Source organism: Anser cygnoides, chromosome Z (assembly GCF_040182565.1).
Source record: "Anser cygnoides isolate HZ-2024a breed goose chromosome Z, Taihu_goose_T2T_genome, whole genome shotgun sequence".
NCBI lineage: Eukaryota > Metazoa > Chordata > Aves > Anseriformes > Anatidae > Anser > Anser cygnoides.
In genome coordinates, this window is record NC_089912.1 from 22,631,305 (window position 1) to 22,775,483 (window position 144,179).

At 40.2% G+C, this 144,179-nt stretch overlaps 3 protein-coding genes and 2 long non-coding RNA genes across 7 annotated transcripts; 2 read left to right on the forward strand and 3 right to left on the reverse strand.

The window, feature by feature from the left end:
• The first annotated feature begins 21,349 nt into the window (after nucleotides 1–21,349).
• GRAMD2B (GRAM domain containing 2B) lies at nucleotides 21,350–63,621 on the forward strand. Of its 3 annotated transcripts, none has more exons than XM_048049927.2 (14): nucleotides 21,350–21,514; nucleotides 44,718–44,840; nucleotides 46,631–46,718; nucleotides 47,014–47,080; nucleotides 48,052–48,155; nucleotides 51,986–52,081; nucleotides 53,072–53,143; nucleotides 53,265–53,345; nucleotides 53,995–54,106; nucleotides 55,767–55,889; nucleotides 56,028–56,115; nucleotides 56,583–56,684; nucleotides 58,627–58,720; nucleotides 62,392–63,621. In XM_048049927.2, the coding sequence occupies exons 1-14, from the start codon at nucleotides 21,387–21,389 to the stop codon at nucleotides 62,431–62,433; spliced, it is 1,320 nt and encodes a 439-aa protein (XP_047905884.1). In that variant the 5' UTR covers nucleotides 21,350–21,386; the 3' UTR covers nucleotides 62,434–63,621. The 3 variants fall into 3 exon arrangements, with proteins under 3 accessions (XP_047905884.1, XP_047905882.1, XP_047905885.1); XM_048049925.2 differs by having other exon boundaries at nucleotides 21,354–21,514; nucleotides 56,025–56,115; XM_048049928.2 differs by lacking the exon at nucleotides 21,350–21,514 and adding an exon at nucleotides 30,975–31,341 and having other exon boundaries at nucleotides 56,025–56,115.
• LOC136788914 (uncharacterized) lies at nucleotides 27,225–29,645 on the reverse strand. The gene is made up of 2 exons (XR_010827475.1): nucleotides 29,288–29,645; nucleotides 27,225–28,300 (listed from the first exon to the last, which is right to left on the reverse strand). It is a non-coding gene; the product is annotated as an uncharacterized lncRNA (long non-coding RNA).
• Nucleotides 63,622–63,770: 149 nt separating the features above from the next.
• Nucleotides 63,771–75,256, reverse strand: LOC106046547 (uncharacterized). Its single transcript, XR_007158808.2, has 5 exons — nucleotides 74,880–75,256; nucleotides 72,684–72,783; nucleotides 72,053–72,215; nucleotides 68,701–68,789; nucleotides 63,771–64,634 (listed from the first exon to the last, which is right to left on the reverse strand). It is a non-coding gene; the product is annotated as an uncharacterized lncRNA (long non-coding RNA).
• An 8,218-nt stretch (nucleotides 75,257–83,474) lies between these two features.
• ALDH7A1 (aldehyde dehydrogenase 7 family member A1) lies at nucleotides 83,475–99,929 on the reverse strand. Its single transcript, XM_048049924.1, has 18 exons — nucleotides 99,729–99,929; nucleotides 99,561–99,614; nucleotides 98,672–98,737; nucleotides 96,924–97,004; nucleotides 94,575–94,698; nucleotides 93,841–93,973; nucleotides 93,224–93,268; nucleotides 92,129–92,206; nucleotides 91,406–91,503; nucleotides 90,367–90,408; nucleotides 88,863–88,957; nucleotides 87,916–88,000; nucleotides 87,512–87,618; nucleotides 86,646–86,762; nucleotides 86,103–86,200; nucleotides 85,865–85,938; nucleotides 84,839–84,914; nucleotides 83,475–83,984 (listed from the first exon to the last, which is right to left on the reverse strand). The coding sequence occupies exons 1-18, from the start codon at nucleotides 99,897–99,899 to the stop codon at nucleotides 83,930–83,932; spliced, it is 1,599 nt and encodes a 532-aa protein (XP_047905881.1). The 5' UTR covers nucleotides 99,900–99,929; the 3' UTR covers nucleotides 83,475–83,929.
• Nucleotides 99,930–120,913: 20,984 nt separating this feature from the next.
• FEM1C (fem-1 homolog C) lies at nucleotides 120,914–138,319 on the forward strand. The gene is made up of 3 exons (XM_066987958.1): nucleotides 120,914–121,033; nucleotides 121,268–121,950; nucleotides 132,668–138,319. Exons 2-3 carry the CDS (start codon nucleotides 121,407–121,409, stop codon nucleotides 133,975–133,977), a joined length of 1,854 nt encoding a protein of 617 aa, XP_066844059.1. The 5' UTR covers nucleotides 120,914–121,033; nucleotides 121,268–121,406; the 3' UTR covers nucleotides 133,978–138,319.
• The last annotated feature ends 5,860 nt before the right edge of the window (nucleotides 138,320–144,179 follow it).

A 144,179-nucleotide genomic window follows, 5' to 3' on the forward strand; every position in this document is an offset into this window, starting at 1 on the left:
CCATTTCTACATGTTTAATCAGTACAGGACAGACAGCACTTATAACCCTTTTGGAAACACAAAGAAATAATTCAGTAATATATTTCCATTTTTTTAGTGCAATATTTGTTCGCATTCATGTATCACTATTACAAAAGAAAAAAAAAAAATCTGTTGGGCCCTGAAAGAATGAAAGGGCAACTCTACTCACAATGTTATGTTGCAAGAACAACGGGGAATAAGCACAACGACATAGAGTATATTATTCTTAATTTATGATTTCTTACTTGCTGGAGAATAGTTCATATAAATTTAACATGAAATCTAGAACAATACATCCTGTTGCAGAAAGTCAACCAAGAAAAAATGTTGTCTCAAGCATACTTGCTGTTACATCCGAATTGTAGGAGGCATCAGGCAAATGGAAACTGCAAAATAACAGAAGAGGAAAGCAAGAAAGGTGGTAGAGCACAAATCTAATATAAATTCAGATGGCAAGATCAGTCTGCAAGTTCCTTTCTGTGGGGCACTGGGCACCAGGGTCATCTAGGCACCAGAATTTTAAGGTAATGGGCATGTTTAACACTGAAACAGCACAGGATATGAACTAGTTCTTCTACACATAGTGGCATCTTTTAATCACATATACAAGACAGCAGCACAATTTGGAAGTGATAGAAAGTAAAGGCAGAAAGTAACTGAGGTGAGAACAGCAATAAAAAATTACGCTTCTGGTTCTTAGGAAGGAAACTGAGGGAGTTGGGGGGACAGAGGAAAAAATCAATAGCTTTCAGGAAATAGACTTTTATAACCTTACAGACATGGTCACAGAGGTCTCACGAGATGAATGTCTAGAAGAAGAGAAGGGAATAAGATCTTGTAACCTTTAAAGGGAACAATGGTAAGGGCAGAAGTGCAAGTTATCACAGTGCAATGAAAAGATAAGGAAGACTTGGAAGAAACCAACTTGCTTAATTCATTTTTTCCATGAATTCAAAAAGAAAGTTATATGTAGAAATTAAGTTAGACTATTTTTTAATGCCATCAGTAATTTAAACATACAAGAGAACTAAGTCTAGAAAGACCAATTTTTGAAGAGTTAAGGAGAAATTAAAGTTATTTTGTAAATAACTTAATGAGAAGACAACCACCAAACAAGTTGGTTTGGTACACAATGGAGAGGAAGTGCTGCTTTGCAGTTCTCAGTGACTGGCACATTCAGTAGCAATTTGCCTCTTTCTTTACCCAGTGTATCATCAGACAGTTAATGTGACAGCCCTAGTGACAGAGAGGTAAGATCTCCAGCTATCACAGGTTAAAGAGCATGTTGGATGTTTTCAAGCTGGCAGTGTTTTGAAACTCATCTTTGAATATACTGAGACCAGAGTCTCCATGAACAATGGAGACAGTCTAACAGGGCTCTAGGGCTAAGCAGGGGTAGAGGACAGTGCCTTCAAAGGGCCAAAGGAAGCAACTCCAGAACTGTTAGCAGCTATCTCTCACAATTCACAAATGACCTGGAGGAGTCCAGACAACTGAGAAGAGTACAATAACAATAATGGTGTCTGCCCTTGAAAAAGGAAAAAAAACTTGGGAATCAGAGGCCTGTCAGCTTACCTCCACTTCATAAAAAAAAAAAAAAAAACAGTAGAACAAGGAAGTTTCTGCACCACAAAGGTAGAAAGGAAGTGAGAAAGTGAGGAAGTTAACCACACTTCCTCCGTTCCTCTAACAGGGTATAGGCCCTTCCAGACAGGAGAGAAATAGGAAGCATTAGTAGCTCAACTTTAAGCCTTGATTATAAAGCTGTTTCAGATTACATTCTTGTAAGAAATATGAGATCAAGAGAAAGAAACATGTAAGACAAGCTAAATAGCAAATTTATCAGCAGTTTAGTGACAAATTATAACAGGATACAGACTGACATTTTACAGAAGTCTTTCCCATGTCCAGAACTATTCGGTACTCCATTGCTAGCTTGGATGAAAGAAATAAGAGGTATGTTCAGTAAATTTATAGACAATACCAACCTGGAAGGGACCAAGCTGAAAGAATGTTTTAGTATGAAAATCCCGATTAACTGAATTCTAACTCACTACAGCAGAGGTTAGGCAGTACTCAATAAGAGCAAATGCAAATTTCCATGGTTAGAGACAATCAGTTGCACAGTCAGAGGGTAACAGATGACTGCACATGCAGCTGTGCTGTAGAAAGAGATCCAGGAGTTAACTGGTGAGTTTGTGATCCAATGGAAAAAGCATAATAGAACAGGTTTTATCGCCCATGAGAATTTCTTCACACATTGCCCTCAGCTTGATTGTTATGCCTGGTTTTGGGCACTAATTCAAAAAAAGATGTGAGCAATCTGGAAAGAGCAATAAGAATAATCAGGGGTTTGGAAAACTGGAAAGGCTGAAAGAAGAAGGGTTATTCAGTCGTGAGGGATGTGGTAAAAATCTTCCATTATGGAAGAGTTAGCTGAAAAACATATATTGGAATAAATTCTTAACGTCCCCTGTAAATCTCAGTGATCTTAAAGGTTGAAAGTTTTACACTATATCCCAATGAAAAAATAAATAAATAAATAAATAAATAAATAATCTTAACATCCAAGTCTTTTAGAAATGGAAGAGAGTGCTTACCATTACTCTTTTTTGAGATCAGACTAGACAAGTCACTATGACAGACAGTAGAAACATACTAAATCTCTAATGAACTTCAAAATGAATTCAAATATTCGAGTAAAAAAGGCTGGAGTTGGAGAAAGAGGTGAGTGACTGTCCTATAGAAAGTATACATCTGAATTATTTGAATTACATTAAGGATGTTGTACTTCAAGTAGGTATCCCTTTCCTTTTCTTCCAATTATCAGTGACTTCTGCATCCAAACTTCACATTGTATTGCCTTTAAATACCTCTAGATTGTCAATTTATGATACATATTATTTGCAAATCTGATATTACTTCAGGAGCTGAATCATGAAAAGGTAGAAAATAATGATCTCATTCTACATTAGTATCTGTAAACTTTGCAAATGGAAAGGTCATGGGATTAAATCATGGGATTTAATCACGGGATTAAAGAAACAAAAAACAACTGATTGATGTGTCTCATTTAAAGGTATTCATCACTTAAACCATAGAACACTTTCTCACACCAAGCCATTATGTCTGGTGAGATTATATATTGCCCACTGTGGTATTTGTTACTTGGGCAGACAACTCAAATGTGATACCAGAAATGCAGCAGTAGATGGCATAATTACACTGTGATCTACTGGAAATTTCAAGTCCGCTTTTCTCAAAAATCTCTTTTGCTTAAATCATTAATTTAAAAAATAAATAAATAAGTAAGTGCCTCTATCTAACATTTTCTTCAAAACTAAGGAAGGATGAAGCTCGCTGTTGAACTGTAAAAGCAGAAACAATGCAAGGGAAAATATGTATCTGTTTTCTTGTTAAAGAAAGTTGTGTTCTAGCCCCAGTTTTTTGTAACAGTAGTCAGAATCAAGCTGGAATTTAGTGTTTAAATTTACTACTTGCAATTTTAAGTAACAAAACTTTCAGAAAAGATACTCATCATGTTCTTATGCAGATATATAGATAATATCATTAATGTTACTAACCATTGCTTTAGAAATTTTTTTTCCATGCAGATTTTAAGGTAAATTCGGTGTGGTGCAGTCTAGTTGGAGGCTGGTAGCTAGCGGTGTCCCCCTGGCATCAGTACTGGGTCCAGTGTTCAACTTACTTATCAACAACCTGGATAATGGAACAGAGTGCACCCTTAGCAAGTTTGCTGATGACACAAAACTGGGAGGAGTGGCTGATACCCCAGAGGGCCGTGCTGCCATTCAGAGGGACCTCAACAGGCTGGAGGGTTGGGCCGTGATGAACCTCATGAAGTTCAACAAGGGCAAGTGCAGGGTCCTGCACCTAGGGAGGAATAACCCCAAGCCACCAGTACAGGCTGGGAGTTGACCTGCTAGAGAGCAGCTCTGCAGAGAGGGACCTGGGAGTGCTGGTGGACAGCAGGCTGACCATGAGCCAGCAATGTGCCCTTGTGGCCAAGAAGGCCAACGGTATCCTGGGCTGCATTCGGAAGAGTGCTGGCAGCAGATCAAGGGAGGTGATCCTCCCCCTCTGCTCAGCCCTGGTGAGGCCACACCTGGAGTATTGTGTCCAGTTCCGGGCTCCCCAGTACAAGAGGGACACAGAGCTTCTGAAGCGAGTCCAGAGGAGGGCTACTAATACAATTAGAGGACTGCAGCACCTGTCGTATGAGGACAGGCTGAGAGAGCTGGGTCTGTTTAGCCTAGAAAAGAGAAGGCTGAGGGGAGACTTCATCAATGTGTATAAATATCTGAGGGGAGGGTGTCGATAGGAGCCGGATGGAGCCGGTCTCTTTTCGGTTCCACCCAGCAACAGGATGAAAGGCAACGCACACAAACTGAAACAAACAGGCACAAACTGAGGTTCCGGCTCAATATGAGGGGGCACTTCTCTACTGTGAGGGTGGCAGAGCACTGAGACAGGTTGCCCAGAGAGGTTGTGGAGTCTCCTTCTCTGGAGATATTCAAACCCTGCCTGGATGCCATCCTGCGCAATGTGCTCTAGGTGATCCTGCTCAGCAGGGGGGTTGGACTGGCTGATCTTCAGAGGTCCCTTCCAACCCGCCCATTCTGTGATTCTGTAAGGTTGATTTACTTAAACACTGTAGTTTTGCCTTTGATTTGTTTTTCTGTTGTTGTTTTAAGGAATTAATGTCATAATTATAAGTAAGTGTATATCAGAATTTTTCACTTTACTATCTCAGCTATCATAGATCTTCAGAAATTTCAACTGAAGTTGTTTTAAATTACCAGTAAAAGACCTCAGTGCCTTTCAGACAATGATGTCAAAGTGATGAGTGGATATTACAGCATTTAATTGTAAAATAAATAAATAAATAAATCACCATAAACATTTTAATATAGCAACTTCAGAAGTACAGGCAGCAGTAAAACTAAGCTTCCACTACCAGCAGGTGTCAGCAATACCTTACAGAAAACTGAATTGCCTGGTGCTTTTTTCCTTTGTACATAAGAATGTTTCGAGAAGCATGCTGTCTTGCAATATACTTTGATCTTGATAGACTGCAGAATAAACTCTCCAACATACATCAGCATTACTTGTTCAAATGATTCTTGTTCACTGAATTGTACTGCAGGCTTTGACAAGTAAAAGTAAAGGAACAAGGAAGATATCCTCAAAATCCTATAACGTGACATAGCATCTAGGGATATCGGTGTCTCTATCAAATAACACCAATCCCTTTAGAATCCCAGATCATCATGTCTCCATCTCCCTCCAGCCATCTTTACTGCTGCATTTCCTCATTTAGAGAAAGGATGTGGAGATTTTGTCTAGAAACTTTTCTATAATTCAAGCTTAAGTTCTGAAGACCTTGGGACACTATGATGTTCTCATAGTAAGGTCAGGCAGAGAGAAACATAACTACCTCCTCCCCATTCTCATAATCTCTAGATCTTTCTTCTACAGGAGGAAAGGGATGGATTTACTTATGTAAGACTTTGCCAGGAAGGACTCCAGGCTTGAAAATCTCTTCCTGGTTCTATGTAACCATTCTATTTTTGCAATGATTTTTTTTGTTTGTTTCTATCTGTATATATATGTTTTGTATATATATATATATGTTTTGTTTCTATCTGTATATATATGTTTATATCTACAGCACAGCTAACAGAAGCAGCCAACAGATGTAGCAGTTTTCACAATAGCTTTGCTTTGGGAAACTTCAGGACCTTCTGGCATCAATGTCCGGGAGCACTGGGGAATGCCTAGCAGCCCTCTGAGGAATATAAGTTTGCCTGCTGCTGTTAGGCAAAGACAAACATAGGGAAGATGGGTAGGGTGTGGGCCCAAGGAAGCTCTAAAGATATCTAATGAGCTCTACGAGCTTCTAAAGGGCATGATTAGCCAGCCCAGTTTCTAACACATCTCAGCTTATGGTGTTTGCTAGGTTACACATTGAAAATGATAAGGAACTACCTTTTTTTCTGAGTCACTACAGGAAATGGGTACTGGAATAGATATACTCTTAACAGTACATGATTTTGTTAATAAATATATATACATACATATATATATATTATGGCAAAACTCTGTCAGCATAACCACCGCTCAAGCAGCTACATCGACTGGTATCAAAAGAGATCTACAGGGTTGCCAGGTTTAACACTGGTCATTACTGCATTCACATTCACTGCATTGTCCATAGGCAACCTACGGCAGCAAGGAAGCTGGAGCCAGGAGTGCTACAAGATGTCATTGACTTGGTTAATTTTTTAAAAACAAGACCTTTAAATAGCAGAACCTTCACAATGCTCTGTAATGAGATGGGGAATGACCATGAAAATCTTTGTTCCTCAGAGATTTGCTGGTTACCTCATGGCAAAAGGCTTTAACAAAACATCAAAATTAAAGAGGAATTATGCATTTTTCTTTTCCAAAAAGAAGAGCCTTCCAATTTTATTGACTTGCACTGTGAGGTCAAGTGAACACCAGTAGTATGGTGCATACCAGACATTCTCAGAAAAATAAACAGATTTAAGGTATCCCTTCGAAGTGAAGGTGACCTTTTAACAATGAATAAGAAAGTAATTGCTTTTCAAAAGAAAAAATTTGTTTACCTCAGCAGGCAACTCATTTTTCATAAATCTGTCTACTTAAATTCACAGTAGTATTGTAAGTGGAGGTCAAACAGTTAAAAGTGACAGACATGAGTGTTTTCAGTGCAATTGGATCATGATCCTGAAGAAAGTTGCAGCAAGGAAAGGGGTTAAAAAAATGTCAGAAGTTCAGAAAAGAGCAACAGTCCAACCCAAAGATTTCAAATACTGGGGGTATGTAACTACTTAATAAACAAACATAATCTTAGCTACAGCTACTAATTACCAGTGCTACAGCTGAAATTCTTTAACAGCATACACTGAAAAAACAGCATGCATAGCCAAGTCCTGGCACTACCATTATCAACATCCAACTCCTCAGCTTAGTGTCAGTGCCTGGGACCCTGCACACGGGGGCAGGATGCAGGAAGGATGGACAGAGCAAAGTAACCCCAGCTGATGAACAGACCACTTTCTGCCCGCTAATTCAAAGTGCATCTGTCTTTCATTATGGACCACATTTACACTATAAAAAAGAGCTCTTACTGCTTTCAGGCTATAACACTAAAAGAGCCGGGTAAGACAGAGCAGAATTCTTGAGCAGAATCAAGAATTTGCTTCACATGGGCCATTACTCCTCTAGCTTTTGTTTCAATGAGCATTAGCTGCAGTCAGGTTCCAGGTACCCAAATCATCCATTCCCTTGCTCTACGCCCTAACACCTGTTCACAAATGATCTGCATTTTGGGAGCTCCTAGTACTTCACCTAGAGGCTGAGCTGATTTCAGAAATCAACAATTACCAATGAAAAGCAGAGATTAATTAAATCCTGATACCATCACTGTCTGCTCACACGTCAGCCCTAAATTTTAATCTACCCAGCAATAGCTTTTGTTTCATTTGACATTTTCCACTCCTGCATCAAAGAAGTGCCAAATAACTCTCAATTTGTTTGATTGGTTTATGTATGTTTAGGGTGTTATTTGAAGCTATTCAAGTGAAGCTGCAAAGACAGTTGTTCTGAGAAACACAGCAAAAGCAAGAGATTTTTTTCTCAAAGGAACTAAAACAACTATGCAGAGTCTGAATGAGATGTTAAGCATAAAAGATGAAGGCCCACAGAGTAGGCATGCATTCTGATGATGCAGCCCCAAAAGGCAACATGGGACCCAATGCAATTTCCACCATGTACTCTCAGTAAAAGCAGGGCTGGTCAGGATGACTTTTCTTGGGTTGCTGTACTCTATGTCATTTCATCAACAGCCTCTTTATCTTTTTAGAAACTGGGTAGTCCTGGAAGGAAAACAAGGTACAGCGAATTTAATATCCAGCTGAAGTTCCTCTGAGAAGAAATACATACAGACATGTTCAGCTAGCAGCTTTATCTGGCTTTATAACAGGCCTTGGAGATTACATATCACCACCTGCACACTTCAGATTTACTTCCCATGGTTTGGGATGAGATGAAAGGCTAATTTTCCAATAGTATACAAATGCCTGCATTTTGATTGACAACCAGCTGAGGGAAGAGCTTTGTATTTATTAGAATGAAGTCGGTTCAATAAGTAACATGGGAAGCATTACCAAATCAATAGTCCCTTCTTGCCAGGGATGTTGATTGTTGTGGAGTGTGCTGACACTCTTCTGCTTTCCTGCACACAGAGTCTTTGTACAATAAAATCAAGCATACTATGAAATTAAAACACCCCTGGATCTTTCTTAGTGTGCATCAGCTCATTCACTTGTTACCATAACAACAACAAAAGATGCAGTGGATGAGAAGTTATTCTCAACATGGAATATCTGAAGAACTGCTTTCTTCAGGAAAATAATCAAAAGGCACTAAATACTCTCTTCTTCAATTGTATAAGGATGACAAGCTCCTGCAAGCTAAAAACAAGCTTTCAGAGTGTTCCTGTGTAGTTTTAGCTAGCTCAGACAAAAAGACAATAAGTAAATAAATCATAATCCTAAAAAATTAAAGCAATTAAAGCTGTCTAAGTTTACTTGATACAACACCTGAATTGTTCTTCGCTTGTTTTTTTTGTCTGTTTGTTTTTTCCTCAGGCACTTGTAAGAAACAGCTGTCAAATTAAGTGCTGTACATGCTTTCAGGGGGCAAACTATTAAATAAACACTTTTTTCAATGTAATCCAACCAGAAAATTAATTTGTTATTAAAGCTTAGCCAAAGTGCAAGCCAGGAATTCCAGATATTCCTTTAAGTGCATTAAAAAACAAAACACATTACTTATATCCGTAATGTAACACTCAAGACCAAGTCGATTTCCAAAGCAAACTAGGATGAGTATCAGGCTGATAGAATATTTCATGAACTAGATAGTTTAAAAGAAAAAATGTCCACAGAAGCAGTTTAGAATGATTTTAGAGCTTCTTCACCTTCCACAGAAGTTATATATAGACATGCTGAGGACTGAAAAATGCTCCTTTTTACTGTTTCAAATTGCTGTTATAATTCACTGACATACATGTATGTTTTTCGTGATCAGCACAGCACTTGCTTGTCTCAATACTTTAAACACATTCGTAAGTACTGGTCTCCCAACACATTATGCTTTCCAACACAACCTATGGGAAAACAAAACAAAACAAAACAAACCTCAGAGAAAGAAACCTACAAGAATGAGGATTCCATTTAACCAAGAGAAAAAATATATTAATGAATTAGGAATATACATTAGGAAAATATTTAGCAAAGGTTCCTGCAGCCTCAAGCCTCTTGCTGTGAATGCAGTCAAATGAATAATGCTAGGACACACTTAATGTGTCTACAGTGATGTTTGGTCCCATATCTGTGCAACTAACTAGGAAATTTAGTGCTTATGATGTAATAGAACTCAAGTATATAGTGTAGCTTGTGCAGTAAGAGCAAAACTATAAAAGGTTTAATGTAAATATAATACAAAATACAAGGGGGTAGCAATTAAAAACAAAAATACAGGGGGTTAATAATATAAAACAATAAAACAGATACAGGGGGTTAGCAATTCTAGCTATCTAGACCACTGCCTACAGACTGTGCAGATACCTGTGTGCAACAGGCAGAGATACTCACTGTTGGGCAGAAAAAATCAGTATGCCAGATCAGGAAAACCAGACACTGCAAAAGTCTTCAAACGCCTCGGATTCATAAATAGATGTAGATGAATTAAAGGTGAGCTAAAATATGTCAGCACGTTTCATGGTAAAGTTGATATTCCTGATCTATCTTCTACCCATCTTCTTTTAGAGAGTGTAATGTACAAGATGTTTTTTCAGGTACCTTTTTGTCCAAAGGTGACAAAAACAAATTTGTGTTGCTTTTTTTTTTTTTTTCTCCAGGGTGGGAGGTTGTGATTTACAAACACAGATACCAAACAAGCAAATCACAAAGACTTCTTTTTTCCCCCATAAATAATTCCAGTTCAACTTTCCACTGTTTTTTTTAGAACTGAAGATGAATACTCAATTCCACAAATAATTTCAATGGTGAGCCCTCATCACAAATGCCAACCAGCACTGCATGCACTTCTACATAAGGTTAAGGACTGTACTACCTCTCATATTTCTCCAGCTTATAATGGGACTATACTCAGCCTAGCAAGCTATTTCCATCAGAATATTGCTGCAAGATTGCCATGCAGACTTAGAGACAAAAATTCAGTCTGTGAGCATGTTCTAACAACATGGCACTCCTGTATCTTTTAGCAGTGTGGGGAACAAGGAAGGAAATAAGCAATAACCACAATGAATGCATCTGTGGATAAGAAGACATATGAGGTGGACATTCCATGTGAAACAGATGAAGAGCTTCATATAGACAGGTATATTGCTATAGGGAAAAAAGCAGCACAAGTCAGAAGATCGCTGAACTGTTCCCAGAGACCTCTCAGCTAAAGAAGTACCATGTCCTGTTCACGTTTCTGTGCCCTGTCCTACCAAATGAAGCACTGTCATCAATACAACCTCTCCAGCACTAGTTTGGCAACAACTTTCACACCAGCTTTGATCCCCTGTCAGATGCCTGCATTATCCGCATCTGCAAGCTTATACTGTACAATAGGCAGCCTGGGTTAGTGTTCATCATTTTAACAAGTGTATTCCTTAAAGCAGACAAGCTATGGATTACACAGTTATCACCAAGGGTTTCTGACTGAGCATAAATTTACTGGCAAACATAAGAACAATTCATCTTTCTAAATCTAGATTACATAGCTAAACCTCCTCGGATTATATTTTTCCCCATCATTTTCAGGATATATTCAAGGTTTGCATTTGACAGTCAGATCGATTAGGATCTGGTATTTGTCACTCTCCATAACTCATTTCAGATATATGATTTAAAATACCTAAGACCTGGTATTTTAAAGCTCTTGCATAAAAATTAGATGCTGAGAAATACCCACCTGGAGGTCAGTGGAGAAAACAAACAAACAAAAAAAAAAAAAAACCAAAAAAATCCAGCAACAAACAATACTAAACAGATGATGAACCTAATGAAGAGAACAGACTCAGCATTTCTGCAGCCAACTAGCCTTCTCAAAACTACACACAGCCTCCCTTTTTCTCTTCTTTTCTTGAAGGCTCGAAATATTAATTCACAAAAGCTAGTTATCATTCATCACAATCACTCTGCAATGCTTGATTTATTCACCATAATTTTTATAGCTTCCCTTATAATTAACAAACTACAAACATCCACATCACAAATGAGATACAGATGAGGCAGCAGGATCTCACTGGTACTCGGTCATATCAGGTGGACACCTTCTACTCCGTTCTTCAGTAATCTCAGGTGCATAAAATGCAATATTGTCATGGAGTTTAGACAATATTGAGAAAGAAAAAAAAATAGCTTAAAAATACACTTTTTTTCTATAGAAAAAATATATGTGACCTTCTATTTGTGAATTTTTTACTTTCTGTCATTAAAAGTAGCAAATAAATCACAACAAAAAAATACTAAGCACTTGTCTTGATATCTGGCTGCTTTCAGATCACAACTTCCTCTTTTGTTCTATGATTCTTGAATCAACCCCTTAAAGTAGTTTTAATTTATCTTCTTGCAAAAATGAACATCCTTTGCACATCATTTTGTGAGAGTCAGAAGGGCTCATGTATCATACTGCAAAAAGTTTACTTTGGAAGAAAGGCTACCAATGAAGAGCTAGATTAACTTTTAATAAGTGCACTGCTGAGATAATCAAGAAGTTCCTAGACCGTTGTGTTGTCAAGCAGGGAATATTTGTAGGGGATGCTCTTTAACTGAAATGATGTGATAATAGTTTTTGCACGATAAATGGAATATGCTAAATGCCCCCCAGTCCGTGAAAAAAAAAAAAAAAAAAAAAAAACAGGTAAAAAAATTTTGCAGTACTGTTCCATGTTAACTTCAGGACCTGCACTTTGTCTCACTGCTGTTAGCACGGTACCGTACACGGTGGCCCCTGACCATGGCTCAGGGAGAGGAGGAGAAGAGCAAACGCCTCCTGACAGCCCTCGCGGTGCCAGGATCCAGTAGATGGGGCTGTTCTCCCACAGATTTAGGAACTTTGCGTTTCAAGGCAAAAGCAAGAATAGGAAAATATTCACTAGGGGGCGTGCTGTGGGATTCTTTGTTTTGTTTTTTGTTTTAATTGGGGGGTGGTATTTGTTTGTTTATTTTTAAGGAAAAAAATGGAGAAAGCTCCAGAAGAATATTTTATCAGCTTTCTCTGTGAATGTAGCTATATCACATCTTTTGCCTGAGGCAAAGTTAGATCAGAAAATTACAATTTGCCCTGCTATTAGGAAGTGTTTTCTTTTGTCCTATTTTTTTTTAACTGTTGTGGTCTACAATAATTTATTACTCAGACTACTCTGGTGATAATTTCTATTATTCAATCAAATCCTAAATTATACCATGAGGGAGTCTTCTTACTTTACTAACTCAAAGAAATAGTCAATGTAGAAAATAATTTATGTGGAAAATAAAATAGAAAAAAAATAGAAAATAATTTATGTGGAAAGTACAAATTTCCTTTGCAAGTAAAACAGTTTAATTTAAATTGCAGGTAATAAACCTGACTTTTTGCAGTTTTATACTGGTATGTATATGTCACACGTTCACTGCAAACAAAGACTATTTTTTCTAGATTACCTATTTCATTTTGTCTTCATTTCAAAGTAATAGTCTATGGCCTTCCATACCTCCTGAGGGCATACCAGGAAAATAAATTCCCTGATCAGAGGGAGTAAATGATGTCCTGGCCAGATGGAGAAAAGAGTAAATGATAAAATATAGAATTTTCAGGGAAAAAAAAAATGGTGTAAAAGTGTGACTTGAGCAACACAAGTTAATAACTTTGTTGAGGAAAAAAGTTACATACACAGAGGATTACAAAGGGTATTGTGTAGAGCTGTAGGGAAACTTTTCTAAAGGGGATGGGAAGAAAGGTGTGAAAAATACTAAGCCATTAAACAAGCAGAAAAGATAAAAGTCATAACAAAACAACAAAGTCATAACAAAAAGTGGAGATTTATCCAGTTTTACTTTCAATAGAATTCAGAAAATAGGCACCTTATTGCTGAAGGCCTGCAGAAGAGAATTCAAGACAGTGATTGCAGGTAGTCACAAGAAGCACATTACCATCTATCTTTCCTAGTTCCAAACAGAAAGTTCAGAAACAAGGCTGAAACCAAAGTTAGGTTGAACATATATTAGGCAGAGAACAAATCCTGTGTTATTCTGAAAGAAATATGTTGATGAAAACTGCTATTGCACATGCAAAATTACCACCACACCAAAAAAAACACGTATAAAATGGTAAGTTTGAACAGTGTTTGTAAGGATATAGTCTTCTTATGGTGCTTCTTCTGCTATTATCTTACTAGATAGTTTCTTCTGTGTTTTGTTCACCATAGAAGGTATTTTTCCACACAGAGTAATGGTCTGTACTGAAATTCTAAGTCATATAATTTTAAGTTATAACCTATGTAACCCCTGGAAAGTACAGAAAGCTTGAAGCATAAAGCCAGATCTTCGTACAGAGATTTTTGAAGCTTTTCCTTGTACTTTCAAACACATTTTTTAAATTTAATAAAGATTTATGTTAAGATTTTTCTTGCAGGTCTTGCCAGCTTTGTTGTGTTCTTTTTTATACATATGCTTTGTTTAGTCTCATCCAATGGGTTAAAAAAAAAATGCTACTAGAACATTAAAACAGATGTAAAAGAGGTTGCTAAAAAACTGACCCGAGTCACCACCACTGGAGGAATTCATGCAGAGACAAACAAACCAGAATTACCATGGGTCAGCTCCTTTAAGTAACGTTATCTACTGCAAACAATAGCTTTAAGTAATTTATCTGAAGTATTGTCCCAAGGGCACGATCCTGTACTACTGGTCAAAGTGAAGAGCAGAAATTTTGAAGATTCCCTCCACCTTATTTATCTGACTGATGTGGGTAGCTTGAACAGGCTTTTCACTCAGCATTAATTGGTAACAGAGACTAGATCAAAATCAGCCTTTAGCCTCAGCTTTAGCCCTTAGCCTTCCCCAAATACCTTCACATCTTCAAGTTTCATTTAATGTAATTGTAAAAACAGGTCTAATGTTATTCAGCTTTTAAGGGTGGTGTTTGTACAATGGTTTAACCTCCTCATTAGAACACCCACAGAGGTATTTTTGACCAATGAGGCCCTGTTGTTATAACCTATCACTGCATAATTCCAGTTTCTTTACTAGCAGCTAAAGTGGGGCAAATTCTCTTAAGTGGTAAATATGGGTACTACAATAAATTTTCATAGATAAGTGTTATAGAAGTACTTACCATTAGGTGCAAAAATAAATAAAAGTAATAAAATAAAATAAAATAAAATAAAATAAAATAAAATAAAATAAAATAAAATAAAATAAAATAAAATAAAATAATAAAATAAAATAAATAAAATAAAATAAAATAAAATAAAATAAAATAAAATAAAATAAAATAAAATAAAATAAAATAAAATAAAATAAAATAAAATAAAATAAAATAAAATAAAATCGACCCACACCTCACCCTCCTGCAGAAGGTTGCTCTAGCGTCTTCCTTCCCTACAGCCCCAGAGCAAAGCCCAATCTGCTGGCAAAGCACAGCAGCAGGGGGGGCTCTGCATCTGCCATGGTGGGCTCCAGCCGAGGCACCCCCCTGCACCTGCCAGCAGCAGCCTTCAGGAACCTCCTCAGCCTTTGCACTCAGTCCCTTCCTTGCACACTACAAGAGAAGCAGCCCCAGAGGTTAAGCAAATGGATGGATGGAACACAAATGAAACAATAGCCTGTTTGCAAACACAACGTTTGCCTCTAAAATATTGTGCTTCTGAGCAATATAATTTCTATCTCCTTTGCCCCTCAAGAAAAAAAGGACTATAGGCTTATATAATTTAAATCCTGTACATAGCTAAACATAATGTAATCTTCAAGGACAAAGAGCCACACCTGAACTTTAGTTTCTCTTTGCCCCAACATGTCTCTTTCTGATTAACCTACTCTGGTAAAGTAAATAAATAAACAGATAAATAAATAAAGCTTTGCTTTTAACACATGTGCGCAGAGAAATACAGCAGATTAAAATAGATTTTTACATATGCAGGGACTGCAATTTATTTCTGGAAAGGCAGTCAAAAGGAAAAGGTATGTTTTGTTTTTCAAATGTACTTTTATTTTGCTTTCAGGAAACTACCTCCTGTACAATCATGTAAGATTAAATCAGTCTGTCTGATTCTTCCTCATAAGGTTTGTTTTAAGCATAGTAAAATATATACGATAGGAGGTAGGATGGGAATGTAACAGTTGGACCCATATTCTGACAGAACTGCTAGGCATCAGAGCAGTAACTTGCCACCTTTCTGATAAAGAACAGAAAATCAGGTTTGAAAATATGGTTACGTTTCCTGGACATGTTTATTTTCCTCATGGGCTAGTCTAATAACTTTCTGAGAAAGTCAGAGCAATCACATCCATGATTTGTTCAGAGTGTGTTTATTGATTACCGTCAGCAAGCTTCTAACAAGTGAGTTTTTTCCATAACTCTTATCTATAAATTAAGGTCAGTGTTGCAGCACAGGGTTGTCTGACAGTGATCTGACTGTAAGTCTGACAAAGTATATGACGCTTTTATTCATTTCAGTGGGGTTTTACATAATACCTCAAACACCCATCCCGTTTAACGATTTACTGTGCTGACACATTACAGCTGGCCTTGCTGGACTTTTATTCCTATTTTGACCTTGTTGCTGATTTTTCTGATAACTGCATTACTAGCTGTTATCTTGCTGTATGTCCCACATGTTATTATTGTCTCACATGTCTTTCTGGCACTGTTACACTAGATAAATACTGCTGGAATTTCATATTTTATTCACTAATGTCTTCGGCCACACTACCCTCGAGAGGGGGTGCCAAAGCATAGCCAGTGTTGGTCCTCCACGCTGTGCAAACCAGTACCTCATTTACAAAGTGAAGTGTTTGATACAGTAGAATCTAAATGGAAGACAGCTAGCACAAGCTTACCTCAGAGATGATGACAATTCTACAAGCAAGCAGAATTTTTCAGCATTTCACAGTGCTGCTTACTGAACTTATACTGCCTTTCACATCACCAGCATGGTAAGGTAATGCCAATTCTCATTCTTAGCAACATTTTACTGCATGCCTTGGCTGTAATCCTCACAGTGACCACAGAAAAACAAGAAAGGTGCACTTTCTGAACAGAAAACAATGGAGAAAAAATAAATAGTTCTTGCACAGGCTTGGACAAGGCAGTGAAAGAAAAATAAATAAATAAATAAAGGCAATCCTAACCATGAAGGACAATGTCAGGTCTGAATCAGAGCAGTTGCTGTTTTAGGTAACACAGAAAATGAAAATGATCTGAGCCAAATCAACAAAGCAAGAACCCAGTGCTTTAGGCTATTTGATAAATGTTGCTCTGTCCTCATTCCCTGTTATTCTAGGGATCACAACATAGTAATTATGCACAGGCTTATTCCATGATCTTACAAGACTGTAACTTCAGACTCAGACTGTAACTTAGAACAACCTGATGAAACACTCACTCATGTACCTCCCTGCTCTTTTTTATAAACTCTATAAGGTTTTGTGGCTACATTCCAGACAAGATGTAAACTGTTTTAAAGCTGTCTGTAAAAAATTCACTGCAATCTCAAATCATAAGTATTACATTCTGCCATGAGTACAACAGCTGGTTTAGTGTTGGTTGGATTCATTCTTGGGTGTGTAACAAGACTGAATGTTTTCTTCAGAATGTATTTCCAGCCATCTCTTTACTTTTTTTGTTTAGTAGTCTCCCTTTATCATCACTTCAACTTACAGTCTTTATGCAGTTTATCAGCCACCTATTGCAAGGCACAAATGATTTCTCGGCATGAACCAAATATCTTACTCTGATACCCAGAATTTGCCACTTTTTTTCTTCTTATCTGATAACATGGGATCACTTCATCAAGATACAGTGAGTTAAAATAAATGCAACACAATTCCATGTGTTGCTAATATATGTCATGGTGTCTCTTTCCCCAGAACAAATTCTTCAGGAGAAAGTAACAACAAACCACCATTTCTTTTCCTGGAGTAACTTGCTTTGAAAAAAATTCCCAGCAGTCATGAGGATTAAAAAAAAAAAAAAAAAAAGAGAGAGAGAGAGAATTGTAATTTTTTTCAAAATAAATTCTAACCCCTCAGTGGTGGCTGTGCCTGAGAATAAAACTGTACGAAGTTCAAGGGCACCAACCACTTCTTTATTTTCCTCTGCCTGCCTATCAGAAACAGTTGCAACAGCGCTAGACTTCAGAAGATATAGCCTAGCAGGTGAGCGATAAAATGTCAGTGTCAAAGGTAAGAATTAAAGGGTGTAGTTTGATAATTGAGGAAAATAAGCAGCCAAATATGAATATGGTGTTGAAGAAAAATAAAAGAGAGGAAGAGAAACAGTAAGTAAAAGGGGGAAACCTGTTTTTGTCATAATGGCCACCAAGAAACAGTCAGAAAAATACATTTAAGCTTACACATCACTGAGCTACCAATTTCTGCAGAACATGATGAACAATTCTCTGGGGAGAAGTCAGTGTACAGCAGATAGCTACACCATCAGGAGTATCAACTTCTCTCCACACCTGATCCATCACATCAGAACGAGAAAAGATATACTGACAAAATTGGTTTCCGTTAACTACTGCTAAGAGATCTGAAACAAGCAGCAAGAAAAGTAAGCACTGTCTCTTCCACATGCCTCTATAGATGAAGTTTCTGTGAGCGTCTAAAATTTCCATAGAAAATTTTATGGATACCAATATCCAAAAGAGAGAGAGAGTGGCTGTCTTAAAAATTGGCACAGTAATCACAAACTAAAATGCTTGCACATACATGCATCAGAATAGGACTATTCCCAGGCAGATCATACAGTTGAGAATCCCTTCCAGTAAAAAATGGCATAAATTCAAGCCATTCAAGCCTCTTATACAGCTTTGTGGACTCCTAACTATAAACTACCATCTCCTTCTTTTCCAGCCCCAAAACAATCTCCAAAATATATCACACTCACAGTTGTGCAGAGGCATGAGAAATCCATCATAAACTCAGTTTGTCTGACACTAATAGTAAGGAGAGGAAAGCTCCATGTCTTGGGCATATAACAGCACCGGTGCCACCATTGCACCTTCACTGTTCCCACCAGAAAAAAAAAAAAAAAAAAAAAAAATTCTTTAGGGCCTGCTTCCCTTCCTTCTAGTGGCAGCTAATGCTACTGCTGCCAACACCCAAGAAAACTGAGCTTTCTTAACAAGCAGCAGCAGCACATCTGAAGGCACCATCCCACTCTCCTGTTTTGCTTCTCATGGCTGTGGATAATGCCAGTGTTGCTGCAACAAAGTTTGCATAGTCAGATAACATCAGCTGTGTGGCCACAGGAGCATTTAACTCACCAGGCAAGTACCTGATCTGGCTAGTTTAGCACCAGCATCGGGAAACATGTAAGCTCTTCAGTACAAGCACAGGAAGAAATTCTTCACTCAGAGGGTGGTGAGGCACTGGCTAGGTTGCCCAGCGAAGCTGTGGGTGCCCCATCCCTGGAGGTGTTCAAGGCCAGGCTGGATGGGGCCTTGGGCAGCCTGGTGTGGTGGGAGGTGTCCCCGCCCATGGCAGGAGAATTGGAACTGGATGGTCTGTAAGGTTCATTCTAACCATGCTATGTGATTCTGTAAGCATACTCAACGTGGTCATGTTATAGCAGGCTGGAAAGCATACACTTAGCCTGTGTTAGCGTATGACAGAAAACAGTAATTTAGAGAGGGTCAGGGTGTTCAGTAAGAGTACTTAACTGTTTTGTGGACAATAACATGGATACATAAACTTTAAGGAAGGAAACTGTGTCATGGTTGCTCTTTGCTGAAAACATTCCTGCTCTTATCCATTCAGGAAAAAATTCAATTGCCCTTTCTCTATACTTGCTCTTTAATGTCCAGAGTGAACACAGTTGTCATTAAAGGTTTTCGTTACTTTTTCATATACAAATAGTGTGTTTTCTAAGATAAACATTTCATATTAGTAATTTATGAGCTCACTATCAAAGAATCATAGAATCATTAAGGACCTCCAAGATCTTCTGGTCCAACCATCCCCCTGCTACCAACATCACCCACTAAACCACGTCCCTAAGCACCAGGTCCAACCTCTCCTTGAACACCCCCAGGGACGGTGACTCCACCACCTCCCTGCGCAACCCGTTCCAATGCCTGACTGCTCTTTCTGAGAAGAAATGTCTCCTAACTTCCAACCTAAACCTCCCTTGGCACAACTTGAAGCCATTCCCTCTAGTTCTATCACTAGTTACCTGTGAGAAGAGGCCGACCCCCATCTCCCCACACCTTCCTTTCAGGTAGTTGCAGAGAGCAATAAGGTTACCCCTGAGCCTCCTCTTCTCCAGACTAAACCCCAGCTCCCTCAGCCGCTCCCATGTCACTTAAGTTTTCTATTCAGTTATAAGGACTTTTGTTTCTTTAAAAAGAATAAGGACTTGCTATCACAAGTGGGTAGATGCCAACAAAATAAGAGAGCCAAGGCAAATTCTCCTTGTGACTAGAGGAGGAAAACAGCTTTTCTTTGCTGTATGTGTTGAAGGTTATATCACTTATTTTATGGAATAGGAATAAAGAAACACTGCATAGCTCACCAGCCCTGTGCCTGTAGTCTATGATCATACAGAACCAAGCAGAACCAAAGTAAAAAAAAAGGCTCTGATGGCAAGAAGCAAAGATGTATAGCATAGCTACTGAAAGATGCATTCCTTCTGAAAAATTAACTCAGGAAAATTTTGAGCAGCTTGAACACCACTCCTAAATACAGGCTGTTTCATTTGTTCCATTTTACAGGGAATATCTAAGAGGATCAAGAGTGTGTACATTATTCCTTTTTTTTTTTCCTTTCAAGAAAAGAAAGAGTCACATTTATTTGGAATTTTCACTTCCAAGAAAACGACTGTTTCATCTTTACCTTTACTTCTTGACTGTTATGCTAATCCTGTATTTTAATAGTTACTGTTCTTCCTGTTGTTTCCGTCCTTTACAGAGTCCATTACAGTTTGGCTAATACTGACTTCAAAGTGAATTTTATCTTCAAAAATGCAACAACCAGGTTTTAAGTCATTAGGAAGGTAGGGCTTGGGGGAAGGGGGGTGAACAGGGAATGACACATTCAGAAAGACAGAATACTTTGACTAGATTTCATTCAGCTTAGTAGCAAAATTTGAGAACAGTCCAAATGCATTTGTATTGTTTCATAATCTATTTATAGATGCTGACAATAGAAAGAGAGAGCTACACTCCACATGTTTATTCAGTCTCACAGACTAGGGCTTATTATCATGCAGAGCCTAAATGAAGATTAGCAGAAGTTCTGGAGATCTTGGGGTGTTACTTCAGTTGTATGGGATGGCTCACAATTTAAAGAAATGTTGTTTACCATTTCTTTGACCAACCTAATCATTATAGTCATCTTCAACAAACAGTAAACCATGCAATTCTGTAGTTAATGTTTGCCAATTCCTATGGAAAATAAATAAATAAAAATGATTAGGCAAACTGGCCTTGTTCAGTTGGTGTTTGGTGCGCTGAGATTTAAAAAGATTTTCTGTGTTTAAGAAGAACTGCAATGACTTTATTTCATGGCAACTACCTGCATGCATGTGCACAAATATGTTACTGCAGAAGTGCAATATAATGACTTTGGCATGTCAAAACAGGTGGATATAGTCACTTCTGAAACATACACTCTTATGTTGTTCAAACTTGGAAAATTAGAGACCTGCAGGTAATTCACAAAGTAGAATTTCTGACAGATCATATTACTACATTTAGTACGAGCCTGGCAATGCAACATCATTTGAATTAAGAGTTCTTGTCTTTTTTTTTTTTTCTTAAATTTATCCAAACAGTTTATTGCTATTAGTATCGACTTTCCAAAGACATACTACACCTAAACTTGATGAGATTTGTTTCAAAGTATATCTATGAAGTGCTGCAGGTATAAAAGAAAAAAACCTCGTGATGTCACATCAATGTGTTACTGATTAACTGATTTTAAAGCCAGTCCAAGCTGGAGTCACACCAAGAATGCATTTCCTACAGCAGTGAAAGGCCGTGTGCTTGAAGGATCCCTCTAGACCCAAACTTACCTAACTCTGCAGTTAGCACCATTAACATGATGAGAAAAGGGAATTCCTTGGAAGACTCGGTTTTTCATTTTGAAAGTCAGAGCAGCTTCCGAAAGTCAAGTAATGACCCTCCTCCAGTCAGCCCTACAGAGAGTTCTGGATCAGTATTTATAAGGTAAATTCAGGGGCGTTTGGGTGCTCTTTACATACTTGATGCCAGGAGGGATAGGGCAGCAACACAGGAGGGCACTGGGACAAACACTAGTGGAAATACCCTGATGGGGAAACTTAATTTTTGAAGGCAATGCACACAGAGCTGATAATTTATCTTGCATTACTGATTGCGCTGGGAAGGGGAGAGTGTAAAGAAGAATTTTGTCGGGGGGGATAGGAGGGTGTTGTTCTCTCTTTGTGTAACTTTTACACTGAAGCAGGGCTTTGAGTGTGTATAGTACTATATAAACTCAAGTTTTTAAATGACCTCTGCAAGGTTATCAAATACTATCTACTGTCTCTGTACAAAACAAATTTAAACTGGGTTAGAACACGGAATTTGACAAAATATTTTGATGTATGTTTTGGCCTATAGGAAACTTTACAATGTTTTTTAAATTATGTTTCAAGAGAAATGATATCATCAGAAAAAGGAGTATTCATGTAAGTTGAGATTGCTAATGGGTTTTCTGATAGAACAATCACAAATGATTTTCAAGGTGAAATCTCTTTTCTTACTTTAGAAGTGTGGACTTGTTGGATTGTGAACTTATAATGAGGTAGAGTTCATTGTAAGGAAGATTTCTGGACAAATCATGCACATTTTAGACAGCACAGATAAATGAGGAAATGCAGAGTCAGAGGGTTGCTCGCACTCTGCATTCATTCCTTCCCATCTACTGCAGGAGAGGGACAGGTAAACATCACCACTATCTATGTCAACCCATTATGAATAAATTATCTTTAAAAAGCTATTCAAAGTAACATTAAATATTTATTGTTCCTTAACCAACATGAAAATTCGTTAGTAAGCTCTGTCTTTCGTATCTGTTCATGTCCACCTTGAAGACTGATTTGCAGGGAACACCTCTATTTATTCTTTGTGTGACTAAATTAAATTTCTTTGTAGCTGGGTGATGGCTTGTATCACTAATTGGGTCACGAGTATAAATAAATCTGCTGGCCTCATTTTTCCCCTTGTGAAATGTTATTTGGGCTTTTTAATACTATACCTGTATAATGTATTTTCTTCCAATTCAAATGTCAGAGAGATAATGCTCAATAGTCTGAACACACAATAAGGAACCATAAATTTGAAGTTTTAATTAGAGCTCTCAGGGGCTCTTACCTAGAAGTATTTAGTTAGCGCTTGCTTTTTAAAACAACATCCACATACGTATTTCTATGCGTCTCTTATTCTTATTTTCCAGTTAGGCAAGTAAGTACAGAATAAATACAGTGGTGGACAGAGGGTTCAACACAAGTAGGTTATGTTTAACCACTTGTAGTTTGGGCAATAAGAAGTTTGCCCTCTTTTCTCTCTCCAGCCTGGAACTCTGAGCAGACAGATTTACCCACTTTTTATTTACCGCTAGATAACTGGTACACAAAAAGCTACCATATACACTCTGATAGCAACATGACCAACCCTTACAAAGAACAGAGTCCTTTGCCTTGTGTTTCTCAATAACTGACCTGTCTGCCAAGTACCAAGTGGCAGGGGGCAGGCCTTCCAGAAATCCAGTTTATTCAGCTGCTTCTCCAGTAAGAAGGAATCTTATGATCATAAAGCTCTGCGTGAAACTATACCTCCATCAGCAGAAAATACAGAATAACAGGCTGTAAATACAAGGCAATCTAATAAGAAGCATGCATGATTGCACACTGTGAGCTTAGCAGCTGGACTGGGCTTGTTCTCACTGAACTTGCTTTTCATGTGTTTGATGCAGTCATTATATGCTTATCTAAAATGAGGCACACGAAAAATCAAGGGAACAACTCTTGGGAAAAAGAAATGCAGACTCTGTGGTTTTACATGCTGTTTTCAATACCATCCTGTTTTCTGAAAGGATATCTCCCATAAATGAAGATGTATCCACAGAGGCAATTTAACTGTATTAATGATTGCTCCTGTTCATCCTAATTATTCATGCCTCAGGCCCAAAACTGCCAATATAGCCAAGTTATTATACACTTCCGTTTGCACCTCACTGTAATTGGCACCATGCAGATGAGCACAAATTTTCCAGCATCCATGGGGTTATTAAAATTTCAGACTAGGGAACTCACAGTTTATCACCATGGCAGCATGTTATTCCTGACACAGAGCAGAACTGATTTCAGAAGCAAATTATGATTCTGAAGCTATAGCTGAGGTGTCACCCATGCATAATAGATCAGAAAGAGATGTGGACACATGTATATGAAGCATTTTATCAGTATGAATGTATTGAATTACTCTGACATTAGAATGAAACATTTTCCAGTAGTCTCAAACAAAATATTGGCCAAAAAATGGGGGTTTCAACCTCCCCATTGGAACCTATCTCTATAACGTGAGTCAATATTCTGCATCCAGATCTCCTAAGCTTTAGATAAACTTCAAGCCTTCTGGTTTTTGGCCGACCTCCAGAACAAATCTGAAAAAATAAAATACTTTGAACACAAGGACATATGATTTTTCAGCAATTTACATCAGAACTAGTGACCAAGAACTCTGTGAATGTCATACTGCTAAATATGTTAAGATCAACCTTAGCAGCAATCAACTGCAGGCATGCAGGCATAAAAGATCTAAGTATATCAGATACTTTAAAAAAAAAAAGGGGGGGGGGGAGTGCGGGGGAGCGGGGGTTCGGCATTGGCCATTGGCATTCATTGATACTAGGTAACATTAAAAAATCAGAAAAAAAAAAAGTATAATATGGAAGAATTATGTTTTCTAAAGGCATAGTCATGGGAATGGAAGTCAAAAGGGTCCTCTTGACCTGTCATCTTCAGAAATTTCTCAATGTGATGCACCAAAAATCAGTTAATTAAATATTAGTGTTTTCCATCTGTGATCTGCCATTAATATTTTTCCTACAGCAGAATAAGAGAAATATATATACATATTTGTAACACAATTTGTAACATAAACTGTAATGACTGTTTTATTGCAGTTGCATTTTTGTTTGGGTACAACAAAGGATCCTTATATTTGGGCTTTCTCTCTGAAGATTTTTATATAGGATTGTGAACTTTTTTTAACAAAATTTCTTCCATGTTGAAATTACAGACCTCAGAAACATATTCAATGTACTGTTGTGAGGCTGAGGCTTAGTTCAGACAAGTTCAAGCAGTAAAGTTAAAGAGATAAGCACATACCTACCACACTCCAAAAGGCATATTACATGGTCTTTATAGCTTAACTACGAGCACTTGAAACACCAGCAAACACTTCAAAGTTCAATGGTTTGTATCTGGGGTTTGGTGCTCACCCTGTATGGCCTTCCTATGCAGGATGTACCTAGGTAATATTTTCCTCAGAATAATATAACTCCTGGTTCTGAGTGAGATGAAACAGTAAATTCATCCAGTTTATAACTCACAAGTCCATCCAGTAACTATTATCATTCAGCTTATTATTCACAACCACCTCCAATGTAGACTGTGAGAACCCATAGCATCGTGAATTTTTTTGTGTCATCTTGTTCTCTTGTTCCCCTCACTTTAAGCTTGCTGTCCTCAGGATAAGAGCAATACCTTTCTAAGCTCCTGGAAAGTCTGGACAATATATATATTACTATATATATATATTTTTTATTATTTTTTTTTTTTGGAAGATTCAGTGTATCCTCAAGGAAGCTGTGCTAGCTTTCACTTTCTTACATACTTAACATACTGCTGTTCTTCAGAGACTGCCAGATGACTGAATGATTCTCTTCACAAAGTGATCACCAAATTTAGATGTACATTGAATGTGTAAATGCATGTATATGTGGTCCAAGAAGGTGTATGTATATATACACTCCTGTATGACACACAGATATAAAAACCGCATACATGCATGCACATTATTCATTAGACACGTAATCTGTTTGATGCCGTAACGTACTGGTGCACCTGGATTGAAAATTTTGTCCACATAATTTACACAAAGAAAAGTGACACGTGGATGACACCCTGGATTTCCTTTGGATATTTACAAACAAATCAAGCTAAGCTGATCCACCACAGTAGAAGAAGCGATATTTTTACTTAGCTCTTCCTGCCTAGCTGGCCAAAGCATTAAATGATGGTCATAAATGCAGAAAATAAATGAATTTTACTGCCATGGGATTTGGTACTTTCGTTACAAGTGTCAAGATCTAGGCATCACCGCATTCTAACAGTGCCATCCATGAAGCATCCAGGGCAATGTATTGCTTGGGAAATATGCTATGACTGCCTTTTTTCTCATGAAATATGAGGAGACAGTGACTTGTGCTTTTCAGCAGTGCCAGCTGGCTGAATGCCATCTCGTAGAGAGCAAGAATGAACTACTACATGTACCAAGGCTGCTGTGTTCAGAATATGAGAAAGTTGCCATGAATGATTTGGGGAGAGAGGAATGTTCCTTTGCTTTACCACTTCCACTGTGCTTTTCTGAGGCTGCATATAGCCATTAACCCCCCTTTTCCATATTTTTCTTTTGATGCATTGTGTAAGTGTGCAGCGCGTCTTCAATGACTTTACGCAGGAAGTTGTGTGAAGGGCATTGGTATTGAAATAACAGCGAATGTGCTGAAGTAGTACATATGCAATATTATTATACATTCACTACGAGGCAGGCTGACATCATATTACTAATACCCCATAAATTTTCTGTGAAAATGTTTCTGCTTTTTCCTGCTGGCCGCTACAATGCATACTTGCAGTGTAGTCTGCTGCATCCACTTCCTTCAGTATTCAGCCACAACGAACAGCCTCAGCATGCCTCACTGTCTGTGGTGAGAAATGCTCCAGCTAGCTGTAAAGCCAGCCTAGTTCACGTGCCCCAGGTGCTTCCCTATCTGAAGGGCAGTACAACCAACACAGGCTCCTTTAAACAAAAACAGAGATGTATAAGTTGATATGACTTGTAGCAAAATGATCAGATGAAACCTATCACTTGCCAGAGGTCTCTATAAAGCAAGCTCACACTTTTAAAAATGAATAAATTATGAAAATCTTAATCCAGGCAGGGAATGGGGATCAGCTGGCCAAAACTGCCTTTTAGCCTTTACAAAACTCTCACTCTGTTCTGGCACTAGTTGTCTTCTACTGACTGTTTACAATGTTGGTTTATTCCATTCATTTTGAGCACACTTCAAGTATGCTGAGTGATTTGCAGATGTTTCTGAGCATTCCTGCTTGAGGCAGGAGTATCACCAACACTAAATCAGGTCAGGTGTGGTTTTGTATAGCTGAGACTCGAAACCTCCAAAGATAGACAGTCTACAGCTTATTTGGGTAACCTCCAGTGCTGCACCACTCTTTTAGCATATTTTTTTTTTTTCTCTTTTGCAGTCTGCACCTCCCAAGCTGTAAGTCATTTCACTGTGGCCTGCGGGTGGTTTACATACATTCTGGAAATGAATTTTTCTTACTGTTTCAACATCTTCTCAAATGTGTCTAACTTGTGTCTCATACTACCACAGCTCCTAGTCATATGCTATTTATCATACATCTACTTTCCTATTGTATTTCCACAGAGCAATATAAGGATTTATTTAATGATTCTTTCATCACTTAATGGCTCCCAAGACATTTGAGTATCTTTTACAGAATCCTAACAATGCAGAGTATTATATAGAAAACTGAAGAAAAGACTTAACTTGAGATGTGGTCTGCCGTTCAAAAGTACCAGTATTGACGTACTATAAAGGCTGTATCTTCTTATATCTTTTTTTTTTTTATTGCACCTGATTTTGCCATTTTTGAGAAACTTTTCCAATTGACATTTCTGATAAAAATCACCATTCATGGAAAGCATTTAGACTGTAACACTACGGTTTGGAAATTCATTGCACTGAATATAATAGCCAAATTTACCTACAAGTTCTCTACTATTTGACTTTGTACTGAAAATTGTAACAGACAAAGGATATGAAAGAATAATATATGCTGTGAGAGATAAATTCCATGTTATTTTAATCATCACTTACTGAAGTACAGGCTTCTCTTTTAGATCAGATTTGCTTTCAGCTTAAAGTAGAAAAGCTTTTGTTCTGCATCTAGTATTGCAAATGAAACATTAAAGTACAGTCTTTCAGATAGCACACTTCATTAATTATGCAGAAGACACCAGACCAAGCTTTAGGTACTCAAATTCATCTTCAACATGGGGACATCCATCTCCTAGAAAGTTGTTTTACGCAGTCTTAAACTCAAAATTTTCTTAACATGGAAATCAACTGTAACACTGAGAGGAACAGATAGAAGAGTACTTCTGGCTTTTACCTTTCAGAGCAAAAGTTGTGGACTTAGGAGGAGGAATGGCACAAACAAGTACAGAATAATTCTCTACTGAGTAGATAGATATGTGCTCAATATATACTGTAGTCATGTATATATATCCCTGTATGTCACTGTAGTCGTTTGCTGCTTTGTTCTGTCCCAAGGAAGTTTGCTCACATTAGGCATGCTGATATCCACCATAAAAACTGAGAAATACTTTATGAATATCCGTAATTACCGTACTGAAATAAAAACACAAGTTAAATAATGCTGATTATCACAATCTCTGACCCAGTTTATTTCCAGCTAGATTGTCTTTTTTTTTTTTTTTAATCTTTCATTGGCAATATCCTATCCAAGAATCCCTAGGCATGGGTGGTAGTCCTACTGCTGTTATATACTGACCTTCCTGGTGTGTCTCATTGGGCCCCTTTACCCTTCCCTTCCTCATGTCATTCAAGACAAGCGGAGATTAAGGAGGACTTCCTCTGGATGATGATAGTACACACTGTAATAGGGATAGGGAATGAACTTGATGACTTGGTGAGTCTCTCCCAGTTCAATTTTACCTTTTTCATATGTATCTTTTTTTTTTTTAACAAAAGCTTTTCCTAGTATTTCAGCTCTAGTTTTTCTTCATTCGCTGTGTTATACATAATTTTAAGGTCCTACTTATTGAAAAAGGTATTCCTGACCTCCTTTGAAACTTTGACCCTTTAGTTTAGACTCTTCAGAGCAAAAGCATGTCAATTTTTGCCTACCTGGCATCACTAGTGCTGCAGGTATTAAACAGTAATCAGAAATTTTAACACACTAATTTCTTTTTCTCTCCCCAATCTGAACTTCACCAGCTAGAAAAATAGTTCAGATTTTCACACAACAGGTCTCTGTTGCTGATGGCTTCATCTTAACATATTCACTTTACCATATCTATTATACACCAGCAATTATACCTGTACAGTAAAGGCTCCTTTGTGATTTTTTGCATATTTAAGACTTGCTGTAGCATAAAAAAGTAAAAGCACAAAGCTTTTGAGAATATTGCACGCACATGACCAGCTGCACATTTGATAGTTTAATATAACACCTCTCGTACTACTACTCTCACTCTCTACTACTGAGAATTCTGGCATTCACGATTTTTATCACTCTGGAATATGTCGCTTTGCTCTGGAGTTACTGCACTGTGCACATTTTGGCAAAGGTTGGCCACAGAGTTTCTTTTTCAAATCCTCCAAAAACAACAAGCTAGAACCATTGCTTATTACTTCCACTGATATTAAAGGAGAATAACAAAATATGGAAGAATCACTAGAGAGGCATGTATGAAAACTTGCCAGAACCAAGTCTCTGACAAGGGTTAAGATACCATGATATGGGATAAAGTATCTAGTAAGGATTCACTTTTAGTGTCTATGCTGCAGGCATCAATTTGAATGCCACTTTCTTTTTACAGTAAATACCTTGACTATTCAGTGCAGAATGTTTTGCATACCTTGAGAACGGAGCTGGCTGAAACTACAACGGCAGAGACTAAGCTGCAGGGGCCAAGCAGCTTCTTCCCAGTTTTTTAACCACCGTGGTCGAGGCAGAAATCTCTGGAGAGGAGTGAGCAAAACAGGCAGCAGTAGCATTTCTCTGCTGTAGCTAAATCTGTCAGAGATTGAAAGCCAAAGTATTCAAAAGGCAAATGATTTTATCTGTTCAAATATCTAAATGCTAGACTCTCACCTACTGTAAATCAGCATTATTCTGCTGGAGGGAGCAGAGCTACACAAGAAAACTAAAATAGTAATTGATACATTTTCAGTGCATCCCAGTAATGAAAGGCCTTCAAAAACAAGACAAAGGGAAAGTAGCCATTTTTTCTGCTGGTTTTAGACATCAAGGATTGCAGTAAGTGTGCTTGGGTTTTTGCTAGTGCATGCTGTGGTAGTGCTCACTGACAGAATAATTCCCAGGGAACCCGAAGCCTCACATGGGTTGCTGCATCCCAGCACAGGGTCCTGGATCCTATCAGACACAGGAAGACAACCCTGCCTTTCAGCTCCAGGTCTACTCACAGCCCATACAGCTGAAGTGGGGCCTATTCTGTTTTCCTTTCCATAAACAGGACACCACTATACAGCCACAGGTAGTGTCTGGCATGCAGTGGTGACAGAGGGAATGCCAAACCAGCTCAGGTGCTGCACAGGGGAGGATAAGGCAGCAAAGTTTCACAGATACAGAACCTAACAGGTTAGGGTAATGTTTCCTATAACTACAGCTCATTTGTTTTTCTACACATGCCTTCATTTTCACATTGTTATACATAAATATTAGTTAACGGTTTCTCCCAGAAATACAACTATTTAAAAATTCTTACTTTCCACACAGCTTGGTGCATAGAGTTTACATTTTATAGGACTGGAGCTAGCAAAACTCATCTAGTCTAGTTAAGACCAGAAATTAATCTCACATTTTCTGCAGGATGTCCAACCAGTTTTGGCAGTCCTGATCCTTTTAACCTTTGACGCTTGTTTTTCTTTAGCCATTTCCTGAATATATTGCAACATTACATAATGCTTAGTTCTTTCACTTTTCAAAATACTGTGCAAGTGTCAACCATCTATGAATCTTATTAATGCCACTGGATGATACATTAGCATCTATATCCTACTCTGATATCCACGAAGAGACCACAGTTCTGTATGTGTTTTGCCCTTACCTCTCGCGAATCTGGTGGCTGAGATGGGTGTAGGTGAAGAAAATGTGATAAACCTATTATTAATTCCATTGATATATTCTAATGCATTAAGCCATGAAAATTGACCTTTTCCTAGAGATGTTATTTTGAACTTTCATTCCAAGGTTGGCCTTTTTTAGATTACGTCCCTAAAACCACAGACTCTGTCCTTCTGCGTTGCAGTGCTTCGTGGAAACACTAGTTCCTCAAACTGAACTATTTGTCAGGTTTTAACCAGATAAGGAAAGCATTTTCCCCCATACGTGTGTGCTCATATTTCGTGCCTGCCACGCAAGATGGCTTGCACCAAACTCTGCCGGGCTGCAAGCAAGTGCCCCCTCGACCTGACGAGCACCGGGTGGGGGGAGGAAGCTGTTACATTTTGTCTGATTTTACACAACACTCGGTGATTTACCGGGGCTGACAAACCAGCCGTAAAAGAAAGGAAAGCGAAAATCCCAGGGGAAGCTGGCAGGTGGAAGGAATATCCAACCGGGGGGAGGCCGGCTAGCCCGGTCCCGGGCCGCCCCTCAGCGCCTCCCCTCAACGCCTCCACACGCGTACAAAGCCCCGCGGAGGCCATTTGCTCGTTCAGCCTCCGTAACACCGTGTCCGCCTCCTCACCGCCCGCCCCGGGGCGGGGGCAGCACGGCCCGGCCCTGCCAGGCCCGGCCCAGCCCGACCAGCAAGCGGCGGCTGATCGCCGAGAGGCAGCGGGGCAGAGCCGTGCCCATGGTGCTCATGACAGAGCAGCGCTGCGAGGCGGAGGAGCCGAAGGCTGGGCGGGCCGGCGGCAGGCGGGAAGGCAGGGGCGCCCTGCGGCTGTGAGTAGCGGGGAGCCCCGGCCTCTGCTCGGGACGGGAGATGTAGGGGAGGCGGGACGGGTCCCTGGCTAGCCCGGGAGGGAGGTGGCGAGTGCCCCCGGCCACTTGCCACCCCGCGGTGATGGCCGTCGATGTGCGAGGAGTTTGGCACCGGGGAAAGAAGGCGCTGGAAAACCCGCAGCTTTTCGCCAAGAAGGGGGCGTAGGGCGGGGAGTCGCTTTCTCCCTTTCTTTGGGGGTTTTCCTCCCGGAAGAAAACTCTGCACAAAGATTTAATCTTAAACAGGCTCCAAGAGAGCAACTTACCAGCAACTGGCGCCTTTTCTGGAAAGAAAGTCTGCAGAGGTCTGTGGGTTTGGTTCTTTTTTGCGTTGTGTCCCTGATCCCCAAGCAGCTGTATCCCCAAAATACATATCACGGTGAAATCTGTTGCCAGAAATAACTTTCTGGTTGGAGAGCAGCAATAACCCAGGTTTCTTCTGAATGTCCTTTGTCCCATGTGGTGTAGCCACATCAGAGACTTCACGTAACAAGGGAGGTGTAGCTCCCCAAACTTCAGAGCCCTCTTACTTCGAGCCTTGGGTCCTGATCCCCACCACAGAACTGTGCCAATGAACCTAACAAAGCTTTTCAGGTATACAAGATCCATATCTGATTCCGTGCTTAAGAATGGGGCCAGGAATCTGATGATTTAGAGAGAATTTATCATCAGATTTTTTACATGATGCTCTTCTTTGTCCCCAAGCATTTAATCTTTCAGTGTTGGATCTAGTGTGCTTTGAGAAGTGAGGTTAGTCTTAACCAGTGTCATAAATGGAGAAGTCTCCCTAACTACAGCCCTTTTCCTAGCCCTCAGCTTCTGCTGTTCAGAAGAATGTAGGTGTCGTGTGGGGGGCAGCATGGTGGTCTTTGGCTACAAAGTTTTCAGCAATTCTTACCTGGGCAGCAGGAGGGTAAAAACACCCGGCGTTGTGGAATACAGTGGAAGATGTTGAAATGTTTTGTCATAAACTAGAGAATCACTTAAACATTTCACAGCTGGAAACAAAGTTAGAATTTATTTGCCAATCCTACTTTAACTGAGAAGTGGATCCCTGAAGAAGCATTGTGTTTATTTGATGGTGACTTAACGTCAGAAACTAAGTAACTTTGGTTTGTTTGAAGTTAATCTGCAGGTGGGATTGTTCAGATGAAGAACAAGGGCTGTGACTTGGTTTTGTTTCACTCGGAGCTGAGCTAGCAAAAGTTAAATCACTGAAGATTTTTTTTTTTTTGAAATATCTTAAATAAGCTTGTGCATGTCAGGGTGGGAGGGTGGGGTGTTCTTTCCCTTCATGTACTTCCAGGAAACAGTGTGCAACCAACAGGGCTCGTGCTGGCTTCTGCTTGAAAAAAAAAAATCCTTGCAGAATTGTGGAGGCTCATGGAATCTTTTAGCATTTTCCAATGCACAGGGGAGAGAGATTTATGTATATGCTAATATGCACTTCCCAAAGGAATGCCTAAAATGTTGTTCAGTTTAGAGATGGACTTTGTGGCTCCATAAGCTTCCTCCAGCATAACAGTTCCCTGGAGGATAGGTTCCTGTGACAGATTGAAGCTGTACAAGTATCCATTTATTTATTTATTTATTTATTTTGTTTCAAGGTTAAATCTGAGAAGATTATCTGCTAGTGACTCAGGAAACTTTACACAGAGTTAAATACATTCGTATAGATGTAGAAAATGGACTTCTCTAGCATATTTGGTGACACGCATGTCTTCTTTGCAAAGCATGCAGCTCATCTCTGGGGCTTGAACAACCCCAGAGGTATCACTGAACGGAAGATGTGTGCTGTCATTATCCACATCCGAAATAGTGGTGCATGGAAAGTTCATCATTAAATGGAGTTCTTCCCAAGTGAGCCAAAAGTTCATGATCAGAAAGCACCTTCCAGGTGGTCTTCAATGACCACTATGTTCTAGGATGGCCTGGCACCAAAAGAGAGTTAACCATTGTGTTGTCTTCAGAAGACATTTATTTCTCTGACTTGTGGTGTGTTATTTGGGACATTTGTGGTGGTGCTCAGCTTGTCTAAGGAGCTGTTAGCCGTACTGCAGGGACTGCTGGTGGAACAGAAGTTGTATCTCTGAAAACAAAAGGCAGTGTATTAAAGAGAAGTGGCAGAGGTGTAATAAGGAGCACTTCATATTCAGTGTCAGCATCCTTCTCATCTCACACATACTTGTTTCTGGTGAGTTAGGGTAGTATTTTCTGGTTTCCACTACAGGCAGTATTTGTCCTGAGACCATTAAGTCTGTCTATGTGAGGGCAGGGTACTGAGTGACTGAATGGTAAGATATTGCTAACATTAAGTGGCATGTTCTGTCCTCTTACAGTTGCCGGCACAAGGTAATGTCCAGTTAATTTAAAGAAATGAAGAGCTGAGGCTTTGAAAGATGTAGAATCTTTTAGATTTTTTTTTTTTTGAGCTAAAATAGGTTGTAGATCCTGGGGAAAATGCGCTACTGAAAGCAGTAGAAATTGCTTACAAGCAAATTATGTACTTCTGGGAAAAGACAGAAAGCGACTTTTATGGTGTTTTTCTCTGTATTATGCTGTAATAACAGATGTTAACTCATAATTATTTGTCAACTGATAAGTTAAAAGATAATTATTTGGCTGACCTGCATGTAATCACAGCACACTAACTTTTGTCCTTAATGATATTACTTGAGAGAAATAGAATATGCACAGAGGTAAGTGGAGGTTATTTATTACTCATTAAAAGCTGTATCATCTGATACAGATCAACCCCTTTCCAGCAGCTAAATTTCTGCTGTTTGTTTTTGCTGCTGTTTGTTTTTGAGGAGGAAGAAGATGTACATGTGTGCTTACATTCACATTCTGTCCTGTTAATGCATTTTAAGTATCGTATTTTTTAATTCTTCCCTCTTAGTTCTTTGTTATTCTTTAAGGGGCAATTGTACTGTGTGATCTGAAAAGAAGGCTAGGATTGCAACGTGGAACATTTAAATTTGAGGTGTGCGAGAAATGAAACTTCTGATCTGGACAACCTCCATTTGTTCATGATAATTGTTTTTAATTGCTCCTACTTTTTTCTTTTTTTTTCATACTTTAGTTAAATTATATACATGCTCTAAGTTAAAAAAAATAAAAATAAAAAATTGTGCCATGTGTAAATGCATACCTCATGAATCTGAACAGACATTTTCTTTGTACTGAAGTCCTTCACATTGGCTAGCCTGAAATACTCCCAGATCTGCTGCCCTTACTGGTTATTCGTGGTCTACCAGAACTGCTTGTTGGCAATATAATACTATTTTCAGATAAGCTTTGGCCAGTGGGATTTGTTGCTGGTGTTTGACAGGTGATGCACAAAGATGGTATCAAAGTATTTTCACCTTAAAACCATCCCCATAAATGTTGCAGTCAAGTGGTTTGAAATCATGTACTCACTTAGTGGTGTTGCTGCTGAGACCAGTGGTCTTCATGCCCCGTATGTTGCTGTTGCCTGGTCCATCTACTACGCTGATCCACTGGAAAGCTTTCACCCATGTGACCTAAGCCAAACTGAGAAAAAAAGAAGAAAACTCACAAAGCAGTTCAACTAGTGGCAGTGTTAGAGCTAGAGCTTTCCCTAACCTCTGTTTCCTTTGTGGCTGAAGGAGGTGTCAAACCCTTTGGCTAGGACAGATATAACTGGCATACCTTTTTAGACTTGTGTTACTGTTACACCTGAGACACGTTGTGTTTGGTCTGTCAGTCTTTGCAGATATTCTTTATTCTAACCAAAATTGATAGGTAGGTCTGGATCCAGCTAGGATGCTTAGCAGCGGTCTCTTCAAATACTGTCCTAATACAGAAAGTTCCTTCTCTGAACATAACAGGAGAGTGGGACAAGCTGTTCGTGCCTGTTCCTCCACTTTTATTTTAAAATAAGTATCTTGCTTTTTCTAGATCATCTCCGAGTTACCCAAAATTAGAGACATTTTCATGTTTTCTTGCCAGAAAGTTGCAAACAAATATTTAAAACATCTGTTTTTCCTTCCTGACAGTGGAAGGAGAGTCAGTGGGAGACTCGAGGAGGACATGGGCTGCTGTTCCTGGACAGGCCACTGCACAGAGCCCTTGCCTCTTTGTAAAACAGTGTAGTGTGCTGCCTCATGCTGGGGTGCCTGTTACAGTAATGGAATTAAGTGCAGGTAGGTGGGACACCTGAATAAAAGGGAGAACCAGGATTGTAGCGTATGTACGAAGAGAACACGTTTTCCTCTTCTTAATTACCCGGTAACTGACCATCAGTTCTATACCAAAATACTTGCTTCCTTTAACTAAATCTTCTACCTGGCACTGACAGGCTTCTGCCTCCATCCTTGAAAAATATCACGCATGCCAAGGTGAGAAAGGTTAATAAACTTCCCTGAAAGAGTGGCAAGAAATAACGTGCAAGTTGCAGATAGGCAGCAGAGAAACTCAGCAGGATAGGGGAGGTAGAGGCAAGCTGACACCTTCCTCCTCTGTGGATGGATGGGCGAAGCCTTCTAGTTACTTCACTATGAAACAGCAGTTCCTGAGGCCCCACAGGAATCAGTCCTGTCTAGGTGTGTCCACTGCAAAGATCTGTTCTTGTGGGCACTTCAGTGATATAGCCCTCTGGGAATCTTGCCATAGAAGAAACTCAAAGTTTGAGAGTGCTGGGCAAATACTGGCAGATAAAATGCTACAGTTAGGTACCCTGGTAAAATGATGCAGTCTTTTCCCAGAAAAATGAGCTGCATTAACTCTGGCATTTTTTTTTCTTCGTTAAAGGATGATTTTAACTCCCTTTAAAAGGTAATCCTGCAGACTATTAATGTGTGCCCCATCAGACTGTCTAGTGGCTGTCTACCTTCTGCTTCCCTCCCCCTTGCTAGGTTTCCTAATACACCCTTTCTCCTTACTGGTAGATAGCGTGTTTTTGTTTTGTTTTCTTTCTAGTTTAGGCTATTTCTAAAGATAGACCACCTACAATCTTGATAGTAGTTTTGCAGTTACCGTTTATGTTACAGTAGTTCAAGAAGAGCCATTTAGGTTTGCTCAACCTTTTTCTGGACAAGAAGGAATTTTATAGTACAAAAGTCCAGTGTATAATGAAATTGTAAGTCCATTCGACTGTGGGGAATTTTAGAATCCATGTAAATTTGCTGTAGGCCAGGTGGTGGAGGACAGCATGTGGACTGTGGAAATGCTCCACAATGTAGAGGAAGAGATTTACAAGGCATTCAGACTCTGTGTCCTGTGACACAGAAAACAGAAAGGCAGGCTGGCCTCACAGGGGTTTGGTCACCATGTGTTACATCTGGTTCTAAGAAGAATATCTTTTTCCAAGACTGTGGAAGAAAAATGGTTGTTTATATGCAGTGTCACAATCCAAGGCACTGTTGTGATTAATGCTGGTTAGGCCCATTGTGTCATCTTTGGCTAGTATTTCCTACTATGAAATAATATATTTTGTATTATGTGTATTTACATTCTTTGGGCCTGTTCCATTAACACATAGGCAAGTCTGTAAAAGAAATAGAAGTAAAAAATTAATTATAATAATGATCATCATCATCATAGATTGCAGAGATAATTATGGGAAATTCAGCATTGCCAGACCCTTGGTGAGCAGGGAGCCTCCAGTAGTTATTTTACTTTCCATCGAGGGTGGAAACTGATCAAAGCGTGGTGAAACAGGGTAGATGGACACAATTAGATAATCATTTTCATCTCAATTAGACATTAAGCCTTGATGTGTACTGTTCTTGCTGGGAATCCTACAGCAACAAAAGTTGTAGTTGGGCATCCCTTGACATAACTTTTTTACATTTTCTGTGCTAATATAGTGTTGCCTTTTCCACAGAGAAATCTCATTGATGATTGTGGATTATCTGTTGTCAATTCCAGGTATGAAAGAAACTGCTACATGATCAAACCAAGTCATTCTTCTTTTTGTTAGTACCCTGATTAAAGAAAGAAAATGATTTTTTTTCACCATACATTGATTCAGACAGTTTGCATGCAGCATATTGAGTCCATAGTTCTAAAAGAGCCATGAAACAGTGTTCTGAGCAAGTGATTCCTGTTTTATGGCTTTATTCCTTCCCCTGCCACTTAAGAAAAAGAAAGGTGTTGGTAGGATTACTCCCAAACCTCTCCTATTATCTCTAACTGTTCTGCATTCTTAATAGCAGTCACTAATATAACTGATGGTGTCTGCTGCTTTTTTTTTCTTTTTTCTTTTTCTTAAATCCTAATGCAGTCTGATATAACTACTTAATTTTTATTATTATTTTTTTTTCAGAAACACAGTTAATGCTGGCAGCCAAGTCTTTTATCATGTGGAGGCATGCCGCTCCAGAGTTCTTCCTCCAAAACAGAGATGTAGCTTCAGGTAGTGAGGCCAGACCTTTGTACGTATGCTCTGGTGATCGTGCCTCAATTGTGCAGATACAGAGAGAGATCTGTATCACCTTTGCCTGAGTGACGTAGCAGATCTAATTGATATAGCCCTGCGAGGTCATACTGAACACATGGATTGTGTACAATTGCAGTATTTATTTTAATTTAATATGGTATAGAACAGTTGGTAGCCCAGGCACGTAAGTGCCTTTGTCCTCTTTTTTCTGCACCCTGAACAAACCACAGATCAGGAATTCTTTCTTCTTTCTCTTCCCTTTTTCCTGTCACCTGTGGCAGCTAAAGATAAAAATGTGGTTTAATGAAAGGCTGCACATTTCTTCTTCAATAGGAATTATAGTTCTGCTTTTTTATCTTGTTCTGGGTTAGAAGATAAGGTAGGCTAGAACTAGGAAATAGGAAAAATTTCCCAACTAAAGGCTGCCAGCCAGCTGGAGAAGGAAAAAAGCACATGCTCCTGTCCTAAGTAGAAATGAAGGAGTATCTTCCCCTGAGACCTTTTATTTATTTATTTTTTTCCCTAGAAATGTGTCTATTAAGATTTGTGTCATGTGTTTGACTTGTCTATGCCTACATTCAGATGAATATTTGTTGAGCGCCCTGCTGAGACTCCCATGAAAACTGCATCATGGGCATCTTGTGGGGTTGAGCAAAGATGTGTATGAGTGGGCTTTTGCTTTTCGAAGTGGATATCTGAAACGGAAACTCCTGACAAGACAAGAGAGCTAAATGGCTTGTGTTCCTGTGCTAGTGTTAACCTAATAAAATATCTTGTTATAGTGTATCACGTTTCAGAGCACAGGGAATTCTTTTTTTTTTTTTTCTTTCTAGGGAACTTGATAGCAGTCTGGTTTTGATTAGACAGGGAATACAGCCAGTTAATAATAGATGGTATTTAGAGCAGAGAATTTACATACTTGCTAATGACGTCTGTGGTGTCACAGTGATCTTGCTGATGTCCAAGTAGTAAGGTGGTGTGAAACCTGATCTGGTCATTATGTGAAATGGCTGGTCAGTGGAGGGAAAAAAAAAATGATTTCCTCTATCCTTAACAGTGTTGGAAGGTTTTTTGCTCAGTATTAACTCAAAAATTTCATTCATCCTTTTAATAAACTTATAGTTGCATAGACACCTGTAACACTCACAGCTTATTCTATTCTTAGAAATAAGTGTGAATAGAACACAGTAAATTGTTCTGATATAATAATTCTGAAATTCAGTACTTATATAAAAAATAAGACAATAATAATAATAAAGGCTTTAGCCATTGACAATCAATGCTAGCTGACATCAGGATTCCACCTGTGTACACAGACCAGCCACCATTATGCCATATTTGACTATGATCTAATGAGAAGAGAATTAGCCTGCACCTCGAACAACCTGAAGCAGCTGAATCTCAGCCTGGTTCGTACTTATTTGTATTAATAAATTGACCCTTTCCCTCATGGAGGATTTCACACCTCTGTTTCTTCATTAATGCTTTCCTGCTCTCTTCCATCTTGGGTGCAAATACCTCTGCTGGCTGTATATCTGTCATACAAAATACTTGAGTAAGAAATGCCATACAGCCGCTTTACCCATTTACTTTTCAGCCTTGAGTACAGGCTATATACTAAGTATGATGTCAAATTACACAAATACCAAAGATACTCTGCTGGGATACGTTATGGCTATCCTTAACATCTATTACAGCACTGTTAAAGCAGATTGCTATTCCTTTGTGAGTAAGGTAACTGTAGCTCATTTTCTTCCTGTTTTGATGATCTGTGACACTTTGTCTTAGAAAGAGGTTAAAACTTATTACTGTGAGCCATATTTCTCTAGGAGATGTACTTTCCTCCATAAACAGTGCCTTGTGCCATGTAGAGCTGGAGCATGGCTGAACAGACGGCTCTAAAATCCTTGACTTGAGCTCTGTTGATGGTTTGTACAGTACAGTTCTAATCTGCTATGAAGAGGACAATAGGAGAGTTTACAAAGGAAAAAAAAAGGTATTTTCTTCTGTCCAGGGGTGAAATAATTCAACTATAAAAGGTATGAATGCAAATTTATCAGATGAAGCACTCCAGAGTCTGATTACATGACCAAAAAAGGTTTGTTCAGGCTTGTTTGGGGTGGAAAAGAGGTTTAGTGGAATGTCAGGACATAGCTTCTGAAGGAAAATTTAAGACTTCAGCATGGGTAGGCCTGGTGAAGGGAAGGCTGAGATGATTGCTCCTTTAGGGATGTCTGTGCTGAGGCAGTGGTAGCAGCCTGAGACATGCTTAGCAATGTCCTTCCAGACATCAGCATGCTTTGCCCTGCCCCCTTGCAGTCACCTCTACTAGAAGCAGGCTGCTGGGACATTTTTAGCCTCTCCCTTTAATTTTTAGCTTCGGAAAGAGTAAGCAGTTCCTTTATCTGAACAGACTCATGTCTGCTAGTAAGAATAGCTTAAGTAACACTATTGTTATTATTTTGGCCTTTTTCACGGCTTCAATTTCTTTGACAAGTCCCTTTGATTTGTTAACATCTACTCAGTAAATCCAGTAGATACCTAAATGAGCTGAAATATACAGAATATCTTTGTATTCATGGTAAATATTTCCATGTATGTTGTACCAAGCCTGGCTGTAGACAATAGAGGTGAAGTTGCTCCATGCTCTTTTGGTCCACCTTTTGCAACAATTCAGCAGTCTAGCTGCTGCTGCAAAATTAATCCTTTTCGTATAAAAGAGATGAAGAAGGGTAACAGGGCTTCTAAGGTGACATGACAATCCAATATGTATGCCTTGTCCACAGAGGGAAGGTTGAGCAATGCTGACTGACTCCTCTTAAACTGTAGGAAAATACTGTTTTGTCTGTGGTTTTGCAAACAATCAAAATTGCAACCTCTGGGTATTCAAGATGCCTTTTTCTTTTTACATAGCTGCTGCATAATCTGTGGACTGTGGGACTGGTTTGTAACAACTTTCTTTGGCTTTCAAACTTCTTTTAGACCTGTTATCACCAGACCAAGTAGCCTGGGTTGTCTGTGTGATGGATCTGAAGAAGCTTTGTGCACAGGTGTGTGTGGATGTGGGCAATTGGAAGACAGTAACCACTAAACAGTCCTCAGGTTTTTGAGGTCTTTTACGTATGCCTGAGAAGTGTTTGGTAAGACTGTATCTGGCTTTTAAAAGCAGCAGTTATTCTTGGTTATTCTTTAAGGCTTCCTTTCCAAACTGTGGCCTATTACCACATCTCTTTTATATTACTTCGTTAGGTGTTTCTTATTCAAACGAGTTTTGAAAAGGACAAGGAAAAAATACACATTTTATAATTCTATCTTTAATTTTTGATTTCTTGAAAAATTCCCACTGAATTAATGGGACATAGCATATTTTCATAGGAGTTCTGAATTTTCCAGGTGCTGTAGAAGATTAGCTCCAAACAAGAAAAACATTTGAAGTTCAGAAAGCTTTCTGTAGTGCCAAGAGCTTGATACACCAGTCTGTCAGAAAGCTTTTATTCCACAGAAACAATTCAAATCAGACAAGATGAAGTTCCTCTGACTTTTGAAATGCGTCAACTGATAATGTACCTCTGAACACTTCAGTAGAATGAAACTTTGTTTGTTTGCCTTGGTTAATTTATTTCTTTGCATTTTCCCTTTTATGTGATTTAATCTTAAATTACCTATGTCAGTTACTGGTGTATGTTTTTAAAAGAGGCGTTTTTACAAGGAGTTTAACTACACTGCTTATAACTAATGTTTATTTTATCCTTGTATCTAAGTGAAGTTGTGATCCCATAGTAAGCACAAGCCCTTGGGTTAGAAAATACTCCCTGTGACAAACTTCCTTTATTCTGGAGACAACTTTTTTCTTTTGGCTATTATTTTAAATAGGCTTAATAGTAGTATCAAGTCTATGATACATATTCAGTTTGAAAAATGTTTATTTTCGTATCAGCAAAGTCCTGATGTTTCCAACTTTACATGCTTTTCTCTGATATTTGCAAATATTCATTTACATGCAACTATTGTTAACAGTTGTATTAAGCACCGTGTGATTTCTTAAGTGCCCTTGATCTTTGTTTTTGCATGGACTTCTGACTTTTGTGTTCTTTTTAGAAAGCATTTATGAATTCATACTTACACGTGAAAAATGTAAGGAGTGATTTAATTACCTTGTGGCTTGACAAAAGATAGTGTGCTGTTTTTTAGGTCATACCTCTGATCTCGACTTCTCCAGAAGGTCAACTAAAATAAGATTCTTCTGATATTTTAAAAATATCTATTAGGAAATCAGCTGCAATGTGGAGCTACAAATATCAGAAATGTAAGGACAAATCCTTATGTAGTTTTCGAAGTGGGCACACAGGAGAGGAGTGAAGGATAGATACAGCAAGACTGTCAGCTGGTAGGAATGTACCCAATTGCTACTATCAGCCGAATGTGTTTAGGAGGGTGAGTCTCCTCATCTTTGAGATGTTTTGGAGGCAGCTCTTGTTTGGGTATGTTCTCTCTGTCCTTGGCTGCAGAAGACGGTCCTGGAGAGGTGACTAGACTGACATGGTAGAGCTCAGCTTTTCCACACAGAACACTCAGTAGGATTAGTGTGGTGAGATGTCCTGGCTTTATTCCCCGTCTCTCTGGCATCTGAAAGCAGCTGGAGGGCATGAGTTTCAGACAGTAGCAATTCAGGAATAGCAGTGGTTAAGAGGGAAGGTAAGGGGCTTACCATCAGAGACAGAATAGAAAGATTCTTAGGTTTAACTGCAAAGTAGGGATTAATTTACAGGTGGTGGAAAAGTCATTTCTTTACTTTTATACAAGTAATTATCATATATGTAAATGTGAATACAAGCAATTATTACTTATCAAGTTGTAGGTAATTATACAGTTAGGGGTAACAAAACATCTAACCATGCTGGTGGGTGTAAGTGAACACCAAACCCCATGGCACAGGTATTTTTTGAAACAAATTTCTGGTACAGAAGTGTGGGTGTGACACAGGCTGCTTTGATCTGCCAGGAGCATTGTCAGGTTAGAATGGCCAGCTGTCCACAGCAGTGATGAAGGATGCTGGTCAGGCTCTAGGCTCAAGCAGCTACCTCTTAAGAATATCGCTGTGTCATAGCCTTATTCACATGGGATTTTCAATGCTGCACTGCTCTTTTCAAACACAGGTGGGATTGAACCTGACAAATTTGCCTCATCTCGTTCCTCATAGCACTAATGCCTGGTATTCTCTGGCCTTCCTTGAATCCTACAAATTTGGGGAACAGAAAAATAGCAGATAGCAACACCTTAGCTAAGACATTTGTAGGATTTGCAAGCTTTTGGAATATAGGCTTGACGGGTCCATCCACTTAAAATCTCAAATGACGTAAAATCTCTTTTATTTGGGTTTTTCAGGCAAAAGACTGCGTTCCACTTAAAATCACCCCATTTAATTCTAGTGATGTTGGCTGAGACTAAAGCTGGTGTCTGGTGGTCAGGCAGGGCCAGTCCAATGAAGCAACAGGGAATCTATTTCTTTTTTTTCCCTCATAGATTTTTATTAATGCTGTAACCTTTTCAAGTATATAAAAAATGTGACTTAGCATGTGTCAATTCAGTGCCCCTGTTGTGGGGAGGGTTAAGTGGTGGGGAAGGATCAGAAAGGGGAATAATTGCTGTATGTAAGCTTAAGACCCCTTGAGAACCAATCCCAGGACCAGTAAGGCAAAACTTGCCTGGCTTTGGTCCTGTTACTTTAACCTCAGTTTAGCTGTGAAGTAGGGTATTACTGAACTCGCTAGATCTCCACTAAGACATTGTGAGGACTATCTTCTGATCTTTTTTTACCAAAGCATAATCAAAGCAGTGGATTTTATTATGCCCTTACTAAAAGCAAATTAAATTACTCTGGAAACCTCTGTCAGCAAAACTTTTGTCTTAGTAGGAAAAATAAATTGTTTATTGCCACGACACTGTCCCTTAATGGCAGTGGCTGTGTTGTTGCTGTAAAATTGCAGAAATTCAATACTGCAATGGAAGACTTCTGTAAATGTGCTCATTCAGACCAGGCATTTAGTTAATGGGCAACATAGTTTGTCTTTCTTTAATGTGAATATCATCCTATAATCTTGCTGAGGCTTTTGTCTGCCAAAAGAGTGTATGTGTATGTATGTCCATACATGTCATTCTTATTTTAAAGTATTGCCATTCTTCATACTCTGCTATTAATGACGTTTTTTTCCTCTAAATTTTCTTGAAATAATGTTGTATCTGAAAATGATTTAGAAGGGGATTCTGAGAAAGTGCTTTGTGTTTTGATGACACATCTCTTGGCGCTCAGACTCTGGTAGCTTAGTCTATATTTCTGAGGCAGTGCCATGTGCTCTGAAAGGACAGCACATTGTGACAGAAGTTTTGCTTTTGTAAAATCAGTGCTTTTGACGCTTTGAGAGCACCCTTCATGTGTGAAAACCATGCCAGTCAATTCTTGTGGAAAAGGTAGAGACAAAATAGTATCCAGCTTCCTCTTGGAACATTGAACCAACAATTCTCTGTTAAGCACTGCGTATTGTTATGCAGGATGTTTTTCTCCCAACGTGCCAATCAAATTAATTTCCATTAGTCATCGAGTCTAAGTACTGAATGGGGAATGCATTTTTCCGAAGCAGCACATTATCTTTGGAAAGGAAGCTAGAGCTGCAAATGTTATAAGTACTGAAATATCCTTGGCAGTATTTCAGTTTTCCTGTACTCATTGCTGAAATTCCAGTACTGGAGCTCATACCTGTTCAGATGTATAATACTGTCAAGTCAGTAGATGAACACTTTTCAGGACCTTAGCGTAAAATATGTCATAATTTTGTTCTTTAGTATATGCAATAATGTCAACATGTTGAAGTGGTATTTGACATTGTTATGAATCCTGCAAAATACATTGCTTTCTTTTTTTTTTTCCCCTCTGCAGTTCAGATGGAGAAAATGGAACAGATGAAAGAAGAAAGCCAGGAAAATCACCTACTCTGTTGCTGCAGACTCCTACTGGTGAAGTGGAACATTTTGATGACCGGAAGAAAGTTGATGTTGCTAGGTAATGGTCAGGAGCATTGTCACGTTTCTGCTAGTGAGATAATCAGAATGTTTACCATCTATTCAAGAAGCTAAACTGAAAGGCGAGATTTAACAGACATCGCAGTTGTGGGTTGCCTTGCACACGATATGAGTAAACAGGGATCAGAGCCTACATCCAGGAGCTGATATGTCATTCCCCAGAAGCAGCCAGCATAGTGGGAATATGAACTTTTGGGCTGTCTTAGTTTTCCTGTTCTAGGGAAAAATACGTTGCACTGTTCAGTGCCTCTGCTGGTTACATCTCTTTCACAGTCAGTTTGACAAGCAGAAGTCCACCACACGGTGGACTTAAATACAGGTTTTGCATCCCTTTCACTTTCAACTGAGCAGCCAATGCAAAAGTCAGCAGTCAACCTGACACTGTGGTTCTGGTCACAAGTCAGACAGTTGCAAAGCATCACTTAATTTCCTCAAGCATCTTTAAGGAGAAGGTATTTGAAGTAATATGAAAAAATTAATGAGTACTTACTTATGTAAACCTTCCTTAGTTTTATCTCTCTCATACAACTTAACTGTGTGCTGCAGAGGGGCTGGCATAGGTTTTGTGTAAGGCTGGCTGTTCAGTTTGACTGGTACACTGCATGGAAATATATGGGGCTATCCATGTGTATGGGAGGTTTCTGCTATAAGGCATTACAGTTTTGCATAAGCATTGCAGTTTTGACTGGAAACCCCAAACCTCACAAGTTTAGGAAATGGAGAAGACTTACCATGCAAGATACGATGCAGTAATGGAAGCTTGTAGCACCTTTTTTTCCCCATGGTATTAGCACTGCTCAGCACAACACGTTCTTCCAGTCATTCAGCAGAGTTGCTGTATTGTGTTTTATCCTTCCTGCTGATCTTCACCAGTCTGCATCTGAAGGCCTCTAAAAAGAACTAACTTCTTTTGTAGCCTGTTTATACATTTTTCTTCTGTGTGCAGTGTAAGCTCAGGGATAATGTTCTCTTTCTCATTTCTGCAGTGTTATCCCACCTCTGTTTTTGTTTTTCTAAACAGTTCATGTCATGAGTTTCTCCTGTATAAAACAAACAGAACTTATTTTCCCATCGTCCTCAGAGGTTTTCCTCTATACTCATTCTAAAAACCCAACAACTCAGAAGTAGTTGTTTCTCTTTTTCCAGTATGAGTGGCTAAAGCTGTACAGGAACAATTTCCTACCCAACTGTCAATCATAACTCCCCTTCATTTATTGGAGACCTCACTTCTAGGATTGCTGGCTATCTTCATGATTTCCATACACTACTCTGCACAGTTCATAGCCAGTCTTTGATTTGTGCATCTGTGTTTCTTTGTTGCACTTTCCAAATGGGACAGCCTTTTGTAGTACAAATTCATAGCTTCAAGTATGCTACCTTGCACTCTCTACTACTATGTTTTGCCTTACTTTTCTTACATTGGTAAGTAACATGCTTAGTGTTTTATGTGTGGACCAGAAACAAACAAATGTGAAGCTAAGCACTCTGATGATACATTGTTTGTAAAAATGCCTTGATTATTATTTTTTTTCTTCCTTACAATTAGTAATTTAGAATACTCCTTCCAAATTAAAAAAGACCTTCAGTGAGGACTAGCATGGTTTAAGACTAAGACAGACTCTTCCTCATTGCTGTACAGTCCTTGAAGAATTGGATAATTGTTACTGGAGGGTTAATGTGTTTTGTAGAAAAGCATATCCTGTTGGTAACTTATAAAGATACATGAAATGAGATCAAGCATCTCACATAGTATATCTTTTTTATTTTCAGGACGAAAAGCAGTGCAGACAGTACACTCCTGACAACAGATATCAAGAATGATTCCAAGATTGAAAGGAAAAAACGTGTCTCAAATCAGGTAGGGCAGAGGATGGACTTGTATTTACTCTTACTAGACATAAACAAACAAAACTGCCACAAGAGCACCCTTGTTTACTAGTATTATAGTTCATGGTTATATAAGAATACAGGTTCCTTTATTCATCTGTGTAGGGTAATGACTTTATAACCACATAGCGAAAGTGAGGATTTACTATAAAGCAAGTGGGCAAAATGAGAAGGTACTGGGAGAATATGCAGTGGAATGGGTCACTTGATCATAAGAATATCTAATAAGGCATGTATCTTTGGTGGTGGGGCTTTTTGTTTTTTAGCTGAAGGCAAATGCACACTTTCATAAGCTGTTTCTGGATGTTCCCATTGATGAGCCACTGAAACAAAGTAAGTATTAAGACCCTTGTCACTGCTGGCTGTGGACCAAAATACTGTTGTTACCTGCCAACTGTGGCAGCATATAAAAGGCACTACGTACATTTTAAAATCCTTAAACTACAGCTGCCTGTAGCTGCAAGGCCTTCACCTGCATGCAGTGGGTGTTTCCATTGTAATCTTGCAAAACACAGATTTCTTTATTCTTCAGGTGTTGGGCATGTTTTGGAGTTGTAGTTTACTTTGCACTTCTTCACAGAGTAACCCAGTGCAACATTTTTTAGTACTGAAGCTCCCTCACTAAAGGCACTGCTTAATTGAGACAGCACCAGTCAGGTGACTAGCTTGGGCTTTTCTTGTTGTTGATGGTGCTCTGAAACTTAAAAGCACTGGTAGAAGGAGGACTTAAAAGATTCTACTGTTTCCTGTGATAGTTTTAACAAGTGAATTCTACATAGAGATGAAGGGCAAATGTTTCTTGAAATGAATACAAGGATAGCAGTTCATGAATGAGAATTGCTTTTGCTCAGTGGTTGTGAAGTAAAAGCAGGATTATTTTACATGTGTTCTACCTCTGTTGGTCATCTGGTCCAGACAACTGCTTAAGACCTAAAAGTTTTAAAGTTAAAACATTTAATGTATGTTTTTTATATTTACATAATACAGTTACCAGAAAGCTAGTCTAAAACTTTGTAGGAGCCTAGGTGGTACTCCTTCAGAAAAAATTCATAGCTTATGGGAGCCAAGTTATGCATTTCAGTCTTTTTCAGATGTTTTGAATTAAACTTAGGCTTGTGAAATCTTCTGAGCTTCTCTATGTATTCTTAAAACTTTTTGAATATTTCAGGGTTTGACAATGTTGATCAAAAGGCATATACCCAAACAAATTATGGCTTTAAAAAAAAAAAGAGCAAAAAAAGATGCCAAATTTTTATTGTGGGTTATGGCTACCTTAAATATTATAGAATATCTTTGTGTTTTAGGTTTTACCTGTGCCCTGCAGAAAGAAATTCTGTACCAAGGAAAGTTATTCCTTTCTGAAAACTGGATTTGCTTCCATTCCAAGGTTTTTGGTAAAGACACTAAGGTTTGTAAAATCATTGTGTATGAAATAGTAATGCTGTTCCTTAGGAATTAGGTCATCACTAGAAGTTCAATCTATTGTGCAAGGCTAGAAAACACGCACTGAATACATGGACTGTTCAGAATCTAAGCCAAAAATCATTCTAGAATTGAGTGTTCATTAAGTATTTCCTGTCTGAAAAAAAAAGTGAAAGGAAAGGATATGAAATGTAATGATGTCAAGCCCACTTAACAGAAACTGTACAAAAATGTGTCTTTTGGGTTTGAAAAAGAGGAGGAGGAGGCAGGGTTGAAAAGTTTAAGGACTATGTTGGGGAAATGAAGGGAAGGATCAAGCATGCTGGGTAACAGACAATTAAAGAAGAAACTAAACCAGTCTTCAGAGTGGAGTGGCAAAGGGGCTCTTCTAGCTGATCCTTCTGGTTTTGCATGAACAGACGAGTGGGAAAGAAAAAACAGCCTGCAAGGTTTTTACTTGTGAGTCTAATGTGAAGAACAGAAATAGGACATGAACAATTGGGAAGATCCTAATTTACTAGTTCATCATTTACTCTTTTCTCAATATAGATATGACCCACATACGGTTTTAGGCCGGCCCCTGTGGCAAATATTATTTATACAGATTAAAAACTGTGTCCAAGAAGAAGTGTGTTCTGTTTTTATTGGTTTGGAGGTTTGGGAGTCTTTTTCTTTGTTTATGTAATCTCTGTTGTCTTTGAGCTTTTATTGGGAAACAGCTTGATTTTTGCTTCCTTCTTTATCAAGTACTTCCTTGAATGATTTCCTGTTCAGATCAAGACCCTTCTCAGTGAATTTAGGTGCTGAAACCAGTTTAGTACTTGCAATATCTTATTTGTCTTCTGTCAAATGTTGTGATGGAACACAGTATGTCTTTGAAATGGCTTTTAGGAAGGTAGAATAGGTTTAAAAAAATGATTAAAATGATTAACAACACACTGCTGAGAGTGACTTAATGGCTTATTGCATATTACTGCTTGGCCAAGAAACTGAGCTATGGTTATTTCCTAGTTGATGGATTGTACTAGTTACAGGTAGTATGTTAATGTGGATGGTGTGCATGTCAGTGAAAGCTATGTAGCACAACAAGGAAATCAAAATTAACAAAGGGTTGGAGAGTAGTTCATCATTTACTCTTTTCATTCATAGTTTGTAACACCTATCCTGTCATTAAAATTAAAGTTGCCGTGTAAGTAATCTCCTGTTCAGCACAAATGAAATGTGCATGGGTCTATTCCAAGCTGAGGGACAGCTTTCTAAAATTCAAGCTAAGCTAAATGTATATTACTAAAATCCAGTAAGAGTCTGCCAAGTAGAATAGAAAGACATTAAAAAAAGATGCAAAATGATAATCATGTAGTTCTAGAAAATAATGTTTGTAGAATATTTTTTAGAAAACATTGAGGGGAAAAAATGAAGAGTGAAAGATTGGCCTGGTCTTTTACTTCCGTCTGTCTTCCTCAGCCCCTACAACACACACTTTAAAGCTAGGTTCAGTCACATAGAGCATGCACTGACTTTTAGTAATACCATCAACAAAACAACAGGGAAATCAGGGATATAATAAAGAATAATGTAAAAGAGGGAGGAGGAAATCAAGCCTAACAGGAAAAACCACCTTCACAGCAGTCACGTATATTGACAAAGTTGCCAAGATGCAAAATCTGTATTACTTGGAACAATCTAAACTTATTCAGAACCCATCTGTTTTGAGAAGCAGCTGGTCTACATGTTCTATTTAATTTTTCAACACAAGTTTTCTACCTACAGAATCTTTGTTAAAACCTTTGGTAGGTGAAATAGCTATGCAAGTCAGGAGACTTGAATCTGCAATGCAAACACTTTGCACGTTCGAAAACAAGATTCCTTCTGCAGGACTTAATTGGCTTTGAAAGACTTCACTCTTTCCATGTCATTCTGTTTTGGCTATGCATGTTGGCCTGCGGTCTTTCCTGGAGCTAAGCATTGTCATAGTGTTTTAGTTGCTTTCCAAGATACCTGCAGGAAAACTTTGTTTTGTGAAAGAATTATTACTCCAGACAGAAATAAAATACTTTGCAGTGATTTTCCCATTTTAATCTAATGTTGAAGAAAGAGTGCAGTAAGCAAGTACTTAATCCCACTTAAGTACTCTTTAGTCTTGATTACAGTAACGTTATCCATCAAAATTGTATGCAGCAGAATGCCATTAACATCTCTTATTTAAAGTTCTTTGAGGTGGACTGAACCGATTCAAAACTTCTAAAACGCGTTTTTTTTATTATTACTGTTAGAATTTCTGCTGAAAAATCTGTGTTGTTTTTGGTTTTTATTTGTTTTGTCTTTGTTTATTTGCTTTTTAAAAGTGATGCAAATTCTTTTCTGACTGCATGACAGTTCTGTTTTTCTCCAGTCAAACACCCATCACAGCTGCTCCCTTCTTTCCACCCAGAAAAAAAAGTTTTTGGAATGAAAGTGTTACAAAAACTTTGTGGAACAAGAAAATAATCCACTTCAAGAAAAAGTATAGCGGAGTGCCTGTTTAATAACTTGTTTTCAAAAGACTTGACATCTGAAGCAGGACAAATAGACTTGACATATCAAGAACTGATAGAAAAATGGTGTCCAGACTTACAGGCCTAGGCCTAAAGATAATATAAAATTACAGGCATTGGGTTTTGTTTTGGTTGTCTTACACCCCTAACCCCACTCCAGATGCACCCCCTTCCCCTCTAGCACAGATTTTTTAAATGAAACTAAGCACTGAGTAATTGAGTGACCTTCTGGCCTTTAGATGACAATCAGTGAAGTGATTAGCCATGCTTAAACAGTGGCTGGAAATCTTGCATCCAGACAAACGTACACAAACAAATTTTTTGTTACCTGAAGCAAATGATAATTTTTCATTTCATAACTTGATGTTGCTTCGCACTTAGCTTTTTTTCAGAATAATAACAAGGTTTTATGAAACAGAACGGAGTTAACTTAAAACACATCAGTTCAGGAGAACTCATTTCAGTGTTCTAATCACTCATTGGTCAATCTTTGGACACTTTTAATTCTGAATTTCTCAGGTAGTTGAAGCAAAGGAATACTTAATAGAAGCTGGCGTCTATCCATGTGTATCCTGGATTGATATATTTGTCTAAGTTCCTAAGCTCTAGGCTTTCCAACAGTAAGTCAAACCAATTATTCAGTCCTTTGTTATGTGAGGTTTACAAGACCCCATAAAGAATATCTGCATATAAATGCAAAGGAGGCAAAATTGAGAACTTCTCAACATAAATGTTGAAGTTCGGATGGCACACACAAGAGTCAATTTAAATGAGACAGTAGATATGTGGGTATTGGATCATTCAGTGATACTGAAGGACAAGCTGTTTACTCAGCTGCTTGTTGCAAATTAAGGGGTCTGTAAAGTGGTAAAGAGTTACAGGTTCATTCTTCAACAAGCCTCTTGTCTGATGTGTTCTGAAATGTTTGTTATTGTTTTTTTTTTCCTAAACAGGAAGCCTAACTTTAAGACTAGTTTGTTCTGCAGATCTACTGTGAACTAAGCCCGTAGTCTTTTAAGAGCTGGAAGGAGTAAGAAAAGGAAAACATAAGCAAAAGCCTGGACTGGCATCTGATCAAAATAGAAATAAAAATAGTTAAGAAATAGCGTTGTTCTGAAACCATACCTACACAAATGAGTTGTTAGTAATCAGGGACATAGCAGATAAATCTTTGTGTGTAGAGCACTGAAGATCTGATTTATAGCAATTGGTAGACTGGCTCCTTGTGTATGCAGATTTGTGTGCATGTATTGGGACTAACACTACAATGGTCTTGTTTCAGATTAGCATACCTGTGCTCTCAGTGACACTTCTGAAGAAAACCAAAACTGCCCTTCTTGTGCCAAATGCTCTGATCATAGCAACAGTCACAGATAGAGTAAGTACTGGTAGAGGACAACACTTCCATACCCCACTGCTTTCTTTTTCATTTTTTTCCTGCTTTCTTGCCGTCACTATTTACAGGCAGTAATCATGAGGGATTCTTGAAGGTGCCAGGTGGTCATTTAAACAGCTAGAAGAATTGGTAACCTGTCATCATTTAGATTTTGACCCTGGAGGATCTGGTTTCTTAGGGGATAATTTGAGCTTCTGCCTCATCTCTGGTGACAGGCAAGGACCATTTTTTCCCTCCTGCTAACTTCCTGTCTTTTTTTCTTTGGACCTGCAGCAAACAAAGTTATATTTAGCTTGATGAGGAGAAGAGAAAAGGAATCTCTGGTTGCAACTTATTGCTTGTAATCTGTCATTCCTCATTCTCCAAGAATGCTATGTAGGGGCACTGGGGGAGCTAAAACAATTGGGTCAGAAAGTGCATGCAGGGAGGGTTATCTACATTGTTGGCAGCCCTTTACAGTATTCTTACATTTATTTGGCTGACTCATCTGATCAGCAACACCCTAGCTGCAACAAAATACAGTTTCTCCCAGTAATTCTCTGTAGTAATTGCATCAATCTGTAGAAAATGTGATTATCCATCTTATAAGCAGCTTTAGGAATGACCCATTTTCACGGCAGAATAGTTTTGTGGACATGGGAGAATGTACAAAGAATTAGTTTTTTCTTTTTTAAGTTAGGGAAAACACAGTATGCAAAGTCTTTAAAACAAACAAGAAAAATTGTTTTGAATAATAGATCTGTGCTATACTCTGGTTCCTGCAGCAGAACATGTTGAATTTTCTGTGCCTGTTCCGTGTTCCATGTGATTAACCTCAGTTCATAGGTTTAGAAAGAGCAGACGTTTTCCCTGCTATATGAAGGTTCTTTAAAATAGTTATGTGATCAGCAAAACCACCTACCACTCTTAGATAAAAGGAAGCTTGTACTGTGTGTCTTTTCTCCAAACAGTTTTGGAAATTTTGTTTTTCAGTACATGTTTGTCTCCCTGCTCTCCAGAGATACCACCTACAAGCTATTAAAATCTATCTGTAGACATCTTGGGGTAAGTACTAATGGGAATGAAAACGGTATGTAGCTTTGTGTTCATTATTACTGCTTTACTGCTTTTAAATGCTAGGCAGTTGCTAAATGTGTTCCTTCTTAAAACTGCTGCTTTTTTTCAGGATACAAATATGGGCAACAGTTCCAATCCATCTTCTGCTGAAAACAGCTTCAGGGCTGATCGTCCTACAACTCTGACCCTGGTAAACAGCTTCAGTGTTTGTTCTTTTGTTGCATGGCGCTGTTCATTGCAAGTCCCACTTACAAATTCTGAGGGAAGGAAACCAAAGGGATTTGTGACATCTGTTTCTGAAGCTTCTATGAGCTATTTAACATTAAGAAGCAGTGGAAATGATTAGCAAAGGTGTAGTTTGATCTGATTAGGTGCATATGCCCTACATATTTCTCTCTAGCTGACAGATTTCACAACTCTTGGCACTAACTTACAGTTGCCACTTCCTCTGCCATTAACTATTTTTGAAGTGTTTCTTGTTGCAATTCTTCCTTGTGAACCAGCTCAGACAACTGAAAGAGCTGTGTTAGCCACATGTAATGACCAGATTCTAACTAGTAATGCCTGTTCTAGACTTCTGTGTTTGTCTAATAGCATTTCTTTTGCTGGCAGGCTTAATCTCTTTGCTTAAATGAGGGCACGAAATGGGGCTTAAATTCTGGTGATAAGGGGCTTATTTTGCTGACATTGATCTTAACATCTTGATATCAAAAATTATTCCTGGTCAGACAGTTTTAAATCTGTAATTGCTTGTTCGGTTTCTAAAGGGAGATCAGAGGAAGTAAGACTGGTTAGACTTAGAACAGGGCTGAATGTTGCTGTGATTATTTTTCCATCAGGATTTCAATGAGGACTATTCTGATCTGGATAGAATAGTGCAGCAACGAAGACAAGAGATGGAGGAGTCCAGTAGCACAGGCTCACAGACCCCAGAGCTTGAATGCTTTCAAGGTGAGTGGGATCATGGGGCCGCAAGAAAATGGGTAGAGCTTAGTTCTCAGTTTTGCTTCTGCAATCCCCTTCTCATGTGGAGGTGTATCTGTTCTCCACAGTCCTGTGGAGTCCTTTCTTTTTATCTAAGATCTTCCTCCAAGTCACAATAACTGGGTTTCCATTATTATATCCCTTTGTCATCCAGAGTTAAGAAATGACTTTGTAAGCATCAGGTTTGATTTATCACTACTGCCTCCAGTTGCATGCACTGTCTGCTCCCTACACTCCCTGTCAGTTATGCTACCAGACATACAACTTAGGAGGTGTTTGTCCTTTATTCTTCTCTGTTGTTGTTGTTTTTTTTTAGTGAACTATTTTGAAGTTGTTCAAGTTACACAGTAACGTCTTCTAATCTATACGAATAAAGATTATGTGCTCTGTCATTCACAGGCTTTTGGTCATCAAAAAAAGATTATTTTTGAAATGGTTTTCCTTTTTTTTTTAAAACCCTGGTTTTATTCTTTGCAGTCATAAAGAAACACACTGCACGTAAGTTCATAAATATTGCAGAATTCATTTAATGTGGCACATGCTGAATGTTATTAACAGCAAAATCTAGGGTATTAGTCTGCTATGCAATTACTATATATTAGCATATTAATGTGGTTTTGTTCCATTTTTATTCCTGGTTCCATCTGGACTTCAGTGAATTTGTATAATTAGACATTTTTACCTTTACTTTCAAATGAAACATTATAAATATTTTAATAGCAGTTTTCAGTTGGGTTAGTTTTATTTAACTCTTCTTTCTTCCGATGTCAATTTTGTTCAGTAGTACAATTGGAGGTTATTTGCTTTCATATTTACTGTGTGTGTGTTTTTAATTGTTTAGTGTTTGTGGAGCAGTACCTAAATTTTAGTGTCATTACTTGCAGTGTGAATGCTTCTGAATAATGATCTAACTTGCTGTCTTTCTTCCTTAAGGCTGATAACTACTTCAAACCTTTCAATTTTCTTTTACACAGCAGAAAAAAAGCAATACCCAGTTAAAGAATTGCTAGGAATTAAAGGAAAATCATTTGAGGGGCAGATGTCCCTTGTGATTCTGTTTCTTGGTATCATTAGATCAGTCCAGAATGTACAAGTAAAACATGAGCAAATCTGTGTGAGACAGGATTTTTCTGTCCTATCTCACTCAAGATATCATCTGCAATTAGGAAAAAAAAAAAAAAGGTTGGGGGGGGGCAGGAGAAGGAGCTATAGTCTTCCCTTTCAAAGTAACAATGTTTTATCTCCATTTGAAATTGCTATTAAAGTACTCTGGAATCATCACTATAGCATATTCAGTCCTTTTGAGAGATTACTTCTGGGTCTGTTTAATCTTCTGACTGGAAATTCATTGATAATCTGTGGAGCTTGCATGGGCTGCCATATCTCAAAGGATCTGGAAATGTAAATTTACCATACACAATCCTCTTCCTGTCCAGGTGCTTCTTTCTGCATTGTCATTATGTTGAATTATCATGCAAACTATTTTAAGGACAGTAAACCAACTGCTGCTTTCTATCCATGTCCAGAAATGCTTGTTAAACTCCTCCTGTTTCTTGACAAACTTAAGCTACTAATAGTTTCCTTTGACTTCATATTTTGGCCTTATTCAAAATCCTGCTTTTGACAGATTATCGTGTCGTCGAGACACAGACTCACTTGAAAGTTTCAAAGACCGAAGCAAAGTCTGCCCGTTCAGATGCACACAGTAAACACGTACCCGAAGGAAAAGCCAGAAACAGTCTTCGAAATGGTAAGGAATTAAGGGCAGATCTTCAGTTGGAGTTAGTTAAGTTCATATAATTTATACTATCTGTTGCATGCTTCAAAACACCATTTGTGTACCCTGCTGTGTTTTGATCAAAATAACACTTTGTTCTTTTCCTAGCAGGTCATTCTGAAGCTTTCAGATTCTTCCACAAAATGAAGTCCCAAAAGCCCTTATCGCTGAACCACATACTTGTATTTTATGCAGTTCTGTAAGTAAACAATTAATATAAAGATTGTCAAAATACTTGGATTTTCTTACATATACATAGATTAGTATCTTCTAAGCTTTGCTTGAAAGAGGAAATTGTTGTGAATTTTGGCCTTTATCCTTTTCAGAAACAGAAATGCCAGGGCAGACCTATTTAATGGCCTTTTACTTATAAAAGTAAAGGATGTTTTGATTCAGGAGATGCTGGAGTTTAACAACTTGCAAGTTCATTTTATGGGGCATTTATCAAAGCCATACTCAAGGAATAGACTTTCAGAACTGTCTGAATGCCATTGGTTGGGTATTCCTGAGTTTTAGAAACTTAAACGATTTTTAAAAGATCCCATTATTATTCAACATGTACAAATAATGATTTAATGGCCTTTTAATGTTAAATTTTTCAGGTACTTCTGAAGTTTCCATGTCCATACAAACTTAACTGATGTACCTTATTTTGCTCTCTTACAGTGTCTGTGTTTTAATATTTTCTACCTTCTACATGAGATACAAAATCAATGTCCTGGAGGAACGTCTTATTTCCATCACATCCTTTGATTCACATGTTAAAGAGTAAGATACTCTGTAGCTACTTTAATTTAAAAAGTATCTATTTTTCCAGTGCTCCAATCTGTTTTCTTCTGAAACTCCTGTAATACTGTAGTGCCCTCGGGATTCTTTGTGTTCTGTAGTTCTTGTATTTGCACAAACCTCATCTCACAGGTTTCTGTTCGAGAGTTTTAATGCAAGTGTAATATGTCATGATGTAATATTACTTCCAGCATGTAAAGATAGCTGTGAGTAACTTCAGTGTAAACTGCTAAAGACAAATTTTTTCCAGATAATGATTCTCTTAAAAAGCTATGACTTTAGTCTTAGGTCTTAATGTCATTTTATTAGCCTAAGATGATAGAAGGTATTTCATAGTCTTTGGACTAATACATCTGATTTGTTTGTGGGATGTTTTCCAAAGCTTTGGGCTGCCCAGATCTTCTTTAGAAACTGATGTCCTGTCCTTCTAAAATAAATAATAGTAGTAATAGTAAAAACTGCAACCAGGAAGCATTCTTTGTTTATTTGAAGGGGAATGGCAAAAAGATAGGCCATAGGAAAAGGGTTCAAGGACTGCTCTCTATATAAAGTAGAAAGATAGTTATCAAATCATGTTTCCTGGTAGCATGTAAGAAATACTCAAGCTATAAAAAAAAATAGAAAACATGCTGTTAGTGCATGATAAGTCTAGGGAAGGACCAGTGCAGGACTGCTGATCTTTTATTAGAATTCTCCTAGCAATTCTTCAGTAATTTTATTCCATAGCTGTGGAAGAACCCAGATCATGGATGTGATCTACCCCTGATGTTATTTTTTTATCCATGTTGAATGGACAGGAAATCTGCAGACAGCAAATGGAGAGGCAGTTCAGGGGCATGCACCATGGCAGTATGCCATTGTAGGTCATATCAGTTTCCTATTCTTCTCTTAGGACAGAAGTCAGTTCAGCTGTATGCTGAGAATGCTATGAACTTATTTAGTATTACATTTTGCATTAACTCTTCTCCCCTGCTTACAATGGATTTTTTTTTTCTGAGCTTCCCTGAAAAACATGACTTAAAATCATTTGTAAATCTCACTGCAATGCCTGCAGTGACACACAGTTAGAAATGCTGACAGCTAGAGAAGCACCACCTGAAAAACAGAAGAAAATAAAATTCAAGACAGCTGTACCAGGCTGGATGGAACTGTCTGCAAAGTGTTTCAGACTTGTAGCAAATCCTTGAGTGCAGTTGCTTGTTAACTCAGCTTACTTTGACAACCCCTCCATGAAAAATACGTCACTCTGACAATGCAATCTTGGTCATACTGAACAATGACTGCTGCTTAGGATCCAGCTGCTTTCATATGTGTTCTGTGGAAAGCAGCATGACGGGCATACTTGTGTTAGAAGATAGATTTAGGTTCTTGAAAAAAAAGAATATGAAGGAAACAGTTCTTTATCTTAAAAAGGCTTACATCTATATTTCACCAACAATACAAGGAGAAGGGTAAATTTACCAAATAGTAGGCAATGTTTAAAAAATATATATATATATATTCCCACTTCTGGCATGTTTTGATTAGCAGGATACTTTTCCCTCTTCAGAAGCACTCTTAAACAGGAAGGTCCTGTTTTCTGTCATTCTGATACTAAACAGTACAACATATGGGATGACCTAATGTGCACTTCAGCCGTGTCAACAGGCTGGGCTTTTTGGTTTCCTGTAAGTCACAAGACACGGAACTTATGCAACTCTTTAACTTCTAGTGGAAATAGCTGTAAAGTTTTCATCCAAGCTTCTGAGGAATGAGACAATACAAAGAATGCAGTCAAGAGTACAAAAGTGACTTAGGCCTTTGCTTCAGTAAACAAGTACTGTTCACAATGTTACCATTCAAAGTATTTCTATCTACGTGTCTTTCAGTTCTGCTTTCTACTTTTTCACTTCCATCATACTGAATTCTTCATTCTGTTTGACAGCCATCCAGTGCGCCAAGGTTTGGGATCTCATCTGCAAATTAATGCTGATGCCCTCTGTGATGAATTAACTGCCAATCTTATAAAATTGGAAAAGGTAAATTCGTATGATATGATGTAAATGCCAATACATTAATCAGGTTCTTGCTGAATTTCTATAGTCTGTTATTTTGAAAGTGTCAAGTCACTCCTGTATTTGGTACACAGAACTGGCATTCTTACTAGACAAAATACTGAGGTTTTGTCTATCATAAGTTAGCCCAAGTACATGCATTAGTATATGTAAGTGTTTTGCCTTCACTTGAGGCTCAAGATAAAGAACACTAGTAAACCAGACACTTCAGGAGGTGATTATTACATATATGGATCTTGATTTATTTTTTTTTCCTTTGTCCATTGGGGCTAGGGATTTTGAACTTAGCAGGCAATTTCCTTAACAGGATTTCCTTGTCTGTAGATTTTGTTTGTGTTTTTGTATTTTTGATTTAAAAAACAAATAAACAAAAAACATGCTGGCATTCATAGTCATCCTCCTTATACTGAATGGTTAGAATCTGCCTGTTTCTCTTCAGTAACACAAATGTTGTTTCACCAGCTGTGTAATTCCCTATACCTGACCTTTACACTTCACCATTCTCTAATTGCAAGACTAAATGCCCGTGCTGAAATTGGAATCCTATGCAAAACAAGAGTGGGTGGGGAGACCTTATTTCTGCTTTAGGTGTTGTGGTGGGTTAACTTTGGGCAGCAGTCAGACCCACCATTTCAGCTGCTCTCTCACTCTCCCTCCCCAGCAGGACAGGGGAAGAAAATAGGATGAGGAAGTCTATGGATCAAAATAAAGACAGGGAAACTGCAAAACAGTTACTACTGCAGGCAAAACAGAAACTTGGGGAAAATCAGTGTAACTTATTGCCATTTAAAATAGATTTGGGTAGCAAGAAACCAAGACAAATGTTAGAACAACACTTTTTCTCCCCTCTATCCCAGGCTTATCTTCACTCCTTCACTGCTGATTCCTCTTCTCCCTCCCTGCCCCTGAGCTGTTTTTGGGGATCAGTGGGGGGGTTACGGTGGTGCATAGACAGTTTTGTCTCTGCCACTCCTTCCTTTCATTTTTCCCCTGCTCCAGAGTAGGCTCGTCCAAGGGCAGCTGTACCTTCAGGAAATATCTACTTGCTCATGGAAAGCCCACAGCAGAGCTGCAGTGTGGATATCTGCTCTGCCACTGGGGCACTTCCACCCTTCCTCTTCTCCTTTCTCCTCCTCCCCCTCCTCCAGCCTTGATGTTCTCTGTGTTGTTTCGGACTCTTTTTCTCTCCTTCTCTCTCTGTCTGGTGTCTTTGCCATGTATTAAATGTGCTTTCCCAGAGATGCAAACAACTTTTCTGCTGGGCTCAGCTGTGTCCTGAGGTGGGTCCATTGGAGCCAGCTGGAATGGCTGCATTTAACATGGGACAGCCCCAGCCTCTCTTCACAGAGGTCACCCTGCAGTACACACCACCACCACCAAAATGTTGACACCTATGCCTAGTATAAGCATATGAAACATGTATATTGGGAAGAAGTCAGCATCACTCACCAAATATGGAAAAAAAGGACTAGTGAAAACAGTTTTTGGAATTCCTACATGCTTAAGTCACATGGAATACTTTTGCCTCTGTTTCTAAAACTGGGTGTTTGCCAAGGTCTTTCAATGCCTTTTTATCCCCAAAATAGGTTTCCCAAATAGCCTAAAGCTACGTTTATATAATATCACTGTTAACTGTGTGGCATAGGATTTATAGAGCCTCTGCCAATATCAGATCTTTCCCCACACACAGCCACCCCCTTGTATGTAGAAATCTAGAATAATGCCAGCATAACCCCTTTGTATGCTCTGGATGATAGCTTTATGAATACAAGAGAAAAATGCTTACCAGATGATTACTAGTTACAATCTTTAGCCATATTAGGCCATTTAAGAGGTTACAGCCTTCCAGCTGTCTGGGGCAGGCTTTCAGCTGGTGAGATGGTCCATGGGAGACCTCATTTCATTTCAGTGGGAAGCCAGCCAGTCTTTTGTAGCAGGCCTAGGCACTTTCACAGTCCCTTATATAGTCTGAGCTAGGAGCCACAGTAAAAGGCAGCCGGATGGTCAGAGCATTCAGCTATTCCCAGAGAAGTGACCCTCTGTCCTGAATTAGAGTCTTAAGTCATGTGCTTTTTTCAGTTACTGCCTGCAGAATTGAAGCCTTACGTTGTATTGGAAAATACTCAAGACACTATTACTTTCTTCTCATACAAGTTGAGTATTGCCTGCAGCTGCGTATTGCCACGTCCCTAATCTAGATCAGGAGTTGTTAGAACAGTGTTTGACCCTACTCATGTACTGCAAAACTGGTAGAAGTCTAATACCTGTATGTTCTCTTAGCAAAGATACTGTAACTGTTCAACTGGGGTTTGTTTGTTTGCTTGTTTGTATTATGTCTTGGTGAAAAGTGCTAATAATTGACTGCAGCTCGCTTCAGAATCAAAACTAGCATAAAAATTTCCATGCAAATTGTCATCTCTTCCCCTCCCTTTCTGTGGGACTGCAGCATTGTAAGATACATTGCAGAAACTAGGTTAAAAAATAAGAATTACTCTTCAGTTAGCAAATGTTCCATACAAAACTATGTTGCAATGACTTTTTCAATGTGACCTTATGATTTTTACCAGTTCCACTTCATACCTGGAGTCACAAAATTTCCATGGCCTAGCAGAATTTTGCTTTGTTTTTCTTCAATGTTTTTAACAAGTTATTAAAAAATGCACCATGTCTATTAGGATAAAAGGGGAGGGAAAATGTGTCTTGATGTTACTCACTCCCTTATTCTAATGTAGCTTGATGAATGGAAATTCATGTGTAAGACTCTTATAAAGCTACCTGCTTCTTACTGTTCTTGGAAAAGGTGTGCTTCTGGGCCAGAAGATCATGAGGTAGGATTAAGAAGTGGTATCTAGAACAGGAAGTACGATGTCTCCTCAGTCTCCTCAAACTGATCCTCAAATTGAAGTCTGAAAGCAGCTGTGACTAAATGTGGCTGGTGACTACTAGCTACTAAGATGTATAGGACGCATGTGGATGGGGTGTGTCTCAGTGTATTCCCCCTTTGCTGCTTTTAAGGACAGTGAGATGGAAGATAGATAAACAGGCTGTGTAAAATTGGTCTGCATAAATAATCTTGAGGATGTGACTGACTTTAATTGCCTTCAGTGTAATTGACAGAATGTGTCCCACAATCAGTACACTTAAGTCTGGAACACAGGACATAACTGTTTTTGTTTGGAAGACTTTCTTTTTCTGTGCACATGTCAGCAGTCTATGTAGCTGAAGCTGTTATAAAACTTTCAATTACCCACTGAAACCTAGAAGCTGTGACTTGTAAGTTTGAGGCTTTTAGTAGATTTTGATCAAGTTCAAAATATTTGCGTTTCTTTTCCATTCTTTCTAGCTCTGGTTTTGTTCTCTTGTTTTCTCAGACCTAATGAAGAAGAGAATCCATGGGAGGAGGAGATGATTTTATCAGCCTGATTTCAGTTGATCAGCTAGGTTTGCTGCTGGCTGATCATATCTAGATGTTCCTTTGACTAGTGCAGAAAACACTTAACATGAATACCTGTGGTATAAATAGCTGTGACAGAATTAACAGGCACACAGAAAGTATATTGAAGAATGTCTTGATTTTTCTTAAAAATGCAGTATAACACTTCTTGTTGCCCAGTTAATTTTTCTCTCTTTCTTAGATACAGAACAACTTACAAAAACTACTTGAAGACGGTGAATGAAATGTCGATGTTCTTGGACTGCTTGAGCCTTCATTCGTTTTGCTTGACAAACAGTTCTAAAGGAGCTCCGCTGGCCAGAGTTCAAACTTCTTTATTTTCAGTCCAAGCCAAGGTTAAGCTACTGTAAAGCTTATGTCACAATACAGAAAGTCATTCTATTCTTGAGCAAATACATGTATCTGTATGTTTTGAAAATAAGAGGTTTTTTTCCTTCTCTATTCTGTGTGAAGCAATTAATGACTTTTACAGCTTGTTTGATTTTAGACTTCCTTATACCAGTGCAAATCTGGTGCAACTCCTCTTACCTCAGCATTTATTTTCTGTCTATTGTCATGTAAGTATGAATGGGAAGAATTTCAGTTATAATTCATGTTCTGAAGTGTTGTATGAATGAGTTGGTATCTGACTTGCAGCTGTGGTTATGAATCAGTGCTGTGCTTTTTTTCCTTCTGGCCTTGCATCCCAAAGATCAAAAAACAGACAACTCTGGATTTGATTTTATGAAGTTCTGAATGTTTGATGTGTGCTCAGGCTCTAAGGTGCTCTAAGTAGGCTCAATTCCACATTGCATCAATGCTGAGGGTAAGGTCTGTTTCTACCAGGCATTAATTTTACATCAAAGTAAAGCTTGAAATATGTATGGACTTGCCAACTTACAATCAAGTTGCTTATGAACAGCAGTATGGGTGTGACAAGTCTGCATAACTTGGAAAAAATGATGATTTTTTTGTCCACACGTAAAGTCTCTGTCCATTAAGTTAATCAACGTGAAGACTTCAGTCACCTTTCCTTGTGGTTGCATGGAATCTTGGTTGTCTGAGCAAGTCCAATTCATGTTCTAGTTGATAGAAGTCTTGTCTTGGTATGTGACTCCAGGGATGTGATGTTTCCACAAAATAGAAACTGACAAATTAGTAAAGCAGCAATAATAATTCCAGTAGACTGAATGAAGAAGTGAACATCTGCTTTGTCATATCATTATTTTTTTCAGTGCCCTAAGATGGGATAACTGTTTTTTTTAGCTTTCTGATTCATCAAGCAGGCTGGTTGGTTTTGGAAAAGCAATACTTAAAATAATAACAACTAGTATATGTAAAGTAACAGTACTGTTTATATATGCTATGCATTTTATGACCATTTCTGTGAAATGTACCTTACTTTGTTTAAATAAATTTTTTTAAAAACAAATGCGTCAGTACTATAATTTGGATCATCCCAATTCCATCCATCAAATATGATGCTTATTAGTCAAACATGATGCTTATGATCTGAGTAGGCTCATACCTCACCACACAAAGTTCATGCAGAATGTAGTACCAAATACAAAGGAATTGTATCCTGCCTGTGTGCTTCCACTTACTCAGTCTTACTCAAGGTCTTCTCAGTGTGGGAAAACAAAACAAGCAGAAGAAAATTTGACCCCCAGCGTTTTTAGGAATTACAGTAGCATAGAGTGGTCGGCATGGACCTCTGGAGGTCATCTCATCCAAGCTCCATGCTCAAGCAGGTTGCCCTGGACCATGTCCAGGTGGCTTTTAAATATCTTCAAGGAAGGAGACCACAACATCTGTAGGCAACCTGTACCAGTGCTGTCACCTGTGCAGTAAAGAAGAGCTTCCTGTTGTTCAGATGAAACCTCTTGCATTTCAGTTACTTCTTGTGAGGAATTGTTAATAATTTTCTCAAATGGTTCCTTGTTGAGTGGTGACGGATGAATAACGTAATGCTGAGGCAGCTGACAGTGTTATGTAACCTGTAATGTGTGCCTGCCTGGCTCAAATTTACATCTGAGTATGTTTGGTCAGAAATCTGTGAGATTTGACTGTTCTGCTTGTTGCAACCTCTGCCTTTCCTTCCTTAGTCAACATGGGCTTATTGTAAAACTTGTTTTCAGAAGAAAACTGTTGTAAAAGGGTTTTGGATCTTTGTTTTATTTTCTTCCCCTCCTCCTTCTTTTTCCCTGCCCCCTCCTCTTCTCCACAGTTCTGCAGCTTATGCAATATCCTGGACTCTTACCTCTTTCCCTTCTCTGCTTACTTACCTTTAATGTCAGTTTGAGTAACAAGGCTGTCATTCCATTTATGGTGCTTTAAAACAAAGCCACATGTCACCTTGTCAAAGGAACTTCATGGAAACTTGATCGTCCATCAGCAGAGCTGAATTAGCCTTTTACTCCATTACATCAGCAAGGATGTGCCTTTCTGTAGGAAAACAGAGGGGAGAGAGGTAATATTTGACATTTACCTTACGTAAAGCAGGTTAGCTAAGCCTTTGGGCAGGCTTTATCACTAGCCATAAGCGAACAGAATAATTATAGGAGTGAAAGAGTAATCAGTCAGAGGTGGACGAGTGCCCTTTAGCCCGTGTGGCAGCGTGCCAGGGGAGGTGAGTCTGGACAAAGGTGTGGCAGTGCCTCAAATGAGGGAGAAGGCAACTGCACTCCAAAGAAAGAAGCAGCACTGAGAGCTTTTGGTTCTGTGGTCACCTCAGCTCACTGAGTCATTGCATGATGCTGTCTTTTCTCAGCTTTTCGGTTTGTACCCTCACTCCTCACTTTCCTAGTGGTAGGATGAGGAAGATGTCTCAAGGATTTCATGCTGTTCATGCTGCCCATTTGGGCAGTATGTATTACTGTTGTACTTCCAAATGGGGGGACAGAGCACAGACAAGGCCTTGGCGGATATGCAAGTCTACAAGTGTGTTTGAAGCGGGCTGGCTTTTGTCCTGTGACTCAGTCTGGTGATTCAGTTCCATGGGTCAGTCTCGTGAAGAAGAGTGGTTTGCCTTAATCCTATTTGGGAGGAAAGTAACAACAGCAGGGATGAGCAAGGAAAAGTGGCTTCCAAAGAGGGTAGAAATAGGGCAAAGAGTAAGGGGGATTCTCCTCCCAGGTTTGAGATAATGGGCCAAGTGGTGGGGTTTTGCTGGTCTGCAAAAATGAAACACTAGTTGTGCAGCAATAGGTGGCTTCAAGAAAGTCAGAAGTATACACCAAATGTTTAGCAGACAGTGTTAATACTGATAACTAATAATTTGTTGCAGAGGTTTCCTGAGAATCTGATTTTAAAAAAAAAAAAAAAGCTTCCTTCCGTCCTTCCTTTCTTCTTTTTTAATTATCATTTATCACAGAATGGCTTGGGTTGGAAGGGACCTTAAAGATCATCTAACTACAACCCCTCTGCCATAGGCAGGGATGCCTCTAGATCAGGTTAGCCAAGGCCCCATCCAGCCTGGCCTTGAACACCTCCAGGGATGGGGCTTCCACAGCTTCTCTGCGCAGCCTGTGCCAGTGCCTCACTATCCTTACAGTGAAGAACTTTTTCTGAATGTCTAGTCTAAATCTATCCTTTTTTAGTTTAAGATCATTCCCCCTTGTCCTATCATTATCTAGTCTTTCTTCATCCTTTTTATAAGACCCCTTTAAGTACTGAAAGGTCACAATGAGGTCTCCCCGGAGCCTTCCCTTCTCCAGGCTGAACATCCCCAGTTCCCTCAGCCTTTCTTCATGTGAGAGGTGCTCCACCTCATAGGAGAGGTGGTCCACATTATATGTGTCTGTTGTCAGACACATAATTCTGTTGTCTGTTATCATAAGCTCCCTCAGAGCTTAGAGGAGGTTAAAAATGAGAACTAGATTCCACCAGTTCTGAAGCATGTTGGAGCAGAAGGGCAAAAGCTCACTTGATCTTGATTTTCAGTATGAATATAGACTGTGAAAGTGGGGCCTCAGGATCCTTCTGACTTTGGGTTTTTATAGTAGTAGTACTAGGTTCTGGCAAGATGCTGTGAAAGTGGAGATGTGTGGAAGGCAACAGGAGTACATTAGTAATGTTTTTCCTAGTTTAAGCTGGTGATCCAGTTATTTTAACAATCTTAACCCAACCTTCATGCAAGTTCTTATTCTAAGAGAGGGAAACAAACAAACCAAAAACTTCAAAACACTTTGTTTGAATTTATTTCTCAGAAAATTACTTTTGAAGAAAGTGCCAAGACATTTTGGTGGTTGCGGGTGGGAATCCTAGACATGGCCTGCCTTTTCCACAGTACATTCTGTCAATATGCAGCAAATAGAGTCCTTGCATAGTGGTAAGAATACTTAAAGATCATTTTCTCTGCTTCACTGGTATGAACTTAGACCAAAGAGCTGAGAGTCCCTGGAGGTGGCAGGGTGTAGGAATGGAATATGTTATGGGCATGGTTCTCTGGTATTTTTGAATTCATTTAACTTCAGGCTACTGTCAAGAGGAAGAGTCCTTCCTTTTCTTTCTTCACTTTTTCATATTCCCGGATCTTTTACTGTACATTTTCACAGAAAGGAAATATAGTAGCATGAGTTTGGAGGGGATGGAGGGTTGAGGGGTTGTAGAATTAGTTTTCTGCCAAATTACTGGCCTGATCTGGCTTAGGTTAAGGGGTATAAAATGCATGCTACTACTGGTGTGAGGGAAGTAGTCCGTAGTCCAAGGAAAGCAAACATTATAAAACCCCTCTCAGCAGAACATGAAAGGTGGTAGTTCACACTAGCATTTGCAGATGGTTGTGTGTGTGTGTGTTTGATTTTAATGCTATCACTTTCACCTGAATATTCATGCAGCTGTATACTAATGCTCCCAGCTTCCTGCTACGCCTGCACCTTCATTTCCAAGCTTCCAGCTCACAGTCAGCTGGTGAACGCTAAATAAACCTTCAGACTGCCCAGACCTCTCAGGGCCATTGCTCAGCTGTTTCAGCTGCAGCTGCCGGTGAGGTGTTAGTCCCAAGAACACAGGAGTTTTTTCATTTACAGAGCAGGTGTGACATGCAGTAAAGATGACGACAAAGCTGGTTATTTATACAGAAAACTAAGCAAACAGTTTCTTTTGTGCTCAGTACCTGTGCGTATGCGTTTGTAAACAGCAGAGAAATATCATTTGAAAGGGTTTTGCCAGCACGTGCTTTCAATTTGCCTGGTGAGACTATCAGTCTGACATACAAATTTGCCCCAGTGGGAAAATCAACTAACCTTTTTTGACACATCTAGGTTTACGGTTTGAACTCAGTGGAGATTTTTGTTAAATATTGCTGCATGTAATGGAGACTTCACAAAAGGAGGGTGTTTTTTGCTGTCTTGAGTTATAAATTCAGTATGATCCAAGCTTATAATTGTAAAGTTTCATGATAGCCTGTTGTTCAGAGAACAGCCACAACAAAATATATGCCAATAAATCTAATTTAATTGTCTCTTAATTTATTCTCTGTTTACCAGTAGCATTCTTGGATTTCAACTAAAAATCAGTCAAATGTATGCAATAAAATAATATACACAGTACTAACTCAGCAGCACTTATGAGCATTTAACCCCTGAGATTCACACAGTATTATGATGCTAACTGTTCCTATTTTGATGATAACTATTCCTACCCAAAAATGTAGGTGTTTTGACAATAAATATTCCATGGCCTTCTTGTAGCAAAGAGCCCAAAAGTGAACACAGTGTTTGAGTTGTGTTCTCACCAGTGCCACCTACAAGGGGACGATCACCTCCCTGCTCCTGCTGGCCACACTATTTCTGATGCAGGCCAGGATGCTGTTGGCCTTCTTGGCCACCTGGGCACACTGCTGGCTCATGTTCAGCCAGCTATCAACCAATAACCCCAGTTCCTTTCCACCAAACAGCTTTCCAGCCACCTTTCCCCCAGCCTGTAGCATTGCATGGGGTTGTTGTGCCCCAAGTGCAGGACCTTGCAGGACCAGCCCACCACTCCAGCCTATCCAGATGCTCCTGCGGAGCCTTCCTACCCTCAAGCAGATCAACACTGCTGCCCAACTTGGTGTCATCTGCACACTTAAGAAGGTGCACTAAGTTCAGTCAAACTGGCCAGTAATACTGTGCCTCCTCAGCTTAGCTTGAATCTGAAATTATTTGGATGACCAGGCTTCCATGCTCATGGCAGGATTGCAGCCATGCCCTCAGGGGTTATCATCAGGATAGTTACAATAACTAGAAGCTTTTCTCTTTCTTCCATACCTAGCATGGTCTCTATTATAATCTACTTACAAGTGGTCAGGTGGCAGTATCTTACCAAGTAGATTTTGAGCAGGAATTCAAGGCAGCTGTATGTTAGTGAAGTCTTCCCTAAGCATGTGTGTCTAATACAAAAAGCAGAAAAATATTTCAGGTATCCACTACTGAAGTGGCATATGCTTAGCATAAAGTGGCATATGGTCAGCATAAATCACTTTACCCTTTTTCCCACAAAGCACAGTATTTTTGCCAAAAAAACTTACCTCCCTTGGAAGATCCAAACACCTTTCCAACAGTGTAACTGTTGGTGGAAGGGGTAACCACCATTTGAGTTGGATGTCTGTTTACATCTCTGTTAAAAGAGTTAGAAAGAATTAGCTTCTTGAAGAGAGTGCCCTAGAAATTATTGCCCGCCAAATACATGTCATGCTGACTAGGCTTGCTAGCTGCCAGCCTCTGAACTCAGTCTAGACAGCTTTTTTCCCCCCAGCTTTTTTCTTTTAGTCCATTGTGTGCAGAGTCTGTGCCAATATATTTTTATTATATGTGCACAACCTGCTTGCCTTGCCAATTTCTGCATTGAGTTCATTTGGCTACCACTTAAAAGCTCATTATGTTCTTATAGTTGAAAAGATATCTTTTTCCAGACTTTATATAACAAACAGCAAGCTTGTGTCAAGACACATGATGATGTAGGAAGTGCATCCTATTCTGGAAGGGTGATATTCTATATTGAACTTCATAACAATTATTTATTAGTCTTCAGCAATGCAAGTAGGTTGGACTTTACAATAAAGGCCTCTTCAACTGCTGCTCTCACTTAATGATATTGATTAGGTAATTTTCCACTGAGTAGGCATGTTAGCAGTACTTAGCAGGAGATTAAAGGAAAATCATTCAAATGTGCTGTCAAGTACAAAATTAAAAACCAGCTCTTCACACTATCTATGGATAAATAGATAAGGGTTCCTTCCAAGAAGAAAAGGTAATGAGTAACTCAATTATAACTTTAGATACTGGACCTGGCGTGCAGGGCAAAACACAGCTCTAAATCTTTCCAGCCCTTTCATCTTGCTAGCTTGACAATATGCACATGGGGCCGCCTACTGGAGCAGGAGCACGGTGAGAAAAAAGTCAGCTTGTACTAAGACCTTTTTCCACTACGTATGTAATAAACCATGAACCTTCGCTCACAGATGAATCATGTGAGAAATAAGTGCTTTGTGACATTGGTTTATGATATGCGTGTGAAAATACACCTGTTTATATTTTCCCGTAAAACAGTTCTAAGTGAGGCAAGTAACATGCATGGAAAAAAAAAAAAGAAAAACAACAACCAAAACAACCACACCTACATCAGTTGATTTGGAAATGCACAGATACACAGACTTCTAAATACTCTTTCTCGTCAACGGTAATTGCAATTTGGAAGATAGCTGTGGATCTGAAAGATTTTTAAATTCTTGACTGTGGGAACACATCTTCCAGGCTTCTCTACCAAGTCCCCTGACTTTCCAAGTCCCTCTGGTTCTATAACCAATCCTTGGCCATCACAGTGACACCTCCCATGAAAGCAATCTGTAGTTTGTGGTCTAATTGAACTAATGAAAACAAGAGTGTTGGGTTGAGATTAAGATTAAAGAAATTAGAATGTTCAGAGCTGGCTATTCAGAAATCACATATGTGGTTATTCCTTCCCTGTGCCTTTTGTCCGTTCTCTACCTCCGTTTTCGTTCTTGAGCTGCTTGATGACATACAAAAATAGTTAACTTTCCAACAGATATGTGAAGAGAAAGATCTTCTAAGACAGCACAGTATCAAAGAAATGCCTGTTGAACAATGCTGAAAATAATATTCCAGATTTGCTGCCATTACTTTTTCCTTTTCCATTCTAGTTCTTTCTGTAATTGCACTCCATGCAAAGTAAAAAAAAACATTGGAAACTACAAGAATAGTCTGAGGCAGTATCTCTGTCCTACACCATTTTGCTTCCCCAAAAGCCATTGCCACAGATGGGTGAGATGGGCCAAAAACATCAGCAGTGATTCCTTAGGCTTCTACACAAGCTGAGAGTGCTGCTCACCTCAGCTGTAAGCATCAGGGAAAACTCCTCAATGTATGGCAATCAAAGATTATTGAAGCATAATGTATGCATCCTGTGATGGGTTTTTTTGTTTTGTTTGTGCTCCCTCAGGCAGCAGAGTGACCTGTAACAATGAGTGCTGTATTACTATTTCCAATCTACTGAAATCTGACACTTTTTAAAAGTTGTGACAGCCCTTAATATTAAAGTTGGAAGCATGTCTGCCATGGCAAACACACTTCAGGAGAAGGTAGACTGTAAGCTAAGTGCAATATTATTTTTTTCTTCTGTAAAAGCAAGATTACATGCTGGCACACTTTATTGTTTTTCCTCCATGTTTTTAATAGTGAAATTAGTGTCTAGGCACCAACACCAAACACAAATTCTCTCTTTCATCTCTCACTTTTTGTATTGACCAGTCTTCTTTTTTCATTCACTCGTTTCATGAATTAGCAAACACTATACTGTAAGTAACAGATCTACCCAATCGTGTCTGTTTGATTGTTTATAATAAGCTCTTTAAGCTAATTTTAGAAATTCCATTTATGCATCTCAATTTGTGAAAAAAAAGTGGTTCTTTTTATGTTGGTGTAATGTATAACAACTATACTGTGAACTACCTAGTGTCCTACAGTGTATTTAATTTTTAATACAGCATTGTAGTGTTAACATTTTCATGACTTTAAATAAGATCAATGCAAAATGTTCACAGAAATGACACGAGTAAATATATTTGATTTTTTTTTTAATTTACCTGACTATGGCATTAGATATTGAAGATTGATGTTATTAGCAAAGCCAAAGGTTAGCTCTTGACCATTTTTATATTCTTAAACAGCATAATTCACAACAATTAATTGTTTAATTAACAATCTTTATTACACTGTTTCCTGGTCTTGTTCTCTAGTCCCTTCACCAGCTTCACTGCTCTTCTCTGACTGTGTTCCAGCAACTTAATATTCTTCCTGTAGAGAGGGACCCAAAACATTTTCAACTCCTTGGACTGCTTTCTAATAAAAACTTTTATGATACAGCTCAAGAACTTCAATGGATGAGCAACTCGTGTAACAGCTACGCTGGTCTAGCCACTACATTGCTATTGCATGGTGTCCTGGACCATCCAAAAACCATGCTTGGAAGCCTGAAATTGGAACATTATGAGCTGTACAGGACTTTCCCTACTGCATAGCCAGCCCTTTCCTGGCTCTGCTTGGGGAGACAGCCCCCAGTTGCATTCCCATCGCCCTCAGGCACAGCCCTTCCCTTGACTGGGAAAATTTTAAATCTCCAGTAATTTCACCACCTCTGGTAGTTATTTCTCCTGGCGTCACCACCACTGAAAGCTACGTGCCACTGTTGATGGATAAGGGGATGCACTTCCACTGGGTGCTCATCCCACACTGGTCCAACAGAGGCTGTGGGAGACCTAGATTCTCCTCAGGTTGAACCAGACACAGAAATTTCCTAAGTGAATAAGCTCATGCACTGGATAGCCACCAGAGCCTAATGACAGGAGACTACAGCATTCTTACCAGTAGTATCAGGATTAGAAGTGTACAGTGCTGCAAAAGTTTTGGCATCATTGCAGGGTAATGAGGATATGCAATTTGACCAAATGAAAGGAAGATCTTTTGTGAGTTGAAGTAAAGTCTTGATGTTTCCTCCAACATATTTGTCCTCATAACTGTCATCAGTCTAGAAGAAATTTTGGCAGCCTTGTTAAGGAAGTAGCCAGAAAACCTACCACAGTAATAAGTAGATAGCATCAGCCTGGATTCTCTAATCTATTTATAATCAAGAATTGTCCAAAGTACAAAAGTCTCTCTATTGTGAGGGTCTTTGTTGGGATTCCCAGGGCACACCCTCTCTGCTTTGCCTTGCATACAATCATATTAACACATACAATAATGCAATTTAAGCATGACTTGCTGCAGTGGGTGGGTGCGCACTGGCTCAGAGGTCCAAGCAAACTGTGGCTTCTGGCTCAGGGCCTCTTGGCAGCAGCACAAATGACAACACTGGAGAAGAAGCTCTGTGCGAGTTGCTGCCAAGCTGCTACTCTCAGTATAAGTTTCTTGATGTAAACAAACAAACAAAAAAAAAAGTCACTAATTTTATTACCAAAATCTAATTGGCCTAGTGAGAACACATTTCAAAGGATACAAATGAATGAAACAAAATAAAATGTCCATTCACGCCTCTGCTGCAGAATCAGTAGTTCTTCTTGCTCTCCTCAGTCACATGCAACCAACCAATTTCTCTGCTGGGGACAGTTAATGAGAAAAGGAAGTTGCTAACCTAGGATTTTATTGGCAATAACATGCATCACACGCTGCGCCACAGGAGTGCTGGACCTTTCAAATAACCCACACCACTTGTCTTTCCTCCACCTCTCTAGCACTTGCAATGAGCAACCCCTCATAAGACATTTGTGGCTGGCTGCTTCAGTTATTATTTACTGTATCCCATGCAGGTTTGAGTGGTTCGGGTCTTACCTGGGGTTAAAAACGAGTATAAAGAAATTATCTTTTCCTGATTGCTATGCGTTTCATCATACGGTTGCTGCCGAAATCACTACAGCCATATGCACATTTCCAGCCCGCCACCCTTAAGCCTTTGAATGAGGCAGGCCTTGACAGTGGTCCAACCTTCCAGTAGTTGTACCGTTGTCTTCAGCAGGACTGAAGACCATGAACACTGCCTCCCTGCTGCTACCTCTCTCCCTGGCCCCCTGCTCCTGCTTAACATCCCCACCCATATGCCTGTGGTGCGGTTCCCATCCACCTCCTGATTTGCTCAGGGTTATTTTGTGCACAGCTCCCAGAGCGCAAAGGTCCCAGAGCAAAAAGCACTCTGTTGCCCAGCTGAAAGGGATTAGATCAGCTGGGTAAGCAGTTTGGTAGAGGAAGGAGTGTCAAGGGTAAAAACGCATGTATCTTCCAGGGGTGGAGGTGGAAGATACTGCTTTGGGCATCAAACTTCTTTTTGGCAGCACTTATCTGTATTTAGGAGTGAACTTGAATCCAACTATCACACTCACATACACATGCTTGGTCATAAAATACAACAGTGACAACTGGATTTTGTGAGATTCCTCAGCCTGGCTCTGAGGAAACCTACTGAACCAAGCACCAAGAGGCTGCAGGACAGAGGCTGGTTAAAGGCCAGAGGGTTGGGCTGGTCCCAGAGAAAATCACCAGGAAAATTACCAGGACTGGGCAGCAGTCTAACCAATATTTTGTTCAGACCCAGATTCAACGCACAAGCCTAAATCCTGTTTCATAATGACCTGTCATAAAAGTTGTCTTAATATCACAACCTCTGTTTTTTCACCTTGTAGTAAAATGCAAAAGGGTAACTGTAGAGAAACAATTTCCCTGTGTCATGGTTTTGGCTGGGGTAATTTTCTTTGTGGAGGGAGGCCTTTATGATGCTGTTTTGGATTCAGGAGAAAAATAATGCTGATAACACACGGATGTGTCAGTTGTTGCAGAGCAGTGCTCACACAGAGCCAGGGACATTTCAGTTTCTGGTGCTGCCCTGCCAGCAAGGAGACTGGGGGTGCACAAGGAGCTGGGAGGGGACACAGCCAGGACAGCTGGCCCAGGCTGGCCAGAGGGATGTCCCGTACTATGTGGTTCCATGGTCAGCAATAAAAGCTGTGGTAAAGAAGGAGGAAGGGGGGCACGTTCGGAGCAATGGTGTTTGTCTACTTGAGAAATCGTTCTGCATGCTGAGCCCTGCTTCCCTGGGAGTGGCTGAACACCTGCCTGCCGATGGGAAGCAGTGAATGGATTCCTTGCTTTGCTTCACTTGTGTGCAGCTTTTACTTTACCCAGTGAGCTGTCTTTGTCCCAACCCACGGGTTCTTGCACTTTTACCTTTCTGATTCTCTCCCCCATCCCACCTGGGGATAGTGAGCGAGCGGCTGGGTGGTGCTGAGCCGCCTGCTGGGGCTGAACCACAACACCCTGGAGGCTTTGTAGAGGAGGGCAGACCTCCCTCAGTCGGTCAGGCCCCACCGTGCCGCAAACACATGCTGCCGTTCCCCGGAGGACACTCTGCACCAGGCCGCCACATGCCTGCTTCATCTGGCTCGAGGCCTTCAGCTACCTCTGACCCCTGGCATCTGGCTCTGCGGATGGAAAGTTCGGAGGAAATGGGTGGCGGCCGTGCTTGCATGCTCGCTGGAGGCAAAACAGACACTTTACTCCCTCCACCCACTACGCTGGCTTCCTGAGGCTCGCAACCTCACCTCCCTGCCCCTCCAAGGCCTGCCGAGTATCTCCTTGAGGGGGGCAGCTCTCCAGCAGCTGTGAACCTCAGCTCTGAACTGTGTGCCCACATACCTGCTCTTACCTAAACAAAGAGCAGCCCATGCTCAACCAGTCCCACAGGTGCATCTACACATTTAGGTGAGGCCATATATTACACATGAAATACAGGTTCGATGCGTGGCTGTGCTCAGTGTACTGGTCCCATCTCTGTGGGAAGAAAGCAAAGATTTACACCTCCAGTCCTAATTAATGAAACAGCCTGTTAGAGACACACACACAGCTCCAGATTCTCCGCTCCCAGCTGGAGTAACTATGCAGAAATGAGACAGAAATGGTGCTAAACCAGTATAATGAGAAGAGAATAATTATTTTCTGCTCTGCTCTGCTGATTTACTGAACCACAAGCAAAGGTCAAATAATCTCACCTCAGCTGGAGAATGAGAAGCTGCAGAATGATGATCAGGTAAATAACTAAAACAAACACAAGGTCAAGAAGACGCTACAGAAAATATACTTGAAGGTATTTAGAGGAAAAATAAATTGTTTTAACTTGGGTCATATTCACTGTAATTCTATGTCAGAACTCATTTTGATTTTGCTCTCTTGTAAGAAAAAATGAAAGAGCATTGTTTCCTGGTGTTTTAACCAACATTGCAAAAGGTTTACTTAGTAGTGTAAATACAGAACTTAAAAAACTTGTTTTCTGGTTAGCTGAGGAACATTGTAAGACAAACAAATCACATAATTTTTGCAGACCCAGCAGACTTTAAAATGCCAATCTTATCCTGGTTTCAAAACCCACAAAGAAACCAGCTAATACCAAAGAATGAAAAACTTCTCATTTACAGTAAGAGGCAAATCTGTGGCTTGAAGAGTTGCGCAAACTATGCTTCATATTTACTATTTCCTGTTGGAACAACGCAACATGGAGTAATAAACCACCAGTAAGGATAGCCTTTTCTTGAACTCTCAGTATTTATTGTTCAGAAATAAGAAGGAAATGAGCAGCCAGAAAAGTAAATGATACAAGCAACATGCAAACTAGAGTACTAAGGCAAATACTGTCTAGCATAAAGCTAACAAATATATAGATGTAGCTAGATATGAAATCTATGGATTAAAACAACAGACAGAGAACAAAGGGATTGGTACAGTTTATTTCAATTTACATAAAATGTTCTGAATGAGATTGGGACCATTTTTATAGTCAAAAAAAATAATTAAAAGAAACACAAATATCAAAACACGAAAGTTTATTCTGTTCTCAGATCCTTTCCTTTCCTTTGTTGTTGTTTGTTGTTTTTAATCATAATAGGCAGTTTTGACAGCCTGGCCTACTGCCAGATTCACACTCCAACCAATGAATTCTAGCAGATTTGAAGGTTTTGATATTGTTCTCTCGTGAATATGTGTCTGTGCTTTATGTGCCCTAATTGCAGCCTTATGTGTTAACTAAAATTCCTTCTGTCTCCTTTCCCTATTCTCCCTACCCAGTAATTCTCTCATCCTTTTTTTTCCTTTATACTGTAAAACCATGCCCTTTCAACCTATTCTATTTTGTGCACTTTTCCCCATCTCCTATCTGCAACTCTGATGTTGTCTTCCTCAGTGCTCCCAAAGTAATAGCCAGCATCTAAAAGCCTGGTACTGGGTCCTCTTTCTCCTCTTCAATACTGCCTGTGTCTTTCACCATGGCTTTACCAGCTTCTTTGCTGCTGGTTTTGAATTTCTCATTCTCACTTTCAAGGCCTCTCCTTTTTCTGCAGCCAACAGCTGGTTGCTGCCTTCCTAAAGGTTTCCCTGCACATCTCTGGTGCTTGTCAGACTTTGTAGGATGCCACTTCGGCACTAAATTGGCAGGAAAACCAAACCAAACCAAACCAAACAAAAACAAAACAAACAAAAAAAACCTAACTAACTTAAAATATCAAAAGGAGTAGGAAATTAGCAGGATCACAGAAGCAGTATGGTTACAAATGCCACAGAACAGCAATGATTGACTACGTTATTGTTTTATTTTCTATTGTGTGCTCCATCCCTGACTTTTTCCTTATCACCATAAGTCTGTCTCCTCTGCTGTCAGTCCTTGTTACTACATACCTTCAGCTAAGATCCCCACATTTTTTGTTTGTTTTTTTTTTTTTTTTCAAGCTACAAATATATAATACCAATAACAAAACCTGGGAGGATAGAGTGACTTGTACTATTTTGAGAAACATCACTTTAACCTTACTCTATTGCTTTTTCTGCCTTAAACCACTACCATAAATTAGGTGCTGTCATGGTTGAATTGATGTATGTATTTACTCCTTACGGGGCAAACAGGAATCCCCTACTTACACTTAACAAGCAGTACCTCAAATCCATAATTGTGAACATGTACAGTCTTAAGTGAATACAGGCACATATGAGGTAGAGAAAGGTTTATACCCTTGAGTTTATACCCTTGAGTTTATGAGTATTCTGCATACTTTTGGTGCTAAACAAATGCATTAAAATTTAAAAAAAAGAAAAAAAAGAAAAAACAACACAGTATTTCACCTGTGGTATATGCATACCTAAGTGTCATTTGTAAACAGGCTCCTTGAATTAGTGTGGACAAAATACAACACAGAGAAGAGTATGTGCTGCACTTCTTAAGACACTGTTCAAATGCAGCTGCCACACTGGACTGAGGGGTTTCTATCATTGTAGCCCACTGTAAATCATAGGTGAATGAGTGAGTAATCTCTTAAAACCCACATAAGGCAAAAGACCATAACCACTCAGTAATACTTTAGGCATTAAACAAAAGCCTTAGAAGTAAAATAGCTTGCATTTATTCTCTGTTATTGCAATTACTACTGAATTACTATCAGTTTTCCAGACTTAATACAATAAAAGGATGTGTCTTCCTCTAAAGTTCAGAAATCCAGCTTGCATTGTCTTTTCCCTTGAACCCAACTTTGGAATCAGATTGCAGGAAAACAGAGCCATAATGCCAGAGAACATACTGGGCAAAGTGTGTATTAAACAGTTTGTTTGTAGTTTCCCAGCAATGAGTACCTGGTTGAAATAGAATTTATCTTTTGGATTTTGGAGTTAATGTTTTATATAAGAATTGCATTAACCAGCTGAGGCTTTTGCAGAATAAAGTGGGTTTAATTACCAGAAAAGAAGTAACGTTCCCAGCTGTGCTGGAATATAAGAAGCATTCAGAAGAATAGGCTGGTGTTTTACACATCTGCCTAATGAATGGAAACTCTTCTGCGGTGACCTCAGGCACGAGAGGGAGAACTGAAGAGCACACGCCCTCGGCTGCACACCAGCAGGCCAACAGCGACACCAAGAGGAACACGACGCTCAAAAAAATGCTCCGCGATGCCTTACCGGGCAAAGTCCCTGCTCCGAAATACTAAAGTGTGTCCCTGTTATCTGGCAGAAAGCAACAAGCCATATGAGATATCGATGCTGATAATTTCAGCAGAAGGAATAGAGACTGCAAACAAGTGTAACACGTACCTGCAGGCAACCCTGTTCAAAATGCAAGGTTAGACTTAATGATCCACACTGTAAAAAACACTTCATTGGCAACAAAAGTTTGCAAACAAACAAATGCAATTAATCCAGCAGTTTACAAACACTAGGTATATAGCATATGACTGCACGTTTTGCTCATCCAGGGATATCTATTTCATAACACTGAAATAATGCATTGCAGAAGTCCCTGCCACGCCATTTTGTTAAATCAAGAATTTTATTCCATATAAGTCCCGTATACAAGTCTTAAAAAATTGTGTCCTCTTCCACATAGAGAAATAAGAATATACACATGTGCAACATGTGCACATCACATTGGTGCAGATAACATATTCAGAAGACAATCCAGGCAAAAAGCTCTCCTGTAATTTACACACCTTTACATAGCTAAGATTAATGCAGAGACTTGAATGGATTAGTTACAGGGTAACTGAGAACCACCCCTATAATGTTTAATATCTCATACAATAACATCGGCAGCAGCTACAAATTAAGAGTTCTGGTAGCCACATGGCTTTGAACACCTCAGTAACAACACAGACTTGAATGATGGAAGTACCATGAGAAAACAGTATGACATAATATAAATACGTTGTTCTGTTAAAATTATAGCATCGCAGAATCCTCTAGGTTGGAAAAGACCTTCCAGGTCATTAAGTCCAACCATCAACCTGACCTATGGAGTCCCATCACTAAATAACGTCCCTTAGTGCTTCATTCACACACGTCTTAAACACCTCCAGGGATGAGGACTCCACCACTTCCCTGGGCAGCCCCTTCCAATGCTTAACCACACTCTCCATGAAGAAATTCTTCCTGATATCCAATATAAACTTCCCCTAGCACAGCTACAGGACATTGTCTCACATCCTATCACTTGTCACCTGAGAAAAGAGAACACCCTCCTCACTACAACTTCCTTTCCTTGTATTTGAGGTCTCACCAGTACTGCATAGAAGGGGACAGTCACCTCCCTGGTCCTGCTGGCCACACTATTTCTGATGCAGGCCAGGATGACCTCGGCCTTCATGGCCACCTGGGCTTACTGTTCAGCCAGCTGTCAACCAGCACCCCCAGGTACTTTTCTGCTGGGCAGCTCTCCAGCCACTTTTCCCCAGGCGTATACAGCTGCATGGGGTTATGACCCAGGTCCAGGACCTGGCACTTAGCCTTGTTGAATGCCATTTGATTGGACTCGGCTCACTGATCTAGCCCATCCAGATACCTCTGCAAAGTCTTCCTATCCTCAAGCAGATTGACATTCCTGCCTCATTTGATATCATCTGCAAACTCACAGAGGGTGCATCCCCTTATTCAGATCACTGACAAAAACTTTAAAAGAAACTGGACCCAAGACTGAGCTTTGGGGAACACCAGTAATGACTGGCTGCCAACTGGATTGAATAGAACACATTAAGAGTCTCTTCCTAACTTCTGAGATCAGGGTAGATCTGTGGAGCCTAGTTTTACAATGAATGACTAACAGACATATCTTTGGTAGACCTGAGACCAGGATGATTGTCATCAATGCTACAGCTTCAGTGAGAAGTAGTCTTGCAACAAATAATCTCTTGCCCGTATCTCTCCCGCAAGGTGAGGACCCCCGGGGGGGGGGGTCTCTCTTCCTAGGCTAAGTATTCTCCTAGGAAAGAACTTTGAACTTCAGACTTCTTTGATCTCTAGTGCCTTTGGTGCTGTTCCTGTGTACCTCTGAAGAGCCTGGATCCATCCTTTCTCTTCCCCCACCCCAAAGGAGCTGAGGACATTCACAAGAGCTATCCTTTCCCTTCTAGTCTCCAGGGTGAACAAAAGCCTTTCTCTCCATTTCAGATGTGCTGTATTACAGTAGATTGTCCATCTCTGTTGCATCCTTTTCCGTGGAGTCAATGGCTGTCCTGCTCTGGGGAGACCAAACTGGACACAGGACCCCAGACGCAATTAGGCTTCGTGGTGCTAACGCAAGAGGAAAGATCCCTAGCACAGAGAAGAGGTGGCACAGAAACCAGTTTAGGCAACTGGGGCTATTAGGGCTATCCAAAACAGTGGCCTCGGTTCTTCTCTGGATTTAGCAGGGGAATTCTTGGGTCAGAAGTTTGGTGCACATGATATGGATGTTGCCATAAAGAGACAGCAAAGCGTGAGTTACATGGAATAAGGTTTGGAGAACAGTTCTGCAATGTTGCACTAGCCCTGCGGGGGAAGTCGGTTTATAACCATCCTCATGGGATGCTGGAGTAATGTGTTTCTTTCTACTGCCTCATACCTGAAGTTCAGTTTGATTTTCCTTGGCCCTGCAAAAGGAATAAAAGTGACCACTGAGAATATGAGTAATGCAATTCTGTTGTTAGGGTTTCTGCAGGTTTAAGCTTGTGTCATCCATTTTGTGCCAAGAGACCCCTGAAATAATTGCACTAACTCGTTTTGTTTTTCATTACTAGCAGATGTTGCTGAGTGAAACAAGGATCCAGAGTCTTGCATAATAAAACAAATGCTTCTCCACTGCCTGTCTGCCCTGGATGGAAGATTCCCTCGTCGAGCAGAAAATTGAAAATACTGAAAGACAACAATGAGCACTTTCCCATTTGTTTTAAATATAGCACTGCAGGGCTGCTATTTGCAAAAATCCAAGTTGAATCCTGCTATTGACAAGCAGTATTACCTGGCTCCTGAAAACAGCTCCAGTACCAACAGCCTGCTATTTTCTGTGCTATTAGAAACTGTGATAGAATGCAGTAAAATGGAAGAGTAGCAGCAGTTCACATCCTGCAGTTTTGATTTTTCACCATTCATTAAAAAATTAACTGGTGTGTTTGTTTATAAGTAAAAATGAAAATAGCAGAATTAGCATTTTACTTTGGTTAAAATTAACATGGCCAAAAGAAAGTAAGTTACTTGCAAGACTGTTCCCATCAAGGTCATTTCACAGTAAGCAATACCGTGCTAATAAATGAATTATTGATCATGTGTCATTTAACACTTGTTATTCACTGGTGTTAGACAGTCAAGGGTAATTAAGTTTATGCAACAATGGAAGCTGCTGATAGAATTTGTATTGTAACTGCAAGTTCCACTAAGCTGCATATACCAGAAGCTCCAAAATGTATTTATGAACACTCAAAATGTTTTTCTTCAGTGAGATAAGCCAATGAGATAATGCAGCTTACAATCTCCTGAATGGACTTTCCTAACTAAAGCAAAAATTCAGAAACAGGGTGTTTACATTATTTGTAAGCTTACTTGACTTTATTACTTCGTCATAATCATGACAGTTCATAAGCATCTAAATCCCATCCCAAACCTATTACTCTCTGCAACTGGAGCCTGTCTTTAAGGCAGTTTCCCTAGACCTCCTTCACTGGAAGACAGCTAGTCAATTCAGGTAACATTCTTCAAGAACAGGTGACTAAATAAAGGGGTGGAGAGAAGCAAGATTGGAAATATCATTTAAGGAATCCAGAGTTGTCTGGAAATCAGATGAAATGTGATGATTATCAGCTGCAATGCCATACTAGAAATCAAATGACAATGCAGGTAACATTGTCTTTGCAATAGTATTTCATACACTCAACAAAAGTCAGGATCAAATTGTAATCAAAGTGCATCTGATGTGCCTATTCACAGAGGTAGTTACAAAAGTATTTGAAGCTGAGAGTCCTCTGCAAGACTATTCAAGTTTGTGTTGAAGGGATTTTTATATTTAAAAATTTCAAAATAAACTTCAAAAATAACTTAGCAGATTTGCTGTAAAGCTCAGTCACCCTCATAATAACATTCCTGTATGTTTTTTTCCATTCATACTTGTCATCATCCGTTTTTGTTCTATTCCACCATGACCTGAGTTCATGTATTTAAAGCCAGATCGCAGAGCTAACTTTATTCCTGCACACAGAAACCACTGGATTTGTGAAATCATTTTATCCAAAAAAGTAAAGATGCCTTTTATGTTCTAGAAAAACAGATGTGACATAATGAGGTTACCCAAAAACTATTAATAAGCAGTAAAAATAGGAAAAGGAAAAGTTTTGCTTATTTTTCATTGTTAAGACCGTTTTATGAAGACACTCCATGACACAGAATGGTGTTAAAGAATAGAACTTCTATAACTGGTGCTATTTTCAGAAAAGAAAAAAAATGGAAATTAGATTGTTTCTTTGTGGTCTATCTGCTAATGATTTATTTGTCTGCTTCAGGAATTTCAGTTCTTCCTATGTGCAAATATATTTCTATGTGCAAATTTCTTTCAAGAAATCTGTTTCCTAGTTAAATGGCCAAGCACAAAGAACTTCAGGAGAGTTCATCTGAATGTAAGACTCATGATCTCCAGTACAAAAAAAACTTAACTGCCTACTGTTTGCTCTTTGGGAAGTGCCACTCAAAATACTTTCTATAATACAGATGCAAATTTGAAACACTCTTTTAAAACTAGAATTTATGATGAAAGACCAGCTAGCGTTGCAGTATGCTGGACCTCTAACACAGTTTGGACAACATTGTTGTACGTCAAATCTTAGAATCAAGATAAAGCTAGATCTGAGTCCTATAATCTGAGCTCAAAATAAATGGTTCTGCCATGTTCAGAGATTGTGAAAACATGGCATGTATGTAAGACCTAGTGGAAAGAAATTTTTACCAAAAGTAATGCATAAAAAAAAAATCTCTGAAGTTACTCAGTGGAAAGAATCAGCATAAGAGCACTGTGCCTTTTCTTGTCTTGCATTCTAAGCAAGACTCCCAAATGACCTCCCAGTGTCTGTAGTCTTCAGCCTCCATGAGAAAATGCCACCTAATTTGAAACTGCACATAAACAACTTGCCTTTCCACAGCAAATCCCTGCTAGAAAAGTATTCCCTCCTGGCTGCGTATCTGGTTCTTCAGCTCATTTGTTGAAGGATGTCAAAAGGATCATGGTAACCTCAATCAACTCTCGATCCTTCTAGCCTAAGAGATTGTTATGCAAGTCTGCACTATCCCTTGATCTTTCCCATTATCTCCCAACACATGGAGCAAAAGTCTCCTTTCCAAAGAAGATGCGGAAAACTAAAGTGGTTCATTTAGACGAATGACATTCCTCCCAGCTGTCAGCCCAGCAAGAGGAAACGGACAGACTGCTCATCCTGCCCCAAAACAGCGAGGAAAGAAAGCCTACAAGCCCAACGAATTTCACAAAATGTACGTTTATTTATGCATTGAAAAATAGTCCTGCACTGCTCACCCCCCATAGCACCAGGTAACCGTAGGAAACTCAACATGTAGTTTGAAGCATAGACCCACTAGATGGAAATAACTAGCAAATTGTAAGGAGGCAAGAGATACAGACAGTGATGATATTGAAGTACAGTGATAAGGCAACAGAAGACCATCCAGGCCACCTCAGTCCAAGTTTGTTAATTTCAGTCACCTTCCCTTCTTTCCAAAGACCATGGATTTCTCAGTTGAAGATAGAAGTAGTAATTTCATACATTAAAAGTTAAGCAATTTTAGAGTATCTGATTTCTGACAGAATTACCATTGATGCAGCCAAGTTTTAGGCAATTAATTTTCTTCGCCATGGGGCTTAGAAGGTGCATGGTTCTGAAATGTTAGGAGTTCATGGCATGACCATTCAAAATGTTGTTACTGAAACTTGATTCCTTGAGCCAAAGGTAAATCCTTGCTGTAGTTGATTGTACTGGAAGAGAAACAAGTATTTAGAGACCAGACTTGATCACTGAGACAGATTATGCAGCCCACTTCCCAAGTACATTGCTTCTGACCACTGTTACATGGATAAGAAAGACTTCTGGGAGTGGTTTGTCTGTTCAAAGACATGAGCTGTCTTTAGTTCAGTTTTCAGAATAGTAACCATGTACAGGGAAAGACCACGTTCCCTGTGCTCTCTTCCTTGGTAGATCAAAGTATAATCCCGTATTTCATCTCTTAAGAACAAAATGTCCATATAGGAAAATCAAAGTGTGATTTCTCACATTCATGTGTCTTCACATGGTAACCAAGTTAGCAAAGGAAAATGCCAGGGAGGGAATGGGAAAGATAACTGCTAGAGGCTAACCATCATCAGACTCATTGAAAGATACCCAACACTTCAATAAATTACTCACTCATTGGCAATAATGGCCCCCTCTCCGTGGGTGCCACTTCAAATATTTTCCGAAAATTTTCAGTAATCTAATTTTTAGCTTGGTTTAAGATCAGGCAAGAGGGGAAACAAAAAATAAATAAATTATGAAACAGATAAACCATGCTTAAAGAATGAACTCTTTTTCCAGCTCTTACAAACTGCCCTATTCTGTAAAAAGAGGTTTTCCTTTTGAGGAACAGTGAGTAAAGGTAGGTCTTCAAAGAAATCATCTTCTGTTAGGAACACAGATGTAAATTCTTACATGATGAAAAAGAAAAACTACACTTTTACATGTTTATCTCACATTTAGTGTAATAACCTCCTGTAGTCACAGATTTATATGTTTTGGACTTTAGCAATTCTATCTGTAATTTACATTTATATGGAATTAAAAATATCTGTCTTACCACGTTGACCGTCTCATATAAAGTTTCCATGAATCACTTCCAGATTCTCTTCCCCCACCAGTGTGCTTTTCACCACCTGTAGGAGAAAGGTTATAAATGAAAATGGGAAAATTTTCTGGAGCATGGAAATCTGGACTAACTCCAGGAGGTGAGACATTTGTAAAAACTCTTGGGGTAAACTATTCCCTCTCCCTTGTTCTAAACCTGAAATAATTACCAGAACACCACTACGTACAGCTCCCACAGCTAGCTCTCTCCCTGTTCTCAATCCAAAAACCATCTGTCCAAAGTTGAAAGTCTCACCATGCTGGCACCAGAGAATGCTGTTTTAAACATATTTTAACATGAGACAACTGTACAAGAATGTGCTAGTTCTTATACTGTTTAAATGATCAGATAAATATTTCTTCTTTCCTATCCCATTTTCTTTTGCATATAAAAAAGGCAAAAATCTTGTGAGACTCTCACAAAAGTACTTTATGCTGTAGTTTTTGTAAACACATGAAAACATATACAACAAACATGTTCAAGATTGCTTTAACTAAAATTCCTTTTTAAACAGCTTTCCACTCAGACATATTTCTAAACAAGTTCAGAACATAGTTCTGAGTTATATTACCTTGATGGAGGAACCAAAATGATACCAGTCTTTGATTTTTAAGTATTCCATATATTTTTAAAAGATGAAACCCAACTACCACTAGTCATTTTTCTGTTTTCTGCTACAGCAGTGTAATTCAAAATTAACTTTGTTCATTTCTTCAGATTTAGTCATTTAAATGGACTGATTAAAGTCTCGAAAAATAAGATGAGATCTAAGATACACTAACTTCACAGTAACGATGCTTTATTTTTACTTCCACCTGACGCTTTTCTTTGCATGAAAAGCTAATGCAGTCATTAGTTAAAAAATCCACTCAGCACTAAAAAAGAAACCTTAAGAATAATACCAACTCTGCAGAAATGGTCCCAGAGAATTTCATTGTTTAAAGGGAAAAAAAAAAACATACTGTGCAAGTAACATACCAAAAGCACCACCAATCTCTGCCCCACTGGTTGGGATATTGACATTCACAATGCCACAGTCAGATCCCTTTGGCCTATGAAAAGAGATAGGACACAATTACTGCTCAGGATCAGGAAAGGCTCCTTCCCTAAAATGAGGGCTGTAAAATGTTCAACTAGCAGTATGTATAGATATGAAAAGACACAAAATATGGCAATCTTATATCTTAAGAATGTAGAAAAATAATTTTAATTATACCCAAGCCATCGGAAAATCCTTCCCAAATCCTTGGTAAAGATGCTGCTGGAGAGACCTTGTTTTACTTCATTATTCCATGCAAAAGCCTCCTCTTCCTCCTGGAAAGAAGCATGTCAGTAGTTAAACCACACCTTTTAAAAGGAAAGCAGTTAAAAAGAAGCTCTGTCAGGAAAACTCCAATATGCTACAACCAGAATGCAAATACACTAAGTACCACTTGGCAAATACACATGCAGCAAGTCAGAGAGAGAATATTCCCCCTGACTGCACAGAAAAACAACCTATTCTAGAGCAGGCAGACATGAGCAACAAAGATCTACTCCTGTACAGACTCTCATCTTAACAGCAGTGTTCTTCACAGAAAATATATAAATACAGCTACACAGTGAGGTAAGCTATTACAGTCCATGTCCCACAGTACAGAACTATGGTTAGTGCTTCTTGAACTGTCAGCACAATTGCATGAACATGACACATATCAGAAATTGCTCTCCTGAAATCCCTGACCCCTGACACCAGACTATTTTCACATTGCTATTTTACCTTAAATTTCAGCACATACAGTATGGGAGCAAATGTCTCAGTGTGCACAATGGGTGCATTATGTGGAAGGCCAGTCACAATGGTTGGTTCAACGTAGTTTCCAGGGCGATTTATAACCTTCAAAATGTATAAAAGAAGAAACAATTGACTAACTTCAGCCAAACCAGTATCCTGCTTAGTACCATTGCAGGAAGGGAATCGTTCATAGTTTGGTTACTACAGCTGTACCTATCAATCAGAAATTGAAGGTCAGATCATCTGAGCAGATAACTTGAATTTTACTCTTGCTTACATGTTTAATATATAGAGGCATTACTTAGTCTACTAAACAGGTAACCAAATCTCAAAGTCTACCAGCTGACAAAAAAAAAGTTCCTTTCTCCTACTTGTAAGCTGATGAGAATTTTAAAGGCACTGGGAATAAAGATGCCTGTAAAAACAAGATTTCTCAGATCATTACGTCCAGGAGAATTAAGCATCACATATGATGAAGACGAGGAAGTGACTTTTTAAATCTCTAACATTTCTTGAAGTTTGATATTGTGAATCCAGGCACAGAACAGTAGTTTTTCTTTATTATGTGTTTGTTAGGCACTATTTACATTGCTGTCTGTATTTTCATTACGTGACTGAAGAGTAAAGCAAGGAATGGACAAAGGCTCATTGCCATTTCTTGGAGAAGTTCTAAGTAGAGCTATCTTTACCCTAAGCACAGGATTGCAATTTGGACATTCTTTGACTGATTAACATAACATTCTGTAATGGATGACATGACAAACCGAAATGCAATCTTGGCCTAAGCTACCATGTTACTGTATTTTTTTCCTAGAAAACTAACTGTAACAGGGCAAATAAAAGTAAGTCACCTTTCCACCACAGACCACAGAGCCACCTTGTTGTTTTGCTTGTTCTACTGCATCAAGAAACATTTTCACTGCTTCTTTGGTATGAAGAGGCCCATACAGAGTGTCAGCTAAAAAAAAAAAAAAGGACAGACACACAAGATTCTTTCAGGACAACTTTTTATAACATCCTTTATCACAACATTTTGAAAGTAACTATTTAACCTGTCCAAGATGAACAGTAACAGTAGTAGCTGGATTCTCCATCTCCCTTTCGGGGTTCGTATTCCAAATAAAACTAGCTATATCCATTCCCTGGTAAACTGCTAAAATTAGGTATCTTTGATCTATAATCACCTTGGAATTTAAATGAAAAAATGTATCAGAAATGTGTCTCCTAAAGCCATGAGTTGGAAACAGCTACTTACAATCCCATGGATCACCAATGCGGACCTGGGCATAGGCCTTCGCAAGCTTTTCCACGACCACATCATGGATGCTTTCATGGAGGAACTAAAAACAAAACATGGTAAGAAGGCTGAAAGACAATGAAGGCTATGCCACTAAGCCTGATGTAATGATGAAGGAAGTGCAAAAGTATTGCTCACATTCAGCAAATACCGTATTTAAAACTAAACACAAGAGCAAAGCCTTAGAGCAGCAGCATCACCATGAAAGCAAATCATGAAGATTTAAAAGAATCAAAGAAAAAAAATACATTTTAATTTAACCCCATTACAGATAAATAATAACCACATATTTTGTGAACTCTTCAGCTAAGCATTTTAGTACAAACACTCAAGTGATTTTTATTGTTGTAATTTGAGGAATCACCACCCCTCCTATCTGCACAAGGTTAAACCACATCTTTCTTTACAAAAATTTACCGAATCAACCCAATTCTGGAAAAAATTACACAAACACATGTGATACATTTACATTTGCTCAAAGTGATTGGTAAAAAAATCAAAGAAGGAAAAAACATGCAAGCAACACATGCACCCTTGCACTGCTGAAATTTAAACTCCACAAACCATAATTTGAAGCAGGCACGCACAAATGAGTTCTTGCAATGCAACAGAAGAGAAATACAGGAATTATTATGAGTTTTATTTTTGAAAGTTTTAGGACCATGTAAGAAATAAATGCAAAAAACTCTCTGGAACTAGAATTGTAGTAACAAACTATAATTCATCTGCCAGACAAACTGCCATCATATTTTCCTATCATATTGATTTTAGTCAGAATAAAAATGTCTAACAAATACTGTTTGTTGTTCTCTACAATATTAGTAATTGATAGGCATTTTCTGAACTAATTTGGAATTAATTTTAAAGTCATAGCTACCCAAACAAGTTCATACACTGTTACTTACCAGTCTCCTGGCAGTTGTGCACCTCTGACCCGCTGTTCCCACAGCAGCAAACAGAGCAGACGGGATGACAAGGTTCAGATCTGCATCTTCAAACACTTAAAAGTTAAAAACATCACTGTGTTACTTAAATAAACAGACAAGTTGCAAACTGGTGTTTATGTGCTGAAGGTTCTCTAAACTCACAAAACCTAAAACACTAAACAGAACATAATAAACTCTGATAGGCTGCTCAGGAAGCATTAGGAATAGCAGCACTAGCATAGTACACTAAGATAAGCAAAAACACCTCAAAACTCCCATTGCACCTGGAATTAGACACATGGAATTGGACATAAACACAGCTTCGAACCTAAGAGTTTGAACTAAAGAGCCTATCACGATAAAGTTTGCAAAGAAGCTCAGCTTCATTTTAATCCAAAAAATTACAAGCAATTTCTTGCCACTTCTTCATGAGAAGAAGTCTAGTTGCATAAAAAAACAATGGTAAAGTATATCTTGATAGCATGAAAAAAAAAAAGTAGCTGAAAGGCACAGGTACACATGAGTGTAAAATACAAATGAGCTGAACAAATTTGTGTGGCTAGAAGACATGAGAATGTTATATCAAAGCCTGTATGTATAAGCCTCAGAAGACCCCCAAAATATCATTCAGCTTAACCAGTCCCACAGAATTCTCTAAGTGTCCAAAACTATTATTAAATCTGGAACAAAGTCCAAGCAAGCAATTTTCATGTAATCATTCAAAGTCAACTTCAGAAAAAGCAGGACTTTTATATGAAAAAGAAAACATTTCTCTAACTACAAAGCAAGTTTATGCTACTCTGTGCCAAACAGCAGAGGCAAGAAAAAAAAAAAGACACTGATTATACCAGATTTTCAAAAGCACTTAATATTCTAGATAGGCAACATTTGTTCAATTCACAGCAAAGGTGAAAAAGAAGGTTGTAACACAGCCTTCTTAGAATAGCAGCTTAGGTATTTAGTTTGTTTATATTTTCTTTCTGTCACATCGCTCAGTTTTATAGAACTTTATGTCATATTTATCTGGGAATTAGAACATGCCCTTAACTACATAAACCTGTAAAACAGGCTATTGAAATGAATACCTACATGCGTTACTTTCAAGTAAAATACTATCTTAGGTGTCATATATATGTCTACATATATACGTAGATGTACCTATATTCTAAAATGCTAAAAATGTCACGTTCAGAGTAGATCTAAATTTCATTAGAAGCATTGTCCACATCCCATTACTAATGCCTACTGCTTCACCTATTCCATTCTTCAATTCAAAAGTAATAACGTTAATTTGAATTCTCATTTTTATCTGAAAGCACTACCCCTCAACAACACAGAAGACAGAAAGAAAAAAAAAAACAACACATTCCACTACGGACTTTTTAAACCCCCAGTGTTTAAAAAAAAAAAAAAAAATTATGAACATTTATATACTAACTTTCAAATAACATCTATGGGACTATATTTCTACATTGCATATTACCAATAATGGCATTGTTTCCTCCCAGTTCCAGCAGACTTCGGCCTAATAAAAACACACAAAAATTACATCAATTGCACATGTGTTTATTGCGCATTTCAGCAAAATCATCTCTAATTAAAGCTACGTTTCATTATATGTATTTTTCTGGATAGACAGTGTAGTCAACTAATTGCACTAGTTAAAGTAGAAAAATATACTGTAGAAAAATATACATCTATCACATAATGTGAAGAAAGATACCTGGAGAACAGCTAGAGCAGAAAAAAAAGAAAAGGTTTTTAAAAAAAATAGGTAAAAATAGCACTGGAAAGGAAAAGAAGAAAGCAAAACAAACTGCAGGATAAATAGTATGAGGCAGATGGAGAAGAGGAGGAGTTACTATTCAGACCAAAATGTATAAACGAAGAAAATAACACTTAAGCAGACTTGTTTATTTCTCTGGCAACTGTTTTATCTCAAACCTGAGAGAAAGAATCACAGTCTACTTCTGGGTGAACCTTTGCAACATGTTCTGAATTTTTTTGACACTAACAAACTTCAAATATGCAAAATAAGAAAGTCCTGTTCACAATGCTTTCTGTTTATAACTAAAAAGTTAGAATCCCGCAGTCATGGACTCACAGCTATGCATCTCTGAATATCTAAAACAAATCTGGTACCTCAAAGGTCCTAATTTTTCTTCCATATTTATAAGGAGTAGAAGGCAAAGGGGTATTTTTCCATGAATGGAGTTGCCAGAAGACCATAGGCCCCATCTGTTCATTTATAAATCTCCATACAATACAGCTATAGAAACCTCCAAATTAACTGCAGGACCATAGATTTGTGAACATCTTGGGGAAAAAATCCTGAACTGTGACTGAACTAAATGAAAGATGTAGTAGCTAGTTCTGAGCCATTTCCTCATCCTACTTCCATCAAGCTGAAAAAAAGGTAACAAAGGAGGTAAGTGAAGTAAGTTGTAATTTTAAAATACTATGGGGCTGCCCTATCTTTTGCAACTATGGAAACAAAAGAAGAAAAGACCCCTGACACTCACCAAATCTCTCCTGAACCATAAGCGCTACTTGTTTGCCCACTTTTGTGCTGCCAGTGAAGGACAACAGGTCCATTCTCTCGTCTCTTGCCATTGCTGTCCTGCACAACAAGACATACATTTATTCGAAGAGCAAACAGCTAGAAAAGATGCTCACACCTTTCATGTACACCAAACATAATTAAGTGACTGAGCAGACATCAGGCAAGCTTCTCATTCAGGAAAGAGGAACAACTGCTTCCCTCCCCCGTTTCACGCCAAACCATACGTTCATTGCCTGTATTCATTTCGCAATTCAGTCCAAGCTACACAGTGAGACCAGTTCCCATTGTTGTGTTACCTAAGAAGATAAGCACACCCATGATTTTTCATGGTTACCATATATTTTGTTTTCACCTATCCTCCTGAAACTCTCAAGTATGTATTTGTATTAGGAATTTCCACATTGTAATAATCACATGGAACACTTTTATCCATTTTGCATTTATATGCAAGTGCACAGTCCCTACGTGAGCATGGCAAATGGGGAAGTATTCTCCTCTACAAGTGATCTGAAAGGCTAATGGGCTAAAAAGTGAAAAAAGTATATGATTAGTGGAATTTTATATTGTACTTGCCTGTACAGGCAACTCCTGGAGATCAGATTAATTTTAAAACCAGGAATCCCTCCATATAATATTCTTTGTCCTCTATCCATATTCGCAAAACACAAGAAATGTTACCTACCCAATGTCTGCTCCACCACAGACCAGAGAACAAATTGCTCCAGGTATTTTGTTATCCTCCAAGACTTTGGCAATTATTCTAGAATCAAAGATGCAAAAATTTCAGAGATTTCTGACAGGTGCATATAAAAGGCAATGAGCCATTAAAACTATCTGACCATGCACATGAAGAAGAATATCAGATTTAAAAAAAAAAAGTCTTGCCGTTAATAAGTTTTTAAAAAACCCACACACTTCTCCATTCAAGGACCTTGGTGTTACAGTCACTGCTCAGGCAGAAGTAAGACTCAAAATTATATTCCATATGTATCCACACAACTGGCACAGAGAAACATTAGATCATGTGTAAAAACTTTGGCCATATAGTCTTTCACCATTAGAAAGAGACATTTATATAACTTAATGAAGTTACTTAAAATACTTACAGGTAGCTTGCGGCAGTGTTCTGAGGCCCATTTTAAAGCTACAAGACATCCTAGTTAGTTATTTTAAAGGGAACCTTTGATATTTAGCATATAAAAATAAATCTTACTTGTAGCTTGCAATAGATAAGTAATTAAAATGCTAATACAGTAAAACAATGTAGCAATAAACCTAGAGTAAGTACCACTATGACATTACATTTCAGAATTCTCCTCGTCAGGAACGAGTTTTGAACCCTGGAAAGGTATGTTGTGATGTTAGTAGTTTTGGATAATAAGGACTGTGTGAACACATCCAGAGATACGTCTTCTCAGCCAGACAGAATTTGCCAAAAACAAACAAAAAACAAAAATACTGCTGATGTGGGGCTGAGACTCCCAAATAAACAGACTATTCTGAAACATGAGTGTGTGATTATGGGTAGGTGAATTTCATGAGCAATTCATCTTTTACAGAGAAGCAAGCCACAGAGCTTCCTTTTTCAGCTGAAGCACAGAACTGGTCCCAGGAAAAAACTGGCAATGGTACAGGTAACATGCTATATATACTGTATACTGTTACATTTTATGTAACAAGGGGAAAGCATTTCTCACCACTGAGCACTGTCTCAGACAAAAAAAAAAAAAAAAGTTATTTAAAAAGTTAGACAGAAAGCAAAGAAACCAGAACTCACTTTGTAACAGCAACGCTAATGAGGGATGTTGTAGGAGCACCTTTCCTGAAAGGGGAAAAAAATAATTATTTAAATATGCAGTTTCATGGTATGTCAAATACAGCAAACTTAGACTGGTTATCAGATATATGTTAAGACAATTAATGTGTTTCCGTCCACAGCTGAGCATTCAGACCTTCTGCTAAGCTCAGCGTGAACAAGAGCTACGTCAGATATTAGAGTGAAGCAGTTAAATAGAAGTGAAGCTGGAGTGGAGAAAGAAAGTAAAGTCACTTATCTAAATTCTTAATTTGAGCTGTATCAATTCTGAAAATATATATATATTTTTTTGTTAGTATCAGTGTTGCAAGACCTAAACCTTGTTTCTTCACTAACTTGCCACCTGGCTGAGCCCTGTGCAGGTCTGGATCTCAACATTTCATAAAGAAGTTACCAAGGTTATCAGCAAAGAATTTTTTTTTGACTACAAGTGAACCTTAAAAATAAAAATAAATTAAGCCTACATAAATTGGAATCAAATACACAGATACAAGTGACATCCGATAACAAACACATGCCTGAGATAATAGCTCTGCAGTTTGAAAATACTGTTAGTACATTGGAGAGCTGTATCTTACCAGAGGCAAGCGTTTCCACAGATCATTGCAATTGCACTGTTCCACCCATAAACTGCAACGGGGAAATTGAAGGCCGTGATGATTCCCACTAAGCCAACAGGATTCCACTGCTCTATAAGAGCATGGCCAGGTCCTGAAGGCAAAGACATAACATACCGCAATTTGCAACCACTGAATGTTTTTCAGAAAGGAAATCACAAAGCCCTGTGAACAAGGGACTTTGCAGCACTCCTCTGTTCACCAGAGCGTTAACTTGTGGATAGCTGTATTACAAGCTCGAATCAGCTTACTGGAACAAGATTAACTAGACTGTGAAAAAAAACTAGTAACGTGGCAGCATGAACTTTTGCTATTTTAACTCTTCAGTGTAACAGAATGCTGATTGCTTATTAATTAGTAACTAACAAAAGGCCTCTTAGATCTAAGTACACTGACAAACTTTTTACATACCTTCCTCTAGCACCTTCACTACAGAGATGGCTAAGAGAATCTAATGCTTCACAGAGCAGAGGAAAAATCTCTTGCCTCACTTGATACAAGCCATAGGACAGATACTTCTGGCAGTGGTGTTACTGCCTAACAGCACATCTGTTCCTAGACAATGTGCTCCATAAATAACTCACAGCACAGAGATTTTGTTGACGTATGTCACTATATATTTAGGATATTACAACACCACCCCTTCAGTAATACCAAAAAAAAAAAAAAAAGAAGAAAATTGCACACATACTTACTTTCTGAAGGCAAAATAGGTCCACCAATCATTCGGGACAAACCAACAGCATAATCACAGACATCAACATACTCCTGTACTTCCCCAACACCCTCAACATAAATCTTTCCCATTTCCAATGAGACCTGAAAACATTAAGTACAAGACAATTCTTTTTTTTTTTTATTCATATTCATTTCCAATACATTTTGTCTCCTACTATTATCAGGTTTATCTGTACACCAAGTAAGATTCAATGCAGATTTTTTCACTAGAAGAGATTCACATATTCCTAAGATATTCACGGCTTAAAGAAAAAACACAACAGACAACCAGATTAAGAGTCACATTCCCATACAATAGGAGGAAATTAATAGAGGAGATTAATCAGCAGAAGAAATGAATATATTTAAAGAAGTATCCAACAGCAATGAGAATCATAGCTTTGGATCAAAGAACATTTTTTCAGGTCATTTGCATACACTCTGGATCAGGTGTGAAATAAATCGGAAAGGACGGACTTCTCTGCTCCAGAAAAAAAAAATAGTCATTTAGATTTTTTCTTAAGAAAACTACTCATAGCATCTCAAATTGAGTTTGAGAGATCCAATTTTCAAACATTGCTGAAAATAACTGCTCATTTTTAGTCTTTTAGTGACCCAGGTGAGGTGTTTAGTATCAAGGTTTTTTTTCCCTTTTCTTCAGAAGTCAGTCCTAAGCTACAGCCTTCTATTCTATTAAAAGCATGTATGCATACACAGCAGACATATTGTTTGCCAATGAGAGTAAGTTGATATTTGAAGATATTTTCCTCCATAAGTAAGGAAATTCACTTACCTAGGAACTGGAAAGTTACCCATTTACTCCTACTTAATTTTGCAGTGATGCTATGATATCTACAGGTAACTTTATGCAAATATCACCCACCACTTTAGGCTGAGGATTGTACTTTTAAAAAGCTGTTAAGCAAGAAGTCAGGTTCAATGATTTTATCCTCCATGCAAAGATTAAAATAAAACTGACTAAGCACATTTCTAGGTACAGCTATGATGCCTGTGGTTCCAAAGCCTTGCTAGGCTACTCTGCTCACAGGAAAACCGCGTACCTGATTTCTGCTTCATCCTAAAGAAAGGGGAGACATTTGACAAGGGAGAGACCACAAGATTTTATGTAACACATTATTTATTGGGCACAAACCATTTAGAATCTGAGCATCATACTCAGCAAACAGGATGCCTGGCCACCTCAAGACAGAAGGAAAAAACCCTGTAGACTGCTATTGAGAGGCACCAGATGTATTCACTAAGAAACAAATTGGTGAGCATGTGAAAGTATTAGAAATACATCTGAACAATTGGCAAGTACATTCTGAGGGTAGGCTGGAAAGTTTCAATTGAATATGTAAAGGTGAGTTGCCATACTGTTCCCTTTTACGTATGCCAGTTTCATAATCTACAGCCAAGAGAAGTCTGAATACCTGAACACCTACCACACAGCTTTCACCCCAAGCTTCATCCCCTATCCTGGAAGAGCTGAATGGGCTCATTATCTGTTCAGGAAAACTACAAACAGACAACAAGGTTTCTCTGAGGTACATACAAACTGCTGTCTGTCCGCACACTGGGAAGCTATAATGTTTTTGAATACAAATGTGCGTCTGTACCACAGAAACTATCACAGGGAGCCAGCATCTACGGAACTAGCAGAGCAAAGTTTTGTAGGTTAACAGTATGGGCTTGACTACATGTGGAGTTATTCAAGGATAGCTGTTTCTGAATAGCAGCACATACTGGCAAGCCTTGTAAAAGGAAAGTGGCAAGCTCCCCACTTGTCCCCTTTTCTTCCCTAGCAACTAGTGAGTGTTTTAAAGGAATGGTCCTTCAACCTTTACATCCTACACAGCACTGCAAGAAGATCTCATTAAGATCATCTCACCTTCTGAAGCCTTATACCTCCACATGTCAATTCTCAAAACCCTGCAGAACACCAGAAAAGGGCTCAAGGTTAAAAGCTCTGTGTTAGAGAAAGATCTTTTTCAGGATATCTTGAGTATATGATGGTGCTCTATCTGGCAGGTCAAGTGGGAAAACAGCATGGTAGCAGTTGTAACTCTTCCTAGCCAGCTTACAGGATCAGAACAAATTACACTTGCTTCTCCCACAAGAAATACCATTTTCAGTGTAGGATGTCATAACGCTATAATACTTTTTTTTTTTTAAATCTAAAGTTCTTTACGCAAGTTAACAGAACCAACAGCACTTTAACGGTTATTAAGGTTAGTATTGCAGAGTAGTACATTAAAACAAGAGCAAAACAGTTTTGACCTTTTTTTTCCCCCTCTAAAGTCAAGCTGCTTCTTAAAACACCTTACCAAGCTTCCTAGAACTTTGATTTTTTGTCTCAGGGCATCACCGATCTGTCGTACTATTTCTCCACGCTTAGGTGCAGGGATCTAGTCAAAACAAAAGAAAACATAAGAATGCATTTGAGATAGAACATCTGTGACTTCTGCTGCATACATTATGCTCATTTGCTACCCCAGTAGCAAGAGATCACTGGTTGCTGTAATTCTTCTTCATCTTCTCATAATTATGCAGTCATTTTTATCTGCTTTACAATAAACTCCTACCTTGCAGAGACTAGTAACACTGCACACATTTATGCCTGTTCAAAACTTCAATTCCACTGAATACTGACAGAAGCAGGCAGATTTCTAGTTCTTAGTTCTAATACTTGCGTTCAGCTACACCACTCACAAGGCCCCAGAAGAATCAGCTGGACCTCAAGAAACAAGCATTTTTTTTAAAGCATTCTTAAAAGTTTCTGAGCTTCTGCAGTGTACTTAATACATTTTCAAACTTTCTTTTCAATATAACAATGGCTATCGACACTTATTTTGTTAGCAGATGCTGAGACAGATAGAAGCTTCAATCCTAGAAAAATTAAACCCACATAACAAATATTAATATATTTTTAAGATGTGGTACCAGTATGTTAAATAATAATCAATGGCTAGGATCAATAATAAGCCATTTTCCTAAAACAACATTTACAGGATTAAAATCTGCTAAAGAGCAGGTAGCTGGAAAGAGAAGAGAAGAATTCATAAATGAAGCAAGCATACATCTTCACAGTCAAAATCTTTTGGATGAGCTCATTAAAACCAACAAAATTCACAAACTAAAAACAAACAGCTTTAAGATGAGATTTTAAAGCATTAGACCTGTTGATTCTTTCTTGTGTTAGACCTCTTTCAGATTATCTCCAAAGACATTATGAGCAGGCATCCACTCACTAACATATTCACAAACTGTAACAAAAGAACATGTTTTAACATATCCTGAGACAGCTGTTGAATTTGCCTTAAACTTTGTTCTCTTCAGGTCAGGCAGCCTACTTTGCTGGATCAAGTACAGAATGAATGCCTGATATCTTACAAAATTCAGTTGTATCAAAGAAATGCCAGGTATCTGTAGAAGCAAGCCTTGTATGGCCAGCAAGAGAATGGATGATGCCTGGAAATAGCTTGTACAGGGACATTGAGAACTACAGCTTCCTAAGGAGAAAGAGCTTAGCTGTTGTCTGATACAGCAACATAACACTAAAGCTTTGGAGTAACATAGCTCTTCTGTGAAATATCAAGATTCGACTGGTGGTCAAAAAAGTACAGTCAAAACTATTAGACTTCCTTACCCCTTGAAAGCAAGATTATCACCAGGAGTTAGATATCCAAATATTCTGCGAAACTCTCACAGGAGAAAGCATGCTGCAACATGAAGTTAAATATGCCCGGAGTGATAATGTGCTTGCTTACAAGGTTTCTGAACTTCAGCAGACCTGCTGGCGATGGCTTACAGGCACAAACCTGTGTAAAGGTGCCAGGTTTTTCAGAACAAACATTTTGCAAACTCAATGTCCTCATCTTTGTACCTTAATGTAATGAATGCAAGTTGTCTGGCTTTGTTTCTTGGTCCTCGCTACAGATTTTTGCTTCAATGCAACATATAGAACATGAATGTGTTTTTACACCTCCAACCAACAGGGCAACTTAATGGTCTTTAAATGCCAGAGATACACTATAAAAGATAAACACTATAAAAGATAATTCTGTTAACTTACATCAGCCCAGACTTTCCATGCCTCTTTAGCCTTCTTTACTGTTTCTTCATAGTCCTCCAAGCTAGCCTACATGAAGAAGCATGTCAAAGAAAAAGTTAGTGATACATCCCCCCAAAAATGCACAGAAAAGATTGAGCCCCCAACTCAAGCACTGGATATTTCTAGTGGATAATGCTGCACTAAAAAATACCACTTTCTCAGGAAATTTATATCCTGTCACAGTTTGATTCCCAAATGGCACACTGAGCTGTTTCAAGTTGCTGTCAAAGAAAAGCAACCTAGATAAAAACATGTACTGCCTAACAAAAAGATCTTAAGCCGAAATTTTCTTTCAGATGGTAAAGGATGCTCCACAAATAGTACTTATAATGGAAGCATTCATGATACATTCACGTACCATATTTTATCTTAGATACTACTTCTATGAAAGATATTAATTGAAGACCATGGGGACTGCCCTATTCCTCCAGCCTCACGGGATACCAAGAGCTAAAGGAACCCTCCTATGTAAAATAGTAGGTTAGCACCACCGCACTACTCTCACACCACAATTTTTCACACGTTTACCATGCAAATGCCACACACCTTCTGTTCTCCACCCCCCAGCTTAAGACTACACCTCTCACTGCCACACAGCTCCACTGGGAGGATGCAACCCACCCCCATCCCGCAACTCCCTCCAAGGCAAATGGAAGCGGGGGGAGAGCCCCCTCTCCTCCCAGCAGGGCTTGCAGGACAGCGAAGCGCAAAAAGGCCAGCAGCCAGCAGCTCGGCAGAGGAAGGGGCCGGTTCATGGCAGGCGGGCAGGCAGGCTGGGGGCGAGCCCCTCAGCCCACGACCCTGGGGAGGTTTGCGAGCATGCAGCCGGCCAGGAGCGGGGCTGGCCTACCTGTCTGACGCTGGCGATGGGCTCGTTGTTGGCGGGGCAGTAGGTCGTCACCACCTAGAGCGGAGCGCAGGACGGGCGGTCACCGGCACGGCCGCGGGCACGGCACCGCCGCCTCCCCCCTTCTCCTCCCTCCACGCCCGCTCCCCCCGGCCCCGAGCGCCGCCGCACCTGCCCGCTGCCTCCCCAGCGCCCGTTGTAGACGCCCGGGTTCTCCTCCTGCAGGCCCAGCTCCCGCAGCCAGCCGTACCGCGGCTGGCTCACCAGCAGGGTAGACATGGCGGCCGCCGCCCGCAGCGGGAGCAGCGGCAGGGAGACCGCAGCGTGGCGCAAGCCCAGCATCGCCGCCGCAATGGGGCCCCGGCCCGCCCCGCCTCTGGGCCGCCCCTCCGGCTCCCGACGACTATTGGCGGGGACCGGTGGCGCCCCCCGGCACCACCCGTGCCCTCTGCCGGCCCCCGGCCTGCCCCCGGCCCGCCACGGCCTGCCCGGGGAGCTGGAGCACTCGGCCCGGCCCGCGGGGCTCTTCTGGGAGCTGTTTGATTCAGTTGTTTTCAAGTGAAAAGCATATTTGGATGATGTAAACAAATATACACTACTATAAAGTAGTCTGGCACAGTTCAAAATCAGTACATGTCATTGTCTGCACTGCATACAAGATCAAATTTTCACTCAGAAACTGGATTTGGATACTATAAAACTTGTAGCAAACAGTCAGTAGTCCGTTCACCTCTGAAGGGAATATACAAAGAATCCTGAACAAAGCAGCTTGAAAGGGAAATCGGTATATCTGAAAGATAAAACTCTTCTCCAGTAGAGTTTTCTTCTTCTCTTCTCTTACATCTGTCCGGAGAAGGAGCATAGCCAAGAGAACAGCAGTACCTGCTCTCTTCGGCTGCCTTGACATCGTTCTTTTAAAAACTTGACCTCCAGGAACTATCCTATGGATGGTACAGTAGATCAGTCCCCAGAGCTGTTTGTTCATTGTCTTGCCTGCAGAGCCTATTGAGAGGCTCTGGCTGGAGCTGCAACAACACTATCCACTCTTTTCACATGGCCCACCAAAACCTGACAGATAAGTTTCAGTTTCATACCTGACCTGGAGTGAGTTTGTTTTGATCCAGTGACCCAGAGGTGTAAAGCATCCCTTGAGCTGTTCTGTCTCCTGATGGCTGTTAGTCATAGAGCAAAGCTTCTTCTCAGAAGGTTGATTTAGCATAGATCAAATACATAGATGAAATGGGTTCCAACTGTCTGAACAGCATGAAGCACCTGGTGAAGCTAGAACTTCAGCAGCCTCATGTGCCACAGGGAAGAACAGGCTTTTGAAAGAGTACCTGATTCCTTTAATTGAGAGGCCTTTGTGGCCATAACTGTCCTTGCATATTGTTCACCCAGCACGATAAATCACCAACAGAACAGAAGCCCTCAGCTTTGTGTTTGAAGTTGGCAAGAAGCCTTGTGGAAACCACAAACTCTGGTTTTGCTACTGAAACTTCCCAGAGATGACCCTCACAAATTCTGGCTTTGATGCCTCCCAAAGGGACAACAATAAAGAGACTGGAGAGAGAGACTACCACAAGGACACAAACTTTCTTTTAGTATTAAATAACAACATTGCAAACACACCACCTCACCACAGTCAGGGTCCCAAAGGCATTAATAAGCCTTGATAACCAGTGCCATCTGAGGCCTCCAGCCCTCACTACCACACGCAGACCATGGGAGCAGGCACTTATTTCAATCAGCCTTTGGTACCTTCCTGTCTGAGCTATACTGGAGGAGTCATGGTCCCACTATGGATTTGGTGAGACAGACTCTGACCTGGAGGCTGCTGACCTCAGCCTATCATTGTGGGCCTGACTGTCAGCTGCTGGCTTGGTCCTGAACAGCAGGCTGGCTTGACCTCAGACCTGCATTGCCCCTGCAATATGGTATTCACCATGACTTTGAGTGGTAAGTCCCAGTCCAGCTGGCTGCACTGTTGCCTCTGGCTCTCTGCCCACAAGGGAGCCATGGGCCCTTGCTGAGTGAGGACTGGTTTTGTACTAAGGTCTCTGAGAGGTGGAAATTTCTAATGCATTTTGTAATCTTTTGCAGACTTTCACCTTTTTTTGGCATATCATGTGCTTAAAGGGATATTTCAAAACAACCTAGCTGCGAGATGTCTCTAGGCCATGGATTGGATTCTAGAAAAAAATAAAATAAAATAAATAAAATAAAATAAAATAAAATAAAATAAAATAAAATAAAATAAAATAAAATAAAATAAAATAAAATAAAATAAAATAAAATAAAATAAAATAAAAATGGGACTTAAGTATCTAGCCTCAGTCGCTGAGGTTTCAAGCAACATGGTTTCAGTTTCTAGCTCCTCTGCTTTCTCTGTCACCATAAGTAAGTGGTTTCTCCAAGCCATGACTGTTGGTAAAGTAGCTATTGGTCAAGCAAGAAAGAAAATTGAAACCCTGGCACTGTGCCTCTCTTGGCTTTGTTCACCTTTCTTGCTAAAGGGTGTCCAAGCAGTTCAAACTGTCAGTGTAACAGTTGGTGCCAAAGTCCTTCTAGGAGGGATACAGAGCTAACTTGTCTGTATCATATTGGTCAGTGAAGAGAGATGTAATGCTAGCTGTGTGAGTCATGTTTTTGAACTATCTGATGTACTGAAGATGTGATTAGACCTGGATGAAATTTTAATGTAGGTCCCAAGATTTTTTTCTGATCATGCTGAAATCCACATCTAAAGCCAGGTATGCCTCTATAAGCTACAAGTGCAATAGAAGTGTGAATTCAGGCCATTACCTGAAATACAGCACAGACACACCATGTGCTACTGTTCCACACCTGCAAAGTAAGAATAGCAGGAGTGTTTAGAGGATATATAAAGACTTTGCAGCAGGGAGCTGTATGAGACAGAAGAAGGCTCTCTCTGATCACAGTATATATTTTTCTACTTGTTCTACATGATCATATTGAGCTTGATACTTAAAATCTTTAAAGTGAATTTCAGTACAGAATTACCTGTCTATGATAAGCCGAATTTGTAGTGTGATCATGCTAACACAACTTGCAGCCCCCTTGATTTGGATGTGTTGTGTCCACTTATAAGGGCCTAACTTAGAGTATGTGACATTTAAAAGTGGCCATGAAACATTATTCTGCTGTAAGGATGTAATTAGGGTTGATAAAATAATCACTGCTGCCAAAGCTGTCAAATGGATATGAAATGATCCATTTCAGGGATGCTTGTGGAAAGTCAGTAAGAATGTGTCCTCCTCTTGTCCATCAAAGTTCCCTCATTTGCAGATCAATTCATGAGTTGAATCAGCTGAGCACACTCAGAGAAGTACTTGGCTCTGGCTGAAGGAAAGCAGCATGGTAGTGGAAGACGGCTGGAAGGGAGGCAGTTTGGCAGGCACTACCTCAGTCATAGGTCAAACTAGGGATTCTGTGAAAACATGCTCTTGGGTTCTGGATTCACTACAGTGTTTTTCAGATGTAGCCCTTCCTTGCTTTTTGTTTCATTTTGTCATCTGTTGAAACAGGAACAAGATCGTTCCCACTTTATAGGAGTTACCTGCGGAGCGTTACCTGCGGAGCGTTATCTGCTTGGATAAGATGAGAATGAAGGTTGAGTGTCTATGTTAAAATGAGGAGATACCAGAGCTTTTACAGTTATGTGAAGCTAGAGCTGCTTCAACCTGGTACAAGGAGTTCAGACAGAGCGGGGAGGAAAATGGAAAGGGGTAAAGCTTCCAAAAACACACCAGAATCTTTCCTCCCTTTCACACGTTTGCAACAGGACACAGCCTCACCCAAAACTGCAGACCACTTGGTCATGACAGTTTTCTCAGTTCTTTCTCAGAAGAAACTATGTATTTTGCTTTGTGGTAATATATTAGGAAATGGAAGAACTTATGGCAATTCTTGTTTACTAAGCACTGAGCTAAAGCTACAAGGGAAAAACTGATCCACAGTGTTTTTCTTCTGATATATTTCAAGTCAGTGACTTTCACTTTTGTATTTTGTCAGTTATATTTTAAAGTTTACTATTTATTCTACGCAGAAAGTAATATTATTTATGAATCACATGAATGATAAACAATAGGCACATAGTATAGACCATAAAGAAGTTCTTTGAGATGTTGAAAAACAAACTGAAAATAGTTTGTCACGCGAACAATACAATATGGGCTTTAGCATGCACAAAAAAAACCCAAAACTTCACAGATTTAGCTCCAAGCGATAATGCAACAGGCAACAGTCTTTTACTGACAACCATCAAGCACTGTCTTCAATCATAATGGTACAGTAGAAGAAATGAACAGCAGATCACTGAGGTCTGAGCCCAGAAAGGAAGCTTGTTCAGCAACAACCTCTGCCCTGTAATGTGTCTTTTCCATGTTCTACGTACAATGATGACCATGGAATTGAACTGGTTCACAGGTAACAGGTACCTTATAAAGTAAACAACGTCCCAAAAGAAACACAGTTTTCCTGATTTAAAGCTGCTAATATACAGTCCTCTTTGGACTACGCAAATAATCAAAAGCTTCTTTGGATGCAGTTTAAGGACTCATGGCACAAGGTCACCTACCTCTTACACAGCCTGTTCCATCTGCAGAAAACACTTTATAACACAACCATCATTGGAAATGTTATACCACTGTGGAAATGGAAATTCATAGAAGTCGCTTCACAAGCTAATGGGGGAATTTAGAATTTGGGTTTCAGTCTAGTGCTTCAGTCCTGGGGCTTTGCTGCTTTATCGCTATCAATGTACCCTTATGTTACAGCTGTGCAGCTTTCATACAGTCTGTAACTGCATTAAAAACACATATATAGCTTATTTTAAAAGCATAAACTGTTAGTAATCATAGAATTATAAAATATCCTGAGTTGGAAGGGACCCACAAACATCACTGAGTCCAACTCCTGACTCTACATAGTACCACCCAAAAAACAGACCATGCATCTGAGAGCACTGTCCAAACACTTCTTGAACTCCTGCAGGCTTGGTGCTATGACTACTTCCCTGGGGATCCCAACCCAGTGCCCAACCACCCTCTGGGTGCAGAACCTTTCCCTAACACCCAGCCTGACCCTCCCCTGTCCCAGCTCCATGCCGTTCCCTCGGGTCCTGTTGCTGTCCCCAGAGAGCAGAGCTCAGCGCCTGCCCCTCCACTCCCCTCGTGAGGGAGCTGCAGGCCGCCATGAGGCCTCCCCTCAGCCTGCTCTGCTCGGGGCTGAACAAACCAAGGCACTTCAGCTGCTCCTAATATGTCTTGCCCTCCAGACCCTCACCATCTTTGTAGCCCTCCTTTGAATACTCTCTAATTGTTTTATATCTTTCTTACACTGTGGCACCCAAAACTGCAGACAGTGCTCAAGGTGAGACTGCACCAGTGAAGAGTAGAGCAGGACAATCCCTTCCCTTGACCGACTGTCAATGCTGTTCTTGATGCACCCCAGGAAATGGTTGGCCCTCCTGAACACTGCTGGGTCATGTTCAGCTTGCTGTTGATCAAAACCCCCATATCCCTTTCTGTGGGGCTGCTCTCCAGCATCTTTTCCCCCAGTCTGTACATATACCCAGGGTTGCCCCCTCCCAGCTCCAGAATCCAACACTTGCTCTTGTTAAATTTCATAATGTTGGTGGTTTCCCAGCTTCCTAACTTGTCAAGATCTCTCTGCAAGGCCTCACCACCCTCGACAGACTCAACAGCTCCACCCAGTTTGGTATCATCTGCAAACTTGCTTAAAAAACCTTCAAGTCCTTCATCCAAATTGTTTATGAAACGTTGAAGAGGACTGGTCCTAAAATGGAGCTCTGGGGAACCAGAGCAGTGACAGGTTGCCAACCTGATGTAACTGCTTTTAAAAGAACCCTCTGGGCCTGACCCATCAGCCAATTGTTCACCCCTCTTGTTATGCTTTTATCTAACTGTATTCTGGTAATTTTGTCCAGAAGAATACTGTGAGAGACAGTATCAAAAGCTTTACTGAAATATAGAAAGATTATATCACCTGGCTTCCTTTGGTCATCTAGGTGGGTAATCTTATCATAGAAGGAAATTAAGTTTGTTAGACATGACCTCCCCCTAGGGAACCCATGTTGGCTCTGACCAATAACTGTGTTGTCCTTTAGGTGTTTGTCAATAAGCCCCAGAATAATCTCCGTAATTTTACCATGCACTGAAGTGAGACAGGCCTGTAGTTGCCAGGATCTTCTTTCTTGCCCTTCTTGAAAATTGGGACCGCATTTGCCAGCTTCCAGCCAACTGGGACCTCTCCAGATTCCCAGGACTGTTGAAAAACAATAGAGAGAGGTCCCGTGATGGAATCCACAAACTGAGTGCTTAAAAACCGACCAGCCTGATTGATCAACCTCAATGCCTTTAAAAGCAGTCTCCTACAGCACATTACTAGCTGGTTCCCTGAGCAGTTTGAAGTCTGCTCTCCCCAGATCTGGGAGAGCTCTTCCCAACTGTGTGGAAAAACAATGCTCCAAAAAATCCCATTGATTTCCAGAATTGCTTCCTTTCAGCTCAATATATGTATGCACACACACCTGTGAAGGGGATTTGCATCCACTTCTTGCTGACCCAGGCCACTCACCAGTGAGCACTGAGGAGCATGGACATGCTGGATGACAGCCCTCACCATGAGGGAGTCACACAAGAGCCTGGGGCACCTTCCCACTTCCCTTTCCATTGAGTCAGGGAGTTGTGGAGATGGCTTCCTCAGGTGGATCACACCTTGCCCAAGAGCTGGCATGTGCACACAGCAATTAGAAAGAAGACCTATGAGGACCCTGCTGGATACACATCCTTCCTTTTCCACCACTTTTCGTTTCAGATGTTGATTCTTTTCAGGTGCTGATCAGCTGATCCGAGTGAGACTAAAGCTCAGGTGGGCTGTTTCAGACTAGCTACCCTTTAGGTGTAGATCCAAGGTCAGACAGCCAGTAGGCACTGAAAAGCCCAGACTCATATTCACTGAAAATGTGTTACAAACTTACTTAAATCAAAAGTCAATAACTGATCTTTTGCAGCCAGCCCAGAAGCAGGTTGCAACCACCTGGAGGATGCCAGACACGAACAGTGCTGTGAAGTTACAACAGACACATGCATGGACAGGTGCACAGGCATACAGCACAGGGAGAAAACATGCAGGCTTGTGCAGTATCTTGGCAGGCAGCACAGCTAAAAAGGTGTTCTCCTTGCTGTGTGCAAGTTGTCCCAAGAGAGTACTGTGTATGATGACCAAAAGTCATGCTTTATTGATCATGATCAGTTCTCTAGATGTGGCTTTGTAAGCAATACTCTTAAAATGCTTGGCTATCATTCTGTGGCTTCAAAACATAGTTTAATAATAAAAGGCTGAAGCAAGTATAAATGTCTGATAAAGTTGTCTGCAATGTTATTTTGTCATGAAAATTCACAGCTGACTGAGGAGAGTGGCTAGGATGCAAAGTATAGAATTACAAGGGTAAGTTTTTCTTCATGCACATGAGTGTGTTCATACATGGGGTTTTATACCTTTCAGGCTTACAGGTACAATATGAATTGTCCAATCACTAATTAACACATACTACTGACTACCAATCACAGTAAAACTTAACAAGGCAACTTACCTATTACTTCAGGCATCCCTGCATTCAGTTTTGTAACAGTTACTTGTCTATGACACCAGACACTGTGGGGTGAGGGGGCTGGATTTCAAGGATATGTTAGAAGTGGCTAGGATGCGAGCATTACCCTGGTTGTTTTGCCTGCAAGGCTACTTCTCTGACCATCCGAGTAGCTGAGCCCATATCTCTGGGGCTGACCTTGCAATGAAGCTGATGTTCTTTAGTTTGCTTGCTTAAGCACATACAGCACCAAAGTCCCTAGTAAAATTCCACTGATCAGTGTATGATGTAAACCAACACACCATAATACTACAGTGACTCATCAGCACAATTATTAGGGAAGAAATTTTCATCACAGTTTCAGCAGACTGGGAAATGTTAAGGGAATGGAAATGGAAATCAGCAGCCAGAGTGTCCTGAGGTATGGCTTTATCTAGAAGTGGGGGCAGCTATAGCCCAGCAGGAAGAGTATACTGGGTAAATGAGTACACTAGGTGTGTGGGAAAACATTGACCATGCTCACTCTAATTCCATCAGTGAAAAAAATTTTAGAGGTAGGAGAAGTCAATCCAGCCCAAAACAAGAACCTGGTGGGCACCACCAGTGGTGAAATGTTTGTTTCCTTCTTCAGCCATTAGGGTAAAACTGCAGCTGCTTCCTCTGCTTTATTAATGGGTCTTTATTCTGTGTCCCTCCTTCTTCTCTTTCATTACTACTTTCCTAGTCCAGATTTGTCCAAGTGCATCTCATATGGGAGCTTCCTGTACCTCCAGTGAGTTTTATTGCTGATATCTGGTGATTTCACTTTTTTTTTTTTTTTTTTTTTTTTTTACCCATGTAAAACTATTCATCCGGTTCAACAGAATCTGACAGCAGGGCAGCATAGACATTGTAACACTGGAGCGTCACTTTATATCCCGGGTAAGTCTATGGAACAGTCTTCCCAAAGGAGGGCAGCAACGCTGAGCCATCCGGTCTAAAGCAGAGGGCACACAGGCAGGGTGAAGAGCTCTCTTCTTCCAGGCAGGCTCTAAAGCTGTTTTCTACCATTTTTTCTAGCATTTTTTACAGACTGCCAGGCGAAATCAGGTATCCACCTCTGTCATCCCATCTCTCTGGCAACAGAGGTCGCTCGAGACGTAGCAACTGCATAGCACAACACAGACAGCTCTACTCCTGCACGTGTATCACTGGTCTACCAAAAATTGCCTGTTCGCAAATGTAATTTACAGACAAATGAAGAATCCGGCTGGGAAGAAAAGCACAAGTCTCTCTAAGTGGCATTCACTAGAGGGAAAAGTGGACTAAACTCGTTTTTGGTCCTTTTGTTGTTTCACTTACAGAGTTGTTTGACAGTGGAATTGTTGTCCTTAGGATTCCGAGTTTACATCAGCCTGAGGTTAATGGGTATGCAGTTGTTTCTGTCTCAAACGCAGGGCTGAATTGGGCAAATCTCCCTGAGATAAATGAATGTGCTTGTACGCGCATGTGTGCACAGTAATCACCTGGGAATCAAGGAGAAGAGAGTTAGCTGCTCACAGCTGGGCGCTGAGCACTGGGGACAGGCCCTTCCTGCAGCAGCCAAAGGTAAGCTGAGGGTTTGCATGTGCTCCTCCACACCATGAGCAAGTACATGAACAAAACGTGAGTGGAGAGTTGGAAAGGGGAGGGGAAATATGTACCATAGGTGATAACACTGTTCTTGGGTGAGGGATGAGATTGAAATTTAAAAAATGGATTGAAATGAGGCTTTTGGATTTCCACACTTAGGCAGTGAAGGAAATACCCTTCATTCAAAAGTGACAAGCAGCCACAGCTTCCTGCTTACACAAGACAGACTTTGGGGTAGGTACAGGTGGTTCTTAAGGTTGAAGCCTCCACTATACGTAAAGATGATGAGGAATGGATCCTCCATGGGAGGACTTCCATGGCCCTCCATGGAAGTTTCATTAAAGATCCCTGGCAGTTGATCTCCAATCAGAATTAAAATGGGGTATCAGCTATTTTATATATTTTCTTTTAAGGACTGAGACCCAGGTGGAGTTCAGGCTGCTTGGCTATGTTTATGGAACAATTTAAATAGTGATGTGCTTCATGTGGGGTACAAAAGTTTATGTCCTTGGGGAAGGTGGTACAGTCTTTAAAGAGGGCTGGATATTTTTTTGTTTTGTTGTTGTTTTGTCACATGATATATTTCAAATTTTGCTTCATATACCGTTAAAGATTAAAAAATTAAAAATAAAAATAAAAATAAATTCTTCTCATAGGATATGAAGTATCTTGATTTCTAACTGGGGAACAATATTCCAGGACCAAGTCGTGTGCTTATCAACAGAATTTACTGAGGTTTTGCTGACCTTCTCCAAAGCTGTAGGCTGAGAAGGTCAGAAAAGGGAGAAAACTGTCTCAGGAATTTGCTGAGATGACACAAGTCCTGTATTAGTTTTGATAATTAAGATTTCTTTTTTGAGGTAAGTTTAATCATGATAAAAACTTTTCCAATAAAATTAGTCCAATTGCAAAATGCTGTGGGACACACAGACCTCTGTTGCCACCACTGTGTCCAGGGCATTTTGTCCAGGGAAGGAGCTTTATACTTGGCAAAGGAGCAAAGAGTCAGCAGCACCAGTGGGCCCACCAGCTGGATCTTTATTGTGCATACAGGATCCTCAGTGATACAGACTCCCTTGCCTGAAGTTAAAGCTGAAGGAAACTTATTCTGAAAAGTGGAACTCTTATTTCTTGCAAATGATTGCCATTACTCACAGGATCCAGTTTTCTTTCAGCCTTTATGACATTACAGACAGAAATCTTTGCAGAAGGCAAATGAGGCAATGCCTTGGAGGTCTGCGCAAATATTTCTGTAGGGTTTGAAAAGCAAAAATCACTCTTTTTTTAGAAAATCACTTTTATGGGGAAGGAGAGGTAAGATATATATTTTATTAGGTGTATAAAATAATGGGTAGAAAAGGGTGATGTTTATCTGTGACATACAGCCTCATCACTGAGATCAACTCTGTCACACATCTTGCCTTAGAAAAAAAAAAGCAGATGCTTAGAAGCATTTCATTATTCTTTCCAATGCAGGGAAAAGTTTTTGTTGTTGTTGTTGTTGTTTTTGTATTATTGGTATATTTGGTATTATTTGGTATATTTACTTACTTAGTATATTGGTGTGTGAGTGTATATATTTATTTATTTATTTATTTTATTCCGCCCTCTTGGAGTGAGTGTATATGCTGCTTGTCCTTCTCTTGACAACCTTTATTCCGCTTTTCTTTTCCTGGAGGTTGGTCTTTGCTTCCAAGAGAGGGCAGCAAACGAGCACAGTAACCGCATGCCTGCCCCATGCTAGGTCACACGGGATTTTTTTCAAGGGGTCATTAGTAGAGGAGCTGTGTTTGTGTTGTACTGTAATTACTGCTCAAAGCACTTAGCTTATTGCTAATTCATTCTCACTACAAAATCAAGCCTTCAGTTTGTTCTCTTTTCTTTGTGTATGCTTTCAAACAAAAGAAATCGGCCCAAAGTTTTGCTGACTCATTAGAAAACCAGCTCTGTGCTATGCAAGCATGATCAAACAAACACCAGAGGCTGCTCCAGGGACTCTGTGGAAGGCACAGATCCCTTCTGTCTGCACTCCCACTCCTGCAGCTTGCCAGGGACTAACAGCATGTAATGAACAAAAGAGGTGTGTAAAGCTGTGCTACGGCTTTATTTCAAAATGGTAGATATCTTCATTGTTCAGGCTGTCACCTTCTTACTGCAGACTGTGTGACTGATAAACCATTACCCTGCTGTGCAGCAGACAGTATTGTCTCTCAAATCTACTGTTCCTGTGATTTCCAGAGCTATCATCTTCCTGCGCAGGGCTCCATGGCCAGATCATCGCATATCCTTAAAGATATGCTTATCCCAATAACCATTGACAGGACCTGGGCTGAACGTGTTTTAGAAACAAAGGTAATCTGGTTGGTTTTAATACAGAATTTATTTCTACCTCAACAGGAGCTACAGTGTTTCAGGCCCTGCCCCAGGGGGCAGCAGGACCTCCTGCTCAAACCATTGGCATTGAAAGATGAAATCACTATTTGAGCAGATCTCCACATAGAGAAGCTGGCGCTTCACCCACCACTGGAGAGCACCCGAGGATCCAGGGGTAAGCCGGAGCCAACATTTGATGATGGAAGAAGAAGAAACAAGGCCCATCCAGTCTGTGCAGCGCTGAAAGGTGTTAACACTGTGGGGACAGCAGGAAGCTGTCGGTGACTCTTGCCACAGGCCCCACGCTGAGACATGAGTGGGTTCATACGGGCCTAACCCCGCGTACAAAGAAGGGAGAGCTGTGGGTCAGCCCAAGGCATGGCTGGGGGCACCCTTGGTGGACTGCTTGGGGAAGGAAGGGCTGGTCCAGCCCTCCTCAGCACCGGGATGCTTTGGCACAGAAGCCTCTCCACCAAGAGAGGACCAAATGCCTGTGGTCCCACCCACGGTCCTGCCCCACTCAGACCTGTGGATTTACTCAGGTCTGTAAAGGGTATTACCAGTATTAAAAACCTCAGCTTCTCCAGCTTCTTTGCACAAAGGGAGGATGCTCTTCTTTGTTTAGCTTGAGCTGAGCAAACAACTATTAAAGGATGAAACAGGAATGAAATGCTTTTTGTGACACTTCCACATTCTGCCCCCTCACTGACTTTGGCTGGAGCAAGAGCGTGGACCACACCAGAGTGGGCAAGCTTCCAGCCTGTGGTCCCAACACCAAGCCCATCAATGTCCCTTCACAGGATAGATGCCATATCAGGAGAGCCCTGTGTCCCATTCATCAGGGAAAATGGCTGGAAACTATTGAACTGGAAGCAGCAGCTTCTCTCTTAGTGTTTCTGCCTTCCCTCATTAGCATGACAGCTTCTTCCATTCAAACTAATTTGTGGTGTTTCAAAAAGTTTTCTTCTTTCACATTGTCTTAATACCTTGTAGGATGTTTTTTTTTTATTATTTTATTTTTCTTTCTCTTTTCATTTTTTCCTTTTTTAGAAAGGAGAAAACAGATGCTAGTCATGTCAGCAAATCAGTCCCAGGTGTGTGTGCTTGTTGTGACAGGCAGTACTAACCCCAAACAGCAGCAGCAAGAGCCTATCAACCTGAATACAACTCAGAGACCTCAAGCTAATTAATGAACTGCATGGCCAATCTGCCAAAATCTGGGAGCCTGCAAGCACAGCTCCAACAGTTTGTGGGGATAATGAGAATATTGAGGCTGATTTCTGTTGTGATTCTGCACTCTGAGGTGATGTAGAAGAATCCACCTGAATCCAGAACCTGCTGCAGAACAAACTTAGTGTTAAACCTGGAACAAACTTTGCAGGGATGCCTTGTAGTAAACAAATCTTGGAAAACTGAAGTGATGCTATGAATGGCTAAGCATAACTATTATGTTACTGGCAGAAAATCTGAGTGGACATCTGTATGCATTTCAGTCTTACACCTCCTTTGTCAATGCTCTTAGCAAACAGGATCAATTGCAACTCTCTGATACATGCAAGGCAGCTGAATAACCTCCTATCCTGTGAGAAGACTCCTTTTGCCTTGCAGACTACCGATACACTGAAAGAGATGGTCCAGGCTTTGCAAAAGAAGTGGGGAAATTTTTCTAAGAGCCTACAGGTAGGCAACCGTGAGAGAGAGATGGTGGCAGGAAAGGATGAGAGAGAAACTAAAGCATTTATGGTGAAATAACTGTGAAGGCAGACCATGTTCAGAATAAAGCAGAAGTGGTGTTCTATTGTCTTGTTTAACAAAGGAAACTCTTCTTTTGACAAAATTAATGGTAAAATTCTCTGCCACAGCATGTTAATAAAGTACCACTGAACACATGCTGTATATCAAGGCATGACTGTCACTGGACCTTCTTACAGGGCTGACAATCCCAATCCCTAGCTATTTTTTTCTTTGTCTTGTGTGCTCTGCCAGAAATGCATAGTTTTCTATTAAAAGTCTACAGTTCTTCACTTCCTGTATTTGTTACTGGAACATGTAAATAAAGAAGAAATATTAGTCCTTTATGAAAACTATACATTATGAAGGGCACTCCCTGAAGAATGCTGCTGTTTTGAGAAACAGGCATGTAGATATTTTGGTTTTGCTACATTTGTGGTTATTTATATAGAAAAACACATTTTTTGTGTGTTGTAATTTCAATAAAAAACATCTTGGCTGATTTTGACTGAACTTTTTTTTGGTACATTTTTAGAAGAAAAAATAGACAATTACATTGGAGATAATGAGGGAGACTGTGTTTTTCTTCAAGGTAACTGTTCTAAGCTCAAGTTGGAAAAGGAGGAGAGCCGCAGAAACTGCATCTTTTTGAATCAATTCCATTTTGAATTGCTTTCCAAATATCCTAGCTTTTAAGCCAGTATGAATAGATTTAAGATGGATCTTCAAAGGTGCTTTTTTCCTGCTATGTTTGATAAGACTGCTACTTGTGATTTACTAAGCCACCTTACAATAGATTTAAGTATAGTTTTGTGTTGTGGATGTGGAATGTAATTACTAAAAGAGCATTGGAAATCTTTGCCTTTTTTTTTTTTTCTGGTGGAAATGCAATTAGAACACGGCAGTTTGTTTTTTTTCTGAGTGACTGAAAAACGCCTGTTCTGAATGTGAGGACAGTCAGCTCTGACTAAAACAATTTGTGCTTTGCTGAAGAGAAAAGACAATGAAAGGGGCTCTGGTGTCAGGACTGGCGTCAATGCCGTACCAGTGGGAAGGCAGCTGGCATGGTAGCTATGCCGCTGCTTGCATGCAGCATGACTGGACATGGTGTCTTGCATTCTGCCTCTGTTCCCTATTTTGCAAGTGAGCAGAATAACATCTGCGAATCTCTGCCTCAAAACTTCAGGGTGAGAATCAGTTACAGATGCACCGCGTGCTCCTTCCACCTGCGGGTCGTACCCCAGTGCCGCAGGGAAGCAAATGCATGGATCCAGGGGGATACTGGGTGCCTGCAGTCCCCTGGCCCCACCAAGCCCTGAGCAGGGAGGGGGCTTTCAGGCAGTCACCCCTACTGCCCCTGGTGCTGGGTGCAATGCCCACTGGTAACAGGCAGCTGCCTGCAAGCAGAAGCCATGGTCAGGGGCGTGATGTGCTGCGCTCCCAAGCCTCTCTATCACAGCAGCACTGGCAGAGCCACCAGAACTTCTGGAGCAAAGCCACAAGGAGGGTTTCAGCTGCGGGAGGGTTTCTGAGTTCCTCTGTCAGTGCTGATTCATTTAAGTGCTGCTTACGGTATTTTTTTTTTCCCTGGTGTAAATTGACTTTTTCCTGTGATGTTTGAAATGGTAAATGTAGGACTGCATATCTATACTGTACAGCATATAAACCATACTAGTGGGAGGATTATGCATAGAAGGCAGAAGGAAAGGAGAATTGGAAAAAGTCTCAGAGAAATGGGAGGAGGAGTGGTCTGCCCTGGGCTGTTATGCAGCCAAACGTTTCCAAAAAGGGAAGCTCATTCTTTGGCTCAGAGCAAACCTCAGCAACCCCAAGACTCCTGTTCCTGAGCTACCAAGTCAGTACATTGCTGTTAGCTGTTGTTTCCACCTCTGTGAAACCATTCCACCTCTGTAAGACCATCTCTTCAGGCTGCTCCCAGGAGACACCAGTTGCTTTGCCAGTAAGAAGCCCAAACTTGCAGGCAATATCCTACCATGTTGCTCCCATGCAATGTTTCAGGGCAGAAGTCCCCAGGTCATTCATGTTTTGATGCTGTTCTCCTTCAGCAGCTATTTCAAATGAAAACTGTTCCTGCAAAGTGTTACTGTCTGCTCACACTACAGCATGCTGCCACTGCATACTGCGTTACTGGTGCCGTACCCAACCTCAATTTCTGAAACCTTTACCTTTCCCATAGCCCGATGGGTGCCTGTAGCCAACCCTTCTGGTGGACTTACCAGGACTCTGGGTGTTCTGCCCAGCTCGGGGGACAACTGCCTGGCCATTGAGAACCTGCCAGGGTGTTACAGACTCCAGCCAGATGAAGCTCCTGTCACTCATTTTGGGCTGTACCCTCTGCAGACTGCTGCTTGTCTGTGCCTCTTGCAGGTGTTTGCATTCCTGCTACCTGCAAAGTTCCCAGAGCATTTAATTCCCTGTGTTAAAAGGGTATGCAGGGGTACTGTGGCAAAAGGAGGAAATTTGTATCCTGCACTAAAAATGATGAAGGAATGCGTGTGTCACCCAGCTGTGACCTGCCCATGTCTCTCTCTTGTGGATGCGACTGATGGAGAAACTAGCTGGGTCACCCCACCCCACCTCCGGTATGGTAAAAGAGTTGTGAGCATGCTGCTGGGTGAACAGCACTGCACAACACGACAGATATATGGAATTAAGCCTGAAGCTGAATTACCTCTCTCTGGGAGAATCTGGAGTGCTGTTGCCATGACTATAGCGTTTGCAGACTCCCGCCTGCATCAGAGCACGCTGCAGTCGGCAGCCTCTGCACCACCTCCTCCCTCTGGAGGTCCCAGATGTCACCCCACCACCACCTGTCCCCTCTGTATGTCCTGACCTGGCAAAAGTGAGAGACTGGGACGGATCCTGGGGATCCTGAGCATCACAAAGGGCTCCTGACACTGCAGTGTGGGACAGGGGGGCTACAGAGACCCCCCCCAGTTTGACCCACCTCTTACTGGGTGGCTCACATGAGGAGCACCTTGCTTAGTGCCCAGGTGCTGAAAAGCACACGAAGCACATTGGAAAGTTGCTGTGCTGCATCCCTTCTGCCCCAGCGGGTTAGGTGCTTGAAGAGCTCTGAAAGCTCAGCAGCAACCTCTGTGTCTTGCTATCTGCACCTGTTAAGCAGGGACAGAGATCCTTATGTTGCCACCTGTGTTTTATTTGCCAAGATTTATCAAGTGGAATAAGCCATTTGCTGCTTTTTCTCTCTTAAAAGTACATTCATGTTGCAAAATTTCTGGCACGTCTCAGATGCTTCCCAATCTACTTGGCATGTGGCAAACGTGAAACCTGACTGTCACGTCACCCAGCCCTGCATTCTTCCCGTAGAGAAAGGGCAGGGTAAAACTAGAAGCTCTTCTTCTCGGCAAATTGTCATTCTGATTTGGCATAACCACTAGAATGGGAAAAAAATCTCACTGAGATAGAGCTCCTCACCCTTCCCACACCTTCTCCTCATTTTTCAGTGCTGGGGATGGTTTGCCTGAGCTCCCTGGCTGACAGCCAGAGTTTGGGGTACCTAAGGAAAGGACTGTGGCTGTGTACTCAAGGTACTAGTGGCTTAAATCCAAGAAATCTATAACTCCTAAATGAACCAAGGCCATCTGTGGAGAACATGTTTAATAAGCTCAGTGCTGTTAGTGTTAAAAAGCAAGCAAGCAGCTCCAATCTGCTCCAAGTGCGTCTTCCGAGGCATGTTTGCAAGAAGCCCTAGTAAAATGTGTTTTAGTAACCTAATCTGCAGGAGAAAAAAAAAAAAAGAAAAAAGATTTGATGCTCATATGCTGGAGGAATAGAACATGCAGCCTAGATGTGCAGGGAACGAGTTACAGGGCAGACCGGCTCAGAAATGCAAAACTCCTGGCTAAGGGATTGGACTAGATGATCCTCAGAGGTCCCTTCCAACCTCAACCATTCTGGCATGCTGCTGAGGGTCCTGAGGGTTTAGGTCAGGCAGGTTGGGTGTCCGGGGCTGGCCATGGCCAGCAGCAGCTCCGAGAGAAGAACCACCCTGGAAATGTCACTGGTCTTTCCCAGCAGAAAACCACTAGACTGACAGGCGGAGGAGACGCCCCTGCACAAGAGAACTGAGAAAGTCAATGGGTGACCCGAAGTCACAAAAAAACCCACTGCCTCCTAACCTAGAGCAAAGCTGGGCTCAGAAACAGCTTTCCGACTGTCCCTTTCTGACAGTCCCATGCCCTCTGCTTCTCCTGCAGCAAGCTTGAGCCTACAGTTAGAGGCAGATGCACAGAAAAGTCACTATTCGTGGTCTAATAAGGAAGCAACTCACAGGGCTGAGAGGCTGCAGGCTTGCATCTGACCAGCTGCTGGCGTACACTGCCCGAAGGCAGAAAACGAGAGCAGAAACCCACTCCTGCATGCACCCACAGGGCCAGAGACTGCTGTGGGCTGGTGGCCCTTGCCACCATCCTCGTCCAAGCTGCAAGCTGCTGCTGCGGACTGCTGGTGGCAGCTGGGGATGGCTAAAAGGCAGGGGCACCACCGGCACTTGCTGCCAAGGCCCAGGGCTGGCATTACAGCAGCGTGCTCAAGGTGCTCCCGGCCACCCCGCAGCTCCTGCAGAAACCACCACATGCCTGTGTCGCAATTGTGGCTGTTGCCTGGTGCTCATGCTGTTTTGTTGTCCCTCATTGCTTTCAGTAAAGGCAGCATTTCTCTGGCTTACCCCCTCTGCTGACATCTACTTGTGGGGAAGTAGCTTTACCGCAGAGATGCTTGCTTCCAACGCTTGGGACTCCCCAGAGCCTGCCTCAGCTCCCTTCTTTTTCTGGATGTATTCTGGGGAATCAGTGGAGGGGGCTGCTCTGATGCATGGGAGCTGAGTATGCGTATTGCCAAATGCCACCTCTAGCCTGGGAGGTTTCATGGTGGGTGAAATGTCTGTTCTATATTTAGAAAGCAGAGGATGTTATGTATTTTCTATTCCACCCACTGTAGAAATCTCGTGAGTTTATTAACTACAGTTCTGTGTGTCTTCACCAGCACTGTCAGGCCTGTCCTTGCTTTAGCCTGGGCGCAAAGGAGGGAAAAGAGCAGGAGGACAATACGGATGGGGTAAAGGAGAGCAGCGTAGAGACGGTGAGCAGCCTCCTCTGGGGTTTCACTTGTGTAGCATACCAGAACAGGTACAGCCTGCAGGACACGAGAGGCCTTTGGTATCACAAGGGCACGACCCAGATTTTAACAGAGCAAAGGCTTAGTCTCACCAGTCGCCTGTATGTGAAGCCACTGTGCATGCCCTGTATTGCTCTGGTGGAGGATCCCACCACAGCAGAGCACAATCTGCTCCTGGCCTAGCAGCATGAACATCACAGGCTCTGTCTAAAAATGGCATGGTTAGAGTACAGCAGGTTAATTTTTAACCCATTTGCTATCTACAGCTTAGTCAACTGATGACTTGAAACAACCATATTGATGAATATGAGAATATTTTGTAAGTGGCAAATGTTGCTTTGGGAGATAATTTCTTTTTGGCAGTTGCTTTTGTTACATTTAACTTCCGCTGTGTCAAATTTACAGGTTTTACTGCTTCAGATCTATTATGCAGCCTACCGCAGCCTCTCCCAAAAAGCCAGAATACTGTCGTTGGAGAGGCAACATATGGTCACGCACAGGCTAGCTGGAGTGTATGAATGGATGCACGAATTCAGACGTGCATGTCATTCACAATGCATGCTAGGAGGACACAGAATCACACGGTCACAGCATGGTAGAGGCTGGCGGGGACCTCTGGGGGCACTGCTCCAGTCCCTGCTCAGGCAGGGCCACCCAGAGCAGGGTGCCCAGCACCACGTCCAGGGGGCTTTTGGAGGTCCCTAAGCAGGGAGACCCCACAGCCGCTTGGTAGCCTGTGCCTGTGCTTGGTCACCTGCACAACAAAGTGGCGCTCCTGGTGTTCAGAGGGAGCCTCCTGTGGCAGTTGGTGCCCAGTGCCTCTTGTCCTGCCACTGGGCACCACTGAAGAGAGCACCGCATCTCCTTTGCACCTCCCAAGTCTTCTTTTCTCCAGGCTGCACAGTCCCAGCTCCTTCAGCCTCTCCTCACAGGTTGCCAGCAGAGGAATAAAATTGAGTTTGCCTTCTTAGAGGGAAATTCTGTTTTGACAAGCTTGGCAAATACTGACCTAAAGCTAGGTGCACATCTGCCACCAATTTTAACAGCAGAGATGTCTGAATCCCTGGAAACTGCAACTTCTGTAAATGTACTTTCAGCCACTTGAATTAGCACCAGAGACCATGGAGAGAGAGGAGAGAGCATCAGCAGGCTGTTAAAAAGCACGTATATGAGGACATCTGCAAGCTTGCCTTGTTTGCACCTTTCAGAAATACCCACATCACGTGGAACAGCACCTGTCCCCTGTAGTATATTTCCATCACTAAACCACTGTGCATATTTTAGGGAAGTTAACCTATAAACCATCTCCATTGTATACACATACATGCATATGTGCATATATATAGTTTAATAGCATAGAAAATTGGTATGATCTATGCAAATTTTTTTATGAATTAGAACTAAACGGATTATCATTTTCTTATTTGTCTCTCTGATTTCTCAATACGACCACAGAAAATCAGTGAGCCAAATACTGGAATGGTTTTCAAGGAGATGCTGGAAGTAAAATCTCAGCTCAGATGAATTCTCTGGAAACAAAGTGATATCCTTACTCTCCTGGGCACACAGGCAGAGATGCTCGTTTCTCTGTTGAAATGAGGTACTTGGGGACCAGACCTCTCCTTCTCAGCTTGTGTCCACCCACATCAGCCCTCGCTCCAGCCTGGGGACACAGGTTTGCACCCCCTGGCCAGCTCACGCAGCATGGGCATCTTCTGCCACCGGAGAGGGTCCTGTACCTGCTTCCCGATCTAACCCTCGGCCAGGCTGGTGTAAGGGACTGGGCACCAGCAGAGGCAGGACATGAGCTACACACTGTATGCAGAGGTGTAATTGCAAAATGCAAAAATGCATAATGGAGATGTGTGTTAGCTCAAGGCCTAGCAGAAGTATAGCCACGCTGGGGGTGCCCCCTGGGCCGTGATGAAAAGCAAGATCAAAAATTTGCAGAAATTTCCATGTTAAAACAGATGCGTTGCTTTTAGTGCCTAAGCTAAGAGCTGAGGTGTGGGTTAGGTTTTTCTTAGGTGTATTCCTTTGCACTGCCTGATGTGAGAAGGGAACCTACAGTTCTGCGCTCATCCTCCTCTGCCCTTTGGGACATAAAGAACTGAATGGACAACGTGAAATAATACAGGGCTTTGCAACAGGCACTCTGGCTGGAAACTGAATGTGAGTCCCAAAATGGTTTCAATGGGAGTTTGTGCAAACTCTGTACAAAAAAAAAAAAATGTCCAGACCTATCACTCCATCAGGTGTTGTGTGGTGCCCTGTGTTTTTCCTCACAGTATTGGAGCCAGGGCTGTGGATAAAACAGTAAAATGTCTGCCAGAGTGGCATGAGCTAGTGGGGCAGGAGGTCAGAGCCATGCCGAGCTGTACACCAGGCAGGCAGCCCACTAATGCCATGGCCATGAGGCGAGGACCCCTCCTGCTGCCTCCCACCCGGACGCTGCCCTGAGGTGAGCGCCCCGCCATGGCGGCCCCGCTTGGTCCGTCCTCCTCCACCCGCAGCCTTTTCGAAATCGGGCGGTCTTTGGGGGAAGGATGCAGCAGCACCCGCCACCCACGGGTCTGGCAGACCCTCTGCAGGCCCGGCGTGTCGATGCCCGCAGCTCGGTCCCCGAGGAGCCGCAAGCCGCGACACCCCTTCCCTCCCAGCCGCGCCTCCCCCCCCCCACGCCGCTCCCTTCCCCTCCCCTCACGGCCCTGCCCCGCCCGCCGCCATTCGGGGCAGCCCGCCCGCCCGCCGCGCTGGAGCGCCGGCGTAGTCCCGCCCCCTCCCCTTCTCCATTGGCTGGCGGGCGCCCGCGCCTCTCTCTCATTGGCTGCAGCGGCCTAGCTCCCCCCCTCCCCCGGGCTGCGGCGCGCCCGCTGGCAGACCCGCGGCTGGCGGTCGGGCTGTCATGGCGGGCCGGCGGGGGGCGGCGGGCGCTGGGCTGTGAGGCGGGCGGCGGCGCCGCGGGGAGGTAACGGCGGCGCTGGGGGCTCCTCACGAGGCTCGGCGGGACCCGGTGGGGCCAGGCGGGGAGGGATCCTGGGCGCGGGCGGCAGCCGGGAGCCGGGGGGAGCCGGAGGTTGCAGGTCCCGCGTCTCCCCGCCGCCATCTAGGGGCGCATCGCGGGGGTCCCGCCGTGGGGGGCGGAGAGGGAGGCGTTGGTGGTCGCGACTCGGCCGTCGCGACTCGTCTGTGTGCTCCGCAGGTCGTCGGCAGGCCGCTGGGGGCCGGCGCGGAGCCCCCCCCCCCCCCCCATGTCCCGTCCGAGAGGAGGCGGCGGGCGGCGGGCGTGCCGCCAGTAGGCTCCTTGGTCGCCGGGCTCGGAGCCGAGGGGCGCAGGCTAGATGGATCTGAAGACCGCCGTGTTCAACGCAGCTCGCGATGGCAAGCTGCGGCTCCTCTCCAAGCTGCTGGCGAGCAAAACGAGGGAGGAGGTGGCCGTGCTGGTGTCGGAGAAGACCAACGGGGCCACGCCGCTGCTGATGGCGGCCCGCTACGGTCACCTTGAGATGGTGGAGTACCTGCTGGAGCACTGCGCCGCGTCCATAGAGGTCGGCGGGTCGGTCAACTTCGATGGCGAGACCATCGAGGGAGCCCCGCCGCTGTGGGCAGCGTCGGCTGCCGGCCACCTGAAGGTGGTTCAGTGCCTGCTAGACCACGGTGCTTCTGTCAACAACACGACCCTGACGAACTCGACCCCGCTCCGAGCTGCCTGCTTCGACGGCCACCTGGAGATAGTGAAGTACCTGGTGGAGCACAAAGCAGACCTGGAGGTGTCGAACCGCCACGGGCATACATGCTTGATGATTTCGTGCTACAAAGGCCACAAAGAAATTGCTCAGTATCTGCTTGAAAAAGGCGCTGATGTTAACAGAAAAAGTGTTAAAGGTAAGTTAATTGCTTTATTTTCAGGTAAGGTAAGTTAATTGTTATATTTTGTGGCAAAAAGGGGTAGAACTCCTCCTCCTCCTTTAGGAGGCTGTGAGGACCCAAAAATATTCTTCTAGTCTCATCATGTGGATGAGTAAGAGATGAAGTGTATTTAGCCATGTTTTTACTGTTTTTTTCAGCATACTTCCTTGTTAACACTGACTGTAACTTCTTTCTAAATTGATTAATTTTAGGCTTCAAATTCTTAAAAAGTCATGCGAACATGGGAAAAGCTAATAAACTTTTGCTGTGTAAACATTTGTATGTTTATGTTGTAATACAGTCCAATATACAAGCATATATTCTTGTTTTCGTGCGGTTTCTTAAAACAAACAAGCTGTATTTAAAACTGGCCTATGCCACTAAGGCTATAATGGGGAAAGACGCATAAAAAAGAAAAAATATTTTCTACTTTGGAAATGAATAACTAGTTTGCTCTTCACCCACCTCTCCCTTCAAATTCTTGAATCCTTTTGGGCCCTTCTTCCATGTCAAAACAAAAACATGTATTAGGATTAAAGAAATGAGGCTTCAGGTGACTATGACTACAACAGAAGGACTTCCAGGGTTGCACAGATCACGAAGGACGTGTCTCTGCCCCTGTTTTGCAATTATACTGTCAAAGTGACAATTTCTCTCACTTTGTTGTGATTGTAAGTATGTGGGCTCCTTGGTTTAACCACTTTTTTTTTTTTTTTAACATCTCGGACTCTTATGTGAATGTGATACTGGCCTAAAAAACATGCCAAGTATTTCAGGTTACAGTTAATTTTTAACTCGCTGAGGCAGGATTGTGTTTCAGCAGTTTATTTTTTTTTATATATGTTACTAATCTGTTAATACACCTTACTGTAGTATAATACTTTGTCTGTTTAAGGCTAAATTATATGTGTAACAGGATAATATACAGTTAATTTATATCAAAATTTACTTTGTGTCTAAATTATTATATGATACTGTTAAATGCCAAATGTGAGGGTGATCTCTTTGAAAAAGCTGCTTTCTTTCAGCAAATCATCAGATATGCGGGGTTAATGTAAATCAAGATAAACTACCAATTTGTCATAGAGGTGGGCAGAGCAAAATAAATCTTCCTTTGTAAGGATTTAAGTTTGCTTATGAATCATGGACTTGTGATAGGACAAAAATGTCATTTTTCTAGACAGGGTTCGTGGAATAACAAGCTAAGCATAAAATGTGCATCTTTTTTTAAATATATTCCTTCATATGATAGGTATGGGTAGAACAGAGCTGTTAAGTGTCTGATGTAACAGGAAAAAAAATCTGTGGCTCTTTTTTCCCTTCATTTTGTGTCAGTAGAGTAGGCTTTAATTTACTTGTCCTTCTTATTTACTTTTCTACTGCATTAATTTTTTTTGCTTCTTTGCTTAAAAACTGAAAGGCAGCTGTGCTTTCCTAAGGATTTTCTTATTGCTCTCAGTTTCTTTGTTATCTTAATTCCTTCCTCTCTATGGTTCTTTTAGTTTCTGGTGTGACTCACATTTTGAGCCCATAACCAAAAATTCCCATGGTATAATCGATCCTTACTGATTAAAAATAAAGAAGTTGGATTGGATATGTTTTAGATAATTAAAATTCATTTTATATTTTGAACTGCAGAGCGCACATATGGTTGTGTGTAAATAATACCTATTGGTCAGGTATGGTCTGCCTTTTTGTGTTTGGAAATCCTCTCTCACGTGACAGGAGCATACTTCTTTTCAACATCTTAAGCCTGTCTGATCTCTGAACTTATTTAATAAGCAGTGACAATGTAGAGGAAGAGAGAAAGTAACTAGTGTAAAACCTGAAAGTGAATGTCAGCTGCGGAAAGACAAAGAACTGAGCCAAACTGGGTAGCCTTAAATTTTACAGCAGTATGGGTGTTGTGGTGGCTGAGGCTCAACAGCTCACCTTCTGAACTTTGGTTTGCAAAAAATGCTCAGTAGCTGTTAGTTTAAAAATGAGTATTTCCATCAGGATTTATTCTACGTTATCATATTCCACCTCTAAGTCTCTGTGTTATTTTCATTTTTTGCTTCTTCCGGCTGTTCGTTAAAGAATAGACAAAGCATAGGGGTGGTGTAGTAGGGAGGTAAAGAGAACTTGAGTGGTCTGCTTTAGAGTAGGAAAACTTGTTGCAGTCCCTGTATCTGAACTTTAGACAGGCTCTTTCCTGGGCCATTCACGGGGGGAAGCCTTTTTCTGTGAAAGAAGTAAAAGTTTTACGTAGTAGAAATTTTTCAGCAATTAGAATTACAAAGCTCTTCATAGGAACAAAGCTATGCAGCTTTCATAGAGGTAGGTTTGGAAAAGTGCTGTTGTGGGAGATAATTACAGATTGTTTTACAGTTATTCTCAAAACCAGGAAAGAGTTTGAGCCATCCATTGTGTTTTTTACACTGGAATTTGATATTCTAAGATAGGATTTTATTCACATTTTCAGAACGGGGAAGTGCTAGGGCTGGGAAAGATATAAAGATGTTTATGTTAGTAGTTCCAGGGAAACTTCAAAATACATTCAGATGAAAAAATGGGTATGGTCAAAGATTGCTAAAAATCTGGATGACTGCTGAGGCAGGGTGTAAAAGATCAGTTGAAAAATGTAGTGAAATTCTAATTCTAAAATACGGGTAAAATCCTGCAACAGTGTTTAGGACTACTGAAATTCAGAACGCAAAGGCTCTTGAAGGAGAGTTGGGGAAGTGCACAAGTACGTCTAGGGTATGATTAGGGTTTTCGTAAAGACTTGAGTCTGAGTCAGATAACAGGCTACAGTGAGGTGAGGTGTAGGTCTGGCACAGTCTTTCAGGAGATGGTGTTGAAGAAGGTGGTAGCAGGTTGTTTGGGGTATGTAAGTGCAGTACTGGGAAAAATGGGCTGTAGTTTGGTATTTAAAATATGAGCATTTTGTTGGCTTTGATCTGCTTTTGTGCAGATCTGACTCTCACAGTTGCCCGAAAGTTCTGTGAAGAATGTAGGCAACAAAAATGAAAACTAAAGATTAAGAAAAAAAAATAGGTTACACAAACCACATAAGCAAGGGGGGGAAAAGTCATAAGTGGGTTAAGAAGGGTAGTTTTTTCCTATTAGCACTGTGGGAAATAATAAATATATATGCAGGTATCTTTTATTTTTCTTATTTTTTGTAAAAGCAAAAACAGCCAAAGCAACACTTCCCAAGTGAGTTAATTCAGCTTAATCTTCCTAATTCAGAGGCTTCTCAGAGATGTTATTCCTGTTTGGAGAAGCTATAAACTAAAAATAACAAATCTTAACAAGTTTTAATGGTATAAAATAATGTCTATAACAGCTAATTATTATTAAGAAATAAAAAAAAAACTAGTACATCCTAAAGTTCTAAAAGCTCTTAAGTTGCTCTTAAAAGGAGGGACAACACGACTAATAAATACTACAGTAGCAGAAACCTGAGGTTTTTCTCCTGAGGAGGTGGAACCCTAGAGGTGACCCTCGTGGGTGAGGAGGGAACCTTCTGCGTTTTGGCTGCGTGCGGTTTTCTGTTCGCCTGCATGGCAAATCTTGCCAGCAATCTGTAAGTTCAGTGCTGGCTTACCGTGTTAGGAAAAGTCCTCTGGTTTGCTCAGTACAGAGCTTCACTGATGTTTCTGCGCACAGTCGTCTTGAGGCCAGCAGGTCAGCACAGGGAGAAAAATGCTTACTGTTGTAATTCAGGTGGTAGCAGTCTTGGCCATGTCTTCAGACAACAGATTTGGGCTTTCTTGATGATATACATGGGGTTGTGTTTGTCAGAACTGGATTTTATATTTAAATCAAAGTATTTTGTAATTGCCCCAAAAATTATTTTGCTTGCAGACCATTTTAAAGAGATCTTGTGTTTTTTGTCTGGAGTCAAAAGTACATAGGTCTTGCATTATGAACGTTGGCTATGCATGTTTTGATAATCTGCATTATTCTTTATCCTCCTCTTCCAGGCCTGCTGCAATAATGTAGATTTGTTCCTTTCTTTTCTGCAATTAACAAGTTGAATAATAGATAGGTACACAAGCACCGATAGCCTGGATGGTCTTAATGGCACAGGGAATAAGGACTCTTTTCCCAGAGTATCTACTTGAAAGGGAGGGAGGTGGTTTTTTTTCTGAACATGGCTTGTAACTCTTTCCATTGCTCAGCCGCTTGGAATGTGGTCTCTGTCTTCAGCATCATATTCCTGTATTTTACTGATGGTCTTCGCTAACCCAGTCCCCCTCCTGTTGTTAGCAGACACATCTGCTAGCCAAAAGACTAGTTTTTGACCCTCCAAAGTATTAGAAAATGCTGTAAGAACTGCTGGACGAGGCATTCCTTTAGGATCCTCTTGAGATCTGCACAGGAATGCTCAGTCGAAAGCACAGTTTCTTTGTCATTTATGGTCCTCCATACTACCGTACTGTAGCAGTTGGAGGAAAGCATGCCTTCTGAAAATGCAAAATAACACTGCAATTCAAAATCTTGCTAAGTTATACTACGTATAGCACATATTAGCATATATGGCGTATATTAGAATAGCTTTATAACATAGCATGAAGGATGAGGCTTGTTCGCTTTGCTTGTTCAGTTTGGGAACTACAGAAGCGTACGGACCTCAGTCACTGCAGGTAGTTTATCAAGGTTATACACGCAGCGGTGCTGTGACAAGGGCTACTGCTGTTTCCATGTTATTGTTCGTGTGGGAGACTGGAAAGCATAATGCTCAAACCTCTTGAGAAGGAGAAAATCTTTTACAGAATTAGGCTAAGAAATACAGGGATTAGGTAGATTCCCACTTTTTGCTCTACGATCAGAGTGGTTTAGTACGCCTTAAAAATAATTAATTTTCCCTTGCAGTAAACATTAAGGAGTCTGACAGGTTTGTTCTCTTCTGAGTTTTGTTTTTTTTGTCTTGTATACTTGCCAAGATTCATTTTTTGGGGAAACAAAAGCTAAGCAAGGAGATCTCTTTTTTTTTTTTTTTCCCCTGTGAGTAAAAGCCTTGCTCTAAAAGTGTCCTGTGCTTTTTTTTTCGTTATTATTTTGGTTGTTTTTTTTTTCCTTTTTTGGTTAATATTGCATGACACAGTGCACTGCATTTTGTGGATATTTTGTGTGTGATGGTATGTGAAATAACTTCAGTAAAAATGTCTGTAAATAAGATTAAATAAGGAAACGGTTTAAACAAAAGTCTTTTTTATTTCAACTAAAAAGGAGATTATGTTGAAATTAAACGGTTAAAAATGAGCTTTGTGTTGTTAATCTTAATAATACAAGTTATCCTGAAATAATTTTGTGAGCAAGGGGAGCAATTATTCTTTTACAGAACATGGAAAGTAGATTAAAGCTTGCTGAGGTTAGCAGTGCTTTGCAATTTTTACTTGATTTCTTCATAAAGGGAAGACATACCTTTAGCTTTTCTTTGTTATGCTTACTGAATGTAAAGATGTATAAGGGATTTCTTGTGCACTGTCCATATTTGTATGTATGTATCAATACATATGAAAAAAACAAAAGTACAGCTGCTGAAGGATTTAATTGCTTCCAGTACTGTGTTGAAAATCAGTGTTACGTGAACAGCTACACTTTTAAAAGAGTGATTAATTTTATCTGCAAGGCTGCTAAAATAGATGTATCTGACTAGCTTTACACACTGGTCAGTCACTCAAATCAAATCTTTTTTCTCTTCTATTTGATGTTGAACAGCTCAGTGTTTATTTTCAGGAACAGATCCCAGATATGAAATCAGACTGATAATAAATTTTTACTACCCAGAAATCTGATCAGGCATTATTTATTTATTTATTAAATAAGGAAGTAATATTATATATATTAAAAACATAATAAAGAAGTGGAGGTACTTGATATTGTTTGCAAATCAAGTCAAATCACTTTGTGTAATTGCTGTGTCACAAGCTACCAGTCTGTTTGGGGAATTATTTGTTTTGAAACAAAGACACAACCTCGTTGTAAATTTGAGTCCCCACCCCAATTAGCTTTTTGTAATACTGGAAAATTAGGTAATTAAATCTGGGATACATAGTAATGATTGTGTAATGTTCATAATACTTTTAAAGAAGGACTATAACGAAGGAATGAAATGTGCAGCTATGGTGTCAACTGACCGTAACTTTTTTCCTTATCTGCTCTTGCAAGATTTGGGAGAGCTGAAGGTGATGGTTATTCCTTTTCATTTTGTTGCTCCTCTTAATTAGAGGAAGTTATTAGGTAATGTGAATAGTGTTTTTTTTAATACAGATAGAAACAGCTTGTAAGCAGTATTAGCAATGCAGTATCCTGGCATTCAATTCCTAGCAGAGAAGTACCATGCCTACTGTAACATTGCCAGTCCAATTTCATTCCTGTGCAAGAATGATGCTGATTATTAAGCAGCATGAAAGGCTCAGTCTTCTATACGTGATCAAATTCCTGCAGATTATTTCAGAATGGAAAATAGTTTAACAAAATTTAAGTAATTCTTTTTTGAATTATTCATGCACAATTAAAAAGCAACAAACAACAATAAAGAAAACCCACAACAAAGCCACATAACAAAGATGATGGTCAAATTCAAGTTATTTGTCCCTTAGAAAAATGCTTATCAGAGAATGACTTTCAAATAACTTTCTTATTTTCAATCTTTTTCCTTTTTAATACAGCAGTAGATACATTACAAAAGTTAGACCGATTGGCTTCTGAAATGGATGAAATTTTTAAATTCATAATAATGGTTAATTTATTTGAACTGTTCAACTCCTGGGCAGTATCTGGAACATAGAAGTAATATCTTTAAGGCCACTGCAGCATCTCTCAAGTACTGCAGTGTTTCCTTCCTACTGCTGTATTTACACCATCCAGTCAAAGTAAGTGAGGTGCAGCGGCTAAAAATTAGTGGTGATGGTCTTCCTTTTTCAGTCTGCACATTGTTAGAAGTAGCTCTGGTCTCCAAGGGCTACTGCAGTGTAAGTAGCTAGAAAAAATTACCGTAATTCTGATAACGCTGTCAGTAACTACTGTTTAAGTCAGTTGTAATACTAAGAAATTAATTTATCTTTTTAATGAAGGACAGTCTGATTGGAAAGAGTAATGAAGTTCTTGGGGTTCTAGGCATACTCCCACATGTCCTGCAAGGCTGCGCTGTAAGTTAGTGACATACTAAGTTGTTGGTTTGGGCCTGAATTTACCCAGACAATGGCTAAGCTTAATGTGTGTGGGTTTTTGCAGTATTAATGTGTCATAGCATATAAGCCTGGCAACTGATAAGAGTTTCAAGAGCAGCATTATATGGTGATGGATCTGCAATGTGTGGTATGAATAGCTACCATGGATTCAATTGTCAAAGCCAGCAAAGTGTATTAATAGTTGAAGCAATTGTAAGAACTCCAGTGATGCTCTGGCATTTTGCCTGATTAGTCTTTAACATACTTCTGTGTTACGACTTTTTTTAATTTCCTAAAAATGTTGACCTGAAGGTAGAAAACGGGTGCCAATTCCAGTGTTTTGGAGCTCTGCTGTGAAGGATGGGATGTGGACTTGAACACACCTTGAAACGGCCGTATTAGCTGGCGGCGCAGCTGGCACCCAGACCTGTCTGGTTTTGCTGCCATCACAAAGCTCAGAAGTGCCGACAGCCCAGGGAGCAGCAGTTTGGGTGCTGTAGTTGCGTTTTAACTGGATTTCCCCAGCACAGCAAGAAGAATTGCATAACGTGTGTATTTTGGCAAGTTCCTCTTGTGTGTTTGTCTGCTTGTGACTTCATTCCATCTTGGGAATTTAAAGGTCTCATGCCTGTCAATATTGAGGTATAGAGGTACAGAGAGAGGGGATTACATTTGATAAACTACACGTGCCAAACTTTTAATCTATCTGAATTTGGAAAAAATCTGTTCTTGTGGTTGAAATCTTTATTAGTCTTGGTAGAGGCTGTAGTGTGAGCAAACCAGTACTGACTTTACACTCTCCATTACTGACAATAATTGCCTAAGGTATTAACATTTGAAAATCACTTGCCGCTGTATGACCTGAATTTAGTTTCATGAGTCTTGATCTAATAGATAATTTCAGGTGCCACTTTGTGTTGGGTGTCATCCTCTGTTTACTTTTTAAGAAGTGATAGTAAAATAATTGGCAGCTATTGCAAAATTTATCAGGAAAATAGTATTTTGCAAGTTAAGTTCACTGTATGAAATACGATATTTTCTTTTGTTTGTTGGGTTTTTTGTTTGTTTTGTTTGGAACTAGCAGTTAATACTGGTTGATTGATAAAATATGTCTGAAGTTGTCTTTCTGCTATAACTGCAAAAAAACTATTAAATTTCAGCTTTTGAAAATAGCAATTTGCACATCTTTTGTATGGGTTTGATTAGTGTGGCAGGTAAAGTATCTGGTGTGTTTGAATCAAGATTGTCTTGAATAGCTACTGTTCCTCCTTTTCACTGTTATAGTTACTGCGAATGGGAGCAACAAAGAGGTCTTAAAATGTGCTGTTAGTCCTTCCTCAGATGGTACACAAACCAGTCAGAGGAAAAAGCAGCAGACTGATTTACATGTAAAGCTTTGAGAAAGTTTTTGTGGATAGCAGAAGTATGTTTAGATTAAAGTGTTCTAATGGGTACACAGACCTTGGCCTCGGTTCCCCCACTAGGACCTCAGTCACACCCTCCTGCTTTTTACCCATCCATGACTTGTCAAAAAAGTGTTCAGTAAATATTTTCTTGTCTTGGGGGCATATCAACAGATAAAAGCGGACTACTACACAGTAAGCTGTAACTCAAAAGACAGAATACAAGTTCACATTGTGAATCTAAAGTATCTGGTTCTGCTTGTGAATTTAGAGGACAATCATCATGGTTTGAGCAGATACTTCTCAATTTTGCTTTTGTGGGATTTTTCTTCATACTTCAACTTCATATCCTCTTACTGTGTCCTGTTAGGAAAAAAAAAAAAAAAGGGGGGGGGGGGGCCTCCGAAGTCACATACTAGAAAACTAGAAGATGTTAACATTATTTGTATAGATCTACAGGAGGTTCCTAGAATTGAAATGGGAAAGGAAGATAACTACTTCTGAAATGTATTTCATAACTATGAATCTTTTTTCTTATATATAGAGACATACATGTACCAACTTCAAATGTTCTGTATTTGAATTTATTGTATTTAAGACAGCAGAAAGATGTGCCAGTGGAAAGCAGAATGGAGGTAATACTCCATTTAGTTTGTCTACATACAGCGTTCAGCTCTTCAGACAGATTTCAGACATGCTTTTAATTTGTTTCATTGGCTGGGTAATAAGAAGAATGAATTACACATTGTAGAGATCAGATCCCAGGAAAAGAAAAAGATATCTATGAAGGTAAACTAAGCTGTTCAGATTAGTAAGTTATGTATCTACAACTACAAACTTTCCCAAACATTGGCTGAAGATTTCAAGAATTTATTTCCTAACTTGCTATAGTTCTGTTGTAGATCTAGAAACAGCAAAGCTCACTGCAAATCACTGTCGGCATAAAAAAGCCTGCCAAAAATGCAAATACAGAAGTTTTAGCAAACCTTTCTTTCAGTTTTTAAAGGCAAAAGCTGATGACTATAAATGGACAGACAGCCTTTGGGTAAGGTCTCATTTGAGAATATAGAAACTTGCTGGCAGTGCAACAGAAATGGATGGTCTGATAACCGGTTAACTGGGATTTTGCAGTGCTGATGATATAAGAAAAATTAATGGAGGGGGTGGTGGGTAGTTACACAAGCCTTCTGTTAATTATTTCTTGTTGATTTAGTGGGAGGTTGAAAAGTTCGTAAGCCCGAATCTGTAGTACATATAATATGTATAAAGAACAAGGTGGGTTTCAATTGTGTGGTTCAAGAACAATCAGTGGCGTGAGGCTTTATGTTGGGAGAGGACTGGGAGAGCTTGTCATCCATCTTCTTCTCTTCTCTTCCAGTGAAGTGCTCATATTTGAAACGGAGCAAAATTTTCATCTATTTGAATCATAATAGCTAAATATTTAACTGTTGTGCCCGATGTTTTCTTTCTAATTTGCTGTGTACGTGATTTTCAATGAAGTGGCTTTAGTGCTTGCAAGAAATCTCAACACAGTGTTAGTACTGGAGTGCCTTTAAATTAGAGAATATGCAATGACAGGCTTACGAAGAGTAATCTGAATGTAAATGATAAGACACAAGATAGATGGCTGCATGTTGTGCTGAAGACATTTTTTTTCTTCTTGTTGAGTTAGCCCAGCTTTAATTTTCATGCAGATCATATTTTTAATTATGTCTGGAGATATGGAGGAAGGAAATTTGATGAGGGGAGAAGGGAAAATACAACAACATGGAGATTAGCAAGCTTAGGTTTCTGTTTCATATTTGAAAGCAGATTAAAAAAATCTCATATGTAAGGGAGGATTCTGTTTTTACTCTGTTTTTACTCTTTTTTTATTTTTTTTTGGAATAATGAGACAAAAAGGATCTTAAGAGCTGTTTAAATCTTTCAGGCAATAATATCAAACTTTTGTCTGTTTAACTGCCTTGTAGCCTTGGTATTTTAGTCAATCTTAAATATTTTAACTTTTCATTTAAGCCTTTCATAGTCTGTAGATGTCAAAGCACTTTTTTTTTAACTCTTAACGTGGCTGGATTTAGGCTATAATTTAATTGTTTGTGTAATTGATTTTTTTTCTCTTGCTAGGAAACACCGCATTACACGATTGTGCAGAATCTGGAAGTTTGGAGATAATGAAGATGCTTCTCAAGTATTGTGCTAAAATGGAAAAGGATGGTTATGGAATGACTCCCTTGCTGTCAGCTAGTGTGACAGGCCACACGAATATTGTGGACTTTCTGACCCAGCACGTACAGACCAGTAAGGCTGAATGCATAAATGCTCTGGAACTTCTAGGAGCAACGTTTGTGGACAAAAAGAGAGATCTGCTTGGTGCTTTGAAATACTGGAAGCGAGCTATGGAGATGAGATACAGTGACAGGACTAATATCCTGAGCAAACCTGTGCCACAAACACTAATTATGGCCTATGATTATGCTAAAGAGGTGAATAGCTCAGAAGAGCTAGAAAATCTTATTGCAGACCCTGACGAAATGAGAATGCAGGCACTATTGATTAGAGAACGTATTCTTGGCCCTTCTCACCCAGATACATCCTACTATATTAGATACAGAGGTGCTGTCTATGCAGACTCTGGAAACTTTAAGCGTTGCATCAACTTATGGAAATACGCTTTGGACATGCAGCAGAACAATTTAGATCCGCTGAGCCCTATGACGGCCAGCAGTTTGCTGTCATTTGCTGAGCTTTTCTCCTTCATGCTGCAGGATAGGGCAAAAGGCCTACTGGGCACTACTGTTACATTTGATGATCTGATGGGCATACTGTGCAAAAGCGTTCTAGAAATAGAGCGGGCCATGAAACAAACCCAGTGTCCTCCTGATCCAATACAGTTGAACAAAGCCCTGTCCATTATTTTGCATTTAATCTGCTTGTTGGAGAAAGTACCTTGCAGCTCAGAACAGGAGTATTTTAAGAAACAGACTATTTACAAGTTTCTTAAGCTTCAGCCTAGAGGAAAAAATAACTTCAGTCCGCTTCACCTTGCTGTTGACAATAATACTACATGTGTGGGTCGCTACCCAGTCTGTAAATTCCCTTCTCTACAAGTTACTGCTATCCTGGTGGAATGTGGTGCTGATGTAAATGTCAGAGACTCTGATAACAACAGTCCGTTACACATTGCTGCACTGAACAACCATCCAGACATCATGAATATTCTCATCAAGTCAGGTTCACACTTCGATGCCACAAACTCACATAAACAAACTGCCAGTGATTTACTGGATGAGAAGGAGATAGCAAAAAATTTAATCCAGCCCATAAATCATACTACGTTGCAGTGTCTGGCTGCTCGTGTTATAGCAAATCATAACATATACTACACAGGCCACATCCCTGAAAAACTAGAGGACTTTGTTTTGCTCCACAGATGATAGCACGGAGCCCCAGAGTACTGTTTTTGAAGCACGATTTGGTGACTGTGTTTTCCTTGAGCACTGTTGTGGTACACCAGCGTTCCCTTAGCTTGCTCCATCTTGCTTTCATTGGCTAAAGTGTTGTTAGCATCAGATCTGCAGAGTTGGTTACCCAGTATTTAATATATGCCATATAATATATTTTGTGGGTTAATTAGAAATGTAATGCCATATTTAGACTCTTAAAATTGTCTGCCAAAGGCTTGTCTATTCTGGTCTTATTTGCCTGTTGGGTGTTTGGGACTGAGTTGAGTATTTTCCACTGATGTCTTTATACTATAACTGTTATGTGGATTTTATACAGTTGGAAGGTCATCTTTTTTTGGTTTTGCTTGAGCATTTCTACTCTACTCTATTCTTTTTCTATGGACTCATTGCTAAACTGTTGAAGTTGGATGGACTTGTTAACATTTGCAACTACCATAAGTGCTTTTATCTTCTCTATGCACTGGCTTAATCATGACTGTTGTGTGTGAGCATATTTCTATGCAGCAGTTGGCCAATTTTGACCTAAATGTCAGTTTCGTTTTGCAGTTTGTTTGGACCTCTTTTTGAGAATGCTGTCTTCATAGCATGACAAATTTTGGAGCTACTTACCAGTTCTCCAAACTTGGGTTTGACTTTTTTGAGTGCTGTTACTGAGGTTGCTTTCCTCTTGATCCTCTGGAAATTTGTACTAAATTTGGGAGAAGAAAATCCCTTTTTCTCTTGGTAATCCACTTGAATTTTAAATCTGAAAATCATTCTGTTGCATCGTGCAGTTAGGGGAAGAGTCCTCGCTATGTACAACTGACACCTTCCCCTATGCACTAATGTCTTGCTTGTGCTGGTTATGTGACTAGATGTGAAGTTTGCTCAGAGTTAAACCTCAAACTTAATGATACACTTTAATGAGAAGTAGATCAAACGTATGCTGTATTTTGAATTTACAAATCAACTTTAGCTACAAAAGAAACTAAAGCATGTTGGTGGCATGATGCTTTTCAGTCCAGATCTAGACATCATCTAATATAATTATAACATAGTAAGTGGCTGTACGCCAGGGTATTGGAAGTTCTATAGAAGTGTCCCTTTTTCTTCATTTTTAAATATCTTTATAAATATTTGCATGGATTTTACGTCTCTACTGTGTCAGCTGTACTTAAAGAAAACCTGAAGTTCTGTTGTGTATATAGCTCCTGATTAAAGTACCTATTTTTATAATATTTGCACAACAGCTTAGCTTTTACAACAGAAAGGGCTCTTTTGACTTGATAAGAAATCTATAACTGAAGATCATAAATGTGAGTGCGATTCAGGTAATTCATACAATTCAGCACTTTACTGTTGATTAATAGCAGAATATATAATGGCACATTAGCCCTGCAAATGTCTTAAAGTCAAATTCAGTTCTGTTGAGTAGAATACAGTTTACTTGCAAGGTTAGTGGCCTAGCATATTGGATATTGTTGACTTGAGGTGTCATCTCAATGGTAGGTAGTAAGCGTATCTATGGGTTTCGTGCTCCAGAAATTCAGCAAGTTTGTTTAGGCTTTTGTCAGTTTTATATATTTAAAAGCCAAATTAATTAGATAAAGGTGAAGCTGTTATAGGAGGGCCATTTTCAATTTTTATTTCTAATTTGATGTTGGAACATTTTTGTCTTCTGTGAATTAGGTTGAGGAGGAATATATCTTGAGTGCATCTGAGAATTGTTTCTTGCTGTTCCTTGTTTTTTGGCTGTTTCAGGGTTCCGATTAGTGTTCCTATTAGTTTAGCCGTTCTTGAGGAACATACTGGGATGGTTTTAAACAAAGCTATGTTGAAAGTGCTGTTGCTGTATTGCCACTTTCAGACTGTATTTTGAAGCATCTTTCACATGTGTGTCCCATGCCATGTGTATATCGTAAGAAATTCTGAGAACGAGGAAATCCTGTTTGTTTCTCTTGCAAATACGCAGCCATAAATTTCTATTCAATTGGCTGGATTTTTCTGATTCCTTACAATTAAAACATGCCACCTATGTTGTCATTTGTAAGAACAGTAGTTTGATTTTTATATTCCTTGTTTTCTAATTTCCTATGCTTCTCTATTACTTTGTAAGCAGGGGTAATTAAGAAATCATGCCACAGTAGAAATGGCCCACATTAAAGCAGTTCACAAAAATACTTCTTTCTATAGGTCAAAGAAAAAGGAATTTTTAGATCTTCAGAGCTTTATACTCTGGAATCTGTTTGCTCCTTAGTGGTTTTAGTTTAAATTTCTGTCATTATCACTGTCTAATATCCTCTTTAAAATTAGTTACTTGGACATTGAGTCCAGAAATATAACCTAAAAATTGTTAATTGTTAGCAAATCTTTGAATGGAAAACATTTTCAGGAGAAAGCATATCACTATTAAAAATACATAAATCTAGTGAAAATTGTTAAGTCTTACGGGGAGGGCCTATTTTGTTAACTTTTTGCTTTTCTTCTAACAACTAACACATAATAGAAGTACTGATTTATTGTATGTAGTTCTGTCTAAGTATATACCAGCATGCATCAATCTTGAGGTGTATCACATCCATTCAGAAGTTATTTTTTCACAGTGTTGAGGCTGTTTGCTGAACTCTTGAAAGTGGCGGTTTTGTCAGATGCTCAGACTTAGGTCTCCAGGTGGATGAGTTCATGCATTTAATTCCATTTCCATAGCCCCGTATGCTTATGTTACTCTCTAACTTTTTACTTCATTTTAATAGAAACCAGGACAGAGCCTGTGTTGGGTAATATGCTGGGGGATTAGTTCAGGATTTGCTGTTTGGGAGGGTGGGTCAGGACAGCAGCGCCTGTCTGAGATGCCTGTGCCACTGTGGCCAGTGCTAATGGGTAGTAACAGATTTGCCCCCACAGGCCTTGTTTCAGCCCGGTGTTGTCTCCAGTTCAGTAGTAGATAAGTTTGATGGACCAGATTTTTTTGTTTGTTTTACTTTTACTCTTGTTACTTGTTCAGAGGTGGCCGTTAAGATGTTTCCAGTGAAACATGCTGATGTTAAATACAGTGGTACTGCTAGCTGAACTCACTGTGGTCAGGACAAGGAACTAAAAAGCACTCAGAACACAAATAATCTTTGTCATATTTTTAACTTTCTTTTCTTTGTGTTTGGGCTTTTCTGTGATGAAACGCGCTTTTTCTGAGCTACCAACACATAAACACAATGAGAACACTGTGGAAAAAATTGTATGGCCTGCAGAGGTGAAACAGGTTTTAAAATTGATTAAACAGTTTACAAGTGTGGTTCCCTAAATACAATGATACCTCCTTGCTTGTTGAGACCTCTTAAGGTGCATTTGGGGATTGGAAGGAGGGTATGGGGATAAAAATACTCATTTTTTGTCCAATCATCTTGGACTTCAACTGAAATACTTCAGCCAGGTAGATGAAGAGTACTCTAATAAAAAATAAATGCTGTTCCTACCAAATCCTAGAGTTCTCTTTCTGTTTTTTTATCACTTACTCTGGTAACAAGGTTCGAGTTGCCTGCTGTATCTGTTCTGTTTGTTAAGTGTGAGGTAATGGCACTTTCTGAAATGCAAGGCAACAGTGTGGCTCTTTTTCCATATATACTTCACAGCAGTCCCTGGATATGAAGTAATTTTGTACATTTCTGTAGTTCTCAAAAAGTTCTCTTTTAACAAATGTTTTGCAACTGGTTAAAATTTAACTCTTTCCATTTTTACAAAACACTAAACAAAAAACCCAGTCACTTTAAAAAAAGGAATAGGATGCCATAGCAAAATCCTTACAAATGTATTTAAAAAATGATAAAAACCTTTCTAGGAAAAACGTGCCTCTCCTCACTTTTATATCAACTGCAAGGTGACAGTGGCAAGATATAACTACTGTTGAAAGAGCTTCCTCACGCTTTGAAATATACGGAGTGAAATGCATGCTATGCTCTAAAATGTTCACAAGTATGACTACATAGAATTAACACTAATTTCAATCTTTTGTGACTGCAATAAAGTCAAGTGGTATTTAATGTTTCAAAATAATTTTGAGGAAATTAATGGGAGACCTACTAGACTGTCCTTATTGTTGAACCCTCAGTGAGGGCAGAATGAAAAGTTACTGTTCGTTTGGTTTTAACTAATTTTGTTTGTGTTCCATTCTACCACAAATTTCCTGTGCAGGGCTAGCTCCATGTATGGAAATATTGCAGTTAATTTTTTACGTTAAGTAATTTAACAGTAATGTTAAAAAGGAGTAACAACCATATTTCTCTGCTCATACTCCCTTTAGGCTCCAAATGCAGATTATATTAAAATGTTTTGGAGAACACCTGTCTGAGTCTATACATCTGTTTTCTTTAGGGTTACTCAATACTGGTTGGTAAGTCTTTTTGCGTTGAGTATGAATAATTAAATGTCAATGCTGCAGCTTTAGACTTCAGTTGTCACATCATTAGGAATTATACCTAAAGCAAAATTCAATGTTTAATTCTCTTTCTTACTGTGAAATGGTGATCCACCCAAACCTTGAAGTTCTGGTAATTGGTAGTGGTGAGGAAAAGGTTTAAATTGAATGACACAATTTCTATATATCTGTAGAAATTATCTAAGCCAGTTGCTAGAAAATGCAGTTAGTCATGCTATTAACTCCATGAAAATGGTAGTATTAGCTTATAGCATATTAGTAACTTGCCAGATTTTGTTATAAATGAACAACAGACACACTTTTTCAAGAAAGTTGAACAAACTGATTTTATTCAGGCTTGTGAAGTGTCTTCCCTATTGCTTGCACCATTTGAAAAAAAAAAAAGTAGAGAAATTGTGTTCTCAGCCGTGGAGTACTCTATGAGAAGATCCTTCTTAAGAGGAAATAAAGAATGGAGGACTTTGAAGAGCATTGCCATCGTAATTTCAAAAGGTCTGTATAGGCACAGTTGTCGTAATCCTATCCTTAAAGACATTGTACACTTCATTTCAGAGAGCCGAAACTTTAGTTTTAGGCCTGGTCAGTAACAAACATCACAAAAATGATGATCTGGATGAGAAAAGCTGATCCAGAGCTTTCACAATAACACGCTTGTTTCACAGATGGCTTAATGAGTTGAATATAGATTCTCTTCATTAGGAAAGGGGAAAACCAGAAAGGATCATTCATGTTGTTATTCATCCCTCTGCAGTTGCAGATGATCCTAAATGTTTCGTCTAGGAGTGGTGCTGGCCACCCTAGCTCTATACCCATACAAAATGCTTGTTGTCAGTAATATATGCTGGCTGTCAGTGAAAGACCAAGATTCATAGTACAAAGCAGCACAGAAAGAGGGCAAAAAAGGCCAAGCATATGGGATATTACTCTGCCAAAAGCAATGTATTTGTGTTTTTTTTCCCCCCACATAATATTCAGAGGGCCATACACCATGCACAGTGGAAAACAAGAATCCCTTACCACCACTACCACCCCCAAAAAACTTACCTTGCTGTTGCTCTCTGACACTCAGAAAAGAAATGGGAGACAGAGTTGATGGGAGTGGACATAGTTATGGACGAAGATGTTGTTATGCACACAGGAGGAAAAGAGAATTACTTTCTGACCCCTGCAAGTGCCTGCCAGAAGTGTAAGGCTGTGATGTTAATGGAAACCATGTCTCTCACGAGGCTGTAAGAAATGCTGGTTCCTCTCTGAAGTTCAAAGGGTTCCTTCCGTCACATCTCCTGAAGATTTATCAAGTTGTAAGTTCCTTGCCAAATTTCTCTTTAGAAGTCTATTTGGAACTCCAGTCTTCCAATACTGATGAACTTAATTCCCGTTCAATATTTTCAGCTTTGTATGCTTGATCCTTTAATAGTTTCAGCACTTCTTTATCCTTCATACATATACAATTATCCTCTTAACCTTCAGGTGATAAGGCAAAGAGAAAAGTCACATACACAGAACCAAGCTTTCTTAACTGTAAGGATGAGGGATGACCAAAGAACAGGAAATAATTCAGTTGACTAAACCAACCTTTTAATGGTTTAGTTCTTCCTTTTCCGTTCCATTGCTTGTATATTGTATGTATACTAAAAACAAACAAAAAAGTTTTGCAACTGAGCATGCAATTTAACTTCCCAAGTCTTTCCTCTTTTATGGTAAATATAGAAAATAATTTTCTCTTGAAAAATCATAAATTATATTGTCCTGTTCCAGTTTTTATTAGATACTTTTCTGCTTGTTTGCTTGACATAAAACATTATCCTAACAAAAGTGAAGCAAAACGTTCAGTGGATGATCCACAGGGACTATTGCTGTTTTCCTTCTCTTTCTTCTCACTCGTGTAGCTACCAGACTTTACTATTTTAAATTTCTTGCAACTTTGTTAGCTGTAATCTGGTAAATCTTGTTTTTTGCCAACCTGTAAGACTGAGTTTTGTCGGACTCAGTGCTGTTCTCTTTTTCTGGCTTCATTAAGGGAAATATGCAGCTTTGCTAAGGGAAATACAAAGTCTTATTTATCATGCTTCTTTCTTCACACTTAATGTGTGATTTCCAGGGAGCTGGAAAAAAAAATAAATCAGGACCTACTGTCAAATAAAAAACATCCTCTGAGAGAGATGCTCAGTGCGTCGCTAAATCAGGAGTGCACATGGCTTATTTCAGACCTGCCTCGTGTTTGGCTCGTCAGAGCCAAACAGCAGCTCATCCCACATCGTGCCAGGACCAGCATTGATGCCATGGTTCAGGTTAGGAGCATGCTTTTGAAGTGAGTCTCCTGACCATCCTCGCTTGGTGTGTTTTGGTTCGTATCACAGAGTTGTCTCAGTCCCTGACCTGGATTCCTTTTGAATGAAACTAAGCTGAAAGATGCTCTTCAAAAGCTCACGTAACAGGCTCTGACCACTAATGGGTGTTCGCTTCACGGGACTAAACTGTAAGTTGTTATGAATAAAGCCTTTTTCCTCTCTTTTCCACTCCTTTACCCCAAAAGTATGCAGTATAGACTCAATCCTTGGCACCAACTCCTCTGCTCTAAAGATCTGCTCCTTCCCAGTTCAGATGTGGCCACAGTTTTGTTTCCCTTCCTGTGTTAAACATAAGATGACACACACACTTTTTTTTTTTTCCCTCTTCCTCGTAAGTGGTTACTGCCTCTCCAAAGTAACACCCCGCAATTTGCGCTACGCTTTGAGCTGGAAAATGAAAATGAGATAATGTACCTGATTGCTAAAGTGGATCTACCACATCGTTAGCTGCTGGAAAATGAATCAGCCGTGCTCTACGTGTCCCTGATACTTCCTCCTGACAGCAGGCCTGACCTTAGTACAAATGCTGCCATTCTGATGTAAAGACATATTTGCTACATTACTGAAACGCAGAAACTAAGGCACAGACTCGGTGCCATCTCAAAGAGACCTCTGGAAGTTTGTGCTGTAGCAAGGAGCAGGGCTTGGGTTATCTGGCTCCAGGGATGCTGATTTTGAGATTCTTTGCTCCCAGTATACTGTGACCTTGGTAATTTCATATATGTAGAGTCTGCTTTAAGAAAATACCACTGAAAATTTCTGTTTCTGTAGCTTCCTTTCTTAGGGAAATGAGGCTGATGTTGGTGCACAGCCGTACTGTATGTGTCTGTCCTTCCACAGTAATTTTTGACCATGTTGGGCCAGTTTAATACATCCAGCAGAAATAAAGCAGTCTTGGAGATGATGCTCGTCTGTAGTTTTCTCCACAGACTGGGCAGAAGGCAGGGACCCAAGTAGCAATTTCCGCTGAAGTAGAAGGATCAGCATGAGCTTGCCTCTTACTAGGTGTGAGGCAGTCCACTTAGGGTTAGATTACTTGCAACCACGGAAAAAGGGCTCGATCACATCCTATGCTTTATTAGCCAGCAGCAGCTCTAGCGGCTAGTCGGGACACGTAACACATTTATTATGTCATATATCATACAGTTCTTCCACCTGCCCACCAAGGTGGTAGCATCTGACCAATGGATTGTCCTGGTTTTTCGTTTCTCTCTCATCGCTCAACATGCTGAACCCTTACAGTTAGCTGTAATTTCTTTGTGGCACAGAATATACAGGAAAACAGACTAAGATGCACAAAATGAGAAATTCTAGAGCCATCTCTGGCTGTATACTGGTTGTTTCACTAAATCAAATCAGTGTTGCCTACATGCCAAATCTGTTTGCAATTAACTCTGTTGAGAGGTGGTAATTGCCTGCCAGGAGAGCCGGGGGAAGCAGCGACTCCAGTTTCGGCTGCAGGGGTGCTGGCCTTGTTCGCCTCCTGGTTTCTATGACCTCGGTGCGTGTTATGAGCAGGGCCAGGCTGCACAATCGCACTCTTGCAAAACCCTGCATTTCAAGATGGTAACTATTGTTTTAAAAAGCTTAACGCTATGCGAAATGAATACTGGAGACAGAAATGTGAATCTGCTGGAAAGCAGTTCTGTGGGAAAATAGATCTGGCGCTTGTGGAATGTTACCCTCTAAGGTCTGCTCTGTCCTGTGTCTCTGGCAGGAAATTTTTTCCCAGTCCTGCTGAGATCCCCAGCTCTGTGCATGCCTGGGGTGAGCTTCCAAGCTCTGCTGGGCTCCCTTTGCTCAGCCGTGCTCTTCCAACAGTGGCTCCTCGCCCAATGCAGCTGGTACCAGTGGCCGAAGCGGGTGTCCCCTCTGCCAGCAATGCCCAGGGAGGCCTGGTGCTGAGGCTGAGCTGCGATGCCTGTCCAAACTGTCCAAAAACACTTGTTCCGCTCTTGCTCCATCCCTCGCGACCCTTTTCTAGCCGTGGTTGTTTTCTGTTCCAGGGAGGCTCCTGGACCCCGCTAACCCTCTGCTGCCGTTGCGGCTAACCTCGAGCCTGTGTTGAAATGGGGAGCACTTGGGAAGGCTTTGCCCTTGCCAGGCCTTAAGCAGCAGGCCCTTGCCAGGCCTCGCTCTTCAAGGGAGGTAAGGCTGCTACACCGCTGCTTGGTCTCCTCCACAATGTGGGATTTGGGCTCCATAAATTGCTGCACGTGGTATATTTTGTCTCATGTGAGGCTGTGGATGCATACAGAGCAGTTGCTGGCGTAAGCTGTGGCGATTCTGTAAGCAAATCTTGTCCTAAAGTCAGTCATGTTGGATTTCTTCCCATGCAGAAGGTATGTAAAACTTTGCCTCTGATTAAACATGAGGTCCTATGCTTACAAACTTGCTGATTTTGCACTTTGTGGCTTCTGAAAAGCTGCCTTAAAAATGTGTCATTCTTTCAGTCTCTGCATCCCACTATTTTATCCACCAGGTCACTGCTTCGTGAACCTGTTTTGCCCTCCTGTGCTGTGGAAATATGTGCTAACACTAGGCATGTGGCACTGCACGTGTTTCCTCTCAAGGCGTGTGCTGACACCACCAAGCTGGGAAGAGCATTCCTGGTGCCTTGACCGTGTGTGCTCTGCCTGGCTGTCTTGCCATGAACAAGGTGAGGGGCGCCTACCACAGGGGATAATTCCTAGCAGGCTCAAGAAAGTGTCTTAAAAATAGGTGATTATGAAAATCTGTAAGTGATTACTGGAGAAACACATATTAATAACCAGAATTAAATATGGAAATGTTTAAAGAAACATTTAATGTTTAAATAAACAGAAAAAAAAAAAGGAGGCTGGACATACATAATTCCAGAAAATGAAACACCGAATGTTCTAGGGTTGCATCTTGGGACAAGGAACAATATCTTGGGACAACAGGCACCTGCTGGTGGGACTGGAGAAGCAAGTAAATTCACTTCTGTCTGAGCCCTGACCCTGTTCACACCCAGACTGAGTGCTCACTTCGTCGTGGCTGGATAATTAGGCCTCTGTGAGCTTAGGGTAAATAGCACTGTTTTCACAGAGCTGGCCGGAGGTTTCTCGGCAAAGCAGGCAAAAGAAAATCTAATCTTGAATTGGTAGGGGGTTATGTTTTGGAACAGGAGAGGGAAAAGGGCTAGAAGGGATCTTTTGAAAGGAGGAGGATGTGATGGTCAGTAGGACTTTAAGAGGCTGTGAGCGAATTAGGTACTCCATGGATGGATGTGTTGCCATCCCCTCTGTTCATGGGCTCCTCAGAGCAGTCACTCCCAACATCGTGCATCTTCCATGCAGCTGGACAAAGGCCTGGGCTTGTTCCTGCCACAGTGAGAGCAAGAGACAAGGCCAAGAGCACACCCTCGGCCCTTGCTGTTGCAGCCAGCAGTG

Bases quoted from the DNA above. Each gene is read 5' to 3' on its own strand.
- GRAMD2B (XM_048049925.2), top strand. From the start codon at position 21,387: ATGATGAGAAAAGGGAATTCCTTGGAAGACTCGGTTTTTCATTTTGAA. The intron at 53,144-53,264 runs GTAAGTACTAAT...GCTTTTTTTCAG, and splicing joins CTATCTGTAGACATCTTGGG to GATACAAATATGGGCAACAG. The intron at 58,721-62,391 runs GTAAATTCGTAT...TCTCTTTCTTAG, and splicing joins ATCTTATAAAATTGGAAAAG to ATACAGAACAACTTACAAAA.
- ALDH7A1 (XM_048049924.1), bottom strand. From the start codon at position 99,899: ATGCTGGGCTTGCGCCACGCTGCGGTCTCCCTGCCGCTGCTCCCGCTG. The intron at 94,699-96,923 runs GTAAGGTGTTTT...TAATGTTTTCAG, and splicing joins TCAAAGTTCTAGGAAGCTTG to GTCTCATTGGAAATGGGAAA. The intron at 85,939-86,102 runs GTATAATTAAAA...CTCTTTTCATAG, and splicing joins AGGATTTTCCGATGGCTTGG to GCCAAAGGGATCTGACTGTG.
- FEM1C (XM_066987958.1), top strand. From the start codon at position 121,407: ATGGATCTGAAGACCGCCGTGTTCAACGCAGCTCGCGATGGCAAGCTG. The intron at 121,951-132,667 runs GTAAGTTAATTG...TTCTCTTGCTAG, and splicing joins TAACAGAAAAAGTGTTAAAG to GAAACACCGCATTACACGAT.